This window comes from Pungitius pungitius, chromosome 15 (genome assembly GCF_949316345.1).
Source record: "Pungitius pungitius chromosome 15, fPunPun2.1, whole genome shotgun sequence".
NCBI lineage: Eukaryota > Metazoa > Chordata > Actinopteri > Perciformes > Gasterosteidae > Pungitius > Pungitius pungitius.
In genome coordinates this window covers 8358367-8484528 of record NC_084914.1, presented here as the reverse complement: position 1 = coordinate 8484528, position 126162 = coordinate 8358367, and the positions used below count along the sequence as shown (strand labels likewise).

The following is a 126162-nucleotide window of genomic DNA, read 5'->3' as shown; positions in this document are numbered from 1 at the left end:
AAGGTTCTAATTAATCAAAGCGATAGACTGAATCATAATGACTCAATGATACGTTTGCTGCTGTGACAATTTTATAACATTTGATATTAACATTTGATTTGTACATATTTCTATGTCACTATTTACAGCTGATGTGTATAGAAATATGTTTAGTTCCAATTTAAATTGAAATAAATTTGAAGAAATATGGAAATTAGTCCATTTTATTTTATAAGATTTTTGAAAACTGCAGTACACTGTTTGTGCTTCTTATTTCAACAACATGTTTCAATGTCTGGCAACAAATATCCCCGTGTTGGCTCTGCAGAACTCTCATTACATTTCTCAATAAATCTGTATATTAAGCCACTCTTGCGTGCTTCGTGGGGGGCTGACCTTGGTCACACTTTTTCAGCCAAGACTTACTGATCAATTATGGGCTTTCCCAGCCTCCTCGCTGCCGGGCATATGGGCGCTTAAAGGCGCGAGAGTGGAGGAGAAAGAGGGGTATCATTTCATGTGGAGATCAGGGCCTATAGGCAGTGAATGGGTGGATTTAAGGGGGACGGTGAAAAAAAGGGAAGGGGGTTCTCGCTTGTCCCCAAAAAGAAAAGAATCTCCCACAGATCAGGGAAGAGCCTTTTTGGGAATATTCATGATGAGGATGAGGAGGCATCATGAATTCATGTGTGTCTCCCTGACTTGCACGGATCATCTTTTCAGTAAACACGGCTGCGCTCAGAGCCGCGATGTCCCGCTTTGGTTTCATGTTTGCAATGTAGTTTGTTGGATAGTGTTGCCTCTCCACAAAGCAATATGGGTTTCTGTGTACTCTCTGCTGTATTCCCTTTGTGTCGTTTGAGCAACAGATGGAGAGTGGTGGAGCGGACATAAAGAAGCTAAAACACACAGCCTTTCTTCCTCACAGCCAGCTACTCCCTCGAAAAGATTTTCTCAAGCTTGCGCTCAGACGTTTGCTGTTTCAGACATTTTGGACTTCATCTCTTTTCTCTTTTACCACACGCTGTTTTGTCTCAGTTGTGTACTTTGGGCCAATGCCTAGTCTTTGTCTCTTAACTCACCGAGTGATTGTATTGTAGAGTAACGGTCACTGTAACACGCTTTGATGCATATCAGGTGCTTTTTCAGTGTGTCTGGGGACAAACAAAAGTAGTTGGACTCCCATAAGACCCCCATCTGGATCTATGGTTGGGACACAAGGACAACCTGATGCTTACTTATGGTTGGCCTCATTTTACAGACGACACAAAGGCACCACGTCTGGTAAAAGGTCTGTGACCTACCAGACGGTCACGAAGACCTTCTCCGCCCTCCTGTCCCGTAAGCATGGGCTCCTTCTCCGGACCTTCATGGCGTCCCCCGTACCCCCTTCCTTTATCAGTCCTCCCAGGCCTCAATGGGCTCTGTGGTTGGTCAATAAATTCAGTGATTCAGGGGGTGGACAGATGCAGCCGTGTTAACGTTTGTTCACAGGCTTGTCGGAGGGACGGGCCCCACCCAGCAGCTCTTTGTCCCCCGTGGTCCCTCAACAGGTTAGAAGTCAATGGAGGGCCTTGTGTGGAGGTGGCAGGGGCATGGATGGAGCCGCCTCTCACATGGCGTTCACACAGGGGGAGGACCGGCCCGGATCACTGTGACACTTGTTAGCGTGGGGCCACACAACATTGCCGGGTCGCCTCTGTCGCTCTCCCTCGAGGGCCCGTGCGATAGTCAGCACTTTAAGCAAACTAATGGTTGAGGCTGCAGGGTTGCGTCGATGTAAGGCGATCTGCACTCAGAGGCCTTGAGTGACCGCGGTGAAAAGAAGTGCACAAGTGTATCTCACCATCTCAGTTTACAGATCAGCCTCGCAATAGAAAGGAGGTCAGGTCTTCGATCTGTAGTTTAAATTTAAACTAGAAATGCATGAATGCACTTTTGTGGCCCCTGAAAGTGTCACACTGTGGCTGAGTTATGGACTGTTTCTCAGCTGGGGAGAAGCACGGGAACGGGGCCACACTGGGAGAAAAGAGACACAGAGAGAGCCATAGACGGAGCAACACACAAACAGAGGACGGCTTTAGGACACACAGAGCAGCGGACAGAAAAAGGCGCACGGAGACTGAAGAGGGACTTAGAGACATGACTGAAGACTAACTGTCATGAGAAGATGAGAGTTGCCATGGCCACCCGGGCGCCACCCAGCAAGCATGTGAGCAGGGGAGGCTCGGGGGGCCTGGGCCCAGGCCGGTGGATCACATGCACTAACCAGGGATTATGTGCATAAATGATGAGCACTAAGCCGGCAGGTGAAGAAGGGGAGGCCCTGGGACAAGAAACGCGCCATCCCTCAGGACGTCTCTCCCCCTGTAAAGAGCAGGGACTTTTTCCCAAGTGAGGCTGATCTCCCGCGTGAAGGGGACTCAGCCAGAGGTCCTCGAGTGCTGAAAAGGGCATCCCCGAGGCGGCTTTCACAGCCTAAGTGGCCAAAACGCTGGTCTTGTGAGTCATCTTGAGTGGCAAGAATGGGCCATCTTCACATTCATAAATCCTAATGCAAACACACTCATGGATATGAACTAAGCTTGGCTAAGCGCCACATGGCAGTGCATCAGCAGGGCTCTTGCCGCCGGTGAAAAACAACCAATTCTACTGACTTTTATCCGTCAGAAAGAAAAAAAAAACCCAACTTTACAGCATATTTATAAACTTGCGCTTCACTGTATAGGCGGGATCAACAGGTTGTTTTGATGCAAGGAATCAAGGCTCATAATATCCATGGCTTTAGGGGAATGCGTTTGAACCTCGGCAGCACAAAGAAATCACATTCCCATGGTCCACACAGAAAGAAAATACACAGTTAACCAACCTCCCCCCAACACCTTTCAAGGCAATAGTATCCCTGAACATATTAACATGTAAATACACTTAGATACTTTGACAATGCAGTGAAATGCATATAATCTACATGCTAACTAGTCCTTTAAAGACTTCTCCATTGCTGAATGTGGTTTGGGAACACTTTCATGTCTGGGTTTTAAAAATTAAATGTGAGGCCTCTCTTAGAATCTCAGAAAGCGTTTTTCAATTTGATGAGGGATAAGGCGATGACTGGGTTCCCTTTTCAAAGGGGGAGACCCAGAGTTCAATAAGACTTCAGTCTCATTGCCTTTGCCTCCAAGTTTAAGATCTAAATGCTGGCATCTTTTAAAGAAAGAACCCGACACGTTAAGTGACAGATGGCAGGTTGTTATGCTGAAATACCAGTTGCTATGGTCCCCTTTTCCTCCGCAGCTTCCCTTGCCATCGCTAAGCATCCCCTCTGCTGGTGTACTGACTTAGAATAAGCTGAGTTGAAAATACTGAGGTCGTTGTTGACAAACATGAGCCTAGATGAGTCTCCTAATCTCCGGCGCCTTTATCCGCTCTTTATTGCCGTATAAACAGGGCTGAATACGTTAAAAAAACCAAACCTCTGTTTTCAGCCTTCTCTTATCTCACGCAGGGTTTAATCTAATGCCCTCTACCCCTTTTACATCTCTGCCTCCGCTAAATACAACCATATTTTGGATTCAGCACGTCGCCATGACAACCAGTTATTTCCCATCCTTGAGCCCCCCCCCCCTCCCCCCCTTCAGCTTCTCTTCTCCATTGATACCAGCACCTCCCCCTTTTCCTTTTTCTTTTTTTTTTGTCCAAATAAAACAAAGCTTGGAGTGAATGCGCTCTGAGGTAGGTAAATGTATTCAGTGACATCAGCCAGGACGAGTCTATTCTGCCGGATTCCTGTACCACTTGTTTCCAGCCTTGTCTGGGGGCCGGACACTCTGTTGGGCCCTTTGTCCCTCGTGTATTCCACACAGGCCCGCAATTAATGGAGGCCTTGTCTAAGGCTTCTGGAGCAGAAACTGCTGTTGGGGAGGGGGACAAAAGGCAGGCAGAGCCGGGGGCTGGGAGTTGCTATGGGAGGGCCCCCCCCTCCCTCTTTAAGGGGGGAATTCAAAGGGAGAAGAAGGGACGTAGAGCGAGCGCAGCGCTGGATGGGATGTCTAAGTGATCCGCTCTGTCTGTGCCCTCCCCTCCTGGCCTGAGATGTTTTTTTATACCAGCAGTTGAAAGGGAAACCTTCGCAGTAGTTGACGATGAGGATGGTCGTTTCACTGCCCACATTGCGGGGGGTTCCACAGCTTCCAGACCAGGTGAACGTTGACGGGAGGGGGGGAAAACTATAAAGTGACCGCAAAAAGGTTCATCAAATATATACACTTCTTTTTCTTTTCTGTTGATTACAACTCAAAATGACACATGCTCCTGTTTGGCGGCGCTGGTGGTTATCACATGCTGGACCTTGACGGCTCCCTCATCCTTCCCTGGATCCCTGTGGAGGCTCCCGCCCCGGGGTTCCCACACTGATACGCATCAGGACTGTGCTATAAACCTCCACATGTCCACATCACCATCCGAACAATAAAGAGTTGTTTGTGGCAGAGCAGCAGGCTCACTGAAAGCAGCACTGATAGGATGTGATTTATGGTTGTGTGGCCTCTTCTCCAGAAGCCCTGTCGTCTGCTGCTTTAATTCAAAAATTTTGTTGATTGTGATACAAAGATATAATCTACAGTGACTATTGTTTGGGATACACTTCAGAAGTAATGTCTAAGTTATATTATGTGTCTAATCATAATCAATTAAACCAGTGTGATTTATATGATGTATTTGAAGATATAACTGTGGTCCATTTTTACTCTTTTTCCTCCATCATTGAATCTACAAAACACAAATCAATGATGTAAACCTTTATTGTATTTTATGGAAAGGTTTACGTGAACAAAATCCTAGCATATATTATTAATATACAGTATAGCGCCTCTTTCTGCACGTAAAACACAGACTTTTTATTTTCATGTAAATTCCTTCTCTAAATTGCTAAATACACTAATAACCCCGTTTTAATGGCAAATAAATGTTTGTATTGAAAATCCTTTTTGAAAGATTATTTTCAATAACACTGACTTTGTTAAGACCCGAGGAAAGAGCAATAAAAACGAGGCTTCCCTCTGTTCATTTGCTAGATAGTCAAATTAAAAAAACAAAATACTGCAAATGCAGTTTCCTTTACCCTGATTTCATAGAAAAAAGTTACAGCAGTATTTCCCTTGTATCTTCCAACTTGCCAATGTTTTATTCTGATTTATAGTGCTTTAAAGAATAAAATCTACACTAAAGCAATTGGTGTCTGTATGGGGGAATTGAACGTATCGACGGAGCATGTTCAATGTTCAATGACATCTGTTTCTGCCGGTTTGTTATCAGACGCCTCGTCCGCCCCGACAGACTTCAGACACTCTCCTTAAAGCGCCTTAATCCTCAGAGCTGAAATGACCCCAAAAGCCAGGTCAGTGTGCAGTTTCTTCTCTGTCTGACAGAGACGACTTAAAACACCATTGTTTTTTTAAACATGGCCAATATCTAATTAGTCAAATCCAAATGTCCATATGAAATTAAAGTAAAAGATAAGGGATGTTTGTGTTGATGTTTTCTTTTCTAAAATAACTCGTTTAAGATAATCAAACGTAACACCAGATATTTAAGTGACAAGACACGAGGTGTCAGAGGTCACCGCAGCGTGAGGACAGTTGAGTGTGTCAGAGATTTTCTACTTCACTGGACATCCGGCCTGGAGTGTGTCAGAGGATGACGTCTTCACCTCAAAGTCTCAAGCACTCAACGACCCCCGAAAAAGCGTGTTAAAAGAGGCATCAAGTACATTTGGAAGTGAGTAAGTTCTTTGGACAGCTTAAATGTCTCACTATATTTTTGGGTAACTGAACTTGCAGGCTGTTAAACAACACAATCTAATTGTTAATTAACCTCCATGTAAATCAAAGTTTTATTTGGTTGCACCTTGTTTTTAAAATTCAGTCAACTCTCATAAACTTTTGAGTAAAAGTTCAATATTTACCCAATCAACAACGATCTTGTCCAACACATGGTACAATAGCCCAAAGTTACCGTTACCTTAAATTAGTCTTAAGGCCAAAACATCAGATGCAAACTGATTTAAATATAAAATATAAAGCCAAAAGCAGGTATTTAAATTGATTTAGTCAAATAACGAAACACATGCATTAACATATGCATCATTAGAACAGATTAAACCACCTGACCGACTAATACTCCAATGAATTCAATGTTGTTGCAGCTGCCGGGGGACTTTTTATTCTAATTCATCGGTTTTAACAAGCATATTTGTTGTAGATGAGGCGTCGTGAACAGATTAAATAAATCCACATCAATCCTGGCGGTGTTACTTTAAGAGAAAACACTTCCGACACGGGAGCACTTTTCCTCCAAACCTCGCTTGTGTAAAATAGTCCCTCAGCGTCCTGACAGGTAGCCAATGGGATTGCCTTCTCGCGCGAGCCCGCACACGAGCCTTTCGCGTGCGGGCGCGCGGGCTCCCTATAAATAGACCCCCAGGTGGGGCCGCAGGAGCGGAGGTGTCAGTGCGGCGACGCGACACGAGTCACTCGGGACGCACGTCACCGGTAAACTGCTGCGGGGCGTGAAGGCGGCACACACTGCACCGGACGGACTTGTTTTTTGTTTTGTTTGTATATTTGTTATTGATACTGTGATACGGTCACTAATCTAAAGTGTAAAGTTCGGAGGAGTTTCATCTGTGAGGATGCCAGCCGGTACTTTGGAGAGAGCGTCTCTCACCGCCGCTGCGGCCACACCGGCGCGCGGGGACTCCGGGAAGCCTCGTGCTCTGACAGAGAACAGAAAGGTACAGAGCAGTTTGCTTTACAAACACACAGCCGTTTCACAACCATTTTATATTTTGAATCTGTCATTTGATTGTTGTTCTTCTCCTCTCCCCCCCGAAGTCTTCCAAACCTATCATGGAAAAGCGGAGACGTGCGCGCATCAACGAGAGTCTGGGCCAGCTGAAGACGCTCATCCTGGACGCGCTCAAGAAGGATGTAAGGATCTCACCGCGGAATCTTTATTCCATGATTAGGGTCGGCACCGACCCGTATTACCTTTTTAAATTCTCAATAGATCCACATACATGTCAATACTTTTTGACTTGCTCAGGAATGTCTACTTCAGCAAAATAAAACAAAAAACATCTAACCCTTTTCACTACATTTTAAAATGCTCTGGTTGAAATGATGACCTTTGTGTTGTTCGGGTCGGGTTCGACCCAGTTATAATATAGACCCAAAACAAAAAAATGAGTAGTGCACTGTTCCGCTCCCAATCACGTGAGCTTCAGGTGTTTCTCATTTTGCCTTGCTATCTAGTATACCTGCACTAAAACAAAACAAACAAAGGTCACCATGTCCAGACATGTCAGGAAAATTTAGTAGAGTTGACGACACCAGCTCACAAAGAAAATGACCAGAGGCCCCACCAAAAATATTAAAATCAATATTGTATTTTACAGCTGATTTAAGACGTGTGTCCAAACCGACCGATGGCAACAGAAAGCTTACACAAGAAGGTTTTTAAGTTGGATTGAAATTAGGAACCACATTCAGCATTTAACTCTCCTGCTTCTCCGTCTAGAGCTCCAGACATTCCAAACTGGAGAAGGCGGATATCCTTGAGATGACTGTGAAGCACCTCAGGAACTTGCAGCGACATAGGATGACTGGTATGTTGATTTGTTGATTTCTTGCTTTAAATGGTAAACCGATTCATTGCTCACACTTACCCAAGACAATGAATTAACATATTATTTTATCATGTACAATGGTAAACTCTGAACATTCACTTAACAGCGCATACTCTTGGTCTATTTGTGTGTTAAGTTGTCTATATTTATATATTCCATCTCCAGCTGCGGTGAACACGGACCCGTCCGTCCTGGGTAAATACGGCGCCGGGTTCAGCGAGTGTGTCGGAGAGGTCACCCGTTTCCTTTCTACGTGTGACGGGATGAATACGGAGGTGAGGACTCGTCTCCTCGGCCACCTGGCGTCCTGCATCACCCAAATCAACGCAGTGAGCTTCTGCACACCTCACCCAGTTGCCCTGGGACTGGGTCAGACCGCTGCACAGATTACAGCTGCCTCGGCTCCACTGATGCCGTCCAAAAGTGGCTCGTCAACGCACGCTTCCCCAGAAGCGATAAAGCCGTACGGTGGCTTCCAGGTGGTGCCGACGAGGGATGGACAGTTTGCTTTTCTTGTTCCCAGCACAGCTCTCTTGCCTCAAAACAGTCATCCCGTGTCACCGGTTGCACCTCGGGTCACCCTGGACCCTGTGTGGAGACCGTGGTAGGATTTCAGCTCGGCTGGGGGCTTTTTTGAGGAAAAAGGACTATCCCACAATAAAGCATATTTTTGTACATTTTGTAAATGATTTTGAAACCTACTTGAGAAGGATGTTTACACACACATTTGTGTTTTTTGGACATCGGGATATATTCCTGGGGTCTTACTCTCTGTTTTTGACACAGAAATCCCTGAAAAGCACTGTATTTTTTTAGATTAATAAAGATATTTCTATGGTCAAATACTTAATGCTATGGCGTCTTTGTCGGCTCCCCTCTCTCCAAAACACCTCCAGGTTGTCATGCTGATGTCCACTCATTTAGAGGCAAGTGAGGCAGGCTTATTAAACATTTCAATAGACATACCGTGTACAGCAGCTATTCAATGATTGCCCCTCCGCCTGATCCACCCCCGAGCAATCCTTGTGCGCTGCTTTCTGTCTGAAAGGAAACCCCTTTCTAATGAGGTGAGAAAACCAGAAGTGTGCAGCGTCTCTTGCATGCAGCTCGATCTGGCCTCCTGCAGATTGGAAATAGATTAGTTTGTGTTGAAAAGCGCTAAAACAAGGCTAAATAAATCACTCAAGGATTAAGCATGTTACTTTTTGAGGAGTCTTTCCTGCATCGTCTGAATGCGTCACCAGAAGAGCGTTATTAAGTGATGCTTACGGAACGATTCAATCAGTCGATTAAGCCGTCGCGGACACTGGTTCTCCAGCGGCAGGCCCGCGGCAGCCAGTCCAATCAATGTCCATTTAGTGGACAGTTGAAGAACTGCCGGTCCCAGCGTGTGTCCTGAGCGTGGTGCTCACACAGCGGGCCACAAGCACAGCGTGACCAGAGGTCACAGGTGCCCCTCATTCACACTCCAAAGACAACGCAGCTCCAACAGCATGTTGCCCTAAATCTTGCAACCCTTCCACAGACCTGGCGGGCCATCAGCAGAGGACCGGGCCTCCCTTTGACAGCGTCAAAAGGTGCCACCTCCAGGGGCAGGCGCACACAGTCCATGACTGTTCTTCATTCTTTAAAATTCAGGGAATGGAAGGGTTGTTACAGAAAAAAAATGCTTTGTTTTTTCTTACTTCAAGAAATGAGATAAAGGGTGCCCAAATGTCTGCACTCATGACTACATTTTGTTCAAATGTGGCAAGGAGACTTATTTTAAGTCGTTTTGGATAAAAGCGTCAGTTAAATGACACGTAATGAGTAAATACTAACCGCTTTGAATTCTGCATTTCAAAACAAGGCGGCCGTGTAAATCCAAATCAAATCATCAATCGGCCCCCTTAACAGTTGTTAAAACTCCTCACTTTGTGCAAATGATACAGTCAATTAAGTTTACATCTTTGTTTTGGCAGGGCCGAGAGAAGACTGGCAGTAAGGAGGACTAAAAGACACAAATAAGAGCTCCCCCTACTATCAGAGTGTCCTTTGAGAGGACCCTGAACACAAAAACAAAGACGGGCCCCTCTGTGCCTCAATGGCTCCTCTCTTTGTGAGCCCCTCCATCTTCATAAAGGGCCTTCCCCTTGTTTATCCAGGAAGAGGTTTAATGGCTGGAGGGGGTAGAGGACCATGCTGTCACGTTCACCCTGCTGAAGAAGGCTTATTGTTGCCCGATCTCAAAGGTCCTGCTCTCAGAAGACTTTTTGAACACTCCTCAGCGCAGGCGGTTCACATAAGAAGGGCAGTGCTGACAGTTCACTCTCATCCACACCTACGTGGGTCTGGAGAACCTGCAGCGGTTTAGACTGAGGAGCTTCAATAGTGTTGGAAACATTTGCTGTTTGCATGTTGTTGGACCCCTCCTTCCATCTTTTGTCTAATTGTTTCTCACCCCCCGCCCCCCCGCCCGCCTGCCCCTCCCTGATCAAAATCCCCGCTTGATGCAGTATTTTTCCCAAACGTCGTAACTCAGAGAATAGTTAAGTGAAGCCGGCTGCGCTGCGTGATTGATGGCCTCCGCTCACAAACAAAGTGACAGCGACAGTGACAGGTTCCCTGCTTCCCCCTGACGCTCACCCGGAAACTCTGCCTGCCTCCGCCCCTGTGGGTGAATTTGGGTAGTATTGTTCTTAGGGTTGTTATGGTGTTTGATGGAGGGTCCAAGTATTCGGCTGTGCGTTCACATCAATGCTAATGAATAGATTATGCAGTCGATATAAATAGTGAATGAATGAGCTTTGTCCCTTCACCCCAATTCATCCCTATGTGATTTAGCTGGTTGTTTTTGAAAATCTCAACAACATACTCGTGGAAGTGGAGCTTCCGGGGGGGAATTTAGTATCACTGTGACACAATGAGGGGGTGATTCATCACTTTGGTCACACGCAGTGGTGTGACTATTAAAAACCAAGTAGCCCTGGTGCTGCAACACAAGTCATCGCATCTTCAAAGGAGATGTTGTGTTGTGCCATGGTGAAGAAGAGGAAGCCATGTTTTCTTGGCAAACGAAGGCCCATGAAGAAGACCATTAAGATACATTTTCACAGCAAGTGTTCCTTAGAAGTGAGACATCCCATAATACAACTTCAGCCATATCTTTTGGGACTGGCTATCGTAGCAAGACTGACCAACAATGTGGGAGGAATGACAGAGTTTATAACAAAAATCGGTCGTGGTAACATTTTACTTACTAAGTTCAAGAAGCTCATTCCTGAAATGAAAGTCGGCTGAGAAACTCAAGCCGTTACATGAACGAAGCCCAAAAGTCAGCCAAACTTAGGAAACGAGAGGATCCCATTTGGGGCCCAAACAAGCCAGAACCAGGTCAAAACCAGTACTACAATATTGATATATTTTGTCAACACTAACATATAAACTGACTGTTACACATTATAGCACTTACAGGGGTTCCTCTTTACCCCCACAAACATAAATTGTACAAATAGACAAAGTAGTTCCAGAGTTATTACACTTTTTATTATGGGTGTGCCATTTTCAGAGCAGAGGCCAAAAAAGAGGCTACTTTTCAAAGGTTAGTGTAGTGTTTGCAATAATGTGTGTGTGTGCTTACTATTTGTGTTTGTGCATATAAGTAAAGATATATGGATGTTATTCATAGTTATGAATGTATTTATATTCCTAGTTTTCTTTGTTAAAGTGTTTCCCTTTCTGTTAAAATATTCAAACACCGTGTATCACCATAGTCTCCCAGAGAAATATCCCCAGGTCACATGGTTCTGCACAGTGAAAGAGGGGCGCTGCATTAAAAGAACAGTGGTGGTTTAGATGGCATTTCTTTTCAGCATGAATTGATTCAGATCTTTTTTTTTTTACACTTGATTTTAAAATGGAAACAAATCCACGCTTTTCTCTTTAAACTTGGAACTACATCATGACAAGCTTTGCACCTGATGGCACTCTATTCATGATATGTTAAAATTAAGGATGCTTAAGAGGGCTTTTGCTGAACCATAATTCGTCAAGCACACTCTACTCCTGCTGCAAGGTAGTTGGAGTGTGGGAGGTATTTTTTCAATTGTTTGGCATCAACAAACAGCTAGATTTGGCAGGGAGCCTCCAATAAAGGCTGGATGCATGCATAATAAAACATCTCTATCTGGGGAGCTGGAAACAAAACAAGTATAGGCGTGTAAGAGTAGGGTCCCCGGGGCCATAGTTCCTGATTCCTCGTCCATGATTGTAATGTGATGATAAGGAGCTTATAGCCTCTTGTTGTTCTCCAATGAGGACGGACAAGACAAAAGCCAGCGTATCATGCAATAGATTACCATTCTGGTGGCAGCTCTGCGTCCACTTAAAACCCACATCAGGTCAGCTGTTCTTAATTTGGTCAGCAACACCAATTTAGCCTTTACCCAGGGTGCACTGAGGGATAAACATTGACCCTTGTTTGTAAGCGAGGCTCACATTTTGAGTGTGTAAAATGGTCTGTTTGTGTCCCTGAGATGTTTAGGTCATCGTGTCACGGCAGATGTGTATCACAATGTCATAGGCTCAGAGAGAGAATCTAATAGGCACCTGCCCCCATATTAAGAACTGCTGATGGATATAATTTCACGGATAACTGAGCTCATTAAAAAGAAGCTGAAACTCCTCCCCATCATAATCAGAGAAGAGATGAATGTTCAGACATAAGCAGTGTGCCTTTATGGTAATATTGAATATATACCGGATCTGAAATAAGTTTACGATTTCAGATCAAAAACTCTCCTCTTGAATCCTCGCCCCAGGCATTGAGTCTGAGGTGACCTCCACTCTTTGTCGTGAGGACGCTGCCCAGCCTTCGCCACCACCCTCCTCACAGGCCACTCTAAACTCTGTGGGAACCCCCCCCCCCCCAGTGCTTTGTGTTTTTTTGGACATTGTGCGTCCCACCAGATAATGTCTCCATCCCTCTGATTCTCTCCTCTCCCATCTAAAGAGGGGCAGAATGCGGCGTGGCGTCCGGCACCAACTGCCCACCAAGCAGGACGCAGTGATGGGATCTAACCGCGGGGGTCAGTGCTGCTTTTCATCCGTCCTCAGGACGCCACTCAGACCCTGCCGCTATGAATTTGGAAGGGCAATGATAGTAATTGGCAAAAAGCACTGCCGTGGCTGGAAACAAAAACTGACGACAGCAGTGACGAGAAGAAACCAAAATTATAAAGTTGTGAGTGGAAAAAACTAAAAGAGTAGAGATGAGGGAAAGTGTAAGGCGAGCTGACTATGTGTGTTAATGTGGTTTGATTAAACTGTCTTTAAGCTTTTCTATATTATCAATATAAACCCAGGCACTCACACTGAATAAAGACTTCCACACGTGTTGTTGCCCATTAGCTAACAACCCAGCATTTAACATTTGAAATGTCATGTTTATACCATTTTGTCCAATTGTGGATTACCTCCAATTTCATGCCATCACTCCAAACTTTGGAAGTAAGACGAGTCACCTCTTTTTGTCGTGTGAATTGTGATGTCATTCAACTCGGGCCGAAGACCCAATCGACCCCCTGGCCTTTGACCCCTATTAACCCCGAGTCAGAGCGCTGTATTCAAGGTGTAGCCATCTGTGAGCCTTGTTGTGTCGGGCTTCCCTCCTCCCTTACTCTTTATCCTCCCTCCCAGTGTTCAGGGGCAGTGGAGTGATCACAGTGTCTCGATCAACTCTTCTAGCCCCTACATGACAGGTTGCCTACAATCCTGTCAAAAAAATATAAAATATATAAGTGTGCAAGGTAGGATTTTGAGCTACTTTTCTTATTCCATTATGCCGCCACTACACAGGAAGATATTGAACATTTCACTGCATGATCTGATCTGATGAGTAAAACTACCCAAACAATAGTAAAAAGCAGCTTCACATCGGTAGTAATCACATAACATATAATAACATATATGCTGTATATTAAACACAACAAGGGCAAGAGATACTCTTCTTTCTACTTTCAGGGGTATTTTTCTGATGGTACTTCTGCACTTTTAGTCCATGAGGTTTTAAGGGCGTCCAACTATTGAGTCTTTTAGTATTTGAGGGCTGACTTGCAGAAATGCTGAACCCTTATGAACCCCACTAATCACAGCAATGTGACGTTAAGAAAAACACATTTACTCAGAAAGATAACATAAAACATGTGAAATCAGAGGAATGGAAGCAGATATATTCATTAACCATTTAATTTAGTTGTTGCTGCTATTTTGCCAGATAAATGTTTTTTGGGGTGGGATTTTGGGATTAGCCTCACTGTGTAGGTCATACATGATACAGCATCTGAGGCAGAGTCCAGTTCATGCGGAGATATTGTTCAGTAGTGACTGAAGCCAAAAAACATTTTAACACCGCTACTAGTGCTTTTTATATTTTTCACTTATTTACAGTCTCAATTGAAGCCTTTGGTCTTCAGCCTTTTTAAAGCCCACTGCTCTTCCAGAGGGCTCGCTGTCAATTATATGGACTTCTGCCAGTGACTTCGACGTTGTGCATGTCCTGATTACTTTCTTTCTTTCCCACACCAATATTCTCGTAGATGAGTGTCTAAGTGTTTTTTTTTTTTACCTTCAAAAAATCTTTTAAAGAAGCAAACAACCCATTTTATTGACCTTTTTACATTGGCAGCTCTTCCAAAACATTCAAAAGCAGTTGTTACGTGTGATTCTAATCATGTCCAGCTTGACCAAGGAGTCAGAGGCATGTACTGAGATTGAACTTTGAACCTTACAAGCGCAGGGTTCATCCACCCCTGTTATCATTCAGCAGCACGCATATCATGTGGTGATTTAGATATTTGTTTAGAGTATTGACCGTGACAGTCAGAACATATTGTGTGACTGTGCATGGAGAAAGGCTGAATACCTGACAATAAATCCAAGTCCAAAAGTCAAAATTAGAAGAAAATCTACTGGATAGGGATCTCAATTGTCGCCTCATTGCTACATTGATGCTCATTTTTCAAAATATGCTCTTTAACGCTGCCGTCCCCCCCCTGAAACTTTACCTTCACTGTCACCGGAGAACATCCATCCACTTTACAACTGACAGTCACAGTGTCACCAGCCGCTTGGAGGCTACAGCCCCTGAGATCAGCCGTGGCACCTTCAGACACCGGGCACACCAGCTGGTCCTCGTGGACGGAGACGACCGCCCGTCTACTCAAGTGAACGGGGCTCACGCAGAGCACCCGGTCCAGCATCTCCACATTTCTGCTGTTCGTCAGCACCCAGTCGTGCAGATACGCCATGTGGCAGTCGCATTTCCAGGGGTTCCCGTGCAGTCTCACTGTGTGCTGGATGACAAAAGCGTCTAAAAAGCCCTCAGGGAGGGTTTCCAGCTGGTTGTCAGAGAGGTAGAGCTGCTGAAGGAGATACTGGTCCTGGAACAGTTTGCTGCCCACCTTGCTCAGGTGGTTCTTGTGTAGATGGATTGACTTGATGCCACATAGATCGTGAAAGATCATTTCAGGCAGCACGGTGAGCTGGTTTTCTGACAGATCAAGATTCTCGAGAGCTGTAACATTTCTAAAAATGTCCTCAGGAAGTTCAGAAAGCTGATTGGAGGACAAGAAGAGGTCGGAAAGAGACGTCAAACTGCTCAGAGAGGACAGCTCAGTCAATCTGTTCCCCTTCAGATTCAGTTCCTTCAAATCTGTTTCCTCAAATCCAAAAACTTTATCGCTGAAAACTGTAAGACGGTTTCCGCGGAGGTTCAGCACCTTGAGCTTCGTTAACACAAAGAAGATGTTGTCAGCGAGTTCAGATATCGTATTGTCCTCAAAGTGTAGCTCCGTCAGCTGAGACATATTGTGGAACATGTCAGATGTCAGATTGCTGATGAGGTTGCTGTTCATTCTCAGGATTTCCAGTCTAGAAAGACCAGAAAAGGTTTCCCTTTTTACGTCTTCAAGCATATTTTGGGACAAATCCAGGACACGCAGATTATGGAGGTTCAGGAAAAGGAATGCAGGCAGATCCGATATGACGTTGCCCTTCATCTGAAGGGTTTCCAGCTGTTTGAGAGAGTCAAACATGCCAGGAAGCACAGTCTCGAACCTGTTGAAGTTAAGCATCAGTTTAGTCAGGTTTCTCTGCTTTGAGAAAGTCCCCAAATACAGATGCTTCAGCAAAGGGTTCCCACTGATTTCCAGTTCCTGCAGCTCAGTCAGATGCTCAAAAGCCTGAGTGTGAATACTTTGTAGCGCATTACTTAGGAAGACAAGTTTGGTGAGTTGGGGGCTGTCCTCTAAAGTGCGGGAGAACAGGTACGAGATGTCGGATTCGATCACTATAAAGTCCTTGACCTGCCTCGACGTGTTCCTGGGTAAAGCGCTCATCCGCACATCAGAACACAGTATTTGGACTGAAGTGAAACACTGGCATTTGTGTGGACATGAGGTTTGTAACTGTGTCTGGCCTCTGTGACAGAGAAGCGGCGCCAGGAACAGAAGCAGACACAATTTGTTGTCCATTTTTCACTGTCAACACATGAAGAAAGTTTCTATGAATTATCCGAACGTCAATGTTGCTTCATACAGCTGTTTGTTTCAATGACCAGAATGAGTGTTTATGAATGAAATCCAACATACCTGTGTGTTTCTGGGATCCCAAAACAACGTCCCTGTCAATCCTCAGGCTGTCTGACACAAAGTGCAGAATGAGGCAAGACAAAAACCTTTGGTCAGCATTCAGCTCCCGCATGGTTTCATTTGCTTAAAAAAAAGGGGGACAATCCTTTAAAGCCAACTCAAAGAAACAAGCAAACTTTCATTTGATACTTTGATGTATGCAACATGTAAAAAATACTGTCGTCTGGGTGAGTGAGTCTTCTGTCTTTAGTATTAGAAATGAGTATTAGTTTCAGAAGAAGTCGGACAGCGATGAGTCACTTTACGTAAACGAGGCAAATAGAAAACAAAAGCAACGTGCTTTCACAGGAAAAGTAACTCTTTCCAGGAATTATATTTGTCCATCCAAAATAACTCCTTCCACAACCATTGCGACTACTGAGAGTTATATTTATTTAAGCTAGAAGCCATTGAAGACAACATTATTCTTTGCCAGGAGACCCCGGCTGAACCAGCAGTGCAGACTCACATTCAGTGGTACCACAGTGCCTAAAGCGAGCCAACTGGAGAGCTTGATCATTGAAAATAATCCAATCAAAATGCTTTGAAATGGCTTTGGAAAGAAAAAACCTCTGCTGTTGTGTAAATACAAAATGTGAATAGAGTTTTCGGCTGTTGTAAGAGATCTTCTCTTCCACTAGATGTCATCCTCTTAACTTTCAAGTCCAAGTTGATGCCCTTCTTGGACCCTCCCTCTCCTCTGGGATGTTCCCTGAGGATGCACAGGTATTCAACAGATCCCACACCCCGAACCTCTGGGAAACACATGCAGAAACTTTTAAGAACTTTTGTTTGTCTTTTTCCCACTTTTGCCATTTACCATTTGTATTTCGTGAACTCAAACGATGGCCAACGCAGGTATTCAGCTTCTCGGCTTCACCTTGGCCTTTCTGGGCTTTGTCGGCTCGATAGCGTCCACAGCCATGGTGGAATGGAAAGCTTCGTCGTTTTCAGGAGACAACATCATCACAGCCCAGGCGATGTTTCAAGGGCTTTGGAAGAGCTGTGTGTCACAGAGCACTGGTCAAGTTCAGTGTAAAGTGTATGATTCTCTTCTTCAGCTACCAGGTACTGTTGTTTTCATCATGTTTTCATTATACTGCTCCACTGATCAGATCATCGCGCACAGCACAGTGAGCAAATAACAACTAAAGTATATTGAGTCTTTTCTATCCAGCATCATTTGTTCATCTACAAGAATATCGGCGTGGGAAAGAAAGACATTTCTTTAAATATTTTTTTCAATTAAAGAATATAATAATAATGAATCTAAGAAATGGCTCAATTTTTAAAGTAAGTGTGTAAAGGCCTGTGTGGTGTAAAAGAGCAATGTGTGATTATCTCTGGTCATTCAAACCCTCCTTGCACGCTGAGACATGTCCCTTAAATACCAGCATCTGGCTGACATAACATAGCAATGCTGCGAGTAGTGACTCACGTCGTCTACACCTTCTCTGCCTGTTCTACAAAAGAGATTTCTTGAGTTCACAAGAAATGAATATTTATGTAAACTGACAACGGGATAACCCAGTTAATAGAAATAATCAGAAAGCTTGGAAATGGACATGAAACTTTGTCAACTCTCTAACTGTGTGTTGTGTCTTTGTTTGCAGGGATCGTACTTGGCACACGGGGGCTGATGCTGTCCTCCATCCTGCTGTGCTGTATTTCCATGATGGTGTGCATGGTGGGCATGAGGTGCACCACCTGTATGGCTGATCAACCAGAACAGAAGGACAAAGTGGCTCTCGCCGGAGGGGTTGTCTTTATTATTGCTGGTCAGAATCCCAACACTTCAGACATGTGCACACATGCAAGGACACGCGGCGCATGAGCACCATTTCACTGATAGAGATACTCTTTGCTTTGAAGATGTCTTTGACTGCCGTACATGATTTGGCTTGAAGTGACTTTATTGGTTCCTTGAAATGTAGATACAAGACAGATGACGCTATGAGAGGTTCTTGTATTCATGGTTTCAGGTCTGCTCGCTCTGGTGGGAACGTCCTGGTACGGCCACAGAATAGCACAGGAATTCTACGACCCCTTCACTCCGACTAATTCTAGGTGAGCTCGTCCTTCTCTGCACCTTCACTCAGGAATTCACACACTATTATCACTGTGTTTGTGTAATGACACAGAGGACGGGCACTTGCTAACTAAGCTGCCTTTTGTCATACTGCCTTTCTCCTGTAGCTCTGATCAGGTAGAATTACACGCATACAGAAAAGGTTTCATGGTGTTAAAGTATAAGTATCACTGCCATTGTGTTGAAATGGATTCATGTAAAAGTCCTTGCTCAAGAGGTTTCACAAGTAAAAGTACTTAAAGTGTCAAAGAAGAATCCCTTGCTGGGCACTATTGTGTGTACTAGTTGTCTCTTTAACATAATACACATCATATTTTATAAATGGATCGTATATATTATTTGTAAAATCTTAATCTGCAAACTCCATGGTAAATATTACTCATATAAATCGAATGTTTACATACCTATATATATATATATATATATATATATATATACATGTAAAGATACAACCTGCAGAGAACCCAAGTAAAAGCACAACATTTCATTGTTAAACTTTTTAAAAAGAGCCATGCTAGCTGTTTTTCAAGCCTTTGTGCTTGAAAGGCTAACAGCTTCATATTTAACGTACATACATGACAGTGGTATCAATCTTCTCCTCTAATTTACAACAACAAAAGCAATTGTGCAGATCTCCACAAGACCACAAGTAGGTGTACTTTACATTGTTCTGCTGTGAAGCCAATTGTAAATAACATAGTCAGCTTGTATCTGGACTTGATAACTTGTAGTGCTTGTCTTTTCCAAACGTAAACATGAGTATCTACGTATCTACAGGTATGAATTCGGAAGTGCCCTGTATGTCGGATGGGGAGCGGCCTCTCTCATCATCATAGGAGGAAGCTTCCTCTGCTGCAACTGCTCCAGTCAGAGCTCCGGGAAATCTCCTCGCTACCCAGCGTCTCGCTCTGTAGGCCAGCCGGGCAAGGACTTTGTCTGAGACGAACGCAGCCTTTTCATTCGCTGTCATCTAGGGTTCTGTTTCTGTGTCTCAATGTGAATCCTCACTGCTTTTGTTGTATCGTATGTTTTTATAGCGCTCAGGTCTGGTTCGGTTTGATGTGTAACACGTGGCTTGTGATCATATAAACCCCTGCAAGCAAAACAATGTTTTGCATCTCTCTGTACTTTTCGTTCAAATGGCGCTGTCACTCTGTACATGGACGAGCACGTAGAAGCAGATCTCTGAATGACACGCGGAGGTACGAATTAATAGATGGTACCTGATGAACATGAAAATTACAAAATAAAAAAGTCAAACACCATGTTTTACACAATAGAAAGTATGCCCAAAAAAGTTATTCTATAGGGTTTTTAGTAAGGAAAAAGTTTAAAATAAGTAAAGGAGTAAAATTACAGTACGTCTAAAAAGTATAAGAGAAAATAAAGACTGGATGACTTTTTTTTTTTTAAAGCCATTTCTTTCCATAATGTACTATATTTAGTTTTTTACACGTAATGCTATTGACATTTTTGCCATTTTCAGGATATTCTTGAATATCTTATTTCAGAGGAAACTATGCTTTTCCCTTTTACGGAAATATTGACAGAATACTGTAAATTAATTGCTTCATGAGGATTTTTTATGACATGATCTCATGGTTTACTACTCTATGTATTTTTCATCACATTTTAATGACATACTATAATAAAAAATGACTTTTTTTAGTGAAACAATAAAATGGCATTTTTCATGATTTTCTATCAGTGACTTTGCTGCTTGGACGTGGTTAACGTGACGTCTATGAGAGAACCGGGTGTGCAATCCCTTCTACTTTTGACATGAATTAAACCGTTATTTTTCGCCCTATAACAACTGGGAATGAAAATATTAAATATGAAGAAGAGGAACATTACAACAAGAGGCGTCTGGGGTTACATTAGACATTAGAGATTTACTTCATCCAACATCTATCAAAGAGTACCGAAGTGATTCATAACAGCACATTGATGCACAGGCCAAGCTGCACCTCAGACACCTTCTAACGAAGAAAAGGATCTCAGGATAAAATATGCGCGAAACAAACACTATAGAAAAAGGGCACAGGTCACAGAACCTGAGGGTTTTTTGGTAAAACGTTTTTTAGAAAGGAACGTTTCGATTGTTCAACGTGTGGCAGCGACTGCTGCAGAAATGCGTTGCCTCAGGGACGAAAAAAACAAATTCCGAGCAAAAGGAGGCAGGGGAGCGGCGTCTGCCCAGCATACCTCATGCCTCCTGTCCTGACATGCCTGATGGAGAGCTGATTCTAGTGTGCACCCATCTATGTTTACAGGATAGAACCACACACACACACACACACACACACACACACACACACACACACACACACACTCACAGCGAGTGATATCCCACCAATACGCTGATAACAAAGTGGTGTTGCGTTTTATCCACAGTGTGAACACGTCTCCATCTTTCCACAACGAGCGCTGTGCAGTGACCCCGCAGCAGCGAGCGCCACCGTGTGGTAGAACCTGAGGCTGCTGCTGAAGTATCCTGGATGTCTGGGGAAACTGTTTATCCAACATATTGATTGTAGATATAAACTTTTGTATGTATTTGTATTCATTCCTTTAAATACATTTTTAGCGTTTGCTGCAGAAACATCAGGAGGATCCATATCACATTCCTTAAAACACACATACATATTTACATGTAGAAAACATAATGGCATTGTGCCTCAATAATGTTGACATTATTTAAAAATGGAAGTAGCATAACACATTGCATTCCTTTAGAAACAACAAACACTATGTAAGACTTCCTCTCCACAGACACAAATATTATATCAGAAACCGCTGGAGCAAATGGAAGGATGATACAATTTAAAGGGAATTTTGATGTAGATTTGCCCTGATTTGTCTTCATCATAATATCCATTCATTATAATTAATTCACTTATGTATCTGAAAATACCATTTAATCGCGGCGTTTGAAGGCGTCACGGCTATAACTGACATCATTTTGTTAGGAATCCCTGTGGTTGGGGTGGCCTCTTATTTAAGATGTATTGTTAGTCCCTTACTGACAGAAACTAATTTGGCCTTGTATTACTGTCAGAGACATTACTGTACAGTGTGATATATATATACCCAAAGTACAGTTATGGATACACTGAAGGAACCTAATGATAAAAGGTGTCCATAAATAGCACAATTTGGATGAATTTAAAAGCTTTGAAAGAAGAATCCTAATATTTGCAAGTTACAAAAAAATTAAGATATGATTCAAAGTGAAACTATGTCTACCTATGCATACCTTCCATCATACCAACCCTTCAGAAAATAACAAGATGAGAAAATGAAGTGTGTGGTGTTAACTTGCGACCAAACACATACAGTATATATGTATATATAAGTGCATTGTGAAATTATTTTTGCAGAAAATGTGTTAAGAGGGATCATGTCCACTAGAGGGCAACAGAGGTCTAAATTTGAAACCTGACATGAATGAGGGGTATACACATAAAAACATTATGAGTAGTTTGTATAACCTGTTGTATTATTTAAATAATACAAATACACCTCTCTTACCATCATTTTTACTTCAAACAAGTCGACAAAGGGACTTGTTTGATTGGAAATTTTGGTCCTTTCACAAAACAATACAATGTCACAACTACCAAATGTATATGTTACCATATATATACATATATATATATATATATATGTATATATATGAATATATCATGGATATTACTAGGTCGATCACAAAAAACTGCCAAACAGGAATGAGTCGTGATCGGATAAGCAAAATGTAATTAGTATTGTTAGCATACAAAACTACATATTTGCATTATCATTTTTTTACAACTAGTAATCTCCTTCTTTGATTTGATTTGTTTTTTCATGACGCTCTCACACTTCTATATGGCTCTGACTGAAATTAACATATTTAGTAGTGGAATCGAAGCGTGAAGAGGAACGTCAGAGCAGCTTAAATATAAATCTGTGTGTTTCTTGGACTCTCGGCTGCTGCTGCAGGTCGGAGGAGGACAAGTATACAAACAATAGACCACACACAACATGCTCTCAGATTTGACCTTTTGCCTCCTTCACACTTTATCCCGAGACAGCTCCAACAAGTCTAAAATAAGTTTGCAAAATTTCCCCAGATTGACGACATGCACAGCTGCTACATTTAGAAGTTCCTGAATAAATTTGTGTTGTAATCCACGGCACTAATCCAGGTGTCTTCTCTTTTTCATGAAATGATCCATAAAGTTTGACAAAACATTGTGATAAGGGTCATTCTGAGTGACATTTTAATGGAGGCTCAGACTAGGAAGTCGACCTCTTTGGTCTGCTAGAGGATCTGAATCAGGACCAAACTCAGACTCAAACTGCTGTAATCAGCAGAGTGCAGCTGCAAAAATCACTGAGCCAAAAGAAAAAAAGCACTGCTGCTGCTGCTAATAACTGTGACACTGGAATACCGGATTGCCTTTCCTTATTCCAGTATCCATAGTGTGCTGTCTTGAATGTTTTGCAAAGTATCCTGAAAGTACAGAGTGATTGGATGCACTTGTCTTAAAATAGTGCGTCAGCTACTGTCAACGCTTGGTACGGATCAGCTTTATCTCTCAGTGCAGAAATACAAACCGGAATTATTTGAGTTGTTTAACTGACTAAAGTTTCACTGGCGCTCACTTAAGATGAAGAATTACCACTATATATAGAGCGTATATGGAAATAGCCTGTTACATGAGAGTGGAATTAAACATTCACGTAACAATCTTAAAAAAGGGTGTGTTGAGTTCTTAAAGTCGTTTTGCAGACGCTGGTGGTGAGAGAAACGTCCCTGGAATGTCATGATGTTCCCATTTCTTTGCTCGTCTGCATTATCGTTGTTTAATTTTCCTTCTCTCTGGTCTCGGGTTCTAATATAAACACTGGAAATATCATTTAATGGTCTTTAATTTATGAGCCATCATTTGGAACCAATATTTTGTTCAGTTTTTATCATATTTAATAGTTGAAGGTACGCACACTCAACTTTTGAGCTTAACTGGAGGGAATCCATTCACTTTATATCTGGTCCGCTTGGTTTCAGAGTTAAATGTTCTACTCAGCTGGATTCATTTGACACCTCTAATGACAATATACAAATATAAATGTATGCTACAAATGAAAGTACCCAACAAGATGAAGTTATAATTAGCTTCATCAACAGCAAAATGCAACTTGATATTGAACAATGATATTATATTTAACACATTTGTCTACATGATAAATTGTTTTCTTTTGATACTTTAGGAATATTTAGCTGATGATATTTATGCACTTTAACTAGCATGATCCTGAATGCATGACCTTTAGTCCAAAGGCCTATACAGACCGACATTTTTTGCCATGTTATTGTTATGTACATCAATATTCTTTTTTAAACTGTTGTTTTTCACATTTGACACAGAGTGTAATTATTCTGAAGCAAGAAAATGTAATGAATGCATCAACATGCATGAACCTTAAAGCTTATTAGGAGTTTGAATTCTTTCATTCATCTTGTCAACTAAAAGTTTTTTATGTGTTTATGGGTCGTGTGCAGCCATGGACTTAAAATAACAGCTCATTAACACTTATTCAAACTCTGCTGACCTCCTCTAACATCCGGATCACTCTCTGTACTAAACAGATGACCGTCTCCATGGGAACCAGGGTCTCTTCCTCCGTATTTGTCGTGAGTAAACACAAGCAGTGGTCTTTATGTAATGTCCCCCCCGTCCACTACACCACATAGAAAAGATGGATGATGAGTACATGTTTACGTGATCCATGCTTGCAATACACATCCACATTTTAAATGATTTAAATCCCATTTAATGTTTAGAACATGGCAATACACATGGATAGTTATAAGATAACATATCGTCAAATAAAGTACAACCTCATAAGAGATATTTGCTTACTTCTTTACTAGAATACAACAACAATACAAATGATCCCATCGGCAAATTCTGTCAGCATTGAAGCTACGACTCAACAAACTCAAGCCGGATGTGGTTCTACAAAAGTCATTTTCTTGATATATCAGAAGCTTTATCTTTTCATGCAAAATGTTAAATAAATAAAACTCTAGACATTAACATATTCACATCGAAATCATGTGGTATTTCCTAACTCTTACGTAAATATCATATGAGGTTGTATTTTGTCCTCAAAAAGCCTTGCAAATGTTTCCACTTGAGCCTTAAAAAAAACACATCAAACCCTCCACGTGGCGACCACATGGTTCTAATCATGAAACATGGAAAGCCAGAAATGACATCTCTGTTCCAAACACAAATGCACTTGACCACTCTTATGAGCTTGTGGATCTCTCTTTTTTTGCATTTTATATTTCTATAAAGCTTATCGCATAAATTTGAGTTTTTTGTGCTCTAAAGATCCCTATTAGGATCTCTGGATTTCTAAATATTGCTGTTGTGATTTTCCAAGGGATGGCGCCCCAATGTAACTTCAAACCGTCTGGTAAAAGCCTGCCCACCATGTTTCCAGTTGCTTTGGCTGATTGAAACCTCTTCATTGGTTGATTTCGGGTGGTGCTTTGCTGAGAGTTGAGACATTTGATCTGATCTCACCGAGGCAATAAGGCAACGAGTGTTGTAGAGATGCAGCACCATGTTGTCAATCCAAACACATCTTACTTGCATGTATGTATATTGTATATATTTTAGAATCACGCTTCAATTTTGTGTACAGTAAACACACAAGTAACTGTGACTAAAAGTTCATACTCAATGTGTTGACACATATCAAACGAATGCCATTTGCTTGGATTTACATCTGCTCTTTGTACCATTCCTTCTGCTCTGGACCACATTTCCATCCGCTTTTGGAATATTTTTTTACAATACTTTTCAGCACATTAATGTTTTCCCAAAAATACCAGAAGGGGGGGGTTGGGAGAGACCAGGGCCAATAACTACGTGGGGAACTAACGGAGACTTCAAGTGCATAAAAAACCCTCATGGCTCGTTTTGAAAGCTGCCTGGCAACTGTGCGTGTTGCGGCGAGTGTTTTTCCCAACTGTGTTGGGAGCTAGGGAGTTAGATCAGGAAGGAAATGTATTTTGTCCATTTCAATTAAAAAGGAAGAATTTGAAACGCTCAGGTGCAGCTCTGCAAAAAAGGCAAATGACTATATTTACGTTTGTCTTATGAACTTAATCTTCAAAGGTGTCATCCAACTGAAGCATATATATATACAGTATATACAGTATATGCTTTTGTTCCTGTGTCTCCAAAGAGCGAGGCAAACTCTCTAAGCCTATTCATCATATCAAATCAGTGTGATATAGTCTCTATAACGCGTGTTAACATTGTTATCAACATGAGTACTACTGCATGCGGAGTACTTTTTATGTCGATCTGAGGACACAAGCACAAGGCTGATTTTGAAGGTGTGGTTCGAGTGAGGTCGATTCAGTTTACATGCAAATGTTACAAATCACATGGTAAAGCTTACATAAATGCGAAAGGCGTGCATCAAAAACTCTATTATCTGTCCCCAGCAGTGCTGATGCTAATGAAAAGAACATTAGGAATAATTTTATTTTATTATACAAGAGGTCATGAGAAAATTTGAGCAGCCAAAGCCCAGGCGGACAGAGCGAGTATGTAGTGCTCCGTCTTGATTCAATTTAAAAAGAACATGTGAGTGTCACTCAGAGGACAGACAGAAAATTACAGGAAGATGACAACAGGAAACTGTGAGCGCACTGCTCCTGTTATTTCAGTCAGAAAGTGGCCAAGATGTTCTATCTGTATCGGACAATTTGATTAGACTCAATCCGCCCCCGGTTTGCCTGCTGGAGACATTCATCTGCACCGTATTTTTCACAGTGCGCAAGGAGAGTTTGATCTATGAGGGGCCGTTTAGGAGTTAACTACTGAGACACTATCATACACACTACTGAGACACTATCATACACACTACTGAGACACTATCATACACACTACTGAGACACTATCATACACACTACTGAGACACTATCATACACACTACTGAGACACTATCATACACACTACTGAGACACTATCATACACACTACTGAGACACTATCATACACACTACTGAGACACTATCATACACACTACTGAGACACTATCATACACACTACTGAGACACTATCATACACACTACTGAGACACTATCATACACACTACTGAGATGGCATGAGTGTCTCAGTAGTTAACTCCTAAACGGCCCCTCATATTGATCGTTAAAGCTCACACATAACATTGAGCTAAAACCTCAGCTAGAACCTAAGCCCGAGGCAATCCCACCACTCAGTCAGCTCCTCGCAAAAGGCCTGGATGCAGAGAAATTGAAGTTAATCCAGCAGTGAAATGTCGGTAACTGTTGTGTCCACGTCTTCCCAGAGACTAGTTCAAGTTGCACTTGACGGGAACAGACTGCAGGACTCGAGTGGAACTAGAGGTGGACACAGTTAACATCAATAAAAGACTACACAGTCAAAGTTGGTGGACAGTGTTTCCTTAATATCAAATTAATCTAATCTCAGAGTTATCTTCTCTGACTGGGACAGGACAACCCAGGGGAGTGAGCTCGGGCACGCGGCGTGGCGTTCACTCCCCCGGCATCGATTGTGAGTCTCTGTAGCCGTGGCCAATCCCGGCCTTGAAGCCACAGGTCACTAAGTGTCCATTTCAAAGTGATTCATCATCCCATGCTTCCATTCTACGCTCCATGCTGTGGCCCTGCATCCAGCTATGGGGAGGAATCACATTAAGAGACCACACACGAGCAGCATGACACACGGACGCGGTCGGGGATTGAACTTCAATCCATACGCGCAATCATTTGGTGATACGGAGCCAACGGGTCACTCTAAGGGGAGATTAATGGAAATCTGTGAGCCCGCTGAGACGGGACGGTGTCAGTGAGACTTGACACCATCACACTACATACTGGAGATCCTCTAACATCCAAATGCTGTCTGCATGCCTCAGTGTAACGGTTATGTTGATGAACGCGCTTCTGTAAACGACCCGTTTGATTGAGGTCCTTCACAATATTATACATTAAAAAAAACGATTCCAATAATGAAATGTTATGTGAAAATAATCTGCAGTTCACCTCAGCACAGCGAAGTGTTCTAACTTCTTTTTATTGTTTTGGTCATAACACAAATGTCCTGTTTGGTTCGTTCTTAAGGCTCAAGTTATTGTGTTTCCAAATGCAACAGCCGTGCTGTTTTCAGCAGGGAAGCTCTGGAAAAACTGACTGTACTCCACCTGCTTAGCACTAAACAATGGACAGACGCAGTCAACCTGTTTAACCAGTTTAGCGAAAGAGGACATTTACCTCAAGGGATGGTGGAGCCCGAAAACGAAACCCACATAGGAACTTTCCAACCCATCCAAACGGAATTTTACCAGACTTAAAAGTATCCAAACTGAACAAAATGCAGCATCTTGCAAGAGCAAGGTTCATTTCTGTGTGAATCCCCCCGAGTCTCGTTCACATTTGTTTTTGCTCTTGCAGAATAAATGCCAGTCTAATAAAATTGTGTTTTCAACCCAACGGTCAAAGAAAGCGAGGCTATTTGTGATGCTTTCCATCCTCTCATGTGTCCTCACAGAGGAATGTGATCTCTCAATCCACCCAGATCTCCTGTGGCGGACCATAAACTTTGTGCTCTCACAGGTCATTGATTGTACGTCTTTAGATGTACACAATATTTCCTTTGTTAATATGTGATTAGTTAATGTTTTTGTCTTGTCTTTTCTGTACTGCAAGTAAGCTTTTTTGATGTAAAATTGTGTTGGCAGTCGGGAAAACGATGGATCAACACTTCATTTAAACATCAAGATCCAGTAGCTACTGTGAGCAGCAGACAGACGGGTGACTTTATTTAATTTCTTCCCTCTTGTTACTTGTCTGTAACTGCACCTTCTTTGCAAACCGATCCAGGCGGCGAACACCAACTAGCCCGGAAAATCTGTCACCTGCAGGTGTCAAATGTAGAGCAGAGAGGGCCCACCTACAACATGGCCGGTCCCCAAATAACCCCGGATGACTTGCCTCGCGCACGGCGCTGCCCTCTTTCACACCTCCCCGCCGCTCCCGTGTGGACCAGTTGTTTACCTCCAGCTCAGGTTACATTCGTGGTTGTGCCTTGGCGAGTCTTGTGAAACCAAAGCGACGACATGGAATTCTATCCTTTGACCCCTGCGTGAAAAGTGCGCTTGTGACAAAGCTGCACTCACTTGATTGGTTCTTTTTTTCTTCTTTTTCTTAACACCCCGCCCCCCTCAATCGGACTAGCCCAAAATAAAACATTGCCTCATGTGTTATATTAAACGCAAGAAACATTTCTGTAGTGGAGGAAATCCTCCATTAGACACAGGGCCAAACACGGAACATCAAGTTCCAGGACATGCTCCTCAAACTAGATTTACCATCTCTGCGTGACCTTGAATGACCAACAGAGTGCATTTCTTTTTAAAAATATTCTGGACTCAGAACAAAGGCTTGTTTGAGTTAAATAAGAAGCTTGTTTACAGCATCGTAAACAATCTGCTGCACACAATAAGAGAAATGCAGAGCCGCAGGTAGCAACAAGGGACACATTTTTAGATTCTCATGACCACAACAGGAAATGTGACAATTATAGCACATCGCTGTTACTTCACAGAGGAATAGAAACAGACTTATCACTTTCTTTATATCTGTGTGTGCTGGAGTCACTCTGGACAGAATGGAGTGAACAAAAAGTTAATAGGACACAAGGTTAAGCTCCTTCACTGATGCAACTATAGAGATTTGTTAATAATTGATAATTACACAACCTCTTTCACTGCAAGTACATTTCTTCGTCAGACTAAACAATAACTTAAGGGGACTTGCTTCTTGATCCACCACATTTAATAAAGTCAAATTATATTGGTGATGTTTTGCTTTGTTCAGGTTTTTGGGTGCTGGGATCCAATCCCTCAAAGTGCTGTGTTGTTTACACAGCTTTTCAGATTCCCATGAATCTTAAAGACGTCACTTAGGTTCCCTAAGCGCTGACGTCGTTATTTTGGTTTTCAGCAACAGTAAAGTCATCACAACAAGAGTGTTGAGTTTAGGTGCGCCTCATTATACAACAACTGTTCAATGTAACTAATTCAGATCAGAAGATTCACACTCGGTTTAGCACAAAGAATGTAAACAGGGGGAAATGGCTCGGGTCTGTTTCAAAAGTAACACAGTCTGCCTACAAGAACATGTAAACCACACTAAAGACCTGCTGGGGAACAAATGAAAACTGGCCGTTAGCCGTTGGACGGGCCGGGCTCACTGTGTCCAGTCCTGAAGCTAAGCTAAGCTCAAGAATTGCCGGCTTTAGCTTTACATTATTTGCATAATTTTCCATGCACACATGAGACAAACACAAACAAGGAAGCAAATATGTGTATTTCCCAAATTTCCAAAACCGTCCAAAAAGAACAACGTAGAGACAAATGTAAATACCAACATTATATCTTTTCTTGTTCCTTTATTTTAATATTTTACATTTTACATTCGTTAATTTGCATTTACTGTGCATGTAGGTAGAGACCAGGGTGTGACACACATGGCCAGTGAAGCTGATTCTGGTTCTGATAATAACAGTTCATCATCTGTTTGTAAGAAACTGCTGGAAATCATGATTTTATTCAAATGTTTTACTTAAGATTAAGAAAATTAAATGCACAATCAAAAGAAACACCCAACATACAAATTGGAAAGGAACTGGTCAAATTGAATCCATGAATCTCAGCTCGCTTTCCATTGCTCTGAAACGAGCCCAACGGTAACATCAAAAGCTTCAGTTATATGGATGATTAAAAGCAAACCATCTGCTCCGCGGGTGACACTCCCTTTTTTCCATGTTCCACCAGCATTCCTGAAACAAACAGCACATATATTTTAACTGTCAGACAAAAAACAAGCCACATCTCCCACACATCCCTGCAGAGAGAGGAGGGGGGGGAGGGGGGAGGGGGGGGGCTAGACTGCTGGGGAATGTCATATTTTCTGAGCTGCCCTTAAAAGGTTTAACACACCCATCTGTCAGACATTAACGCGGGCTGTATATTAACCATCTTCTTAAATACTTGCACAGCAGAAGCAGCACAACAGGGCTGTTTGTATCTTAGGAGCAGGTGTTTCCCTTTTAGAACGGGTAATGAATCATAACTCGCTGGAAGTGACCAAACTGGTATAAAACCAAATTCCTATTCCAAACCTTGTTTTTCCTTTTGTGAGAGACGAAACTAAAGAGGGAGACACAACGTCTCCGGGAACACGCGGTCAGAGCCTGAGGGGCATCGCTGCGTTAAAGCTGCCGGCAACTAAGCGATTCACGTTTCAGGGAATAATTCATTTCATTTTGGACCAGTGAATCCCATCTGTGCCTGACACTCCGGTTACACAGTAACAGATATCCACAGGGGTAACTAAGAGGCCGCCCCTTATGATACAACTTGACCACCATTAGCGTGATCTCCTGGAGACACCCAATGACGGTGGGCGCATAGCTCACATAGTCAGCACGCAGTGATGTTGTGTGGTTCATGCTTCAAACGCAAACCCCTGCTAAAGGTCTCGCGTGGATCTGTGGCCTCAACGTGTATGTCGGAAAAAAGGGGTAGTGGGTCTGTGTATTTTCTTTTGAAGGATGGGTTGTTTTTGGGGGGGGGGAGAGGAAAAAGGTCTTCTTTCAAGGCAGCTTGTAATTTGTCTTGATAGGTCTGCGGTGCATTTTTTTTTTCTTCTGTAGCTTATCAAAAAAGCAGAAGCACTGAGTAGCCGAATACGTCTCAAACTGTAGCCGTGTTTCATGTGAAGAGCTCATCGATGGTCACACTATTCATCAGGATTCGTCACTTGTTTGACGTGATTTCGGCATTTCTTAATTCTACTTTTAATTGACACTGAGTTAGGTCACTAAAAAACAACTAACACAAAGAAAAAATCGGATTGTTAATTGTGTTGCATTCATTTGTTTATTGGAATCTTGGAATGTTTGGAATCCCTGTGTTGTATTTTGTATTTTGTTTTTCAGTGCCGATGTAACATTTTTTTAATACATGGGTTATAAAACAAGTGTTTTGCTTTCAAAGGCATGCATGTAAAGCACCTCTCCTGGCTACATGGGATATTGCCATTTAGGTGAAATGTGAAAAATATGCTCCACCATCTTAAATATTTTACCCAATTTTATTTATGAATGCAAACGTGTAATTGTTGTTTTATTACCTTGAGATTGAGATTGTGGGGTAGGTGTTTTTCTTATTCCCCCAAAGTCCATTTACTGAAATGAATAATGAGCCCTTGACTGATATTAACAGCAAAAATGGCTGTTGTGTAACCTCGACAAATCTAGAATGACTGTTTGTGCTCTGATCTCCTTGTTCCCTTTTTCCCTCCCCGTTGGTATGCAGACTTCTGGCATCTTCAGTCCAATCTTCCTGCAGCCAACCCCATTTGGATCATCTGCTTTTGCTCACCGGCTCACCCGCATGGTACAAAATGAACCTCTGGCTTCTTCAGAGGTGACCGAATTATAGAGTTTACACAAAACCTGAAGTAACTGTTGTTCTTTAGACCATTTTCTCAGTGACTGCAGCTGGCTGCAAGCTCTCTCGTGTCCTAATCTCAAAGAGAGGCCGAGAACTTCACCACGCACTGGACATAAGCTCTCCTTTTGAGATGTGTAACCGGATTTTATTAACAGCTATCAAACAAATATTTTCAATGGCATTGTCATTGGCAATGGCAGGTTAAATGATTCATTTTGAATTGTCTGCATCATAATCTGTTTTTCTTTCCCACAGTCCCACATTAGAATTTGTACTGCCATTGTGTCCAAAATGTTGAGCAATCATGCAGAAAAACCACAATGCTGCCTTTAAACATCGCTCAGAGCCATTATTTATATTTTAGTGACATTCACACAACTGCCCTCTTGTTTGTGTTGTGGTTTTACTGCATCTCTGGTAAGCAGAGGACACACCAAACAGGTTTTTGTCCCGTCGATGTTCAGGAAACAATTGACTGCGGTGAGACCCAAGTATCTGACGGAAGAAACAAAGTGAAATTCATCTTTGGAAAATTGTTATCCTGTATCATCCAGCAAGATGTTAAGCGTTGAGTGTGCATGTGATTTTTTGCTTGACTGGTGGAATTTTTTTTTGTTGCTAAAGTATGCAGCAGATAACGATGGTCTATGGGGCCATAAAACACAGATAAACACACAGAAACAAAGATGCACTACACGCACTGGTTTGTTTCAGGTTTTGCAAACTTGATTAAAGGATGATGAAGAGGGGAATTCCTTCTTTTCTGGACTATCTGGGTCACGAGTCAAAACATCGTAGTTCTGTTTTTGAATTCTGATGTTTGTGGTCTAGAACTTGGTTTTTCATCACCGGGTCCCTGGAAAGCAGCGCTGTCTTTTGGCGATGGGCCTCCTGCCATCATGAACGCTACCTGGAGATGTGAATCATTAATGTGCTGTGGTGGGTTCGTTCAAGCTTAATATTCAAGTGCATTTGTTTCTCCATTTTAATTATTAAACGAAAGCCAACTTTAAAAGTGAAATATGTCATTCGTACAATAACAATTGAAATGTTACCAGCTTTTCTATTGCGAAGGTAGATTTCCAAACATACCAAAATCAATAATAACTTTTCTGATTCTTCTTCTTCTTCTCTCTCTCTCTCTCTCTCTCACACACGCACACACACACAAGCCCTGCCCCCTCCTTGTCGTCCTCCCTGAGGTTTCGCTGCAAAACAACATGGGAATCAACTGTGTTGACGCGGTGTCCCCTGGTACTTTTCCACTGATAAAATGAAGTGAGAGGTAATGTTGCAATACGTGTATGTATTGACTTTGCACAGGTATTGCGTCACATTCCACATATCCAGGTTGTTTGTTTGTTTCCGTTATTTCCTCTGTATGTAAAATCCAATTTTGGCCAATTCTAACTGAGGATGCTTTCTTTGTAGACCAACAAAGCCACCGTTCATGTATCCCTGCTGAGCATTATATTTGTGATTAGACCGCGAAGACGAGTCTCTGTCCTCAAGTGACCCAAAACAAACAGGATGATCCAAATAATCTAATTGATGTGAGTGTCAGAGTTGAGTAACAGTGCAAACTGGCCTGAGTTGGTATGTTCTTTAAGGAACGCATTGTACAGAATTGTCAAATAACCCAAATGTCTCAATGGAAAATGTAAGAGATTTTTGAATGAAAATCACTTCATTGATGACTATTAATAGATAATTACAATTCTTGACAATTCATTTTCTGTGGAATAACTCGTTCTTTCAGCTCTTTATTCACAATACAGAGTCGACACCACACTTCATGTTATTAGCACTTATGGGGGCATATCGTCTCTGCTGGAAAGATTCAACCCTCTTTCTCTGTGGGACAGGACTTAACTCCACAGTATTTGATGCAACAAAGACTCTATGACCCAAGCAATTTAGATACACGATTCTAACTCCGCCCCATGTTAGCCGTATGAAGAAAGTTCAAAGTTCACCGCGCTAAGCGCCATTGCACTTTAGTATATTCAGTGTTTCGTGGGTTGTGGGCAATGTTGATAAAAAGCCGCCGAAAATTAAACTGAACTTTGTGCTATGAATAATTGAGTCAGGTATTTTAATGCATCTTGTTTTACCTTCAAACATGTTGAACACAAACAAGCTTCACATAATCATTTGTTTGCATCATGTTTTTTCTTTTTGGAGAACTTTTGGGCCCTGCTAAACTCTTGAGTCATTGTGTTGCAAATCAGTTTTTCTCTCTTGCATGCTGCAACCCAAATTCAAGTGCACACTCCTGCTTCAACAGACCTCCTGTTTCCCCCCCTTGGGCCATGTTTCTGTGAAGACTGAACTAGTTTTAGAGTCATATTTTACTGATGTGACCTTTGAACCCTGTCAGACAACCATGTACCTGGGTCATGTTTTAGGACAGGCACGTTGATATCCGTCTGCGACTAGGTCCTGGGTCAGCGAGGTTCAGCGAGGGGGGGGAGGCGCAGGGGGTTGGGGGGGATGAGGGAGCGCTTGTTAACACATAGCACAGCCTCTTTCACTAGCTGAGAAGTAGAGGGGAACGGCAACAAATTCGTTCCAGGGCTGGCTGGAAAAATCCCATGCCGGGTTGTTTTCATGACATGCATTCTTCAGATGAGCCCTGCAGAACATTTTTAAAAGGAAGGCTGTTGCACGGCACATGATCAGGAAGGAAGACTTCTTTTCTAATGGGGCCCAAATTACAAATTTAGAGGAAGCTTGAAGTTTGGGACTTTGAAAGAAGTAAGGCTTTACCTGGCAAGGAACGTTTAAGGAGATACACTATTGAGTATTTTTGGAACTTGATCAGACAAGGGATTACAAGTCAAGATACATGGGTCTCTGCTGCATTTACTTTTAATTTGTCTTTTGCAAGTTTCACAACATCAAAAACATTGTGGAGGTGCAACAATAAATCAATAAATCCCTGTTGTGCCCCTATATCCTTTAACCCACATCTGTGATCAAGAGCGAAAACAAACAGCAGATGAGATGATACATTTATTTTTGTGGTGAAGTAGGAATCAAACTTTGTATGAAAACAAACAAAAAAAACTGATGACACGTATCCTGCAAATCAAACCAGAAGCACCATGTTTGTGTGATTATGGACTCTTTGGGCAGTTTGCATGTTTCACATCTGCTATTGCTTATCTGCTATATCACTGCACCCCTGATGGGACGCCACAGCAATATGAGCAAGGAAACGGATGACTGATCAGAACGATGCATCCTACCAGGAAATCAGATGTATATTTTGTGCCGAGGCTCCTGACGGAATAAGTTTTGCTTCATCTCATTCAGACCCGAAAGTATCGCTCCTTTCAAAGGATGTGAAGACGTTCAACCACAGGAACACGGGCCACTAAAGATAACCGCAGGGGAAAAAACATCTAAAGTGAAAACATTAACTAGAAATAGACCTCTTTGTTGCCATAGCCACCTGAACAGCTGTAATTTAGACCTGCACTGTAACTGTGTCTCACTGCAAAGGATTCAGTCAGTTTTTTCTTTTCAGAAACAGATAAACAGGATGAGGTTGGACTAAATTATTATTTTGCACTTTTTAATGCATGGGTGAAAAAACAAAGTTGTTAGTTGATCTAATATTCTTATATGAACAGGTGTAAACATGACTGCAGACCACTGTCATTAAGGTAATGTTGACTAAATGAATGCTAAACAAAACTGGATCAGCGAAGTCTAAATGTTTTCATTCCGTGACAAACATTTAGTCCTAATTACTAGCTCCGGTTGTCATTTACTGTGGTTTTGTTTTTTCCTCCCACTCGAACCTACCCGAGAGTTTGTTCAGCGAAGCCTCACTGCAGCCCACTGTGAAAGTGCAAGGTGATGCGGGTGGTAATTCTATATATTCAAACACACAGAAAAAGCTTTTCTTCATCATTAGCTGTGACTAAATCAGGGAAGTGAAATAGGGAAAAGTTGTCATGTGGCTGCTTATATCGTTCCATAGTTCAAGAAAACCATTGAATGAAATGTAATCTTAAGGATACTATATCAATAAGAGAAGTTACCCAGAAGCATGAGAAACATCATATTTTGATCACATAACGCAGAAAATGCATGTGTGCCGAGATAGATTTGAACATGCAGTGCAAGGGATGGGAGGGTGTTTGCACATAAGGAGGTCACATTTTAGATTAATGCAACACATTGCATAAGGAAAAACAAAAACCTGCTTAGTTATCAAGGAACTAGTGAGAACTTACCACTTATCTTAGTGACACAAAATATTGAGAAATAAGTAATACTAACATTAAATGTTACGCTATTTGGCTGCTCATTTGGAGTTAATCTGGGTTGAGAATTAAGATATCTTCAAAATGTCCTTACATCCTGGTTCCTTTACACAGTAAACTACAATATGTGTCAGTCTGGTCTTTACAATCTTATCGTTATATAGTTGACGTTGTTTGTACATAAAGTGGTTCTTGATTCATTATAGTTTATCAGGAACCTGTTGTTGGTTATTCATTCAAGAACAGTTTGTTCCTGATTTGTTGACATATTTATTGGTGGCAATTTTGGGGTTTTATGTTACCCAGATAAATATACAGCTGTGATGGTGTGACGGGAAGTGGTTGAAACGCACACGAGTGCAAGTGAGCTTTTTGGAGAGCTGAGAACTTCGCGCACACTCACAATCATTGCTTCCTGTGTGCGTTACAATACGGAAGAACAGTCGTCATTAAAATGACACTAAAATGAATATAACACCATTGACAATTTCTCAACCGTCCGTGGAAGCTCTGGCAGGTTTCCTCACATGCTCACATAGTCCCCACGGTATTTATAACTCGGTCAGCTGACCTTGCATTAGGGCCGATCCACTACACGGGGAGATTAACCCACTGGGGAACAAAGTCATTCCCCGATCAAACTGCTCACAGCGCACCAGCCCGAGAGCAGGATCATGAAATGTATGAATTGGGAGGAAATGTCACACCGTGCAGCGCTGCGCGGAGAGCGTGGACACGGTGCCGCTGTGGGGGGAGGGGGGGGGTGCATCAGCTCCCCCGCCCTCCGGATAATGGTACCGTCCTCTGTTGAAATTCCGAGAATTGAGCTGGTGCGTTTCTTAGAACTGGATTCTGAGAACTGGTGATGCACAGAGTTTCGAGGAAACTTTTACAAGGTGACTTTTTTTCCCTTCCTATTTTCCCAGCATTAGGTCAGAAGTGTAGTGAAGTAGCAGATGTCTGGCGCGGCTACTGCGGACTACTGACTATGTGTGATTGCGTTTAGCTTATAGTGTACCAACAGAGTTGAAGTTTAATACTGAACCGTCCTCGACTGTGTTTTTTTTAACGTTAGACGGAAGTGCGACTTTTTGTGTGCTATGTGCGGATTTAACTTGGCCCTTTGTGTATTATTATCTGCCTTAAAAAAGTAGTGTTTTGCGTCGTTAATCCTTAACCAGGGGGGCAGTTTTGATCAATAGCAAGCTCGTTAATATTTGAACCTTTTATGGTTACATTTGTAACCGCGAATGGCAAGTTGGAGGCGCTAAAAGTGGCGCAACAGAACAGGTCGATCTGGTTCCGTCAGCCGATGATTCCCTCTGCGCAGATCTCATGTCGAGAAACAATCTCAACTCCACTCAAAACGTCTCCAACCCGGAGCCACTCGGCGTCCTCTAGATGTTCTTTAATGAGGGGAGAATAAACGTGGAGGCTAATCGGTGGACTTGACACTTCCACACGGTTTCTTGAACTTGAACCGACTGGAGCTGCCCTGCTCGCTGCTGCGCGACACAAGTTACGCAGCAACTAACCACTCCTTGGAAAAGAGCTCCTACAAAGCACGCTCTTAAACGTCTAACGATTTCCAGAGGACTGAAAATATTAGTTCAGAAAGGGGGGGATGTTAATGTACAACAACAACAAAAAAACAAGAAAAGAAAGATGTGCGAGTTGCACTTGGGGGGAACAGGAAACCTCTCTGTGTAACGATTTCTGGCAACTGAATCTGAGCAGGACGGAATGTGCGCAACACGTTCCCGACCCGCGGGCTGCAGGCTCTTCAGTCACACACACACACACACACACACACTGGACCTGCGACTACATCGTTCATCCTCAGAAGGCAGACATGCAAATTTGTGTTGTGCAATAAATTTACTCTTTGCACATGGCGGAGGTTCGTGGTCGCCTCGAACGTGAGACTCGCGTTGTTCTAAATACGAATGGATTTCACGTTTTCGTATATTAACGCATTAGAAATATCGCGTTATAATATGTGTTATAACACACCATCGTGAGGGCTACAGTGAGGAGCAAGGGGAGGGGGGGGGGTGATGAAACTCCCGTTTCTTGCTTTCGAGTTGCAATGGCGCCCCCCGATGGTGAAACCCCCTCCAGGACACTTGTCAGGTCTGATGTTTTGATCCCTGACGGCAGGTGGCAGCTGATGAAATGAGTGTTTGGTTATTATCATTTATTACAATTCCTATTGGCCTACATTTTCATTTGGTTCTATTTTTGCGCATCAAGAGGACAAAATATTTTAATTTGTACGTCGGCATTGTTTATATAGGTGCAAATATTGTTGTGTAGGGGTCAAGTGTTATGAAAACTGATGTTATAATATACTTCAACATATTATTATGCAACACAGCTTGCATTGTGTGCACTTGTATCTTAATGGTATTATATAAATATTTATTTTTATGATTTCTTGCCCACGCTCAGATTGTGACAGCATGGCCACGACTGCAGATGGCTGCGTTCAATTCACACGGCATGCAGGCGACGTCCTGCTGAACTTCAACCGCCTCCGCAGCAGGAACATCCTGACTGATGTCACCATACAGGTGGACGGACTACAGTTTCATGCTCACAAGGCCATCTTGGTAGCCTGCAGGTATTCACATTCGTTCAAATCAGAGTTCTTTTAAGGGCCAAATTAAGGGCCGCTATATCTGGGACATACGTTTGAGTTTTTAACATTGCCCCCCCTCCCTCCTCTTTCTTGTTCTCTTGCAGTGGTTTCTTTTACACTGTGTTCATGGACCCCAAGAACGCAAACCTTAACGCCATCAGCCTGGACCCCAAAGTGGACCCCAAGGGTTTTTCCGTCCTGCTGGACTTCATGTACACGTCCTGTCTTGACCTCAAGGACAGTATGGTCCTGGCCACCATGAACACAGCCACCTACCTTCAGATGGAGCATGTGGCCGACACCTGCCACAGGTTCATCAAGTCCAGGTAAAGGGGGAAAAAAGAAAATGAGACGGGACACACTGCAATGTGTTGCTAGAAATTGATGAGCTCTGATTTGGAGTTAATAACCACTCATTGAAAATGTTTCTGCAGGCATCAGATTGAAGGGGTGCAGATCAACCCCTCTCATCTGGCCGACGAGGTCCCAGCGCTATTGGCCATTGACGAGAAAGAGCCCGACTATAGAAACAACCACCTTTCAACTTTATACCCTCACCAGGAGCGCAGGGGCTTCATCCCTAATGTTTTCAGGGGGATCAACACCTCTGGTTCATGTCACGTATTTGGTGACCTTCCCGTCCCCGCCGGGATGCTTGAAGGTACCCATAAGGTCAGCGACCTTCACAGAGGAGGGGCTTTGTCCCAGAAACAATGCTTGCAGGTACCCATCGGCAACATGGCTCACAACGAGTCCACCACCATCATATCCCACTCCAGTTTCCCCGCCGCTATCAGCCGGCCCGCAGGAGCCCACGGGAGCCTTCAGTTGCCCATCTCTCCCGCGGACGAAGACGGCATTCGCCATCCACAAACCAGCTGCCTCAGATTATCTCAAAGCTTCAGCAAAGGTGTGATTTGCAGCCCTCAAAGCCCCCTCAGATCTGACTGCCAGCCCAACTCGCCCACCGAGTCCAACAGCAGCAGAAACGCCACGCTGAGCCGCAATCAGCCCTCAGACTGCCCCAAGGACTCAAAGGCCCGCAACTGGAAGAAGTATAAGCTGATCGTTATGAACCAATGTCCCGATGAGACGGAAAAGGAGGCCCAGGCAGGCAGTGCTGAGGCTGTAGCCATGTCCCCTCCACTGGGCCACTGCGGCAGTGGTGCAAACGGTGGACACAATGAGGTCCAGGCAGAAGACGGAGTCCGCCATCAAAGTGAAGAAAACCTAATGTCCCAGAGTGTGGACAGCTGCTGCAGCAGCAGCAGCACCTGTAGCAGCATCAGGTAGAACTGCCACTCATTGCAAGAACATAGAACATAGACGGATCTTAATAGGAATTGTTATGAAAATAACTTTCTTTGAACACTGTGGCCTTCTCTCTCTCTCTCTGCTCAGTTACCGCAGATGCTCCTCCTGTGGCTGTGACAGCCCTCAGTGCATGGAACTAGGTCACCTCTCTCCTGACTCATACAGCCGAGATGACGCCAGCAAGAGCCACCCGGACTACTCCTCTCCCAGCGGCGGTGAGTGGATTCCCCAGGTGGCATGAAATAATACCACCGAGGTGTGTCGAAATTCGCATTTAACTGTCGTCCATTCCTTGCACAGAACGCGTCGTCTACTTCTGCAACGGCTGCGACTCCAAGTTCCCGGAGGAGGATTCCCTGAAAGAGCACATGGCCCAGGTGCACAGCGACAAGCCGTACAAGTGTGACTGCTGCCAGGCTGCCTTCCGCTACAAGGGCAACCTGGCCAGCCACAAAACCGTTCACAGCGGTGAGACCGATGATTCCCCTTTTGACGCGCCGCCAAGCCGACTCGGTGGATTTGACGGTGTCATTCATTGCGCAACCTGCCACTCGTTTCCCCCCCCCCCCCCCCCCCCCAGGTTCCAAGCCCTACCACTGCAACATCTGCGGCGCCCAGTTCAACCGGCCAGCCAACCTCAAGACCCACACCCGCATCCACTCGGGAGAGAAGCCATACAAGTGTGAGACATGCGGCTCCAGATTTGTTCAGGTGAGAGCGAGGAAAAAGTACCAGTTTGCAGATGTCAAACCTCTTTGTCTTTCCTGGGTTTTTTTTGAATGTGCGTGCGTTTGTCCCCCAGGTGGCCCATCTTCGCGCCCATGTGTTGATTCACACAGGAGAGAAGCCGTACCCCTGTGAGATCTGCGGGACTCACTTCCGCCACCTTCAGACGCTGAAGAGCCACATGCGCATTCATACGGGGGAGAAGCCGTATCATGTAAGCCACCTCGTCAGTCCCTTCCTCCCTCCCTCCTAACGAGAGGGTAATCCCCGTCTGATCCGCGTGCCTATCAATAGTCCCAAGTGGTAATCCTAGAGCGCTTTGAACTGTAGGTTTGTGGCCTTGAGGCATCAAACAGTCCTTTTGTATAAGAAGATAAAAAAAAGAGTGCTTCTAATTGATTTCTATCTTTTTCTCAGTGTGAGAAATGCGACCTGCACTTCCGACACAAGAGTCAGCTGAGGCTTCATCTGCGACAGAAGCACGGGGCGGTGACTAACACCAAGGCTCAGTACCGTAAGACTCCCAGCAGCACCACCGCAGGCCCAAAGTCCTGCTGAGCCTGCTGCAATCCCCACGGGTGTCAGGTTTTGTTTGCCTTTTGCATCGCAACACGGTTTTTAGTTTTACAAACAATAGATGAATATATATTTATATTATATATTTGTTCCATATGCATTTGTAATTGATGCAAATACTTTGGTATTTCAAAGTTTGTGCAAATGAATGGGGTTGTGAATGTCTAAGAACAGAATGTACATTTTAAGTGTAAATTTGAGCAGGGATTTCTCTATTTCTAAAATCACTCATCAGAATGTCAGCATTGTTGGACAGGCCTTTCTTTTTCAGACTAAGAATCACTGTTACAGTTTTTCTGTAGACGTCTGTATGGTATTTGCCCAGCAATGTGGTCACAGTTGATGCAGTTATTTTTCTATTAGGTTATTTTTTGTAAATAAGATAATATATATTTTCAGATTGCCATCTGCTGGCAGAGTACAAATATATTCACATTATGTTTGTTGTTTTGCAAAGGTCTTGTTACTTTTGCCCATCTCATAGTTCATGGTACCATTTTTTGAATTGCTATGTACATATTTGATCTTTTAAAAATAATTTCTAGCCTGTATTTTGCACATGCTCAACTTTTGCTGTAATTCATATATTTTCATGAAAAATTTCTATTGAAAAATTGAAAAATTAGATGTTAATAGTCATCCTAAAACCGTGCCCAGCACTTTTCTTATTTGCATTCAAAGTTTTATTTGATGACTTCTATAACATTTTGGTGCTGTAATAATAATTTAAGTCTGATTGTATTTTATCCAACCGTATGTATTGTAGTGCTCTTGTACAAACCAGTTTAATAGTGCCTTACATTCAACTTTATGTAATTTCTACCCACCAAGGCTGACCATTAATGTGTTATAACTTCGACTATATGAAAGCCCTGGTAGTTATAAACTGTTTTACATTTGGTACATTGCCCTGTTCCACAAAAGTCTGGTACTATTTTTTTTGTAGAGTGAAGCTTTTAAAATGCAGATGCACCAGGCTTCAAGCTAGAAGACGCTCAGGAATATTTGATATATGTCAGCAAGTTTCTTTGTAACTGCAGATTACAATTATATATATATATATATATATATACACACACATTTGTGTGTATATTTGTGTCATACAATACAAATAAAAACATGATGTAGCACTTGTAGCAATATGTATATCATTGTTTTCGATTGAGATGGTTTGAGTGATTTAAACCTTTAAATATTTAACAGCCTTTCTGAGTATAGTTTAAGTATGATTCCTTCTATGCGCTCACCCTGGAGTTGAGTATCACTCATTCTCCTACAGAACTTAGAAAAGAGAGCATTGAAGTTAGCATTTAGAGGAACATTTACATTTACACTGGAATTCCAACAATTCCCCATTTGAATGAGTAAACAATTTTCTTGTCTTCTTAAATAAATGAATGCTGAAATAAATAAATACATAAAGGCTTAACTATTATGAGGAATAAATATTTCACGATAGTAAAGCATTTCTGTATATATTTGATATTTATACATGTAAAAATATATAAACAGTGATGATATAAAGTTGAATGTTAAACAAATATTTCTTTTAGTTATTGACAAAAAAACACTACTCAGACAACATGCTGAATTATACAGGGACGTCTAGCGCCCCCTGCTGCCTGATAGGGTTGAATGCTATTTTGCACATACGGTCTTATTTTAAAATGCACTACAGTAAATAACGTAAACATAAAGGGAAAAACGTAAAATCCCACTGGGTTTAGATACAATGCCCTGGCTTAGTATTTTCAACATTTGTCAGATTAACTGAGCAGAACAAGGAAATAAAAGTAATCATTTTTACTTTTCCTTCCAGCAGGTACAGCACAGATTTAAGAAAATTAGGATTTGTATCTTCATGTTTTCTCTATGATTTGTCCCATGTGTCATGGCTTTGAAGTAAATATTCATTGAAGAACGGGTCATCTACAACACAAACATAATAACTACCCCAAAAAAGCACCTGCTCCTGCAGTACTTCACATTGAACATGATACAGATGTTTCATTTATTTTATTTGGAGGCTATTGGATATTCTGTCAGTGCTAAATCCATCGCAGTAAGTCAAACTATGTTGTATGAAGCATTATAGCTGCTTCCAATGGCATGATACTTGTAAAATTATTATACTAGATGCATCTTTAAGTGACAATTTAAGGGTCTACCTAAGCTAATCATACACTTTGTGCCTATGCAAAGACCTCCAACTATGACAATCCCTTCTGAGCATGAACTAATTGATCCCCAGGAGCTGCTTGGCAACTCTACTTCTCAATCATACCAATACATATCACACACACACACACACACACACACACACACACACACACACACACACACACACACACACACACACACACACACACACACACCACACACACACACACACACACACACACACACACACACACACACAAACAGTGCAGCATTTTACAAACCGATGGAAACTTATCAAAATTATGTAACCGAAAGGAAATAAAGTAATATGAACAGAAAGTATTATGGTGCACTAGTAGTTGATACAAAGAAAACTACTAAAGTAGATAAGTGAATGTTGTTGGCAGGCGTGGAAACTCAACCCTCTTTGTCTAGGACCGCTTTCACATCAGCAAACACCTGGAAGGGAGAACGTTTTTAGAGAGTTCATTCGTCATTACACAAAGTGACAAGAGAAGCCTGAAATGTTGCCCGTGTTCATAACTCAGATAAAAAGTAAGATACAGAGAAAAACACAAACTCCTCGTGTCATTTGTAAAGGCTTCTTTGCAATGATTGACACCTGCCAGACGTGGCTCCACCCACAAAATGTCCCTTAAGAAAATGTGTGGAAGGTGCTCATGGAGACTTTCCTGCAGGCGACGCCTTGTGCTCACCTTGTCGACAGAGCGAGAGGCGTCCACAGTGCGCACCTTGCCGTGTTTCTCATACAGTTCAATGATTGGTCGCGTAGACTGCAGGTAGGTTTGGATTCTACAAGACACATATGGCTGGTTATTGGGGTCAGATGACAAAAGGGACTCAAAAAGAGAGACAAATTAGGTCAAAAACACACGCGCAGGTAGCCAGAGCTCAGCAAAATGGGTCAGACAAATCTATACCAATCAGAAGCTTGAAGTACTTTGTTACGGACAGAAAGAAATAAAAACACTGAGGGAATGTATTTTGTTCATGTTGAACAAGCAAACCTTTTCTCCAAGCTTTCTCTGTTGTCGTCAGTGCGTCCACTGCTCTTCCCTCTTTCAAGACATCGGTCGATGCAAACCTGTGGCCAAAAGACAAATAAATCCAGTGCTTAGTGGAAGACGTCAATGAGGAGATCCCTGGAGTTCTCTGTATGTATCTAAAAAAAGCTCCCAGTGTTTGAAGCTTTGAGTTTCCATTACGCACCTCGTTACTGCAGTCAAAGAAAAGCACAAATTTGACATCTGCTTTGTCGACCATGACGGTGTTCCACCCCGTCAGGTTGTCCTCGTTTCTAGGGAAACCATCTATGAGGAAACGAAACTTTTTATCGTCTTTCTGCATGGTCTCTTCCATTGCCTTAGAAAACAGGAAACAACAACAACGACAACGTATAAATACTCATAATAGGAATTCATTGAATAGACATTAATTAAACTGACCAAAAAATAATAACAATGTGTATACATCACCACTTAAAACTCTCACATAACAGTGTGAGCACAGTGACTAAGTGAGTCTGTTATTTTGGTTGCATTGAAAAATTCAGAATACTGGTTTTAATGGTGAACCATTTCTATTTGATCCTATTATTATTATTATCAAAAATGCAGCTGGAACTTCTGAACAATTTTTAAAAATTATTCATAATATCTTACCACATCCACAACTTTGTGCACTAACCCTCATTCCGTCACAACCAAAGTCTGTCCGGGTACATGGTATAGTGAATATAAAAGGAACTGTACTCTGTAGACCCTGACGGGGTTAACTTACATTCAATTGTGTCATTGTGTCAATGCCAAACTAATGAGCTGTGTAACGTAAACAATGTCTTACAACTATGCGGTGGCTTCTGGCTAACAGGGCTAAAAATCAAAGTACAGCAATAGTACTGACAGAGCCTGAGGGGAGGATGTGTGATATACTTACACTATGAAGCCGTTAGTCGGTACATCAATATTAGCTCTTAAGTCATTAAGTTGACTTTCTAACCTTTATTTTTTTGGTGGCGGAAATGGGAGACATTGGTGGAATACACAAAGAAGTCATTTGGGTCACAAACTTTCAAAATAAATAATCAATAACGGAAAAACAAATAGTTTTTGATTTATCAATTGAAAAACGAAAGAATAAATGACAGATTCCCATAGCGTATAGCCTTCTATTTTACACTGTAGATTTAAATTGTAAATTGAACAGGTTATTTGTGTTGTTTCCTCACTGTCTTACCGACCAATACTATGCACCAACCTCTCTTTCGTCTTGCGCCTAGTAAACAAAAGTGGAGTTGCTCAGAGTAACAAATGGGTCCTTGAATAGAAGTGTCTGCGACCAGGCAGACGGGGTGGTTTGGATTGCGTCTTACTAAGCAAACAGCATGTTTTTGGTACAAACCTTCCTGAGCAAGTTGATGGTGATCGCCACAGGGACAATCCTGCCCTGCTTGATGTAGTTGTCAATGAGCTGCCCAAACTCTGACCCCTCCCGGGCCCGCTCCGCCCTCAGCAAATCACCAGCTGACAAATGGGTGTAGCTGTAATTCTGGAAGATATAACGTTTCTTGAGTTTAAAGTCCACGTTGACACGAATCAAACGTGTTGATGTAGGACTCATCGTCCCTATGGGTTGATCCTATAAAAAGTGAATGTTTGTTACCATACCGACCATTGCAGAACCCTCATCATAGGCGAGTTAATGATAGGGTTACAACATGACAGGAGCTGTCAAACGAGTCTAAGTTATGCTCGTCATCATTCAATAGTGGACTGAATTGTATTTTTACTGCTTTGACTCACGCGTCAGAAATAATAATACGGTAAAACGGAGAATATTCACGCATTACTTTGTAGCTTCTGTATATATATATGTAAATATATAAATAAATAGGAAAACATAAAAAGCTTTTTCGGCTAGCTAGCTAGCCAGCTAACACACAGGTTCATTTTAGAGGACAACCGGAAGTAAAATAAATCAAGACACAACCTTATAATAAAAGCGTCAATAAAGCCACAACCCTCCTGAACTCCACTTTACACCATTGCCGTCACGACACGCTACATCCAAACCCTCAGAGCCGGCTTTCATTGTCCTTTCTTTCGCCATTTCTCAAGTTACCTCCACGATTTTGGAGCATTGGGTCCCTTTACCGGCTCCGGGCCCGCCGAGCACGAACACTACCTGGGGCTTCATCATCAGCGACACCCGGTACAACAAGCTGTGCAGCCTGTGAGACACGTTACCGAGCACAGAGCCGATCATAAACCAGCGCCAGCTGCCGCAGACGTGAACCTGCCGGGGTGGGGACAAGTACAAAGTGCCAAGCTGACCGGTGAATGCGTGTCAGTTTGGGGGGGAAATAGGAAGTCGACGTGCCAAACGACACCACTTCCGCTGTTGACCTCGGCGACCAATCGGGTTTTCGCATGGGAGTGACACGGGGTTGTAGCCCCACCCACTTGCACTTTTTTCTTTTTTTTCTTTTTTAATGCAGAGGTCGGGTGACGCCCCTCCCTCTGCCTCTCTAGCATCAGCACCTCCAAATAGAAGAAGACGGCTTGGAGAAGAAAAAAAAGGATGCTCTCCGGTCCGCGATGCTCCCCGGGTCGAGGAGACGTGACGACGAGGCGACAAACCACCGAGAGACGCCGCAGCAGCTGGGTATAGTCACTGTTTCTCCACGTTTATGCTGCTTCACTGCCCCCATTCATGATGCACCATTCATGCATCCCCAAGAATGGAAGCACATTTCTAAGAAAACATCAAAATACCCTTTCATAGTCGCCTTTTCTCCGTCGTTATAAGACCAAGTCTGGCTTTATGTGTCCATGAAGCCTTTTTTCTCATTTTTTTTCTTCATGTCGGTCAAGGTGATGAAGAGCCCTATTTTTGTCTATTGAGGGCGCCGCGCGATTGTAGGACTGATACGGGAAAGCCGAGCAAACAAAAGGCATCCAGCCCCCCTCCTCTGACGCACCTGGGCTGCCCTGTCGCCGCTTGACATGACAGCGCACAGCCGGGAGCAGAGCAGCAGGATCAAGGGGCACCGACGTGCGGCCCGGCGCGTGGACTCGACGAGGAACGGAGGAGCATCCGGACGCACGGCGGAGACGCAGCAGCCGCCCAGGGGAGGCCAGATTGCAGTTTCTGGGGACGAGCGCCAAGGGCAGTGCGGCAGTCAGCAGGCGGACCGGGGGGAGGAGGCTGCGGAGATCTGTGATACTTCCCCCCCCCCCCCCCCCTCCTCCTCCTCCTCCTCCCCAGGCCCCGCGGCGCTCTCACCTCAGTATCATCCCGAAAATATGATAGTGGCCGCTTTCGTGTTTGATCAATGGTGACTCTGACACTCCCCGTCATTTATTTGACTTGTTTTCTCCTTCCCAGCTAATCAGTGGTGATTGGGCAATTCAATGATTTAGATCTGCTCCTCAAGCAAGGGTGGACCCCGGAGGGGACTGATGTGCATACTGGCCAGGTGTCATTTGCTCCCGTCTTCTCTGGTTTTGCTCATTTTGTTCGTCGCCTGCACTATGGGCTGTATTCAGAGCATTGCATGCAAGCCCCGCATCAGACGGGAGAACATTGTGGTGTATGAGGTGTCAGCCTCTATCGACCAGTGTCCCACCATCATTGAGGAGAACTCCCCGATTGTGCTCCGTTACAAGACGCCTTACTTCAGGGCCTCGGCAGGGGTTGTGATGCCACCCGTGCCCCGCAATGAGACTTGGGTGGTGGGCTGGATCCAGGCTTGTACCCAGATGGAGTTCTACAACACCTATGGTGATATTGGCATGTAAGTGTTGCAGACCCATATCGGAAAAAACGTTTTGCCACTGAATGTGCTCACGTGTGTGTGTTCAGCTGGGCTTTTTGTTTGGATGTGCACACCTGCCTCCACCTGTAGCACACTCTCAAAACATCAATGACGCAGCCCCTGCACCTGCAAAAACGCTGTCCTCTTCCGTCCACTGTCGCAGGTCCAGCTGGGAGTTACCAGAGTTGCGAGAGTGTCGGGTCAAGGCCATCAGCGACTCAGATGGTGTCAGCTACCCCTGGTATGGCAACACCACAGAGACAGTTACCCTGACCGGACCCACGTCCAAACCATCACGTCTGACGGTCAGCATGAACGACAACTTCTACCCCAGCGTGACATGGGCTGTGCCCATCAGCAACAGCAACACGCCCATGCTGACCCACATCACAAGGGACCAGAGCTTCATCACCTGGCTGGTGGCAATGAACTCTGTCTCCAAGGTAGGACAGAAATATGGAGAGCAGTTTAACATTGAAGATGTATACATGTGTCCGCAATAGCTCCCACTTCATAGAGTCCTGTCTTCATAATCTTGCGTTAGTATCCAGAGGTTTTTGCGGATATATCTTGTGGCTATCCTTCTGCTCTTGTCTAAGTCTGCTCTTGCATTACACACACAGACTGACTGTGATGTAATCATCTCCCCCTGCACTCTCCCTCTCTACTGTAAAGTTACAAAGTACCTCACCATTGCCCGCAGCTGGGCTGAATAAAGCTCAGTAGGAGTCAGTCTAGCTTAGCGTGTGAACACCTACAGTATTCATGTATAGAGTTGTATTGTTTTTAGGCGGTTACAAAGAAAGTTGTCATGCTTGTTTGTTTCATTGTTCGTCAATACGTTAAGATCAGATGAAAAGTGTGTATGTAAGCAAGGAAAATACTGTTAAAATTCTCTATTTTTGCCATCTTTTCTTTCTTGTAAAATAAGTTTATATTTAACAAAACCCCATTTATTAGGATGGTCCATAACTCTACAGCTATGATCAGTAGAAGACATGATGCACAATAAAGTTAAGCTTTGATCAAATATAGAGGGTACCATGCACAAATACTTGACTAACACAGCATCACGCTGCTCCCCACCCCCAGGAGCGCATTGTGTTGCAGACGGTGCGATGGCGGATGCGGGTGGACATTGCAGTGGACCCTGACATGCCTCTGGGCTCCCGAGCCTCGCTGGTGGGTCGTCATTACCAGGAGCAGCCGCACATCCTCAACTACCAGGAGCCCATCCCTCCTAACGCGCTGGGGAGGCCGAACGCCAACGACGCCCAAGTGCTCATGTGGAGGCCACGGAGAGGAGCGCCGCTAGTGGTCATACCGCCAAAATAAGAGGGTGCAATGATTGCAAAGACAGAATAATTATTATTCCCTCCTGGATAAAAGGGGCCAGGTCATGAAGCCTATTTGAAATGGGGGGGCGGTTTCATTGCGCTGAAGAAGCCAGATGCTCCTTATCCTTGAAAGATTTAAGTCGAGCATTACAACGAGCCAGAGTGGATCCTACATGAGCTCGGTGCCAGGATGGAAGTCAACCACTAACTCATGTCAAGGGCCTGGATCGCACTACAGCTTTTTTGGCCCCCCAACAAGTGAATGCATTGAAGAGTTCTGCCTGCTTTTTAGTGAAGAAGGAGCGCTGTTTTTAGAAGTACCGCGGAGGTATTAGACCACAACGAGAACTGCACCCTGCATCCTTATGTAGATCTTATTGCATGAGACACTGAGAGTGACAAGAAAAAACATTCTTGAGAAGTTTAGGAATAGCATTTGTTTTGTAAAAATTGAAACCTGAAGACATTTTGATTGAAAGGTCAGCCCAAAAAAGCCTGTGGGCTGGTCAAACCTGTAAAACCTGTCCGTGCCAACAACGGCCTTCAGCACTCAGCACTGAGTTAAAGGATGTATTCAGAGAATTTAAAAGAGACAAAGTATTATATTAATCTTTTTAGGTTAAGATGAACTCATGCATTAATCAGATTGTATTAAGAGCTCCCACCTTGCATAAACGTCTGAAAGAAAAACAAATATGCTGTAGTTTTCACTGGAGCTTTTCTCATACACCAAATTTATGCACCAACACATCAACTCCACAGCCTCTGTCCTGCTGCTGATATTTTATTCAGATGGGGGACAAGCTTTCAGAGATGGGAGTTGGACCTTTAACCACATTAGGGTAAATAATGTCAGCTAAGCTTTCAATAAGTGCATTGTAAATGACTTGGTGCCACACAACAGATTTAAGACAAGTGTGTAATTGATGTGGCACTAATCAGGCCATGTTGCACTACCAAGCTGCATACATCTTCCTTCAATCAGGGAAACTAAATGTACACTTCATAGTTACCTTGCTGTTGAATTAAACCAGACAAAATTTTGAAAAATATTTATTTTAATTTGTGGCATTATTTTAACATTGGTATGTTGTCATTTCTCAGTTTCTCCTCACATCATTTAATGAATATTATCTGCAGTAGTTCTGCATGATAATCCTCGATGAAGGTGTCCTGTGTCGTGGCATGTCCAGTGGCTCATCCTGGGCTCAGTCCAGGTTCCAACCTGCCACTCCTCACAGGAGTCACATGACTCATCCTCCATCTGTGCTTCTCTCCAGGTTCTCTCCTCACCTTCCCGATCTAACTGCTCAGTTTCTCTGGTATGGCCACCTCACCACACTCACCATCTCCATCTAAATACACTCATTTGCTCTATATTTCACAACTATGCAAAGATTATCTGTGACTGTAAACCAAACCAGAAGGAGAAAGATGTGTATTTTATCTGCCTCAATCATTTTCTTATTTGTCAGGGTCAATGTTGGAAAAATAAATGGATTTTGTAAATGTACAATACTCAGAGATTAAAATAGGTTATATTGAACAAGTGTGTCTACATGTGTCGCCGTGCTGCAGCTCATTCAGACATCTGTTGCTATAGAGACTGGTTTGGTTATCCAGAATGGGCTGCAACTGGAACTGAGAGAAAAGCTTTTGAAAATATTCATTGGGTGTGTCGCATTTGTGTGTTGGAGTGAGTACACATGCACACTCCACTTTGAAGTACGGAAAAAAGATCAAGGCACAACTGGTCGCTTCAGCATTAAAATGTGCCTTAGTTTATTCATTATTTTCCATCAATTTTGCATTTAAATAACAGCTTGATTAAATTATTGCTTCTGATATAAATACTCAGAGACAGTAAGCAGTGAGGTCAAATCAGTTACATCCCATATCATCCCATCTCATATAAAAAAAATACATACAGCATCTCTGACCAAAGGTAACCCTTCCCGTTTGCTGCAAGTTTGCTCCTCATTTCACCACTAGATGGAAGCTGCGTGGAGGAGTTACTTTTCTTCTCTCTGACTTGAGGCGCTGTCTGCACTGTCTATCGGCCCCTTTTCTTAAACAAATACCCTTCTTTCCCCATATCCCATAACACACAATTACATATCCAGACTATTGAACTGTAAATAAATGGCTTCCAATTATCCACAAGCACATGGTTTCATCAAAGTCTCCTCCTAAATGAAATAGAAAGCAGTTTTACTGCGACAATGTCTTGTGGAAAGAGAAAGGTAGCTCCACTGTACTCCTGTAAGTATTTAAAGGGAACATCCTTTACTTGATACTTCTACAAAGGACAAGTATGTATTTTTGTCCCCCATATTCCGTTCATAGCAGCATTTTCTCAGGAGTGATTGGCAGCCTTCCCCTGCAATTGTTTGACTTTAAGAAGTTTAAGAAGACACCATATTTGTATTTTCTGCGTGGCACAGTCACTGAGTCCTGCTCGGTTTTCTGTCGGTTTTCTGTCGTCCCTTCTGTCAGGGTGAGACTTAACAGAGGTCTCTGTTTATACTTTGATGGTGCTGCCATTAGCAGGTTTGCGCTCGTAGCTGTAGAGAAATGTGGCAGCAATAACCAGCAGTGCCCCGAGGAAAAATAACCTGCGACATGGAACAAAAGAGAGAACACAAGGAGTCATTCAAAAGTGAACTCAGTAAAACTAACCACTGTGTACTCAGCTCATGTAAACAAGGCAACGGGGCTGTTTGAACACTTAACACTCAATACTACGGACTACTACATAATGTACGTTTCCTGATGTTTGGCAGGTATTGTGTTTGTCATACCTTAGTTTAGGTTCAGGCTAACGGGTTTAGCAGCTATCTATCGTTATCCACGTATGAAGGCATTGGGAAACTGCAAACTTTTGACCTCCAGTTGCGTTAAATTTTTTTAAAGTCAGTGCATCACCAGAGTTTTTACAATTCTTACCATGGGGCTATTCGATTCAAAATCACAAATTTCAACTGCGTATTGACGCAAGAAGCTAATGTCAGAGAATCAAAGAAGTAGGCGGGGGGGTCTGTAGAAAGGTTCATGGCAATTATTCAACAGTTTAAATAATGCATTCTGATCAGGTTTGTTGAACTGCCATCCATAAATCCATCCACAACCCCAACGAGTCCAGACTAATCATGAGTGATTATTTGCAAACTAAAATGAAGCCCTTTCATGAGCATGTATTTGTTTACCGTGTAGGAATGAAGTCCTCCAACAGGAAATATGAAATAAGTGTGGACAGGATGATGGACAGGGAGGTGGCGAATCCTTTAAGGATGTTGTCTGCATATTTAATGACAACTGCTATGACCAACCCGCCCAGAGCCTGAGGACAAGCGGTTAGAAAGTATTCAGACAGAAGCAAACAAACAGGAAGAGACACATCTCTACAAGACCAGTGATTGGGTCCACCAAAACGCATTTGAATAACAATTTGACAATTGGGAAATTGGAGAGAAACATAATGATCAAACCTGCAGGGCAACGACTGTGCAGGTGATGGTGTTGTAGCCCTGAAACATGCCCAACTCTCTCACCTTCTGGCCGTCATACCCCAACATTCCTACTAAGCCAAACACAAGGCCAAATAAACCTTGAGGAGACATGGAGAGACAGAAAGGTCAGATTTGGGTTGAAGCTACAAGGAAGAGTTTTTTTTTAACTGATCTTGGACAGGAAACATTTAGCTGATGGGGTCGTTCTGCACACTTGTGCTCATGTGACTAATGGTGATGTTCGTTTATAGCCAAACGTCAGCACCTGCCATTAGGGAAGCTCATCTTGCTGAACAAAACGTGTAAGTGTGTTTGCTGTAGAGGCAATGCTGACTTCCAGGATTGGCCCCACCAAAAAATAACTTTCCTACAGAACTCGTTTCAACAGAAGAAGTGAAAGTGGAAGAGAGAATCAGTTTGTAACCTTTTAGCCTCCTACCTGCTGTTGTGTCAATGAAGTCGGACAACCCCCTTGACACAAACCTCACATTAGCGAACCCTGGCACCATTATTGACTCAACCCATATCGCCTCATCAAAACAAACCGAGGTCAAAGCTCCTCACCCAGCTGTATGTTACGGACCCACACACTCTGTTTAGTCTCCTTGAGGATTTTCTCAAAGTAAACTCCAGCAAAGCCGCTGGACACACAGGCCATCAGCACAGCCATCAGTCCCACGAACTGGGACACTGCGGATAGGACCTTCTGCTCGGTGTCCCCTTCAGACTCTGTCGGCCACTGCGGAGGTTACAACACTGAGCGTCACACGCGGGGGTCGGGCACAGACAAAACAAATCTGCCCATCAGAGAAATGTGACTTGTTTAGGACTGTGAAATACGACGAGTCAATGTATTCATATTCCACATTCATGCAGCAGATAACGTTGTGCATACTGAAGTTTCTGTGGGACTGTGCAGGCTCAGTGTCTGCCGGTACCTGCACCAGGGTGACTCCTGCCATCAGGAAGACCAGAGAGAGCCACTGGTAGAAGCCCAACCTCCTCCCCAGCATAGAGACGGAAAACAGGGCTGTTGTGAAGATCTTCAGCTGGTACGTGACCTTTGTGGAGCACAACACAAACACACCACTAAGCTATGTGGAGGGGATGTGACAGGAGAACATGATTTACATAATCCTGAGCAATGATCCTGACTGCAGTGTAATGATTTATGGAACTATTTCAAGTAATATTAAGTGCGTAGTGAGCCTGGTAAACTAAGGGAGGTTCCACTGTAGGATTTTGGGGCATGACGGAGGTGACACAGCATGGAATTCATCAGCCTGCCATGGTAACAAACCCCACAAGCTCTGACTGACTCTTTGACCAAGTCTGCTGCAGCTTGTTCGGCTTCTCCTCTGTGCTTTGCTCATTTGCGCGTCTCCTTCATTTGGCTGTGCTGCGAGTCCAGCTTGAATTACACTTGCATAAAGAAATGACTTGACTTTTCAAAAGAATTTTGAAGCTAATGATTTATACAAAGTTCTCAAAGTTGATAGCCACATAGTCAGATTCCAACCCATGAGGAAACCCGAAACACCCACAGACAAAGGCAACTTGAACCGGTTCATTCATGCGCTACCTGATAGGTGGCCGCGTCCAGGTGGGATAAGGCAACATAGAGCAGATTGTTCTGCAGAGTATAGATCCCTGCAGGAATGGCCAACTTCAGGGTCTCCACTGGCTTGTTAACAATCTCCTCCTTCAGCAGCCGCACGCTGAAATCTGGCAAAGACAGAGAGTGTGTTGTCAGTGGATTGAATCAATGAAACCACCCATTGGAAACAGCCACAAGACACACAGGCCCCGTATACATGGGTACATATTATACTACTAATAAACTATCAGATAGAAAGAAGGAGAAAGTGCTCACAGTCACCCTTCCAACTCACTGTTCTCCTTGAAGACGAGGAGGGTGCAGGCGAGGATCTTGAGCAGCTCGGCCGACACCACGGCGGAAGATGCCAGGTAGCGGGGGCCGTCTTCCTTCAGGGTGCGAGAGTAGCGCATGGTGAGCACCAGGGAGGTGGTCTGCAGCACCAGCACCCCCAGAGACAGATACTTCAGCCATGCAGAGTGTTGCGAGGACAGCGGCATCGCGGAGAACCCAGCAGACCACCGAGGAGTCTTTGGAATATGGACCAAAGAGAAAGAAAAGCAACCGTTAATTTACTGAATTATTGGGAGGCTTCACCATTGGTTTGTTATGAGACAACATAGTGTTCTTTTTCCTTCCATTCTTACTACCTTTTTCTGTTAAATTATAATTTCTTTTTGGTCGATGATATACCTGTTGGTTAGTTATTTCTGCCTGTTTTAACATTCTGGTATTAAAGAAGAAGAATTTTGTGCACTTTGTGAACATTTCAAAGAAAAAACCAAAGAGAGAAATTAGACATAATTAGAATACCATTAATATATAATACTATTTGTTAAAGCGGAACACGTCCTTGCATCATTTTCAACAATCAATTAATGTAATAATAGACTATATCACTTATTACTTCCACAGAACAAATACGTTTCTTATTATTCTATTTACTATATTTTTAAGTAGGTTGATGAATGCAGGACTTTTACCTGAAATTACATATTCTTACACGATTGTACTTTCACTCGAGGAAAGCCTCTGAATATTTCTTTCATCACTGATACACACACAGAGAAGCCGTGTCACGTAATGCAGAGACTTCAGTAGTCTACAAGTTCAATGTTATTTGTACTAAAGCGTTTTGTATCATTACAGAGCACTCTTTAACCCAGATTCAAATTCAAATCAGATTTCTTAATACAGCTTTGAACGTGTTAACCCCCGCAGTGACAAACATTTCACTAGCACTACACCATCTAGGCCTCTTTAGCAATGTTCACATGGCATCGTTATAGGCTACTTGGAGTCTCTGTAGACTTTTCTTTTTATAATTGGACCACAAGTGTGCAGTATAGAGTGGTATACAATAAGCTTTAAACAGAAACATCTTCACTCCATCTGTACACATACCAAATTTGCGCCAAAGAATGTTAGCTTGTGCATACAATTTGCGACAATGCCTATAAATATAAACATTAGTCATTTGTTCTGTAAATAAAATGTACAAGATATATTTTATTTTATCACAGGCAACAAGGTAATTACCAGACAATTTTAAATTAGGCAATTTGCTCCTCCATCACCGTGTGGTACGCTGCAGCCACTGCCAAGGACAAGGGCAGGGTGCAGCGTGGATCCTTTACACCGCATACACATAAGCACTGATTTAGTGACAGGTTTGTTCACGGTTGGGGTCAGGCCCAATTTTCCGATTGCCGGTATTGAGAAATGTGGGAATGAGAAATTGGGAATGTGTATCCGATACCAAAAGTGGTAGACGTTCCCATTCCCATGTCAGAGCAGGATGTAGTGGTTACAAGTGAACCACAGATTTTTGTAGCCAGTGTTACCACAAGGCTAGACAACGAGCTCAGGAGGTGGCCCTGTCAGGCACGTGGTTTACTACTGTTTCTTCCGAGGAGGGTTTTCTCTCCGGTAGTGACTCTGTAGGTGGTGACCCTACGGTTTTGGAGAGGGTCGTGGGCGGTGGGGTAACAGGAATGGGTGATGAAGGCTCACAGAACCCCAGGCACTGAATAGGGAGGCTCTCATTAAGGCACAGATGAGAGATCCTTCCCTAGTGTTTTGCCTCAACGGTTGAGAAGACCAGCTGTTCCAGTAAGCATCCATTCTTCGTGGAAAACGGTGTGCTAATGCGCTGTCTGCATGACCTCGGTCTCCCGAAGGTCATGCAGACAGATCAGGGAACAAATTTTCTTTCAAAGGTGTTTAAGGAAAACCTGAAATGATTTGGTACCAAGTACCTATCCAGAATGTCAGTGGGCGCTGGAGCGATGGCATCAGACATTAAAGGGGATACTTAAAAAGTTTTGCTATAAGACGAAAAAAGATTGGGATGAGGGGGTGCCATTTGCTCTTTTTGCCATCAGAGACGCTAAACTGCTGCGGAGTTGGTTTTCGGTCGTAACGTGCGCGGCCCGCTAACCGCTCTAAAAGAGAAACTCACTAGTGTTTCCCCTCTTAAGTGTAGTGTGGCAGCATTTGTATCCAGATGTAAGGATGGGTTACGCTGTGCCACTCAGTTGGCTAAGCGATCCTTTGCCCATTCTCAAACATTTTGAAGGCATTTTGACAGGCGTACGGTGGAAAGACAGTTTCAGCCCGGTGATGAGGTGCTGTTTTTTTTACCTGCTCCTGGCTCTGCCCTCACCGCCAGGTGAACTCGCCTCTATCATACTAACATGTTAAAGTCTTTTCACCACAGGGAAGCAGGGAAAGGTGGTGCGGGAACGCTGGAGATCGCTTCGTTTTTGCTAAGTCCAGTTACAGTCCTTGGAGTTCACCCTGTCTCCTGGCACCTAAATCAGACGGGACTTGGAGATTCTGTACAGACTGATGGAGTCACATGTTTAGGTTAAAGGGAATTCTTACCCTCCTAGCTGATACCTCTCTTACGCTTACTTTGCCAAAGTCTGAGTTTGGGAAAGCTACAGTTGCATACCTAGGAAAACAGGTTGACCAGGGACAAGTTCAACCAGTAGACGCTAAAGTCAAAGTCATTTTCTCTTTCCAACCCCTACTACTAGGCAAGAGCTTAGAGGTTTTCTAGGTATGGTATGCTACTAATTTCTCAGACTTAGTTTCTCCCTTGACTAAGTTGTGCAGTCCTGCGGTTCGATTTGTGTGGACCGAGGACTGTGTACTCATTTCAGTCAGCCAAATCCCTCCTTTGCAGTGCCCCTGTGTTAGCGGCTCCTGACTTCAATCGGCCTTTTCAGCTAGAGGTAGATACCAGTGCCATTAGAGCTGGTTTGGTGCTGTTATAGGAAGGCAATGATGGTGGGGTAGGTTGGCCTGTTTGCTACTTTTCAGCTAAGTTTAAAAAGCACCAGTTGAACTACTCTACCATTGAGAAGGAAACGTTAGCCCTGCTACTAGCCCTTCAGCATTTTGATGTGTATGTTGGGTCTAGTTTCCCACTCACTGTGTACACCGACCATAACCCGATTGTGTTTTTAAACCAAATGTATAACAGCAACCAGCGCCTGATGCGCTAGGCTCTTCTGGCCCAGAACTACAACATTACCATCAAGCACAAGAAGGGAGTGGAGAACATTATGGCAGACACATTATCCCGTGGGTGAGACTGTCAAAGGCTGTGGATGGTTGTATGTTGGGATTCCTGGTGTTTAGGGGTTTGCTCTTATGGTAGGGGGTGTTACATCCCGTAGGAGCCTGCACTGGGGTTAGTATTTGTGGTCCCTGGGTTTTGTTTTTGTGCTCTCTCTCTGTCTGTGTGTGTGTATGTGTGTGTTTTGTGGATCTCTCAGCTGGTTGTCACCAATCAGCTACAGGTATAAAGCCTCAGGGCTGGAGTAAAGAGGAGTCTGGTCGTGTCAGTGTGTGTTGCGCTGGGTGGCTGTGATCTACTGCGAAGGCCGCAGGTTTTGGGAAAAGACGGTGTTCCTTAGATAATCATTCCTGAAGGTTTCTGGTGGTGTGTATTAATCTGGTTTCCTTTTTGTTGTTTCAGAGATAACTGTTTTTGTTAGAATTTGTCACATCCTCTGTTGTGCCTGCAACTTTTCTTATTTTTCCCCTGACCGTCTCCGGTGGAGATTGTTGTTGCGTTTGCTGCATTGTTATAATCAATATCTGAAAAACTTGTGAATCGCCTGCTTGACGTTCCAACCCGGAAATTAAACTTGTTATTGTCCCACATCCCCTGGATGCCACCGTGAAATAACAGGACCAAATCCCTCCTTGTCGGACACCATTGCTGACCCCAAAGGGGGCTGAGACACTTTACTTGCATTGTCTGGTGGGCGTACCAGTAGGCCAGAATTCTCACAATGTGTTTGGGGGCACCTCTTTGACTCAATTTTTAAAACAATTTTTCATGATTAACACTGTCAAAAGCTTTTGAGACATCAATAACACATGAGAACAAATGAGTTTTGATCTCTATTTGTTTACTATTTCCTTTAAGGCATTAATGGTTAACTTAAGAGTAATGTGGTCATTATTACCAGTCCTGTGACTGCAGTGTCCTTGTGGCTTGAAGACGCACATTCTTTGCTCTTTTGCTTTACTGACGGAAGCATAATTTCTCTGAGCAGCCTTTTTTCCGTCACATCATCAAAATGTGCCTGAATATCAAAGAATACGAGGCCCGACAATCTCATCATCTGCACTGTCACTTCTGGTGTCGGTCCGCTGCAGCCGCCTTCAGCGGTTGTGAGGTTTTATGAGAAAAAAGGGAAGAGTGTGAACTGTTTGCTTAGTTAATGGGTACTTGGAGCTAACAGCTCATACAACTCTACACTGTTTTTTCTTTCACACAGGTAAATGGCAAGAAGTTACTCAAATCTGTTCTTTTACTGAGCGATGAAGGACACTGAAACAACTCATCAAATGGTTGATAACATTCTCCTATGGTTTTTATCATTTGGTAGAAAGAGGGAGTGCAACAAGCCACAAGAGCTAAAGACGTGTTGCCAGTACAGGGTGTGCGTTCAACACACTGACCTCCCTATGTAGCTACACAATCCCTCTCTGTTGGTGTGCGTCAACGTGCGTGCATGTGTGTGTGTGCGTGCCTGCGTCAGTGTGTGTGTGTGTCTCCTTCTTTCTAGGAACACTACCGCCTTTCATTTGCAGTTAGCAGTTACGCAATGATCTTCACACTATGATTTTTAGAAATGTACAATAGGCATATCTACACAAGTAAAACAAGTCGTGGATTTGGATATGTTATTTTACACTATATTTTAGAGGGGAAATAACTTTCATTCTGCTTTATTTGATTGAAAGTACTAAGTGACAGCACACATTCGTATTGGATGCTGAATAATGCTTGATTGTGATTGGTCAATTGCTCGTCCGGTAGTGTCGATAGTGTCATACAGCAGCAAGGTCCGCTCCATCGTTGGGACATTTAAGAGCTATGAGGAGAGTGGTTATTAAAACAATTAGAGCGAATATCTCTGGTGGCATGCAGTCATCGTTGGCAAACATTCAATCGTTTGCTCAACTTGAACAAATATTTAACATCACCTTTTCACCAGGATATAGATTAGGAAGCAGGAAACGTGGTAAGAAGGGAAGCAAGTGAGAGAACAACGTCCAAAAAAACTCTAAGTATAGACTCTTCTTTATAACGCAGATGAGCAGCGTTTGATCAAACTGTCCCTGGAGGGATCTTTATAGATTGAAAGAAACGGGAGAGGCTACAGGTTATAAAAACAACTTATCACACCCTCCATCACACAATAATTTACCTGTAAACTGAGGACGTGGATGAAGAAGAAGAAGAAGTGGATGAACTCACTCGCTGGATAGTCTTCTCCGTTTAGATCCTCAATAACCTTATTACAACACTCCGAAAGTTAATGGAAGCCAAACTGGTCGAACACGAAAAATATGGAAATTGAAAAAACGTGCGTGAGTCTAAACACGTCAACACTCCGGGCAGAGTAGATCCATATCGAGAAATAAATTCTAAATGTAAGTTAGAAAATGAACCAAACGTTTAGCGACACCTGCTGGAGACAAATAAAATAGTATTTTTTTTAAATAAGTATTTGGAATGCTCCATCCAATTACAAATAAAAAACACATTCCAGATAATTAAAACAATACTAAATGGGTTTCTGTGTGGTTGCATGGCCTTCGTTAGGCACAATGAGTACCAATTTTGAATAATATATGTGAATAATATCATGTTTGATTCAGCTGCAGATCAGCCTGGATAAATTACGCATCCACGAATCAATATAGACAGTTTGCCATTGATGCTTTCAATTGATTATGGTTTGCACCGTAGAAAAAAATCAACAAAAGTGATGGAGTATGTATAAAAAAATGGAACCTAAATAGAAATTACTCAGATCATTTTTTGGTGGCACAAGAATGAAAAATAATTATATTTATATTTAGTAATGTTATAATATTTCAGTTCATTAAAATATATAAGAGCCGTGAATGTGGGATCGTATAGTTTTATTTAAAAAAAGAGAAGTGCAGGTTTGATACAAATAAGAGATATGTGCTTATCCTTAGCCCCACGACCTCCTCCCTTTTCATCTGTCCCTGAATCCTGTTTGTTTTTTTTAGTTTTTTTTAATACCCTATCCTGTAAAGCGACTTTGAGTCTCTGAAAAGCGCTATATAAAACCAATTTATTATTATTATTATTATTGTCTGTGTTTTGGTTGAGTGACCACAGGAGGCGCTGCAGCTGAGGTTCACTCGACGTAAGACGTCAAAACGGAACCAAAGAAGAAGAAGAAGCCCACGTGTTTCCTCCTCAGTCTGTTTCATGGGAACGAGCGTCTTGTAAAAATACTATTTAAGATGGTTCGTAAACTAAAGTATCACGAGCAGAAGCTGTTGAAGAAGGTTGACTTCGTCAATTGGGAGGTGGACAACAACCTCCACGAAGTCAAAGTGTTGCGGAAGTACCACATCGAAAAGAGGGAGGACTACACCAAGTAAGAAGCGACGTGTGTGCGAGAATGGTGCTGCTGCTCTGTACAGACTGACCACCATGATAATAAGAACACGCCTAACGATCTTACTCTGCGTTACAGATAACAAAATGTGGACGAAAAAGCTGGTTTTGCAACTCAAAACACACATTTTGTTCTTATTTTACGTAACGTTAGATAGCTGCACCACGTGAGATATCCCAATATCAGAGCGCTTTTGTGAAGACATTGTATTTGTTTTGAGGGAAGCAGCTTACCAGAGAATTATACAAACATAGTTCATATTTCTACCTGTGTACAGTACCAGTGTGTATTCCTCCCGTGTCTCAGGTACAACAAGCTCAGTCGTAACATCAGGGATCTCGCCAAGAAAATCAGAGACCTGGATGAGAAGGATGGTTTCAGAGGTCAAAGCACACATCAACTACTGGAGAAACTGTGAGTGTGATATTGTGTGCTGCAGCAGTGAAGCCTTGTTTCACTAAACAGGCTCTCCTGCCTTTGGCATACAGTGATGCATCTTATGCAAAGCGCATATCAAAATGTTAATCTTTTTGTTTTTGCACACAAGGTACAGCATCGGTCTGTTGCCCACAAGACAGAACCTTTCACTCACAGATAAAGTCACAGCTTCTTCATTCTGCAGGTAAATCACAACGCAAACCTTTTTTATCATTGAGTCCTCTTAATGGGAACATGCATCACTACTCTGGGTTTTTCTGTATTTCATCTCACCTTTGTGGTTCCTGCAGGAGGAGGCTACCGAGCATCATGCTGAACCTGCGAATGGCTCAGAACCTGAAGAGCGCCATCACCTTCATCGAACAAGGACGTATCCTTCATTACTTCCTTATTGCAAGAGTTTATGTTTTGGGAGTAAACTTTGTCTTGAATTTCCTTTTTAAATGATTGGTTAGTCCTGTCTGCGTGCAAGGGTAGAAACAGCTTTGCAGTATTGACCTTGACTCGGTCTCAGATGTGCGTGTTGGCATAGACATCGTCACAGACCCAGCATTCCTCGTCACAAGGTCAGAGATCAGTTTGTTTGGTCTTCTCATTTTTTTGTTATGAAACACTTTGTGCAGCTAAGTTTGTTTCTCACAAACTGTCCACTTTGCATAAATGGTAGTATAGATACTTGTGAAAGGCATCTCAAGTGGTCAAATAGCAACACAACTCTGCCCCTTTTCCAGGAATATGGAAGACTTTGTCACTTGGGTGGACTCCTCCAAGATCAAGCAGCATGTCATGAATTATAATGATGAGGTATGTTTTCTCCTCTCACGTGGGCTTCAACTACTTTGTTTCAATTCAAATGACCAATTGAATGTACAATCTCTTATGAAAGCTGTGTGTGTCATAAGCCATCTTTCTTTCTTCTGATCACTGTTTGTCTTTTACAGAGGGATGACTTTGATCTAGTGGCATAATCCCGTCGTCTATCATCCATTCATCACCCCGGAGGGACACAATTTTTGCTCCTTTTGAACTGTGGTGCGAATGACTTCAAGAGGATGGACCAAGTGTGCGCACATACGCAGATACTAAGGGAAAAAAGCCCAGAGACGGTCTGCACAATGACAGTGTGAGAAGAAAAAAAGTGTCAACTTTTCAGTTTTATTTTGGCAAGAACTAAAGAAATGTACAACTTAAGCCTGAACTATTGACCATCCAAACTATGTGGATTAATTTGACTGACAATATTCGCTCCCTAGATTCTGAGTGTGTATTGGAGCGCTACCAGTGATCCCAGTGAGCACGGAGCAGCTGTTAGGGTTGCTGGTGATCTCCCACACGTTGTTTGCGTTTCATATTTGGGTTCTTTGTGTAAAAATGAGCTGGCTTCCCAGGATGTTTGTATGTATTTGATCGTGCAAATGTGCAAATGCTGGTTTATAAGTGTGTGTGTAGATAGATAAATACACTATGACGAAGATAAATACACTATGACGAAGACTATGTTCAAATATTAACATAGCTTGAGTCATAAATACAGCTAGAACATATAAAATACAAGTTGGTAAATATTTAATTCTTTGAAAGACTTATAATGTAAACTTTGTTCAATAAACATTCTTTTATCACAGTATTACAACTTCCCACAAAACATGTGCATATTCATACATGGTTTCTTCTCAATGCCGAAACTGACACAAGCCCTTAATTCCAGTTTGATTAATGAACACCCTGCTTTAAATAATGCAGTAAACAAACTTGCCACAAAGAATTTGCTCCTACACAGAGTAATGTCCTATTCCACACCCCATGGCTCAGCTTATACTCTATACGGATGCTGGATAAAGCATAGAAATTATTTCAACCTTCCAATAGAGAACTATGCGGTCCCTTTAAGGCACCTTGGTACAACAACATGTAGCCGGATCTGTCTAAGTGGCCTTTCACAGTGAAGGACCCTCAAAGTGCTTGACGGTCCATTAGAGCCACCAGAAGCGCACGTAGATGATGAGTGTGATGAAGAACACTGACACCGCAGCCACTTTGGCATACGTGGAGCGGGTATTGAGATATTTGGCATCGCTGCGGTACTTCTTGGACAGGCTGGTCAGATTGCTGGCTTTTGTGTCAAGAGCTGAGGGAAAGAAAAATGTCACAATAAAATACACTGGATGTGAGAAAAGTAAGGGTCCCAAGTCCTGTATAGTTTTTTTTTCTTCAATTACCAGAGAGCGATTCTCCTCTTTGCAGAACCTCCTCGATGTTTGCCACCATGATCCTCTGCACATCCTGCAGCTCTGTGTTGATGCTGCCGAAGTTCCTCCTGGCCCTGCTGTCAACGAAGGATTTCTTTGTCTTCTGGATGTATGTATCTGGAACAATGCACACAAGACACAAGGGTTTGTTGTGGGTTTTACGCTATTTGCATAATGTCGAAGACAACATGTTCCCGATCACCACGTTCCTTCTTACCAAACTCGATGAACGAGTAGGGCCGTGTCACCGCGGCCACTCTCCTCCCGTAGCGGTCATTGAATTCCCCGCGGAGGTCATCGAGGTACGCAAAGGCCAGCTTCTTGGCAAATGAAGCCTCGCAGAGGAACAGGTAACACACATCCTGTGCTATTAGGTAGCTGGGGGGAAAATGCATTTATATACAATATATCGCTGAGGACAGGTTGAGTTTTCCGTTTAAAGCTGCACTTTAAGGAACATGAGTGTTGTTTTTATTTATGGCGTGACATACTGGAAGCTCATGTCCCCGGCCTCCAGCGTGCAGCGGTCCGGACTTTGAGCGTTCAGTTTACGGCATAGCTGCTTGGCTTGGCTCTGGTAATGCTGGAGGTCTCTGCCGGACTGACACAGAGAAGCAGACACGGCGTGGATGGGGTCAGAGGAACCGCGTTAGCAAAAGCAATCGACATTAAACGCGTTAGCTGTCATTCGCACCTTCTCGTCCTCCTGTACGGACGCCGCGAGCGGAAGTCCGTCCGTTACCCGGGCGATCATCGTCAGTGACGTCATATCGACAGGGGTCAATAATCGCCGTCGCCGAGGATCGGTTTTCTTCTTCGTAGACGGAGTGAAACTCGGGGGGGGGGGGGCGGGAAACTTCGTGGTTTTTTTTTTGTGCCGTCAACTTTGATGATGCGGAGGAATGAGCTGGACGAAGTTCCGGGTGCGCCGGTCAATTAGGTCCGAGTCGCAACCGGTGAAATTCAACTTCGTAGTCGAATTTCCATCGCTTTTAAGAGGTAGGATGTTTCGTATGGAAGAATGACTAAAAAAACCCCATTTGACTCACTTCTTAGTTTATTTTAATCGGTTGCTACGATCCAACCACTTTTCACACAGAGTCTCGGTGTCATAAGCTGCGACCAGACAGCTGGCAGACGTACCGACCGCATCGCGACTGCTGCTGCTGCTGCCTGCATCGAGCCGAGAGGGGCAGATGCGGTCTGGCTATTGCTTCAGAAGTGAAGCCTCTCTGAACTAAACCCAGAGGAGCCATGGACAAACGGGAGGGGTAATTGTTTCGCCTCATTGTTGTACCTTTTTTTTGTATTTAGCTATCGATCGTTTACTTGGTTCCCCGTTTAGCCACACCGCCTCGCCGTTTCCTGCTGGCCGCAGAATGGCTGCTCTTTTCGCACCTTCTTTTGTTATTATTTGTTTAAGAAACCCCGATCGCTGTCCTCGCTCGCTCTCCGGCTCTCCGATGTTGAGAAACGAGACGATTGGGGGGTGCACATTTGCTGCCTTACAGGGAATGCGTTTCCCTCTCACCCCTCGTTTCATGCATGGCTCGACTAGAATCGCACGATCCCAGTAAATTGCTGGTCTGCAGCTTGCATTGATACAAACGTACACATCGGTGTGAAGGCAGCGACGTGCTCGCTGATTCTGCGGCTGCGGTGCGTTTAACAATCGCACCATATGGATTTTAATCACTGCTCTTTTTTTGTTTGTTTGTTGTTGTTGTTGTTGTTGTTGCCCGCGAGCAAAATATCACCGGTGGAGATGGGACCATTTGTGCACGACCCCACTTTAATCCTCTGAACCCCCCCCCGCCAGAGCCTCGCTTGGCACAGTGTTAGCCTTACAGCTTGAAAGGCCTTATTGTTGCGGTGCAGCTGGCTCAGCCCAGACCGGCTGAGCATCACTCCCACCCGGCTGGACCGGCTGTTTTTCTGGTCTTTCCCGGGATAGGTTCGGGATACCCGCGTGTTTTAATCTTCGGGTGGGGCTCTTCATCACTAATTGATTGTGGAGGGGGGAAACGTGATTCCCTTAGCTGGACTTCAGGGAAATCCTGCGAAAGGAAAACGTGTTTACCTCCTTTCCTCTCCGAGGCAATGGCTATTGCAGAGACCACACGGTCAACTGGATGTCACTTATATATATACACAACTGCTCCTGGGATGATTTCCCCGGGGAGCAGACCTTAATCAATGTGGGGGGGGAGCTCTCTTGCTCGAAGACTCTTGCTCAAAGAAACGCGTTTGTGAGCTGCTGATCTAAACATATCCGACCACACTGTGTCTCCCCCATACCTGCGCCAAAGGTGTGCCTGTGATGTCCAGGGGTGAGAAGCACAGCAGCTGAGGGGGAGGAGATGGGCTGCACCTCCACCAAGCAGGTGTCTGCGGTGCCCAACGACGAGGAGGGGCAGAATAAAGCCCACAGCAACGGGGAGCTGCTCTCTGGTCAGTTCACTTCTCATCACATCAATGCGCCTCTATTATCAGCTGGTATTCCACCTATTTTATAATCTTGCTTAAAATTTGGGTTTAGATTGACTTCGGATGAATAGGAGATATTTTCTCACCATTCATCAACGTCAATTCAATGGACGTTCCCCTTATGGTTGAGCTAGATTTGACATATTAAGAATCCACTGTGTGGATGATTCACCTTTCTTTATCAGTATTGTTTAGTATTCTTTATCAGTATTGAATAATACTTCTGAAGATAATGAAAGAACCATTGACTAGTGCTTTATTCAAGGCATGAACTGTTGGGAGCGATATATCACTTCATAACTGAATCATGTCCAGGGAAGAAAATTTAATTAAATGCATTATCAATTTATGTGACTGCATCACTTCTTGTTGATTCAAGATACTCTGTTGACAATAATGTAATATAAAAGCTACTAATTCTCAAATTGTACAAGCTTCATTGGGTAATTGGGGTTTTAATGTTGTTGATTTTTAGTTTATTAAGCAAATCTAATTATTCCAGCTCCCTATTAGTATTTACACACAGTATATATTTTTTATTAGTTTTGATGAAACACAATCTTTCGGTCTGTAAGCTATCTAGCCGTTATCAACATGCATTAGAACTCTGTTTTGTTTCAACTTCTCATGTTAACTCGTGCACAGAAAACTGCAACTCATACCGTCATAATATCAATAATTACGGTGATAGTAAAAAAAGGGTAAATACAAATTCAATTTGACAAAGAATTGCAAAGTGAATGAGCTCCATTACTATGCGTTGTTACTGTGTGGTCATTTCCATGGTTCTAAATGCGTGGGACTGAGATCGAGGAGAGGGCCTGTGTGTGTAGGAGAAGATGGAGAATGGGGCTGACGGCTCATGTGTTCGCAGTTTGCCAACCATTGTTAAGAGAGGTTCTAGTCTGGAGCGTGAGAACTCGAGCACATCATTACTTTGCCAAGTACTCAACTGTGAGAAGTATTCGACCCCGAGGCTTGTGCTGTGTGGGTCGTCCTCTGCTCTTGTGTTTTAATAAGAGATGTGCTCCTCTCTGTCACAGATGAGTACAAGATGAAAGAAGTGGAGAAAGTCAAGTACATCAGTGGAGAAGAGGGGGGCATGGACGGCCAGGAGAGCACAGTGCGTGATTCTATTGTATTCTTCTTATGTCCTTTATCATGTCGATATCAGGATATTTATCATTTGGTGGAATCTGTATATCTGTAAAAATAGTTTAAAGTTAGTTTGAAGTCTTTTTGTGGTCATGTTAACATTTTTCATAACCAATGTGGAATTATGTTTTCCTGAATGTTAGAAGAGACAACTTTAGGGTCAGCTGGTTTATTATGTCTGCAGGAGAAAAGTGCTCTCCTTGGAAAAGGTCAACACATGGATGAAACGGGGTCAAACGGAAATGGAAAGATTCTGTAAGTGTCACAGACTGATGATGACGTTACCACATTATCTAAATGTATTGATATGATGATATACTCCTGGCTGTTTCCCTTTGCAGGAGCATCCACTCCTCAGAGAGCCAGCAAGAATTCTTCAGGATGTTGGATGAAAAAATTGAAAAAGTAAGAAAATGAAACTAGTCATTTAGGATTTTTATTTTAGTACTTTTTAATCTCCTGCTAAATGACATAATGGAGATTAATCCTGTTACTGCATTAAATCTGTAGCAAGTGGTCACAGCAGATGCGATACTGAAAAAAAAAAAGCCTCAATCTGTCACGTCCTGTACTTTCCACAGAGCCATTGGGATCTCATCAAGTAGTGGATGGCTTTAGAGAAACTGGGCGTATTAATGGGTTGTATTGTTTCATGGTATAAAAGTTAAGCAATAGATGATGTGTGTCAGAATATAAGGCTTCAACTATTGTCTCCACCAGGTCGATAATGCAATCACAGGTGTGTGTGTGTGTGTGTGTACGTGTGCAACCCTTTAGCTCATCCAGTGTTTTGCTGCAGCACACAGCCTGATATTTCTCTGGGGTGCCCAGATATGGCTGCACACCCTCTTGTCAGGGAACCCTGTTGATTGTCCTTTTTTCCCCCACTGACTTTTCACTCCTAACTGGTCCCCAACCAGCTGATAGTGGTAACAAAGATGGGTGCATCGCTGATCCTTAGTCGCCAATCTGTTCCCAGAGATAGTCTAATGGTTTGTGAGGTGCGTGCCTCAAGAAAGTGAACTGCGCAGCATCAAAAGAGACCAACGTAACGAAGGCTCACATCTCTTTTGTCTACAGGGCCAGGACTACTCTGAGTAGGACGATGCGCCAAAGCCATGTGGCTGAGTATCCATCGGCCCCCGACACGAGAGGACTGTCATGTTATGGACGGATCGTACCGTGTAGGACGGCCGCTTTGTATGTGCACGCCTGAGAAAGATGGGAGTACTGACTTGAATCAAGCACCTTTTTTGACGTCCTGATCGCATTAGTCCCCCCACATTATATCAACCACGAAGGGAAAGGACCACAAAACTCAGAGATGGTTAAAGATTTTAAAGTTATTGAAGGACTTCTTTTTTTTAAATTTCTTTTTTTATTTCTTCCTTACTGAAGTTGCAGGATGACAGAGTTCTGGATTGTGAGACACAGGGTTATGTCCCTCCTTGGATCAGTCCCAGAAGGTCCAGATAAACACGGCTGTTGCCAAGACTTCCTACAAACATTCAGACTGTTGCACGTGAACATTTCCAGCAACGGAAGCAACCGGCGCTCTTAGTCCGTCAAAGTGAAGATTTATCATTTTAAACATTTTCATTCCCGAACACCGCCCCCCCCCCTGAAAAGTCAACAGGTGGGCCACTTCCTGCATTCCAAGACACAGTATGAACCTCTTTTCTACAGCGCAGTGTCCGTCCCTGCTATGATGTAGAGTATTTATGTTGAATAAGGCTCAGGGTTGAAGTGTTGTAATGTGTGTCTCGTGTTTTCCAGTCGATCCTTTCATCGGGACGCTGTCATTAACGCTCACTCACACTCGTGCACTCGAGCAGCAGGTCCACGCTTCTGCATCAGCCCGCGTTGAACCCGCGGGGCGGACTCTGCTTCGTCACATAAGTCGGGCCGTGTATTTTTCGCTCACCAGTGTAATGTTGTCGTGTTCGGTTTCTTTTATGAATTTTGGGGTTTTTCTAGAAAAATAAAATGTTTTCAGTAACTTATTCACACAACTGACAAAATGGCGTTACTGCTGAAAAGAACTCATTATTAATGTGATCTGCTACTCATTGAAGCTCAACCAGGTGCTGTGAGACTCAAATCAATGCAATAGGAATAACTAATAGGATTAAATATGCTAATATAACTTAACTTGTCACACTGTAAAATCACTGGGGCCTGTGATATGATTATTATTGGACAGCTCTATGCAAAACAAACTGTACACAAACCAACAGGTAGAGAGCCAGAGCCCCAAAATAAAAAAAGGTCCCTGTTCATGGTCAGAAGGGATAACACAGCTGCTCATATACATTATGATTATGTTTTAGAAGAATAACAATGTGTTCAAGGAATGCAATAAGGCAGACTTAGTTGGAATATAGTCATAATGTTCAGTGTCCATTACACAATGTGTCACTATTAGCAGTGTACTAAGAACTAAAACGTTAAACAAGCAAATACATTATAAATCCAATTGGTTGTGGCTATTAGTTAGCAACAACAATACATTTAAAATATTGCCTTAAACAAATGACTTCTATCTTGTTGCCACTTGCGACTGGATTTATCTGAAATGCCGTAACTATAGAAACCACCATTTACGTTTTTCATATCTGTCAATGTTCCTTTCAAAAGATTCGTACTTGCCTCAAAAATATCATTCTCTCAGAGTCTGGTAGTATTTTACCCAACATGTTTTTTGGATCTCTTGAGATCCAACTCATTCAGTCAGACTTTAATATTTAAAAAAAGGCAGGTAAGCACATACTTTGAGGTGTCAGGTAATCTCTGACAACGTGGAGGAAGAACCTCCTCCACCGATCCCAAACACGGCGGTCGACACACAGTCGGACCTTTGACAACGTGTCAAACGTTTTATCTTTTTCTAGCTGAAGTTTGCTGGTTAAACACAGATAGCGCGTTCTTGCCGAGGGCCCCGGTACGTGCCCTGTGGTTTGGTCCATTTGCACCTGGTGCCATGTTCTCCGCACACCTGCAGCTCTTCATAGGTGCAGCGAACGCGGACGGAGGCACAGACGGACTAACTGACCGACCACCAGCGCCCCCCCCATTGGCCTCTTCTACGTTTCACCAAAACTACCACGGTGGCGTTCAGTGCTGCTGCTGCCGTCTCTTGCGGTGCTGCCGACGTCCCAGATCCTGGAAGGGGCCGGCGGGAGGGTCCGGTGTCACCAACCCGTCGGTCATCCTCTGGTAGACCAGCGTGGAGTCAGAAGCCACGGCACACAGCAGCACGGGGGGGCCCCCGTCCAGCACGTGGCGAATGCTGCGCAGGCAGAGAGGAGAGGAAGACGTCAAGTCCGCCGCCCTTGGCGACATTATTTTGTGGTCGTAGAAATATTTTTTAAAAAAGGTGTGTGTGGACCAAAAGGAGGCGGGGCCAGCGGGCCCCTGGAGCTTGTCTCCAGGGTCTCCCGTTACCTTTTGTGGCTCAGGGACCGGTGAGCAGGCAGCGGGAGGACAGCCTGGACGGGGGCTCCTTCTTTCTCCCTCCCTTCCAGCAGGATCACCTGCAGCTCGGGGCTCTTGACACACGACACCTCTCTCCACCGACGCACTGCGGAGGACAAAAGAAACGCCGCAGTTCTGTTTCAGTGAAGCTCGGATGTTTTGATGGAGGAGATGTTCACAATCTACTACACGCTAAAGGATCCATGGGCTGATTCGATCACTTCTATCCCCCCGAGATAATTTACTTCAGACGAATCCAATCAATAAAAGGACATTATGATTAAATTGGGTTTCCTTTTCTTCTTCATGATTATCTGCTATGTGCTGAAGCAGCATTTTGACCACAGTGGTGTGGGATTGGACTCACGTGAAAATGACCCTTACTATTGTGAAAATGAGTCATTTTAAATGTATGACTGAAGACACGAACTGACCCTCGGTGAGATCCATGTACACGAGGAAAGCCGCGTGCACTTGAGCACTGTCCTCGGTCTCCAGGCTCTTCATTTGTTGATACTAAAAACAAGAAAACACACACAAGCTCGCATCGTTTGTAAAACAGGTCAGGTCAGGTGACAGCACCGCCCGCCGCGGGGCCACTGACTCACTGCTGGGTGCTGAAGGATCCAGTTGGGAGACAAGTCGGCTCGGTTTGACGCTTCTGACATTTTATTTTCTAAATGGGATGACTCAAAGTGCTCGTTGAACACGTGCTGGTAACTGGACACGCCGCCGCTGCCACGAGCATGTGAGGCGTGTTTTCGCGTTGGCCGGGGTGCTACACTCTAAACCGTCCGTGTGGAAAATCTTACTCGTTGCACATAAGCACGGTTTGTTTTCGTATATGGAATATTGAGTCAAATGATCTCCTTTCTTAAATAAATAATAATATGTGGGCGTGTACACTAAAAATATTAGGTAAATAAAAGTTAGATTGTGTGTTAATTTCTTTGTTTTATTTGTTTCACTTTACATTTCTATTGCTTATGAATTACCCAACACACCAGAACAATCTCAAACCATGCTTACTTTTACATGCACACATACACTACTTTACTTTCCTTTTTTCCTTTTCTTTTGTTGTCGATCACATGCATATTTCATTTTATGTTTGTATGTAAAATATTCATAGCATATACAGTTGTGGTCAAAAGTTTACATACACAAGAACATAATGTCATGTCGCTCTTCAGTTTCCCGTTATTTCTACAAGTCTGATTTTTCTGTGATAGTGTGATTCGAACAGATAGTTCTGTTCACAAAAAAGATTCATGAAGTTTGGTTCTTTAAGACTTTATTATGGGTTAACAGAAAAAGTGATCAAATCTCCTGGGTAAAAAATATACATACAGCAACATGAATTAGCAATTTTGGTGACTTAGAAAGTTGTGTCAATGAAATGAGCTTCATAGCATGGCCTCTTAACTTCTTGTGAGTGATTATGAGTGACTACAGCTGGTGACTTCTCTGAGGCCATTTAAATAGGGCTCATTGGATACCAACGCTACTGCTGCTGATCACATGGACAAAGATAAGACCTTCTGGAGGAAGTTCTTTGGTCAGACGAAACAAAAATCAAGCTGTTTGGCCACAATGCCCACCATCAAATATGATGCTGTTTTGCTGCCAATGGAACTGGTGCTGGTAGAGAGTAAATGGGATAATGAAGGAGGAGGATTACCTTCAAATTCTTCAAGATAACCTTCAAATCATCAGGCTGACGGTTGGGTTTTGGGCGCAGTTGTGTATTCAACAGGACAATGACCCCAAACACACATCAAAAGTGGTATTAGAATTAGAATTGCTTCCCAAAGCCCTGACATTATGTTCTTTACAAGTGTATGTAAACTTTTGACCACAACTGTAGGTGGAAGCTTCAAATAAGCCCAGTTGGCTTTTTGCTTCTTCCTGCACAGTAATATTGACTGTTTCTATATTGTTTATTTTGTATTGCTTGAATTGTGCAAATTAAAAATGCATATCAGGTCAAAAAATGTAAAGTCAAGAAATGTAATTGAAAATAAAGTTAGAATTTAAGAATATTTGGTAAAAAGTCAATATGTTAACTTAGACAAAACAATAGAAAATAATCTATACAATAAAAAAGATCTTTTTTTTCATTTTCTAACAGGTTTCCTAATTAATGGAATATGGGAATATACTTCCATTAAAAGGTGTTTGGGTGTGCTTGTATACAGAACATACTGTGCTTACACCTATGTTAATTATCCTTTTGTGCAACAATCATGAAGTTACAAAACCCTTAGGAGCATGCTGAATGAATATCAACGTGTAACAATGACGAGATAGTTTGAAGATCTAGTTAACATCTTGGAAACAGTACAAGTACAACTCGTCACCAATAAAGCATCTAGTACCATGTTTTAACCTCAGTTAACATCTTTAGACGGATTAATGTGGCAGAGTGATTAGACATCAACATTGCCTCTTTAGCATTGCAGTGGTGCAATAATTACATTTTTTATTCCTCAAATAATGCTGAATGTGTATAATAAAACACCTGCTATTGTATATTGGGATGTACAAGTTTCCTGAATTACAAAAACACAGAAAACAAAATATTCAATTTCCTTTAAGGAGAGCACTTAGGATTCTGTTAGTAATGAAGACTTTACCTGTCACCTGATTATGAGGAACTCCTCCCAGCTGCAGGCCGAGGGTATTTCCACGCTGCCCCTGTACAGAGACCCATATTCAGGGGGAGTTGGACTGTTTTCTTAGCAACTACAACATCTGTTTTTGAGGCTCAGCGGAGTGCAGTGAAGCCGTTCTGGCGGTTTGATGAAGAGGGGAAGTGTGAAGAGGTTTGGGCCCTTTGCTGTTGATTGCAGTCACGTGTCTCCCTCTAGGTGGCGCACAAGGCACTGCTGAAAGTTCTTGTGCTGGAGGAGGATGTGGGATGGAGTGGCCAATGACAGCGTTTTTCCTAAAGTAAAATGTCTTCAGGGTTACTAGACTCCATTTAATAACTATTTCACATCAAACTCAATTTAAAATGTACAAGGCCATTATTACACTAATTTCTCAAGTGCATTTGGTTTCTACTTACGGTTTCTCATTTGAACTTTTGCACATGACATTTTGCCCGTATATTAATATAAGTGTTTGTTCAGGAAATACTTCGGATAAAATGAGATTAAGCCACAACACCTTTGAGCGGCCTTGATGTGCTTATAGTGCAACACAAATAACAGATCAACACAAAAATCAACTTAAATGTTTTAATTCTTAAAAAAAGCACAGGTATTTTCATGTCAAGCAAACAATGGAACCATTTTATATTTTAGCACTGTTCCATATCACAAAATGAGTAATGAAAAGAATATTTAAAACCACACAATTTTTTGGAATAAATTAATCAGCACAACAAAGGAAGTAAAACATGCTTGTACTTAGGTGTTGCACAGGAAATATTGAAACCCCAATGCTCAAAATTTAAGACACCTGAGAATATAAATATCAAAATGATTTTTGCAGCAGTTATTTAGTTCCACAGTTCCTCCTCTACCTCAACTAAAGCTTTGACAAGAGGAGTTTTAAAAATTACATCTATGTAAAAATTAGGCATCAATTTAAAAAAACATCCATCCTTGTACAATGTGCATATCTGAATTAGTGTGGTGACAAGCGAAAATTTCCGAAAAATCATCTTTGTTCTCAGCAAGGCAGCAAAAATCAAATCCAAAGTGGACAACGCTCGTCTGTCATCAAGCCACATTCAGTGATATGAACACAAGTTTTGGACTGAGCTCTGCCATGAAGTGACAGCTTACAGATGTTTATTCGTGACATTTGAACACCTCCGCCCGAGGCATTCCTGCTGAACTAAGACTGCTGCTGGGTTTTAATGACGGGGGACTGATTTATCCCAGAGATTCATTTGCTACTGACTATTAACAACAGAAGTCCATCGAGGCAAGAGAAATGCAATTCTGCTGCTATACAGGTAGTAGTGATGTTGCATATAAAGACAAGGTAGGAGTTAGGGCACACAGCATGACCAACTCATTTATGAAACCCAAGCTGCGATGGCTATTCAGGACTTCTGAGTGACCGTTTGGATGGATTTCATACAGACACCGACAGAAAAAAAAAGAATCAGTGAGGTATGTTATTGTGATGTTATAGCTTTGAGAACAGGACAGTCCGTGTGGAGACCCTCATCTTTTAAAAGAGATGGGGGGCAATATTTGCATTTGAAGATCTGAAAGACAAGTATATTGTGTGTTCCTTAGTCAAACAGTCCATAGATTTGTGGTTGCTGCCAGCAGCAACAGATCAGACTTCTGAGAAAGAAATGTGTACGAACCCCCCCCCAAAGAGAACAACTCCCATGAACATGAGATCCAACAGGGAAAAGGTGAAGACAGTTTTGACACATAAATGAGGAAGACGTCTGAAAGCGGAGGAGACAAATTTGAATGATCTATATAGAAAAATCTAAAATATACACATTCCATTAGAAGAGTTGGTCTGAATGACTACGCCACACTAGGAAAAACCAAAAAAACAACCAAAAAAACCCACCAACTTATTGTATCACGCTTTCTTAAGCACTTGGACAAAAAGGCGGTTTTACAAACACATTAGGTCCACAGTGCTTGCTCGTAGAACCATAGCAACAGTGCAAGCCATCACACTATTCAGCCAAATACACCTGTATGAAAAAAGTGCCATATTGCATAATGAGTATCTGTGAGGAGCCCTGTGAGGGCATGTATACCTATACAAGGATCCAACTGTAAACATGGTGCGTAGTAGTTATGACATAGTTTAAGGCTTTAAGTGTTGTTCACTGAGATCAAAGGAATACGTCCATGCTGTGGACAAACAGTGTGGAAACCAGAAAAAAATCACAATCTGATCTGGATACTGTATGCCATCGAATAGTTTCACATCTAAATAACTGATGATGCTGATGAATGTTTCTTTTCCTGAAATACATGGCTGATTATTAACGTCTTGGCATATGGGAATATTTAGGTGTCGGCTTGTTTAAAATGGACTGAACTGGTCCTTCACTCATGTTTTTATTCAGCATTATTAGCAATATTTTGACGTGTCAAACGCAGGCTTAACCAATAACATTGGCTGTGTCTTTTTGACAGGTGCCCGCTGGTTCCATGAAACACCTGCATGGAATATTAACTTATTATTCATAGTAATTGAATCTGTGCTTTCGCTGCTTTGATAAGTCAAATGCTCAGCTCAACAAATGGAAGCAGAGTAGCACTTTTTGAGCATTTTTGTTTTTTTTGTCCAACGCCATATGTCAGACTTGTGTTTTTTTCTCAGTGTGTCAAACCATCCAAAAAAAAAAAAACCTGGCACACAAGATCCTGTAATGCGTTCTGCCGTCTGGCTTCAGACCCTCGATGATTAGGATGAAGACTTTTTACTTTGAAAGGCAGCAGGCCCAAAGTCAAGCTTAACTTATGTCATCTTCCAACCATCCCAAAATATTTTGACATCATAGGGTACACTTTCCCCAGTTGTGACACTAACAAAAATGTTAATAGAAATACATACACACCGACACTCAGAGGCAATGCCATCCTATCAAGAGTATACCATTACCCCTAATATAAGGACTACAATTCATCACACATTAATTCTGCTGCTAGTAGCATTACCATTTATCTACATTAAAAGCTTAAAGCTTACATACATTTGCATCAGTATTAAACATAATACCGGTGTGTATTATGTGCCAGCATTTCATGAGTGATAAATGATCCAGACTTAAGGATGGCGTGCAAACAGCTACTATACAGCTGATCCACTTTCTAGCAAAATCATTATTTGATCATTAGTACGGATGAAAAGAAAAGATTACAAGTTTGACTCAATAATGGTTACCAATGCAATAAAAAAACAAAGTTATAGGTATGGTCTAAAACTTTAAATGGAATGAGCAAAGCTAAAAATATAAATAAAAAAACAAACTAAAAAGGCTTTTACTCACCGCCTTGCTACCTAACATCACAACTTTGTGTTACTCATGGTGAATAAGCAGTAGTGAAGAGTAAAAAACAATCTACAAATCAACCACAAGAAAACAGGTATTTGGGCTTATGAAGGTGGAGATTTGTAGCAAAAATGTGAGGAATCCCTGCAAGTTGTGTTTCTGAGATAATGTGGTTATTGTTCGGGTTGGGTATGTCGAATAAAATCTGCTTAATGATTCCTTTTCCAATCGAATCCTGAGTAATAGAAGAAACCGAAGTATATTCATACTAAAAAACAAAATTTCATTAGGTTTAGGCTGCCATCAACAAGTGATAAATGACAAAAGTATTTAGCCAATTCTTCTTGGTTAAAAAACAAAAAAATATTTTTAAACCATCTTTGTTATGGCAAGTAGAATGGTTTTACATTTTATTTTGCTTTCTAAGCCATAAAAGCCCAATAATTTTGTTGTATTAGTCAATGACCATGACTGCAGTGTTTTGCATCAATGTGATGAAAACACATTCTCAGATCTGGTTGTGTGAACTATAAAATGTGTTTCATTTAATTGTCATGAAGGAAATCTAAAATGTTCCCATTCTGTAGTTAATGTTTTTAAAGAGGTTTTTACATTTGCTTGTATTTTCATGCAGAGGTTAAATTTCAGTGCCTCATTACTATCTTTCATAAGTGAACCTAGGCCCGTCGTATTGTAAACATTATACACGTACTTTGATACACGTGTAACTCACCATTTAATTGAAGTATATAGGTCCTAGCTTATTTTTCGGGAAACGCTGAGTGGAATCGGTAGGCACATTTCTTGACAAACCCCCACCTCTTATGGATTTGGAGTATTCTAGATACCCAACCCTAGTTATGTTGAGCAGGTAGATAGTGGTCACATGACTGTTGATGGAGGGATGAAGCTGCTTCAACCTCACATCCAGCTCTGTGTTCGTGGTATGTACGTGTGTGTTTGTGTAGGGAGAAGTTTTTGAGTACAACACAGCAATGCTAATTCCTAGTCAGTGGATCTGATTGTAGCTGGGTAACTTGAAACCACGGTGACCTCCGGTGCTCCTGCTAGGAAACCCCCAACCCAAACCATTCTAGTGGTGCATGACTGGGCTGGGAGAGGAGGACGCGCCTTTGTTGCGGCCCAACATGGAGGGCTTGAAGTCAGGATGGCGACGGGCATGCTTGATCAGGTGGTCGCTGCGCATGAAGCGCTTATCGCATAGTGGGCACAGAAAGCGTTTTTCCCCTGTGTGGGTGCGGGTGTGGCGGGCGAGCTCATCGGAGCGGGCAAACTTCTTTTCACAGTCAGGCCAGGTGCACGGGAAAGGCCTCTCACCTGCAGTGTGAAGAGAGGGGACAATCATTTACCTCCATTTATATATCTGTAACTGTACATATACAAGCATCATTTGGATTTTTATGACTCAAAGCACTTCCCAGTTCAATAATGCAGCACATTGCTGAACTGTATACAATATTTCCCGGTATCAATAATCTGCTAAACTCTAAAGACTGTGATTCATCATAGTGAAACATGCAGTGCACGTGGCAGTTTCCTTAAGCACATGCTGGTCCCCCTATTTACTAGCACTGAACACAGGAAATCTTTGGAATTCACAATGATTTTTAGTCAATCATTTTATTTGATACACGATCATAAAATATGAATGATGTTGTATTTATAGATGTTTTCACAGTAACTTCATGTGGTTCCTCCGATGGGCTAATACTCTTTATAACAAATGTGTGGATGAAAATATTAAATTACTACATTTCTAACTGAACAAATGTACTCCCAGATGAAATGTTGATAAGAAATACTACTTATATTGAGAAAATATAGGTTTTTAAAGGAGCACATTACATAGCAGTTTGGGTATTCCCCTGCATGCGCTAGTTTAAAAAAATATGGCGTATACTCTGTACATTGTTAAATAAGTGAGACAACATATCTGGCTTTTAGATTCTCCAGATTAGTCCCGCTAAGCTACTGCTAGCCTTAATCTCCTGCAGGCGACATGGGGGAAACCAGGATGAGCGACCAGGGATGCTCGGTGCCATTTTCAAGATCACAAAGCCCGGCCACGTTGTTGTTGCAGACTTCTTTGTGGGCGTTCCCACCCCCGTTTCTTTGCGCCGTTTCCTGCCCTTAATCCGTTTGCGCCTGCTCACTGACCCCGAACACGCCGATTTGTTTAAGCGAAACTTCACATGGACGTTTTCTACGCGGTTTTGTAGAGCTCGGTTATCCAACATGTCGGCTGGATCTACTTGCAGCAACATCTAGTTAGGCAGTACGTGGGGGCGACACGCCGTTGGAAGCCGAGGCGATGTGCAGCCCCACGTTCAGTGCGGTTTCCTCAGCAAAACGTACCCCCCCAAAAAAACGCGTGAAAACGTGTTCATTCGCTTATAGGCGGAGTGACGCATGCGATATCGGACGCGCCCTCAGCACATCCAACGTTTTTTTTAATCAATAACGTCACACATCGCCGACTATGAGATCAACTTCGACGCGATAGCACACCGCATGAAAGGGGGTTTGATCGGCCAAAGGGAGAAGAAAAAAAAAAACTACCACCAGCGAAAACATCAAGCACTTGCTGCCACTGAGGCCGCCAACGGGGCCAACTTTGCCCGACAATAAACTCTCTGCTCTCGACGTTAAGGTTTCGTCTTACGTTCATTTCATATGCAAATGCGGGCGGGAGGAAGACCGTCGTCACCAATTTTAATGTCCAGCCCAGTTCTTTTGTTAGTTTACTTCTTTGTCAGTGTCTCTGAGGGGAGGTTTTTTTTCTGTCTTTCCCTCTTTGTTTGGCCACGATATTGTAACAAGTGGGGGAAACATTTTTCCAACACCACACAATTAGTTAGTCCACCCCCCCCAAAAAAGGCACAAAAGAGAACAACACTTCCCGTTTTTCCCTCCCCTGATTGTAGCGTTTTAACAGCGTGTCCCCTACATAGCAGGAGTTGGGTACACGGTGTATTATATCTAGAAGTTAGCCAAGCAGCTACACAACGTGTGAACTGATGACGCAACATAACTGTTGTTGTGTCTCCGTACCTGTGTGTGTCCGGATGTGTGCCTTCAGGTGGGACGATTTGCCGTAAACTCTGTCGCATCCATCAAAAGTGCACTGATGTCGCTTCACTGGGGACCGCGGGGCCCCCACGCCTCCTCCTCCACCCCCCCGTAGCTGCTGCTGATGCCCGGGGACAGGGGTGGCAGAGGGGGTCATGGTCGGGGTGGTGGGGTCGGACAACGTGGTGTAACCGCTCTCCCCGCCACACGAGGAGTTGCTGCTCTCCGAGTAGGCCGACATGGGGCGGAACTTGCCGTGTAGGTCGGTGAGGATACCGGCCACCGCCATGATGTTGCCCCCCTCCAGCCTCAGCGCCTCCCGCACTTCCCTGTCCTCGCACGACACCTCGGGCTCCCCAGGGAGCAGGCCCACCGGGGCCGACTGACTGGCGGGGGCGACCGGGGTGGGTCTGTGCAGGACCGGGCCGCTGGATATCGACACTAGACACTCGGCGGCGAAATAATCAGACGAAGCAGTCAACGACATTGTTATCTGCCTTGTTTGGTGGGTGGCTTTATCTTTTAAAAAAAAACGGAAAGAAATAATCCGCCAGGAGGGGCTAACGGTAGTCTACAGTAAGCCTGACCTCGTTCTCATCAAACTCGACGAACCAACCGTTTCCCCTTCAGCCTCGTTACAGCCATACAGCGAAAAATGCTGTAAAAGAAAACAAAGTATGTATATATATTTGAAAAGAAAAAGATAATAATATTGCGCTAGCACCGTGCCAATGCCTCCGGGCCAACAAGCGTGTCGCTCGCCGTCTGACGGTTCATTGTGTCTGAGCTTCGGAGAAGCCGGTCAAACCTACGCCCCCTGGTCCGGACTAGTGATGCGTTCACGCCCGTCAGACAAAACGGAAGTGAAGTAGTGTGTGGTTTCACATTTCTATAACTTAACTACTAACGGGGACAATTTATTCGTTCCCTAAAATTAGTCCGATTTAAAGTCATTTTCAAATCGAAAATAACTAAATGAAACTAGTTGTTTTCTATTTACGTAATTGTACATACTGTTACTAAATACGTATATATTTGTTTACGCATAGTCAATTCGATTTGGCATACTTATGGGAATTACATCAAAAATAAAATATCCATTATTGGCATGACCTCGAGTCGGGGATTTTACGTGAACGCTCGGAATTCCAGTTTTATTTAGGTTTATGAACGCAGCGTCAACAGCAGTACGTACTGACTGACGTCGCAGCTCGGGCGTGGACCGCGGCGGCGGCTGCATCCTAGAAAGTAGGTGGCAGGCAGCTTGGGTAATGATGGGGGAAGGAGATGGGGTCCGAAGCGGGGGCGTGATGGGTAATTCAGCTTTAGTCCAACTACGTGGCTGAGCCACGCATGGCTGCTTCTTTTAAATGGATGGCAAAATAAGTATGAGCCGGAATTGTCTCTAAATATCTACGTTTTACAGTTGTTTTAAATCTCAGGACACAGACGTGCTTGTAGCCAACCGTTCTTAACTAGTTTATTTTGTCTTCAGAGAAGTTGATCCTGTGGTTTATTGAGTGTAGGCGTTCATCAGTGTGTCCCTGCAAATAACCTCCAAGCCAAACTACTCTACTGTTAAAGATGTACAAAAGAAAAACAAGTAGGCAACTATTATCTTAGGATTTGTTTTGGTGTGGTATTCTATTGTTCTGCATATATGCATATATATTCCCTGCTGATAACGTTATTATGCTACTTGACTATTTTTCCTGCAATAAATAAACCTATGCCTTTGTGGCTCGACCTCGATGCAGGGGGAACAGAAAACTTTTATTTATTTAGATAGCCCAGTACTGTGACAAGTGATTGGCTCAGGGAGTTGCAGCAGCGCCCGCTTGGAAGGTATTTCCTGATTGGCTGCTGTGAGCCCTATGGGTCACTGTGGGAGCCCACGTACAAGTGTGGTCTTTCACGGGCTGTGCACAGTGCTTGGTTTTCATCTTGCTTACATGTGGAGCCTTAGAAGCCGCCAGACCTGTCTTGACTTATGGTTGCTATGGCTGTGTCTTCGTTACTTCTCATTTGTCTAAATGTTACACTCATTTTTCTGCTGCTAAATGGTGAGTTTTATGGATTTTTTTGGTTTGCCTTTCAGTTTTCCATTATATTTAGAGTTGACCAGTATGGAAGTATAACAGGCATTGTTTGAGAAAAGTTTTTTAAATTTTTTTTTTATTCATTATGTCTGAGATTTTTTATCTTAATTGTTTTATACAGAAGTTGATGGCACTCAGACCGAACCAAATCTCTGTAATTCAAGTTGTGTTGGTAAGACTCCAGTTTGTGCTTATGATGCGTACGATGCAAGCTTTCAGAAAATTACAAAATAATGACAACATTATTCAATTCAATTATTTGCATTAATAGATCTGCCTTTATGAGACATTCCTTTTTTCAAATCTCATTGTTATTGTTTCATGTCCTTAGGGTTTCCTACCCTCGACTTGTCCTATCAGCGAGGGGTGAGGTATACTTACAGATATAGCACGACAATTACCACAACCCTTCACGGCTCCAATGCCGGCAGGACTGGACTGGCTTTGGACTGCGTGGTTGATATTGACGTGGTTTCAAAGTGTCACCTAATGATGCAGGTTAGCTTTAATGAAGATATTTTAGGAATAAATAAATGAAAAATAAGTTAAGCTGCTTAAAAAAAACTGATCTATGCACACGCTTGTCCTACAGATTAGGAACCCTCAGATAAAGCGTCTTTCTCCTCAGAAGGAACACTCTGTGCAACGTTTAAAGAGCTTAAGGTATTCTTTTGGTCTCACATAATTTGCTGTGTTTTTATAAAGTATAATAAACGAATGCATGTTGTTCCACACACATGCATGTGGCTTCGTCTCTTCCCGGCCTGCAGCAATCAAAGTGCACGTCCGGATCATTTTGGAATGCTGCAAATGTTTTTCCTCTGAATGTGATACTCTGTTCAGATGCTCCACTTGTCTGTGTTCTCGGGTCTCGGGGGACTCATCTGGTGTTTTTGTTTCCCAGAGAGTCACTGGAGAGGACGCGCCTCAAGTTCTCCCTCCAGGAGGGAAAGGTCACGGCCCTCTGTCTCCAGGAGGGAGAGCAGGTGTGGGCCCTAAACATTAAAAGGGCCCTACTGAGCATGCTCCAGACCTCCCGCATGGCCTCCAAACAGGAAATGGAAAAGGAGGTGAGGATTAATGAGGGCAGATAACATATCAAATATCTGCCCAGTATGCAAGATGTACACACACGCCGCCTCCCAACTGTTTTTGAGATTTCCAGATTTAACAACTACGTGTTCTAATCTGACAAATACTACCTCTACCTCTACTACTAGCAACAACCGCCATTAACACCGTCTTGCCTTAATGAAGTGCGTTCACATGGTGATTATCTGAGTTGTGTTTAACCCTTCTTTCCCAGACCGATGTTTATGGAACGTGCACCAGCAGGTACGAAAGGAGAGGACCTGTACTGCTGAAGACCAGGGATGTGAAACAGTGCCAAGAGTCCAGGCTGGCAAATTTCTGGCCCCATTCAGTGTCTTTAACTGAAGATACAGTGAGTTTACTCTCTCCTGTGGCATGTGGCAATGTGGCAACTACTGTGGACACAGAGTTTACATTGTATAAAGTAAAAAATTTAATAATTTAAAAGCTGATTACGGGGCGATGGGGGAGTACCGTGATGCGCTGGAAATGCACGGATGCTCCATGTGCCATGTCGAAGTGTCCCTATGCAAGACACCCAACCCTCAGTTGCTCCCCAGACAAAATGCAATGCATGGGTTATAATGCAAAGTCACTTTGGATAAAAGCGTCAGTTAAATGACATGTAATGTAATGATTACAATGTTGTAGACCAGGTATATGTGTGAAATTAAATGAATATTCTAATCATTCAATATTTCTCCAGTTTAATTTTATTACCAGCTGTGTGGAGCTTAGAAACAGCAGTTAGACCATTGTCTAAGTAAATAAAAATTGAATTAAACACAGCATAGTTGATCTCAGTTCTTCTAAAATCTCGGTTTAAATGAAGGGAAGTTGAAAGTGAGCAATGACGTTGGTTGTCTTTTTTTATCCACCACAGAAGAGGATGTTCTTATTAGCCAATATATTACCCACCTACTTTTTAAAGACAGACAGTTAGTTTTGATTTGGGCTTTTTTGATGGATATTTGTTGTTGTTTTTGCCAGTCAGTGCAAATGGAGCTGCACTGTGTTCAGAGGCATGGATCTACAGTGATGGAAGAGGTCAACTGTACTGAAGCTGTATCCATGGCAACGTGGTCCAGGGCAGCGGGGGTGGTAAAAACCAAAACGGTGTCTACCTTGCTCCTGCTCAGAGCCCAACCGGGGGCTCCTTTGGGAGCAGGTAAGGAGAAGTACCCAGACCTCGGCAACCGTTTAGTTTTAAAGACATGGACCCTGATGCTTGTTCTTCTCGATGCTCATGCAGAGTCCTTAAACCTCGGTGTGCTGGCTGACCTGCAGTTTGAGGATGAGGGGCCTGCAAGGCCAGGAAAAGCCAGAGCATGGACACCTCAGCAAGCCAGTGTAACTGTCAGGCTGTTATGTAGCCTCACCTCAGACCCACAACTGGTGGGTTCAGTTCTGCTGGAGGCGATTTGTTCTGGTTCAAATGGAATCGTTTTGAAATACTGGAGGGTAAATTCCTTGTGTATATGAAGCATATGACGTAAGTTCTTATATGTGTTTTTCTCCAAGGTATCACAAAAGTTTCTTGAACTGGCTTTCCAGCTGAGAGATCTGACTCTTTCTCAACTCAAGACACTTTGGCAAGAATCGTCTTTCAAGTGTCGCAATGACTGGTAGGTATCCCCAAGTGTATTAAAATCTATCATCTTATTACTCATACAGCTTTTAATCAATGTGTCTACATGATATTTTAAGTTGGGTAATACACTTTTTTACAGTTTATAAAAATCTTGTACTAATGAAACAGATGACTTGGAGTAGGGTGTCCCCTTCTTAGTCTTCAGCATCACAGAAAATCCTAAATACACCATCATCTTGGAGACCGTTCTGACTTATTAAACACAGGTGTAACTGCTAACAAAACTAACAAAGACCTCCTTTCAGTGAGGTGTGGCAGCACCTCATGTTGTGTACTCTGCTGCATTGCATGACTCACTCGCCCAACAAAACGAGATGGAGATTGGAAACCAGCTACCAGTCGTTTAGCCTGGCATTACGACACAGGTTAACGCAGAGGTTCATATTGATGCTGATCAACTGTTTGGACAGGCAACCTTTGTTGGAGGCTTTACCGGCCTGTGGATCTGAAAACTGCATCGTACTACTGACAGAGCTGATGAGGAGCAAAGAGCTTGAGGAGGAGCAGACTTGGGCTCTTCTCACCACCATAGCCCTCCTGCCTCATCCATCACCAAAGATCATCCACTCCCTTAACGTAGGAACATCTATGTGACATTGCTGATGACCTAATTCTACTACTCTCTGTATTCACCCCTGATACATAAGTCAAATAAATGTGTATGAAGCTTCTCCATCCATCTATTTAGATGAGTATAAATCCTCATCCTGGAGGCTGAGCGCATGCTGATGTTCTGCTGTCTGTGTTAGGCCCTACTGGATGACCCCCAAGTGTGGGCAAAGGCACTGTTAGCTGGATCATCTCTGGTTTATCAACTGTGCCAAAGGTCTCAAGGCTCTTGTAGTAAACTTCCTCAAGTAAAGTCCTTCATAGAGACACTGGAGGAAACCCTGAAGGAAGGCTGCAAGGGACATCAAATTACTCGAGTCAAGGTACTTTTCCCAAGAAAAAAGACACATTAAAAACTGGGGATTTGAATGATTTTACATAGCCAATGCCTGACATGCACACATTTTGTCAACCCAACAGCTTCTTTATACACTGAAATCAGTGGGAAACGCTGGTGTGTCTGCGGCAACCTTCATTCCTCTGCTTAAGTACTTCCTGCTCGGCTCCTCCACTGCACTGGAGCTGAGACTCGCTGCCACTCAAGCCTTCAGACGCTTTCCCTGCTCAGCTGATGTGAGTTGATTCTGAAACAAAGCCATTCACTTCTCAGACAGGGTTTGTCACTTAAATGTATATATGATAAGCCCTCACGTCACAGAGTCTGACTTTTCTAATTGATTCATGATGAGTTACGGTGGAGGTGAAGAGGTGATCGTCACTCTAACATCAGTGACTGACAAGAGCTTCCTTCCTTCAGAGATCCGTGCTGTTGCAGCTGTACCGGTCCTCCCAGGAGGATCCCGAGGTCAGAATCGCTGCATACCAGCAGCTCATGCGCTGCTCCGATACGAACGTGTTTGAAGTGGTAAAGATGACGCTGAGGAACGAGACATCCAGCCAAGGTCTGATTTAAACTTATTGTGTAGAGAGGATACTAATAGCAGCTTCTACCAGCAAAAATGTTTAGCAAAAGGTTGATGAACAAAGTCAGCAGCTGCTCATGACAACATTTCGGCTTTTATATAGTTTTTATTGCAGAAAGTTTGACATATTATATATTTTGCGCTGCTGAACCAAACATCTTAAAATTGGCTCCATTTGTTTCGTTATAGAAAACTGATCATTCATGTCATAGGTTTAGACCAATTTTGATCTCCTATGTTTGTCCAAATAAATCTACAATTATTTGCAGCATATTTCTGGATCTATTAAAAGCATTTACTTTGTTGAATTGCAACACTTGTGTAAATAATTGAAAATCATGGCAAAAAAGAAATAACAAAGAACAACTTATATAGATGTTGAGTTGCCAATCTACCAAAGCACTAATACAGTATGGTGTGTATGGCTTCTTTTCCTAATTTAACTAAATAATTGATCAAATTACAATGGGGTGTGTCCCAGGGGACCATTCACAGGTTGCTTGCTTTCCTAATTTATATAAATGATTGATCAAATTTGTAGTGTTTGAGAATGAAAACACACTTCAGAAATGTCAAAAATACAGTAACTTCCCTCATGTCCAACAGCTAAAAGTAATACTAATAATTTACAATCTCTTAATTTCCTTACTTATTATTTGTCTATCCTTCTCCTATTGTATAAGTATATTCATTACCATTCAAATATATCTCTGAGCTGCTCTGCTGTAGGACTGAATGAGGAGATCTTCCGCCTTTCCTCCTCTGCCTCTGCAGTGGGATCATATGTGTGGAGTCACCTGACCAATGTCCTCAGCAGCGAGGATCCCATGAAGCAGGCCCTAATCAATTCACTGCCTGACGACATTATCAGCAGAGACTTTGAAGCTGAGTTTTTGAAATACTCTTCCTATTCAGACCACACAGTTTCATCAGGTAATGAGGACTTTACCTCAGATTCATGAACAAAGATAAATTGGACTTGTTTCATTTTCTTCTGCTTCTTCGTTTGTTTCAGGAATGGGAATTACAAATGTGGAAACATCTTTGGTTTTCTCTCCCAAATCATTTCTTCCGAGATCCGCCTCTGCCCGCCTGACTCTGTATTTTCACGGCAGAGCCCACAACCTTCTGGAGGTGAGTTTGGAATCCAATCCGAGTTTGTATTTATAGTCTCACAATATTCGGTTTAATTTGCGCATTTTGTTTCCTAACTAAGGTGGACCTTCATGTTGAAAACGCTGAACCACTTTTGAAGAGTGTTTTCGGTCACCAGAACTTCAACTCCGGCACAGAGTCTGCGACTCAAAGTCAAAAGACGCAGCCTAAAGCGACGAGGACCAGAAGGCAAACAGACGATGAGCATGGAGCAGAAAAAGAAAAGTGTTTATCTGGCACCAACAGTTATCTGAGCCAGGCGAGGGCCATGGTGAGGGGCCTTTTCATTGTTTTACAGCAATCATCTCTACTGGGGGCGGGCCACAGCATTGTGAAGTAGATTGGCAGCCATTTATATTGCATTTCAGATTTTTGACTTTTGGTCAGTGATACTATGTTGACAAACATTTTTTACTGTACTTACTTACTTAAAGTGCAGCCAAAAACTCAAATGATTTATCAATTGGCTTATAGGTTCAAATATTATTTGAAGCGACAAGGAGTAAAGCGAGAAATTAATAAAAGCCCTGAATATAGGCAGCAAGAATGACAAAGGCTAAGATAAATTAATATAATACAATTGTTATTCAAAATTATTATTTAAAAAAAAACTTTTATTCTATCCAAAGATGGATAAGTTTATTTATATATTATTAGGATCATAGGCACCAAATGGCGTATTATTGTGTATTTCTGAACCTATTCAGCAATTGTACAAGATTCCTTTATTTTGTTCTATTTACATTTACATGGATAAAAGATGCAAAAATGGGGAAATGGCAACATATAATGATTGTATTAATGAATAAAAGAAAAAGGGTTTGTATTGCAGGAGCATTTCTTGTTTTGTAGAGTTTTGCATTGAGTGAAGGTAAAGCTCATAACGACATGTTTTGTCTTGTGCAGTTGTTTGGGAGGAGGAGGAGAGAGGAGAACAGGCCCACCTGTTGGGTCGGTGTGAAGGTGTTTGGCAACGAGCTCAGCGTGTTCACGTGTGAAGATCTCTACGGTCAGATTGACCAGCTGGCGCTGAGCGTGGCAGGACTGGCTGTCAAACTGCTCAAGGTAGGCTGGAGGTAGGATGCTCTCGCTGGTCCCTTCTCTGGCGGTTTTCCCTTCTCTCATTCTTCCGTCTGCCCTTCTGTCCTCTTTGTCCTCCAGGGTCAGGAGGTTCAGCTGGACCACAGGGCCGCACTGATGACAGACGAGCTGGTTTTACCGTCTCTGTCTGGTTTGCCCGTCAAACTGAGCATCAACGCCACCTCCCTCCTGTCGCTGCGTCTGAAGGGCAACTTCAACTACAGGGACACTTCTCACTTCTCCCTGACTGGATACATCAAACCCAGGTGCTCCCATATCAACAAAGCCTGACCTTTGGTTTCCACCTGCGCCCTTCCCATCAGCGTAACTGCTCTCCTTTTTTCATCTCAGTGCCTACGTGGGGCTGTCGGCCATGATGGGGGTGGACGGTGCTTTGGGTCAAGCCGCGGTGGTCTGGGTTTCTGAGCTGAAGAGCTCCACCAGTCTGGATGGCAGCATCCAGCTGCAGGAGGGGCAGGATGCCAGGGTGACACTTAACACACCGCAGGATGTCATGGACATCTTCTCCCTAAGGTTAGTGAGGGCATTTGTTCCGAGGATTGAGGGACTACATGTGTTATGTAAGCAACACGTTGTTGTAAAAGATGGTTTCCTAAAGAGCAATTGTTTTTTCACCAGCTCCAAAGTGTTTCAGATCAGTGGAGACCACCGAGAAGAGATAAAGGGGCCCAAGAGTCAAGTTCAGAAGACCACCTGCACGCCAAAAACCTGTAAGTCCCCCCAACACTGTGTCTATGGCATGATAGATGACACACAAAAGTGGTCCATTCTCTTCTGTCTTTATGCATTTGGCTGTAGTTGTTCAATTAGTCAGCTGACATCTTTCAATTGTCACATGACACTAGTACGTTTCTTATCAATCCCTGACGTCTATCCCCACAGTGTCCAAGATGGTGGGCTGGCAGCTGTGCTCCAATGCCTCGTACCCATCACCGGCCACAGGTTTTTCACTTCCTGCTCCAGGACCGGTCCACCTCTCCCTCAGGCTGCTGAAGCTGGACAGAGGCCTCCATTACTACCTGCTGGAGGCCGCTTACTCGCTGCTCCCTCAGGTGAGAAGATCCTCAGACCAGTTCCGTCTTTGAGATCTCTTTATCTACCCTCACCTGAACTAACGCACAACGCTGTCCCAACTTGTGTTTCAGAGGGGCAGCTGGCTCCCCAAAGAGGCCTCCATCCACCTCCTCCTGGCCACACCTCAGTCCTCCATTCCCAGGGACATGTCCGTGGACCTCACCTTCAACCCTCACAGACTGTTGTTGAGGATCACCCATCCGCTGAAAATCATCCAATTACAGGGTTGGCCACACACGAACACCATAATAAAACCCGTCTGTCCGGGGTGTGTTCTGATGCTGTGGTGTTTTCTCAGGGCAACTTGAGCAGGAGAGGACCATAAAGTCAGGAAAGCTGGAGCTGTTGATTGATGGGTCTCATTATTATGTCATGGTAGGCTTTGTCATTTACTGTAGAATTAAACTGTAGGATTGATTTGACCGTAACATGATTTTCCTGTTTCTTCAGGGTTTGGTCGACACTCAGACCCTCCTGTCAGAGCAGAGAACGCGTTTTCATCTTGAAGCCAAAGTGGCCGCTGATGGACATCCCATGATCCTCTCTGCTAATGTCACCCGTGGACTGGGCAGGAAGACCCGGTTCTCCGCCACTGTAAAGAACGTGTTCAGAGAAACAGCGTCAATGTCAGGTAACTACCGCGGCCAAACAGCATCCATGTATCACCTCGAAAAGGTTTGCTATTTGACATTCACATTTCACAAGTGGTCCTGCTGTGTTCAGTGGCCCTAGAGCGCAGACGGGACGCCAGCAGCAGGCAGCACTCTGTGGAGGCCGACATCCTGATACCCGATGTGGTCGGCACCAGGATGCTGGGACTGATGGAGCGGAAAGGCTCCCTGTGGAGCTCCGCTCTCAGGCTCAAATACGGTCTAGGAGGTGAGTGACAGTTTCGGGCTGCAGCTTGTTGGAGAATTGAATCACTCTAATTGTTTTATTCTTCTATGCAGAAGTAAAGATTCTATTTCAGTGAGGCGGTTAGATTAAAATGAAGCAGCAGCATTTATGCTTACTACATCCCCCGGATCCCGTTCATAACAAAGTCAGAGTGCAACATGTTTTTTTAGATTACTGCATGCTACCAAACAAACTGCATTTCAGCGTTACTATCAGCATTTGGGTAAATCAAACTATTTCCCAGTAAATGTTTTGCTGTCAAAGGTAACATTTGGTTCACAAACATTTCACCACGTGAGTTGGCCCTGACCGTTGAGTCCTTCACAGGTGATGCCAGGCACCTGCGTCACGAGTGTTACGCGTCTCAGAGACTGAAGAGTGAGAGAGACTCAAACCTGACCCTCACCCTAAGAGCAGATCATGAATTCTACTGCTCCAACACAGGTCCTATCAACCACAAGGTACCCGTGTACATGTCAATCTGTCTCAATGTAATACTTACTGATGAGACTAATTCCTTCCTGGACGAGTGAAACAGGGGACGTGACTGCTTTCATGTGCGTCCGCAGGTCCACCTTAGGCACGAGGAAGGCCGCGGACACATTAAATCCTCCCTGGACATGAGCTACGGCAAACACTGGGATGAGATCAACAATAAGCGTACAATTCTATTAAGTCAGTCATTCAGAAACCAATCCACACAAAATCACACCAGCTACACGCTGGAGGTAAAAAATACCTCTGTGGGGGGCCTACTGCGGCATAATACTGTCTAAGCATTGGCTGTATTTTTAATTTGTCCAAATTAAAATGCAAATATTCCATCTCATTATATTTTAGTTCGGTCTCCAAGTGCCAGAGAAGAACTTAAACTACAGGACTCAGCTTCTGCACTCGCACGTGAGACAACTCTGGTCTGAGAGCAGCACTCACCTCAAAATCCACTACAACAACGTGATGCCACTGGTGGCTGGGTTACACTGGAAAAGACCCCCAAAAGACGCTCCGCAGAAACAATGGGAAGGTAAAACGGCTCATATAAAAGTATCCCTCGAGTCTGCAACGGCAGTGAGGCAGAAGTCAGCATGACGTCTCTCCCGTCATTGTCCAGGTACTTTTAACATGGACACACCGTGGCTGTACGTCTATACTGTCCACAAACTGAGCCAGCACCAGCGCCACACGCTCCAGCTCACCTCGGAGCTCACCGCCAACAGGTGGCTGGTCATCCGTGACCTCCGGCTGGAGGGTTTCTACAGGGACAGGGGCCGAGAGAGGGAGGCCCGTCTACAGCTCTCCACGCAAGCTGTCACCTACATCCAAGTGAGGAAGGGGGCGGACGCTCCATCGAAGAATCCACTTTTTTAACATGCGCATTGCTTGCGTCTCCTCCAACTCCTACGTTGTCCCTCCCCAGGCAGCAGGGCGGTGCTCAGTGGGGAGGCAAAGTGTGGGGGCCTCCGGCTCATTGAGGTCCTTGTGGACGCCACCCTTGAGGGGAGACGTCTCCCTGGAGACCTCCAAGTTCAGCCACACGCTGCAGATGGCCTCCACCTATGGCAAGCACAACGCCAGCCTCACCGCGGCCCTCAACACTTTGGATAAGGTGGATTGGCAACACTGGGTGGCGTAGAATGGGTTTGTTGAGTTAAACTCTTTATATAATTCATTTTCCACTGACTTCTTTCAGAGTTTGAAAAGGAGGCAAGCGATACTGAAGATGACCTTCTCCAAGCCAAAGGGTCCGGCAACAGAGCTGCAGTTTGAGGGACTGGTAGAGGAGCTGAGGAAGGACATGAAGATGTATCAGAAAACAGCAATGCTCCAGCTCAGGTCCGTGCCTCAATCCCACATCTATTCATGTATTTTATGACGGTTGCAAATGTATTCACACAAACAATTAATCCCATATGGCACAGACAGCCCTTCCAGACCTTTCCCCAGACTCTGCTCCTGCGGGAGACTTTCACCGTCGACCTCGTCCAAGGCCTTTACATACTGGAGTCGAAAGGTGGTTTCTACGGCAACAGGGAGGTCGTCCACACCCTCACCCTCGGCTACCAGCCACAGAGCCCTTTTGTAAGTGTAGCACAAGTGGATTTACTGATTCAACGCATTATGCTTAGCAGTATTAAATGGTGTTTTCATGACATTTTGTTTTTTTGTGGCTCTCCCGCACGTTTAGCTTTGTTCGGCGCTTGTCCATCCTTTCAGCTCTGACACTGTTCCGTCAGACTCAGAAGCCTGTGTGATGATAACCAGCAACCAGGTAAACTGCCAGCCTTGAAAACCCCAAACATTGAACTTAAATGACAGAGATGTGTGATGCAGACCTGATGTTGATATCGAAAAACATTTGTGAATTCTATATACACCGCATGATCTACGTATCACCCATTCCTTCTCAGACCCAGAAAGACATTCAAGGGAGGCTGCGCGTTGGCAGCAAGGAGAAGCTGACTTTCTTCGGGCGAGTTCAGTTAAACCCTTTACACTCAAGTCACCAAGTGATAACAGTCAAAGCAAACTTCACCCATCAGCTCCAGGTAAATGGGCCTCCACTCTCAGGAAATCAACATTTTACCAACCACTCAGTTGCAAAGTGTTTATTTGTCTGTTGTCTGATTGCAGTTGGCGTGTGTTGTTTACAGCAGGAACAGCAAAGCTTGTGACCAGTTTGCTTTGCTTGATGTTACAGCTGCAGTTCCCTTACGCCGCTATAGTGGAGGGAAATGTCTCTTGGATCGCCAAAAGCAACAGTGACTTTGATTATCAAGCCAAAGGGAAACTGAGAATAGAGCGTCAGGAAAGCCAAGTGAGTAGAACCGCATCAGCAATTTAATTGTTGCTTATTCCTTCGGCGGAGGTTCTGGTGAATGTGTGCTGTTTTTTTCTTATTAGCTTTCTGTGCAACTAAATGGTACTTCGGGAAGAATCGGACTTTATTCCTCTCTCAGCCACCCTTTCAAGTCAAAGGTTCCAAAAACATTAGAGGTGGGTTACTTCAAGGTTTTGTCATTCACGGGACCCAAATGAGTTTTTCTCAATTTAGTTAATGAAAACAAATGACAAAAAAAGGTGTCTGCCTTTTTTCCTCTGAGGTATCGTCTGTGTAAGGTGTGGGTGCGTGGGGTTGAAGACACGGCACAGGACCGCAGGGTGGTGGGTTTCACAAATGCTTTTTATTCGCACAATTCATTAATTAATTCGCTCGCTCGCTCGGTCGGTCGGTCCGTCTCCCTCCTCCCTCCTCGCTCGCCTCACTGTTTATAGGGGCGAGAGGAGACCCGTTAATTCCCCCCAGCTGGTTGCCAAGTGTTTCCACCTGGCACTGTTCCCCGAGCCACTCCCCCTCTCTCTCCCTCTGCAGCCGAGCCGAAACCACGCCCGCCACCACATACCCCCACCGCCCGACTTAGGCCGGGGAGCCGTCCGGCCTAGCTTACTCCCCCCCCCCTCCCTCGAGAGGGCGGGAGAGGAAGTCCGCCACGACCATCTGCGTCCCCGGCCTATGGACCACCTTGAAGTTAAAAGGCTGCATGGCCAGATACCACCGAGTGATCCGGGCGTTAGTATCCTTCATGCGGTGGAGCCATTGGAGCGGGGCGTGGTCCGAACAGAGGGTGAATGAGCGTCCCAGGAGGTAGTAGCGCAGGGAGCCCACCGCCCACCGGATGGCCAGGCACTCCTTTTCCACCGTGCTGTACCTGGCCTCCCTCTCCGATAGCTTCCGGCTGATGTAGACAACGGGGCGGTCGACCCCCTCCACCTCCTGGGACAAAACGGCCCCCAGCCCTCTGTCCGACGCGTCGGTCTGCAGAACAAACGGGAGAGAAAAGTTAGGTGTGTGGAGGAGTGGCTCCCCACAGAGAGTCTGTTTTACCTTCTCAAACGCCCGCTGGCACTGCTCCGACCACTGGACCGGATCTGACGCACCTTTCCGGGTCAGGTCGGTCAAGGGGCTGGTGAGGTCCGCAAAGCCGGCGATGAACCGTCTGTAGTAACCCGCCAGCCCCAAAAACCGCCTCACCTCTTTTTTTGTCTTAGGGCGCGGGCAGGCTGCAATAGCTGCCGTCTTGTCCACCTGAGGACGCACCTGCCCACCCCCCAAGTGGTACCCCAGATACCGTACCTCCCTCCGTCCAACTGCACACTTCCCCGGGTTGGCGGTGAGCCCGGCCCGCCTCAGCGACTCCAGCACCGCGTCCACCCGCCGCACATGCTCCGCCCAGGTGGTGCTGTGGATGATTACATCGTCCAGGTACGCGGCCGCATATGAGGCATGCGGACGCAGCACCCGGTCCATGAGGCGCTGGAACGTGGCCGGGGCACCGAACAAGCCGAAGGGAAGCATGGTGAATTGGTACAAACCATACGGAGTGGAGAAAGCCGTTTTCTCTCTGGACTCTGAAGACAGGGGAATCTGCCAGTAGCCCTTAGTTAAATCCAGGGTCGTAAAAAAACGTGCAGTGCCCAGCCGGTCCAGGAGTTCGTCGACCCGGGGCATTGGGTAGGCGTCGAATCGTGACACGTCGTTTACCTTGCGGTAGTCCACGCAGAACCGCACAGTCCCATCCTTCTTGGCCACCAGAACGATGGGGCTGCACCAGGCGCTGTTGGACTCTTCTATTACCCCCATCTCCAACATAGCCGCTAATTCCTCCCGAACCACTTTTCTTTTGTGTTCGGGTAGTCTGTAGGGTCGTGACCTCACCGTCACCCCCGGGGGGGTCTCGATTCGGTGCATTATCAGGTCGGTGCGGCCTGGCCGGGGGGAGAACACATCAGCAAACCGCTTCTGCAACTGGGCAATGTCCGCTCTCTGGTCCTCAGAGAGATGACCCTCACACGGGAGCGGGGTGGGATTAGCCGCTTTTGGCACCTCCGGCCCCAGGTCCTCTCTTTCCGATACTGTGGAAATCAGAGAAACAGACTCCGCCTCCCTCCAGGGTTTCAGGAGGTTGAGGTGGTATATTTGTGTAGCCCCGCCCCTGTCAGACCGCACCACCTCATAATCAACATCCCCCACCCGGCGTGTGACCTCGAAGGGCCCTTGCCACTTAGCCAGGAGTTTTGAGTTGGAAGAGGGAAGTAATACAAGTACCTTTTCTCCCGGTGTGAATTCTCGCAGCTTGGCCCCTCTGTTGTACAGCCGTTGTTGTCGTTCCTGGGCCTGGAGCAAATTCTCCCGTGACATCCTCCCCAGTGTGTGGAGCTTTGCTCGCCGGTCCAGGACGTACTGGATCTCGTTCTTTCCGGGGCTCGGACCTTCCTCCCAGCTTTCTTTAATAAGGTCCAGCACCCCTCTTGGTGACCTGCCAAACAGAAGCTCAAAGGGAGAAAATCCCGTGGAGGCCTGGGGGACCTCCCGGACTGCAAACAACAGAGGGTCAAGCCATTTGTCCCAATTACGTTCATCGTCGCTAATAAATTTACGAATCATGGACTTCAGCGTCCTATTCATCCGCTCTACCAACCCGTCGGTCTGGGGGTGGTACACACTCGTGCGGACGGACTTAATGCCCAGTAACCCGTAAAGTTCTCCCAGTGTGCGCGACATGAACGAGGTGCCCTGGTCTGTTAGAATCTCTTTCGGGATTCCAACCCGGGAGATGACCTGAAACAGAGCCTGCGCGACGCTCTTTGCAGAGATATTGCGCAATGGCACTGCCTCCGGATACCGGGTTGCGTAATCCATGAGGACTAACACAAAGCGGTATCCGCGTGCGCTCCGGTGAAATGGCCCGATGAGGTCCATGCCGATGCGCTCGAACGGAACCTCCACCAACGGTAGCGGCCGCAGCGGGGCACGTGGTATGGCTGGTGAATTAACCAATTGACACTCCGGGCAGGACGCACACCAGCGGCGCGCGTCCGCCCGGATGCCTGGCCAATAAAATCGGGCCATTATCCGGTCTAGTGTTTTCCCGTATCCCATGTGACCCGCCATCGGATTATAGTGAGCCGCCTGGAAAACCATTTCCCGGCGGCTTTTCGGTACTAACAACTGGGTGTTTTCCTGCCCTGTTCGAGTGTCACGACTCACTCTATACAGTCTGTCCCTAATCAATGAGAAGTGCGGGTACGACTGTGCTGCGTCAGGGCGCACCAAATGACCATCAATTCTTATCACTTGGTCGTAGGCTGAGCGTAGAGTATCGTCCCGAGACTGCTCGAGTGGAAAATCTTCCATGGAGCGGAACTCGGGAACCGCCGGGGTCTCCTCGGGAGGCTCCGCCGGTTCCCCCTCTTCCCCGGCGGCGTCGGACGACCTCGCGTCACCGCTGAGCACCGCACACATACCGCATGTCCCTGTCGGTCGTGAACGCACCCCCGCAGCCTGCCCCATTAGCGTGTTAAATCCCTCCCAATCCGTTCCCAAAATTACGGGGTGCGTCAGGTGGGAGCTAACCGCGACCTTTATTCTATATTTTTTTCCCCTGAACCGAAGTTCGACGGACACTATGGGATACTCGTGAATGTCCCCGTGCACACACCTTATTTTCACCCGCGACGCTTCTACCAATGCCCCTGGCCGAACCAGGCTCTGGTGTATCATGGACTGCGAACAGCCCGAATCCACCATCGCCTGGCGTGTACCCCCCTGGATTCTTACCGGAACGCGGTACGTCGCTCCCGGGCCGGGGGAGGGTGATGGAGCGCCGGCAACCCGGATCACCTGCCCCACCTCCATCAGCGGGCACTCCCTCCGCAGATGGCCGGGCTGCCCACACTTCCAGCACTCCTGCCCTGGCGTTTGAGAACCTCCGGGTGGGTCAGGAAGAGTGCCGGCCCCGGTCGGTGCTGCGTGGTCGGCCCCCCTGGTACGAGCTGGTGACCGCGGCGTCGGCAAGGGCCACCCTGCCGCCGGCTGCTGGGTCCTCCTTCGCGGCGTGGGGACCGGCTGCGGCGGCGCGGGCGGGCGCCCGGCGTCGCCCCGTCCGCCGGGGTGGACCGCCAGGTGATCCTCTGCCAGGGTGACCGCGGCCTCCAACGTCGCCGGACGGTGGTACTGGACCCACGAAGAGGTCCGCGGCGGGAGCCCCTGCAGAAACTGCTCCGCCACCACCTTCTCCACCACCGCCGGTTCGCCGCCCGCGCCCTCCGGCTGCAGCCACCTGTTGGCCGCGTCCCGTAGCCGCTGAGCAAAGGCGAACGGACGGTCCTCCGGACCCAGCCTCGCCTCCCGGAAACGCCGCCTGTGGTCCTCGGGGGAGAGCCCCAGCCGGTCCATGATGGCCCTCTTTACCCCGGCGTAGTCCTGTCTTGCCCCGGGCGGCAGACCCAGGGCAGCTGTCTGCGCCTCTCCGGTCAGTAGTGGCAGCAGGCGGATTGCCCGTTCGTCCGCCGGCCACCCGCATGCCTCCGCCATCGCCTCGAACATTTCCAGGTACGACTGTACCTCGTCCGCCGGCGTCATTTTATGCAGCACCACCCCCGCGTACGCCGGGGGACCCGGTACCGGTGCTGCCGCGGCTGGCCGGGCCACCAGCTGCTCCAACACCCGGGTCTGCCGATCCGACTGGGCTTGGAGCGCCCCCAGAAAGTGCCGGTTGACCTCGGCCTGCTCCCGCTGCATCGCGGCGATCTCTCCCAGCATCCGCCCGAGCGCGATCGCCGGCTGCGCCATCCCCTCCGCCTGCTGATCGCCGGGTTCCATACCTAGTTGGGCGCCACTGTAAGGTGTGGGTGCGTGGGGTTGAAGACACGGCACAGGACCGCAGGGTGGTGGGTTTCACAAATGCTTTTTATTCGCACAATTCATTAATTAATTCGCTCGCTCGCTCGGTCGGTCGGTCCGTCTCCCTCCTCCCTCCTCGCTCGCCTCACTGTTTATAGGGGCGAGAGGAGACCCGTTAATTCCCCCCAGCTGGTTGCCAAGTGTTTCCACCTGGCACTGTTCCCCGAGCCACTCCCCCTCTCTCTCCCTCTGCAGCCGAGCCGAAACCACGCCCGCCACCACAGTCTGATTTTCACCTTTTTCATGTTCAGGCAAAGGCCACTGCAGACCTTTTTGCAGCGGCCGGTACAGGAAGTAGCTCAGTACACGTGAGGGCTGATGGGAAGGACACAGTGAAGCTAAACGCCCAGATGTCCCACACCTTCCAGGGGGGAGACAGAGCTGTGGGACTGAAGGTGAACGTATCCCAGAGCCTGCTGCCTTCTGCCACTGACATGCACGTAAACATGGCCGCCAACATGTCACCAGACAGGTCTGTGCATCGGATATACAAGGAAGCCATATGTAGTAAATAAGGTTACATACAGTGGTCTGTCTCTGTTTCCTCCAGAGTGTCTCTGCAGGGCTCCTATGCACATGGGCGGGAGGCTTTGCTGGTTCAGCTCAGAGGGTCTCTCAAAGACACCGGTGGTCTCCAGCTGGCTGTGTCCGGGGACCTGAGGCACTCCATGGCCCATCTCGCTGCTTTGCCTCCAGTCCTGGGGTTGGACGGCGTGCTGGGACAGTCCGACACCCTCGTGGAAGGTAGAAGTTATCGATCTGTGTTTAGATCAAAACACGTCGTGATTAGAGAGAATACTTTTTTTAACCTAATATTGTTTCAGGGCAGCTGAGAGTTAGAGTGATGGAGACCTTGTACAAAGTGGAGCTGAGACATCAGGAAGCAGCCGGAGATGCTTCGGACAGCGAGGAGGAAGAGAGCACGACGGGAAATATACCCCATGTAGCCCGTGATTGGTTGTGTGTTTGGTTAGGGGCGGAGCACTTTTGCGTGAATGCGAGCCGACGACTGGCGGGTGGAGGGAGGGGTGAGGTCAACACCAGCCTATCTCACGCCCTCCGCCTCCTCAATGCAACAGGTAAATGATCGGAACAATGGCTCCCTGATAGGCCGTGTTATGTTGTGATTATATTACTCAGCTGTGATATAATCACAACACATTGAGGCCTGCGGTGAGCTCAAGAAGTATTGCAATATGAAAGTTAAAGATTTTTTAGTAATAAATAACAGTTCGCACCAAACGCTTTCTGCTAGGCTTGCCTTTTTTTGTTGAGGTCTGTTGCCTTAATCCTATTTCGGTGTTACGCCCCAACTGGTTTTCAAACTAAATTGTTTCAATGCAGTTGTGTTCATATAACAGCAGCAGTTGTGTGCCTTTGAAAAAATGAGTTATCGTGAAAGGGACAAGACATCATAGCAGGGGTGTGAGAGTATTATAACACAGCTATAAACCAGTAACTGCCTGATTTGTGGTACAAAATGATGGATAACATATTTTATGATCTAACCATTGGAATCTCTCCTGGATAAAAGGTATATATGACAGCAGTAAGGTGCAGGTCCGGTGGGCCCAGGATGGCGAACGACTGTCGGTGCTTGCAGAACTGCAGGCTGGACCAGAACGTCTAAAAGCTGAGTTTGATGGAGGAAAGACACACCTTGTTCCCCTCCGATGGGAGTATTTCTCCAAGCTGCAGAATCAAGTACAGGCCCTGCTGAAAAGCGGTGTATCAAGCTCCATAGAAGCCAAAGCACATTTCCAGGTGAAGGTCTACCTTCCAAAGCATGTTCATTCTCTATTGACGACATTAGAAGCATCAATGCGTCATCTTTCTCATAATATGTTCACATGCTCATATTCCACAGTTAGAAGCAGGCGGTCTAGACACAAGCCTGGTTCTTGACATGGAAGACGAGAGAATGGCGGACATCCTTTTTAACATTGGCTCCCAAAACAGCACAGCTATATTAGTGGTGTCTCTATGGCAACAGATACAGCAGCTCAAGGGAGTCATACCAACCTCTTTACAGGTAAAACTGGTTTTATTCATCATTAACCATGATCTCAATGATCTTTGTTCAGGAGACGTTGGGTTCAAATAAGTTAAAGGAATAGTGTGACAAAATTTTAGATCCAGATAATTGTCCTTCATCACGGTCCATCAGGTCAATTTTGTGATGAGATGGTCCTTTCTGTTTCCAGTCTGATAGCTTCATATTTGCACAATAAATCACATTTCAAGGCACAAAAGAGGAAGATTATATGTATATATATTTATATATGTATATATTTATATATGTATATATATACTTCAAAGAAGTTGAGCCACTAATCCAGCCCATCATTATCAGTAGTAATACATTTACCAGTAAGAATGACATTTTCTGTCTAAAGCTCAGTTATTCCTCAGACGTTCTCATGTCTCCTTCTTCAGTTTCCTCTTTGAAAAACAAACTTTTCCAACAGGGGTTTTGTTTTCACAGATGAACTGCACAGGGGAGGGCACCGCAGACCGACTCTCAACCCAGTGTTATGGAAACGTGGCAGGTCGCCCTGTGGAGGTACGAATGTTTCGCTCTCGTAGACCACACACCCGGCTCTGCTGTGGCCTTGTCGCTCGCTCACTCAAGTCTCGGTGCTCAAGCTAAAGGCTGCTACGGCCCCAGTGGCCAGAAGGAGCTCGATGGCTAAACCTCGCTCATTCATCCGTGCTACTGCTGGCGCATCTGGGCTTGCCCACTAAATCTAGTCTCAGGCTTTTGCGCCGGCCCGGGCCTCGGAGGTGGGCCCTGGGGATTGGGTCGACTGTAGACCCGTGGAGAGTGGACTTTAACGGGGCACTGCGGGCTGGAGAGGCCTGGGCTACATGGTTGGCACGGACTGCTCGAGCTTGAGAGCTTGGGATGGCGTTGTCACGCGGGATTCGATCACTTCGAGTCTGTTGCTGTCTTTCCGATGCAAACGACTGGGGAGTCTTAGTAGAGTCGAAAAACATCTTTAACCATTCGCGGGCAAGCGGGGAAAGAAGGACTTCATGGTTCTTTGGATTTTGAAAATGAGCAGGACTCCTGTGAGTGCCTCGTGTCTGCCCCGCTGACAGACTAAAAGGCTGAAGCACCCTAAAAAAAACCCTTAAAAGTACTATAAAATGTAATGTAACAAATCCTTTCAGCAATGGTCTTGTTTCCTCATTCCAGTTTGTTTTGGTTCAATATAAGTATGAACGATGGTGCATAAGCGATGTCCCAGTTCTAATCATTTCTTCTAAATTCTTCCCTCACAGACTCTCCTGCCGTCGCAGACTTCAGACAACATCACCATCACTCGTTCTGGCTGCTCCACTCATCTCAGAACCATTCTCCTGACTGAGGGGCAACAGAAAGGCAGCCTCAGTGTGCATCTAACCTGTCATCCCCACCTTGGTCTGAAAGCATCTGTACAGCACTCTATAGACGCAGTGCAGATGCTGGGATTTCCGGCCCATGGAGCGATACTCTTGAATGTTTCAACTGCACATCTCCCTGGTGTGGAGCTGGGCCTGGAGCTGGGACGTTGTTATTTTAGGGGCAATTTGGGGGAAATGGATGCTTCATACATGGAGGAGCAGTCGTCTTATGCTGTGAACTTGACAAACGACTGTCCTGCGCTACAGGTCAGATAATCAATTCATTTTATTCGATTTTATTTTATTAGATATTGTGTAAACCTGCAGAAGAATGTTGTGAATATTCCTCTTACGTCTGACTGTGACAATACATTGTTTTTTCTTTTATCACAGTTGGAGGAACTGGGATTTCACACATGTTTATATTAACAAAGCTTCCTTTGAAATTCAGTTTCCAGCTCACTACAAGGTCAAGCTACAGCTCATTTGTGACAGCAAGTAGAGCGGATCGCTCCGACGGATGATACAGCTGCTGGATCCCTGTCTCCTCTATTTGACTTGCTACCACCGCGGACAGAGACACAAAGTCTCTTAACACAGATTAACATACTCCACATATGTGTGCCACAGGGAACGCTCCTCCCAGCGTCGCTGGCTCTGCAGGGCCTCCTGTCAGTCGCACCCTGCCTGCGCACCGTGACCTCCTCTCTGAGGGCCGACGGCCGGGACGTCTCCCTGGAGCTGAGTCAGTCCTGCAGTCCTCCGCGTTTCTCCGGGACCCTCACACACTCCTTCATCGGCCCGAGGAGTGGAGGTGTGCCCCAGAGGATCACCGTGGAGGCCACTGCTCCTCGTGGCCCTGAGCAAGCCGGGTCCCTGTTCGTTAGGGCCGGGTCGTGTTACGTCCGGGTCAATAGAGACGAAAAGACCAACGGAAGGACACAGTGGCTCTGGGCTCTGGAGTCAAAGTGCCCGATCTTACAGGTACTGTAGCATTTTGTGGACTAAAGTGTAAAGTTGCCTCTAATTTATTTGGGAATTCTGTAGTGTCTGCTAGTCAACTGGGTCGGAAGTCTGTGATTTTCATGCAAAATCCAAATGGTCTATATAATTGTGGTTTGGAGGAAGAATGACACATCCCCAGCCAGGGTTTGAGTGCGATGTATTCACTTTTTTTAACAGCTCTAACGACATTGACGTTCTGTCCTCACTAGGCCCATTTGAACGGCTCGGTCTGGCAGGACCCCCTCGGCGTCTGGACGGCGACGGTGGACACCAATCTGGGGGGCAAAATGGCTTTCCTGAGGCTAAATGCAAGCGCCCGGCCGGAGCTGAGTGTGGAGGGCGAGCTCATTCACAATCTTCTCCATCATTTGCCAGAGCGCAGCAGACTGAAAGTCACCTGTAGGGGCGGAAAACATCGATATGGGACTGAAGCTGTCATTCAGATGGAGGAGTGCGCTGTTGGAGCCAGCGCAGCGCTGATGTCACAACCAGCCCTGCAGGGGTCGCTGGTGTATCACAACAACTGTACAGTGATTCAGGTAGAGGGAACACACCACATGCGCCTATTTAAGCTACAATGACTTCACTGTATCACTTACTAATCGTGTTTGTAGGGATGGGGTGGTCCGGACAAGATGGAGTCCTCTGTGTTGTTGGTTGTCTCACCGACTCATGCAGCATCTCAGGTCTCCGTGGTGACGGATGCAACAGAGTTAAAGGCTTCACTGGCTCTTGGGAAAACTAAGGTGTGAAAATACATAAAAGTATTGGGATTTTGCACGTCACATTTAAAGAAAGTTAATTATTTGCCTCAACAAAATTCACATTTCACTTGTGACAAAGATTGTGACACGGGATGTGAAGCCATCCATCATAATTCAATGCCGTTGTTTCCCCAGGATAAAAATGAAGCATTGCTTAATGTAAACCACTCTGTGCCCCTGTTGGAAAAGCTGGGTCTCCCTGTTAATATGGCGGTAATGATGAATTCTGGGAGCCATGGCAACGGCTCATACTATTATCAAGTACACAGCAATGCAGGAAACCAAAAGGTATGACACTGTGTTTTGGGATTTCTGAGGTCCCACGACCCTGAAGTTTAGCCATAATGATATACCGTATTTGACGTCATAACCATAGCAGCCTGTATGTAGTAACAGCTGCTGAATGTTTTACAGATAACTCAAGAGATTTCGGTTTCCAAGATGTCTGAAACGGTCAGAGTGAAGAGTCATTTTAAACACACAGTGAACTTTCTGGAGAAACTCGGAGTCCCTGCAAACAACAGCATCCAGGTTAGAAACTCAACCCGAACACCCAGAGCTGACATTTACTGACAGAACAATCCCTCCGATGGTTGAAAGCATAGTGAGTGTGTGTGCAGGTAGAGCTCGGCTCTGTCCAGGGGAAGACCTTGACATTACAGTCCCAGTTTGGAGGACAGCAGGCAGGGATGAGCCTTGAGATGAAATGCCTGCCAATCACCAAAGAGGTAAGAGGAGCCATGTGGCACACCTGGTCGTGGCTACAGGACAGAGGACTGCCACTTCATATGGAGGTAACATTATACATTTGGGATTGTTTTGGCTCTTTATATAGTATTTCTGCATATGTATAAATGGGGGAAATAAACAAACCCTTCACTTTTCTTCTCAAAGGGCCTTTGTTCCATCCGGGGAGTGTTTTCTGAGCATCAGTCCCGAGTTGAGCTCACTGTGGACGGACACAACCTGCTCTCCTCCGGTCTGAATGTGTCTTTGGCCCGTGGGCGTCTCGGCCTGCTGTTGTCCTACTCTCCACCAGCTTCCAATCAAACAGGGATGCAGCAACGCCTGGACAGCTCCCTAACTGCTCAGTTCAAAGGTCTGCTGGCATTGACAGTTTGGGTTTTTTATATGGATTTCTTGATACCATGATTAATGTATTTTATTTATGTCTTTATTTTCCCTCTCAAAGTCTGTTCGGCTCAGTCTTCATTTGACTTGACGAGCACAATGTCTGAATAACAAAGTGAAAGTTGTGCATATTTCATTCTTTAAATGCAGACAGCGCTCAGTTAAAAAAAAAGGTGTATTCTCATCACCGCAATATTAGTATATAGCAATAAAATATATAGATTTGACCTTTAACCAACTGTACTGATGCCCTGTGCAGGTCCTCTTCGGAGCGCCTCGGTCGACATCCACTGTCACGACTGGAGAGTCCGAGTTGTGTGGGACGTAGGAGGGTGGGGCGCGCATAGAGGGTCCAAGGAGGCCAGAGTCACACTAAAACACTTTGAACAGGGGTTAACTAACCCTGCTTTACAGGTGATGGTAACATGCACTCAAAATTCCCACAGCTTTTCTCCTGCTAACCATCTGTGTGCGACTGTGGACGTAGGTCGAGGCCTGGGGAAGACTTACCGAGTCACAGCTGAGGTGCTCCATGGCTGTGAACCCTGAACTCAGCTCCTCACTGGCGCTTATCATTCAGGGACATCACCTGGCTCATAGGTACTATCACCATACACGCATAATCCAAGGTCACATCGCCTTATTGGTTACAGCCCCCCAAAAAATGTTCTCCCCCTATCAAACACATGCATGCACACTTACTTTGGGTGACAGATGTTCTTTTGTCCAGCACGGACCTGGTGGTGAAGGTGGTCCACTCTATTCCCGGGATGTTGGTTCACCTGCCTTCTCAGCTCAATGTCCACTCCCAGGTGGGACCCCCTTTATTAAATCTCATTAAAACTGAAATTAAGCAGGATCATTTTTCAACGCATTTGTTCTGGTAATTTAGTAAGTTCGATGGGCACGTTCACACACAACTCATGTTGCCATCTCTCCTCCTTTGCTCCAGCTGAACCAGAGTCAGTCCAGCGTGGCGGGTTTGATGGAGGTGTCGACAGGGAGGCGAAGGCTGTGGGCTGTGGGGGAGCTAGCAGCGATAGAGAGCGGATACAGACAGGCTCTAGAGCTCAAACACTCATACCCACAGGTATTTCTCAGCACAAATATTCTATTTTACAGATCTAAAGCAGACCTTTCAGCTTTTCCACATCCTTGGTTCTGTAGTTGAAGCCGCTCCCCCGGGCTGTCGCAGTCAGGACGGTGTACGAGGCCAGGAACTGGAGCCAGCAGGTTCAACATGGGGCTGTGTGGGGAGGCCAGGAGTTCATCTTGTCTGGTCTCTATTCTTCACCTCCAGCACTGGAGATGGGGAACCAGACCCTGAAGGGTAAACTATAGCAGAACAACACTGCAAACGATCACAACCATCTCAGGGACAAAATATGTCCGTTTCCATGGCATCTATAAAAAAATCCAGCTATTGAAAAGTGACGTACGGGTTTGTCAGACTACAGATTTTCTATGTTTTTATCTTGTTCTCGTCTTCAGTTCAGATCAACTGCGTCCCCCTTTGGACTGGTTTGGAGGTGACTCTTGAGCGTTCCTTACGTGGCCGACTTGACAGTGTTTTACTGGACTGGACGAGGCATGGCCGGCTGCAGCAGGTCAGAATCTACAACCCGTGTCAGGATGACGGGCTTCATTCAAATGGGTCTTTTAGGTCTTGTCCTCTCCAAAATGATCTTATTAAATGGTGTAAACGCATTCAAAGTTTTGATTTAAAATAACCATGTTTCGATCCACTTTGTTGAAAACCTGTGCCTTGCATTCTAAAAAAAAATATAAAGGTCAAAGCTGTGAGCTGGTGGAGCCGATCAGAGGAGACGAATGAGACCAAACTGGAGCTGAAACAGCCTTTCTCCTCCACACTGAGCCAGACGTCCTTTCACACACTGTCACACAGCTCACAGAGGGAACAGCGCAGCAGCCACCAGGTATGCCGCCACGCTCACAGCTCTTCAATTTACACCGGGAGAGTATGTATCATCTCGGCTGTTCATTTAACCCAACAGTTTTTTGACAACTCGACACATTTGCAATTCGAAGCACTATACTTTACCTCAATTTGAAGGTGGCTGTTTTCCTGGTTTATTTCAAATCATGTTGTTTATCAATCATGTGGTTTCATTTAAGCAATCGCCATAATTAAGCATAGTTTATTGTGCAATTGGCATCCAAAAAATGGGAAATTCCTGATGTATTTTTTACTGTGCATGCAGACCCATCTGTCATGGGACAGCGCAGGCACCGTCAACATCACCCTGAACAAACAGTGGCAGAACCACTCCAGCAGGGGGCAGGCATGTGCTCTGTTCTCCTCACAGGTTTGTGGACTCTTTTGTGAGTGTCTGTGGGACTTTATTGAGAACCCACTAACTTGACCTTTGTGTGTGTGTGTGTGTGTGTGTGTGTGTGTGTGTGTGCGTGGGTAGATGGGAGTCTCCTTAGTTAAAGGCTGTGTGTCAGCGGGTCAGGAGGGAAACCTGTACACACAGAATGCAGAGCTAAGATGGAACAACAGGAGCGTCAGGCAAGGCCTGAAGTACCAGGTACTCCGAAAGCTAAAGCTGCTCATGAGGTGAACTCTCGTCCTGCGATTGCCGATGGCTGACGTTTGTGTGTCCGTGTTGTTGTGTTTCCAGAGGGGTCAACAAGGAATGCACAGCCTTCAGGTCAATGTCGGCCTGGACAGAGTCTCTGCTGCACCCTGTCCGTCACACACACTCCTGACCAAGCTTCAGACCAACCTGCGGGACCGCTTGGAGCACACAGTGTTGCTGGGCCTCTGCCCCCCGCAGCCCGTGAGCCTTGTTTCTGCCTTTTATCTTGTGCAGTGATCTCTTCCGTTGGTGTACATGAGTAGCGGCGTCTTTGTGTGTGTGTGTGTGTGTGTGTGACTCCACTTTCATAAGCGTAAACATCATCCTCTGTATGTTTCTCGCAGACTTTGTCGTGGTCAGGATCTCACAGAGTGAACTCCGGGGAGGAGCTGCTTTACACGCAGTCTCGTCTCTCGGTGACGGGACGGCCCCACCAGTGCAGCCTCACCTTGGCCTTGACCAACTCCTCTACTGCTCAGAGCTCCAACGTGTCTCTGTTCTCTGAGGTGAACCATCAATTATCGACAAGAATGTGTCTCATTTAAGAACTTGTTAAACAGGGCATGTCAAGTCAGTGTTGTGTCGTTGGGTCTGACGGCTTTATTGCATAGCGGCTCGGACTGCATAGTGATAAGGAATTATGAGAATTGGATGCACTCTGTTCGCGGGGGCTTCTTAGCGCTGCTGTTTCATCCCGCTCCTTTTGTAAGGAGTGTAAAGTATCAATGTATGTGTGCTTTTGTTTTTGTTTAACCTTTATTTTACTGAGCATGTTGCCCATTGGCATTCAACATATATTTTACAAGGGAGTCATTGGCAAGAAAACAGCACAAACATATGTGTAATGGACATAAAAACAACACAGTAAAAAAGTAAACACCAGAAGATTAAGAAGCAACAGAGTTAAAACTCGTAAATCGAGTAAATCGCTTCAACCAATAAGTTAGTGGTGTTCAGAGGTCAAGTAGTTTTGACAGTCGTTTAGATATATAGCTTTATTGTCACGGTGGGGGCTGGTGCAGGCTGAAGGCAGGGTCTTCCAGAAGTTGCTCTTTAATCACCACAAAATCAAACAAAAGCCAAAGGACGTGCACCAACGACGAGTAACATGGACAATGACACGGCAAGGGACGACAGGCACACGGGGCTTAAATACACTAGGGAGGTGCAGGTGATTGGACACAGGTGGAAGCAATCAGGCAATCACAGGACAAGGCAGGAAGTGAAGCTAACCCAGGGACACAAGAGACATGAAAACTACAACAAAAGACAGGAAGCAGAACCAAACCGTGACATTTATAAAGATAAAAGTACCAGTGTTTCAGATAGATAGTAGAAAGTAGATAGTAGATCCTAGATAGTACAAACAAGGTACAGCTAGTACATCCGTAAAAAACAATTTAATGGAATGTTTGTGCCGACTATATCTCATGTACTTTTTTGATTCTCATCTATTGGCCTGGCAGCATAATGGCAAAGCCAAGAATACAAGAATTTAAGGCTTTCGGCAAAGAAAGTGTGTGTGTTTGTGTACACTTCACAGTCCCGGGTTGGTAATTGGAGCATTGAGGTGGGGGGCAGCGCCCTGTCTTGGCCCGGGCGCTCCGGTGTGCAGCTGCAGGCCACACTGGACCGCAGAGAGAAGCTCTGGCTGAACGGGACGGCGGAGGGACACTGCCTTCAGACCACAGCAGGCTACATGAACGGTAAACCCAGAATCATCGTCTGCACAACCTCTTCGTTCAAACTGAGGCGGCGAAGAACCCAATCCGTCCGTTTCCAGGTCTGACCGAGGACGTCACTGCAGTGGCGTGCGTGCGACGAAATCTCAGTTTGACGCTGGATGTGCAGAAAAGGGAAGGCAGCGGCAAACCTCAAACTCTGGGCCGAGTGTCCGCGGGGTCCGTCGGTCGGAGGCTGATGCTTCGAGCCACAGGCTGCTGGGCAAGTCTAACTGCATTGGAGGTGATCAACAAAACAACAGAAGTTGACACATTTTTAAACTACAACATGACACTTTAAAACACTGCGTGTGGTTCTTTTCACAGGCGCGGTTTCAATATTTGAGCACTCAGATGCAGGATAAGTTGCTGAAGAGAATCAAAACATTACATCATCTCCTCTTTGAATTCAGGCGGCAGGTAACCCAACTGCTGCAGGAGATGTGAACAAAGCGAAAGATAATGTTCCAAGTTTGACGTTCATCAAATACATTTTTAATTAAATTGAACTCGTCTGCAGTCCAGGGACAGCGCGTGGCTCCAGGAGCTGAGCGCCGCGGCCCTTCAGGTCACCCAGCGAGCAGAGGCTCTTCTGGAGCACAGAGGCAGAGGTCTGCTGGCCCTGTGGCAGGACGGCCCCCCGCGTCGCATTCTGACCGACGGCCTGCCTCGCTTCCTCGCTCTGCTGCAGCACGCCTCTCTGCTGGGCCAACAGGAACTGAGGAGTGAGTCCAGACACATGACGTTAATCCGACAGAGCGATTGAGAAAGCAGATAGAGGAGATCTCACCCCCTCCCGGTGTCTTGTTTCTCCCGTCCTTCCCTCTCAGGCAGAAATGTGATCTCATTACGAAACTCGAAATAACTCGCTTTGCGTCAGTATCTGACGCAGGAAACGCATCTCTTCCGTCTCAGTTTTATGTTATTTTATTACATAATCACAGAATTGCGTACTTGTTGGGGTACTTTGACCCCTCCACACTTGTGTGAGAACAACATTTAACTCCAGTTGCTGTTGTAAATGAACCATCGTAAACACATGAAGGGTGAAATGCGCGCTGTGCTCTGCGCACAGGGCCCCTGGCCACTCTAGCAGGCGTGTACCAGGATGTGAAGGGCCAGAGGTTGGAGGTGTTGTGGAGGGAGGCGGTTTCTTCGTGGACCGACGGGCTGGCGGATGTCCTACCTGTGCTGCTGGAGAACCCTCAGCTCAGCTCGTTGGCTAAAGCCGCTGTTGCCACGCTCTGTGATGCGTTGGATGTGGTAAGAAGCCTGGACGGAGCTGCTTTTCCTTAGTATCGCTATAAATCATTAATCTTTACTTCCATCTCATGAATGCATTTGGCAGATGTTGTGGTTACAAATCAGATTCTGCAGTGTGTTTATATGCACACCAATATTCCATTTGTTTTTGGAGTATCCCCTTATTGTGCTTTGCATGATAATATCCAATATTTAAAAACTGACACGCTCTTATTCTTGTTTTGATAAATCTGGTTATATCCGAAAATGTTCATTCTCTTATGGTGTAAAATCGAAGTAAAACATAAAATATGGCCATTAGCCTGTCAAATGTAATTCTGACTATCATGCTGCCATACTATTTTATCCTTGCAGAAGAAAGGGAGAGGCTAAATCCAGCAATGTTGTGGTAACTCAGTCCAGGATAAGACCGGTGTACGACTCATGCGACCCCCCCCCCTCCCCCCCCCCCCCCCCCAGTAGTGTGTGTTCATGCTCCACGTTCTCTGTGAACCAGGCAGGACAGCACACCTACCACTGGGTGGACAGCCGGCTGGCCGTGGCTCTGTCCGGAGTCAGGAAACAACTGGCCTCTGTCTACAGATTCTCCCCGAGGTACGGCACATGACATCCATGAAAAAAATAAAATAACCTGTGACGCAACTGTTGTTCGAATATTCTCTAATTTGAACATTGCTCAAAAATCAATAAACAATTTGGAACTTCTGGCTGTTGTGAAGATGCATTGGAATCCAAACTTCAAAGTTCTGCATTTTCTTTTTTAAATGAACAAAATAAATGCAATAAAACGATTCAGGTAAGATATTTACAGTGCAGCGTTCTTGGTGTTTCACAGCGAGTGTTCAGTGGTTGCGTCGGTGCCGCTGCCACCACTCTCCCACTCCAGGGTGTCTGAGGCCGGACTGGTCGAGATCCTTCTGGAGGAGTGGCTCCTGAGACCCCTGCAGACCCTCGCCTTCGTCAGGCCCACGGCTGAACTTTACCGCCTCAAGAGGAAGATCATGGACAGCCCATTTACGCGTACGGCCAGCTTCTCAGCAATAAGTGCCGGACGCAAATTTGATCGGCCTGATTGAATTGCAATGACGTCTCTCCTTCTGCTTCTCCCTGTAAGACCGAGCGTTGTTGGTGGCGGATCAGTTTGTCGTTACATTTGACGGTCACCTGTATGAGCTGCCGCGCTCCTGTCCGCTGCTCCTCGCTCAAGACGTCAGCGCCGAGCCGTCCTTCACGCTGCTGAGCGGTTCCAACGCGCGGGACCTCCTTTTGATAGGAATGAATAACAGCACCATCCACATTCAGCACAATGGACAGGTGAGTGGAGATGCTGGCGACAACAAACGTGCGTCAGTGGACCAGAAAAACAGGAATTTCGAGAGGGTGGAATGTCGTGAGTAACGGCAGTGCGGTCAAAGAATGGAACCGCAGCTTCCTACAACGTGTCTGGAGAAATGAAGAAACTGTTTGTCACAGGTAAAGGCCAACTGCAGCAGCGACAGTGGATTGTCCGTCGGAGGGAGAGGCGTTGTGCAAGTGTCCAGTCCGAACGGAGCGTCAGTGTCATGTGACCTGTCGCTTGAGGTGTGCAGCTTCACTCTCGATGGATGGTTGCATGGTAGGATTGACGCTGCGCATGTGTCACACGACCATACGTCCATGGTCATGATGACTTGGGGTCGTTATCAGTCACATGTTTTTATCCACACAGGCACGTCAGCTGGTGTGTTGGGGACCAATGACAATGAGGCAGGGAATGACTTTCTTTTGCCTGACGGGTCTCAGGCCGAAAACATGGAGGGATTTCTGTACGGTTGGCAGGTTTGTACATTGGATGTGTCTACACATTCCTGTTTGGTGGAGCTTTGCTGACATAAAAGCGCTGTGATCCTTTTTCTGTGTGTACAGATGGACCCGGATTGTATGAAACTGCAAGGTGTAACGGAGAGCATTTCTAAAGCAACGCCAAGCCCTGTGAGCTGTAGTTTTCTGTTCTCCTCTCCTGACTCTCCGCTGAGCTCCTGTTTCAGGGTGGTGAGTAGAAAAGAAATGTTGTGAGAAAAAGGACCCACGAGCATTAAATTCACCAGTGACATGATGTTTTATTGTATGTGAAGGGCGCCATGAAAACATGTCTCTTGCACAGCGCTCATAAGACAGCCCTGGCCCCTGTCCAAGCTGGATCAACTGGTGATGTTGATGAATAGGTGTTCACTCTGTGAACTTTACTCATAGATTAGATGACGCAAAAACTATTTCTATAACCCTTTTTGACTCCTGTCAGGAATAAATAATGCTAAACAAATAGTCTAATCTAATCTGGGTCTAAAGGAGGCCGCGTATCGGATCTCACTGCTGCCCGTTTGACTGATCGAGCTCCATCTTTCGTTGTCAGGTGGATCCGGTACAGTTCAGATCTGTGTGCGAGTTGAGCTCCTCCAGAGCTCCATGTAGGTTAGCATCTGCTTTTGTTCATCTCTGCCAGCACAACTACATTCCTGTGGAGGTACCTGATCCATGTGGTAAGTTAGGCAATTATACAACCAAAGACATGCAGGTCTATGGCACTGTGCCACCAGGTGTTTTACATTTTGTTTCTGTTTTAGTGAAGAAATGACGGGAGGACATTCTAATGAGGAGCCGAGATGTGGCGTTCATGGGCCCATCTGCCGAAGCTTGGCTGCTAAAATGGACAAATTAGACTTTTATACCACTGTTTTTGCTACATTACTTACATGCTTTGGATTGTATTTTGTACACTACTGTATAGTTACACATTATTATACCTCATGAAATGTACTGCAGACATTGTGCCTGTAATGTGAACGTAAACATACTAACTATAGCAAATAGTTTGGTTATAAAAACAAACTCACAAACAAACTTGGATAATAAAGAGATCAACAAGTATACATTTGATAAAGTTCATTTATTTAACTCTATGTTGGATATATGTTTCTATTGCTCAGTTCCTTGGAAGATGGGAATGTAGTTGTGTATCTTGGATTTCTGCCTCTGTGTGACACACTCAGCAATCCAGACGATGTTGCGACTCTCCTGCTCCTTCAGTTTGATGTAGGAGTAAAATACTCCAAAGTGGAACTGCTGCAGGAAGGCAAGTGCGTTCAGTTTCACCTGAGAAAAAAAAAAGACAAAGGATAAAGTTGTTGCTCAGAGACAGAAAGGCAGGTTCATAGTTTAAAAACGTTGAGAATGTTTTTCATCTGTCTCTGGTCAAGTTGTCAAAGCAGTTACTGCAAATAGTCCTTTTGTTTGTAGAAATAATGTAAGCAAGCTGCCCGAGTTGTCAAACTGAATTTAATGTGAAATGGGTTGCTTGGTCCAAATATTATATAACATATCAAAACTTGCACCGCTATAGGCCACATCGTGATAAACAGTATCATCGGCACTAGAGAAAAATATGACATTTATATTACCTCTTGTTCAAAGAATCTGTCCTCCAGCGTCTTAAAGCCTGATCCTGGCTCCGGTTCATCAAAAATGATCTTATACGCCTACAGGGAAGTCAAGGATAACGTCAACCGCCTTGATGACTCGGGTTAAGCGCGGTTACGATGCTCTTGTTCAGAGTTCCCCCCTGAAATTGAATCCGACTCACCGGGTAACAGTCGGCCACATCTTTGACCTGCGCGGCGTCCTGCGCTCTGCCCAGCAGGCGCAGCCCTTCGGGATGGAGTTCACCACAAGCCGGATACAAAGCACTCCTGTCTGCACTGCTGAGATCTGTCCCGAAGGAGTTCACTGTGATGATGAAGGCCCGCCTGTCGGCCTCGAACTGCGGCACGCACGCACACACACACACACATATACAGGAAATCATACATACATGTATATTTATATATGTATGTAATACATTAAAACAATGGTGGATATTGTCACAGTACCTCCAGGACAGGACACATTATATCTTTGGTCGCTCCACCAATGTTCTTGCAGAAAGAGTGGAACGACTCTAAATACGCCTTGGAAGACAAGACATAGTCATTTCATGGAGGCTGCTTAACGTGTCTGAAACATTTCATCTTGACTGCAATGAGAGAAGGTAAGGACACAATTGTGAAACTTTTCTAACTCTCGAAAAAAAAACTTTAATTTATATATAATTCATAAAAACACCTTAAACAGTTTGTTTCTGAGGATTTCAGCTTCCATCTCATCCAGGTTCGACTCAGATACAGCGTCATGGAAAAAAGGAGCTATGACAACAACACAATGGGAATCATTCATTTCAGTACTTTGTATCAATATGATTTTATTGAAATGAAATAATTATTATATCAAATAATTTGTCACTTCAGTGTGAAGAAGCCCTTAAGTAAAATACGTATTTTTTAAGACTTTTTCCCCCCAAACATAAAAATCCACTCTCACTAAACATATATTAGTTATTGGCGGCTTACAACAGCTCTGAACCTGTCATTAGCACTGTTCACACTAATGTTTACTTGCTGGCTCTACCTAGTGGTGTGTCCACCAGGACGGCTGAGTAGAGCTCCGTCGGGGTGCGAGCGATGCCCACGGCGGCCATTTGGTCAAACGCTCCCAGTGGGTGACAGCGAGGGAGGAGCTCCGCCACATCTCTCTGCTTCAGGGCCCCGGTGATCAGCATCACCACATTGTCGATCATGTAGCTGTAACTATGGCAACACAGAGAGCAGATGAAATGAAAGTCCCTTTGACTTCCTGCATGGAATTTCATATTTCGTCTCTTTTATTAAAGACATATTAAGGCGCAAAAATTACTGTTGTTGTTTAGTGAAATTCATTTTCATTGAATGTCATTACAATCATAATAGAATTTACAAGTATCTGAACCACAGTTTTCGTTAAGTGATGAGCAAGAACGACGGATAGAAACAACCCAGTACGTCATGTGACCTGTGTGCAATTAAAGAAATGAGAGCATGAAGCGTACGTTATGTAGTCGAGGAAGGTTGACAGTGGAGGAAGGGCATTGGAGCGAAGGCAGCTGAATTCAGCCACCAGGTTGTCTCTCAACCTGCTGTCCACCAGAGACACAGTCAGGTCGTCTTCAGACGTGGACAGTGTCTTTCCGTAGTCGGTGCACTGCAGATGCAACTTCATGTCTGAGGAGAGAAGAGAAAGGCATTGCCTCAATGTGCTCAACTCCCCCCTTTGACCCGGGGCTTTAGTTGAATCATGAGTTTATAATTCACAAATATAGCTTTCTTTAACAAATTTGTTTAACAAAGGCTTTACAGCTGATGACGACTAGCACACTGAAAGCGTACAGATTATATCACATGGTGTTTAATTGCAATTCTGGAGCCTTTCCAAGAACCACCTGCCACAGTTTGAAAGAACTAACATAGCTAGTAAATATAAAGCTTAAGAAACATCTAATTTGTCTTCCTCTGAAATGACTGGCACTGTATGTGTCTCAGACAAAGGAAAGTCTTGCTCCATGGTTAGAAAATGATTGATTTTGATCATTGTCTTCGAAGTTGGATCCAGGTTAAGTAAGAGGAGCTCTGTGAACTCCACACATGCATCGTTTGTTAAAAGGTACACATCTGGGAACGCTAAATTCCCAAGTTAAACTGTGGCAACAAATATCCGTGTGCTACAATATTCTTACCCTCAAGTGTGTCACACTGAGCCAGATTGTGGTAGTCGGTGCGAGTCAGGATTCCGGCCTTCATTCCTCTAACGAGACCCTCCAGGTAGCCATGATCCACGTTGAAGCTGAGCTCTGCCATGATGCCAGATGAGCGATCAACATGCCGGTGCATTTAAAATGTCATTTGCTCGACCAAATGAATCTTTATTTATTTTTTTACACTGACTTCTGCATTATCTCCTCTCTGACTAATCTTCATGTGGTTGTTTTCCCTTCCTCTTTGACACCAAATAAATTCCATAGCTGCCCTAAAAATGTTCAGCAGTTCTTCCTCTCAAGTACTTTTTTGTGTACTCGGTCCTATGTAAAAATAGTTTGGGTTTATAAATCAAAGGTTTTGATACACGTGGGCCTGACATCATGTAGGGATACAAGGAATGAATGAAGCTAACTCATGTCTGCTATCACAGACGACACACAAAGAATGATCCTAACTGCTCTTCTATCTTCTATATTCATGGGAAATGAATCCCAGTCCATACATTTGTGAATGTTTGAGCGTGTGTCAGTATGGATCTCTTCAAAATCTGACAGAAGCACATTGTGTGGTTTACAAAGATGGCGTTTTTGCAATTCATCATGTTCCCTGCAGACACATTTATGTTTGACATGAACGCTAACCTTTCCTCGAGTCCTCATACATTCATTGCCCTTAATCAGACACAGAACATGTCTTCAGCTCAGTCCCTTCTTCGTGGGTACATTACTTTAATGTTAAAACGGCAGCTTTCATCAATATTTGGTTTGTTTTGGTCTTCATGGTCATGCAATGAACATATAATAATCTTTATGGAATAGATTATCAATCAAGACATAACACATTTTCCATTTAGGTTGGTTTATTTAAGAGGAGCAAACATAGTAGACAGATTAATACAATAAGTAGATCACAAAATGTAAGAGTCAGAATTGCTGTGTTAGAGTAACACATGTCCATATACATATACATATGTGGTTCACATGCATTATCTTGAAGCTTTCCACATAGTTGACATTGAACGGAATACAATACAGCTTTAGTCCTGGATTTTCCACAAGACAGCTGCCAGCAAACATTAAACTTACATTTTTCTTTTTTCACTTTTTTTACTTATACGATTTCCTCCCATATATCAACAATTATGTGTATATGCATTATGGGACATTTCCACTAAAAACAATTAATTATAGGTGCACAAAGATACATGTGCAAAGATACATAAATGCTTATGATATATTTATTAAATAGGATTAACATTCTAAGTTTAACTCATTAATCCAGATGTCAATTCCACATTTCGGGCCCTAAATGCATGGCATATTTTAGATTGGAACTCAAAACATAAGACAGTCCTAATGTTTTTCTGATTATTATGGTTCCCTACATGTTTAACGTGGCTTGGGAGCAAAAGGGATAAAAACATAGATAAGCAGCTATAGTGCAAGAAATAGCAAAGGCACTATGGGTAGTTTACATTTGTCTGTCTACATAAATGAAAAAGCATATTTCACTAATCCCTTGTTACACCTAAATACTGTATGTTTGGTATTCAAATACTCTCTGTACGTATGTGAGCACATGTTGTTTGTGTCTTAGAAGGTTGAAGACAGAACAACCCAGGCTTCATTATTTCATCCTCATCAGCTCAAGTGTCAACGTGACGTTGACACTTGACTGAAGATACAAGATAAATAATTATTTTTTCCACTCCTTTCCAATTCTTTCAGTATTATTATCCAAAATGCACCAGAGAGTGTGAAGTATACTGTAAGGGCGTTTCTTTGTGTGTGCATGTCTGTCACGGCATAATGAAGGTGCTGGGTTGCATGTTTGTGCCTCATCTACGTCTTCTGTAAGCAAAGGGGGTTCCTCCTCCAGCAGTGACAGATGGTGTTGAAGAGTCTACAGCGGCACGAAGCGCAAGGGTCACAGCACCGGACATGGGCGGAGCAGCTCCCCATCAGGCGGCCGCAGCGACGTGCCGGTGTCATGAGGCTTGACTGGCTTTTCTGGAACCCCCCAAAAAAAGGACAAGAATGCAAATGTACACAGACTATGTAGCCGAACCTGCTCCATTCATCCATGCCTTACTGAAAGGTTAGTGAACATGGTGGCCTTATTCGACATAAATAGGCAGTTTAAGAGGAAAAGTAACAGCTTACACTTGTGTGACTTTCCTGCGGTGCCGCAATCTTTTTTCTCGCAAACAGTCGCCTGGTCTTCGCTTGGCTCCAGACTTGGGTCATAAATATCAAAAGAATAGCAGAAGTTAAAGAAACTCCACAAAAATCTCTTTTAGTAAAGATTTTTTTTACCATTTATATTTATTTCAGTGGAGGTAAATTCAATTTTGGAGAAAAACTGAATCTGCCCCATGCCCTTTGAGACAGATATGATCTATGATGAGGCACGTGAAAAAACAAGAAGCCTCATGTTCCTTATTTTCTGTCAAAACAGCACTTTAACTCAAAAAAGAAGTTAACATGTTTCAAATACAATGGAAATATATATCCCAGATGTATGGTTATGGTTTTACGACTAAACGTGCTTGAATTACCTCTACAAGAAGGTATCCTACAGACGCTCCAGGCTAATCTTAAAGGGAAAGTACACTAGTTCTATTCTGATTCAATAATACCTCCAACAGAATGACAACGGTACACTGTAACATATGGACGCAGTCTTTGAAGCTCGAAGCGTTGGCCCAACAATTTGTCATTATATGTATGTTAATATTTACACGTTAAAGAAAAACTGTGTGAAAACTAGAAACTAGAATTTACAGGTAGAGTAAAGTAGTTGTTGTTTGTTGTGTCCAGGTTGTGAAAAACCTGCAGTAAGTTTGAGTAGTTGAGTGACTCTCAGGTCCTACGTTGTACTGACAGTCTGTGGTCTGTTGCCGTCCTGTTTGGTGGGTGAATGGAAACCACTCGGTGGAGTATGTGCAGAGAACAGGCCGGGTTATTGCAGTACACAAATGTATCTGAGGCAGGATGAACGTCTTGAGCTGGGGCAGGAGGTATCTAGGTGTCTCTCTTAGATGAATTTGCCATGCCACATCATGCATGTTGGAATATTTGCTTTGAAGCATTATCAGCTAGGAGAAATATTAGATTGTCAAGGTTCCAAAATAGGTTTAATTGATTTGGCTCTCCGCTCCTCCTCTCTGCTTGATGCTGATGATCTAAGTAGAAACACTTAACTCTGACACCTAAAACTCATTGTACATATTGTTTATAACCTTGACCAGATGTGCAAGTTTACAAGGGCAACAAATCACAATCCCTCCTTCATTGCTCGGACATCCGCCCTGCTGCCTTATGACTGATGGCTACTGAACCCTTGGCTTCGAACCCTTCGGCTCTCTTTACCAGGTGTTTAGACTTGTCCTCTTGCAGATCTGTCTTCCTCATAAATTGTAATGAAACACTAACTCCCATGATCATTTTTTACTAAACAAAATAGTTTTACAATATTATTGTGACGTCTAGAAAATGGACATCAGTGGTTAACTTCTACTGTGTTTATTGTGTTTTATCTCTTTCACAGAAGATGTATTTCACCGTGAGTGTGAGTGTGGTAGAGTCTAAAACCATCGTTTTACAGCAGAATGGTTTAAGATGTGTTGGATTATCTACATCATTAATATTCATAGGTTTGTAAAATATCTGTAAAAGTTGTAGTGATTAATCCACAGAGAAATGCCACCCTCCTCTGCAGGTTCCCGCAGTGTAGGAGTATCTTTCAGGGTTTTACAGCATCGTGACTGATTTGTTGAATTGACCACATGTAATCTAATGTAATGTAACACATGGAGCAGCTAAAGGTCTTATATTTCCTTCAGGAAGTGGCGCAGATAAAACACACATCTGTAAGCACCGTGCGTCTTGGATTCACCACACGTCTACAATATAACATTTCTGCCTCTACACATTTATTATATTAAATATACTAAAACTGGAACGTGGTCATCAGAGTGTTTGGCAAATGTTTTTTAGGGCAAACATTGACAGAAGGTTTATTTTGCCTTTAAAGGTTTGCAGCAGTAAAGTGGGTTTAACATATGGGAAAATGTGTTTTATTTTACCCAAAGTCAAACTCCTCTGAGAATACTTAGAACTTTCCATAGTAAAAATGATTTATTAAGGCTTAAAGTGAGCCAGCTGCACATTGCATTTGCATACTTGTGTTGCAACAAAGAAAACAAGGTGAATCTAAAGGCAAAAAAACAATGCTTTTGCCAAATAAAGCTGTCACAAAGAATCTGAATAATGAGATGATCAGTTATTGGATTTGCTTTACAACTTCTGGGCTTTAAAAAAGCATTCGATTATTATAATATGATTGGTTAAAATAGAATAACTTAAAGGTTTTCATAAATTAAATCATGCATAATACCAAAAATAATAGCTTGATCCTAAATATTTAGGAATCTATAACAGCCACATAAACTAATTCAAGTGAAAGCGTCGTTATGTTCCTTTTCATCACGAGCTCTATTCACGACGCGTGGTTGTTTTTTCGCGGCAAGCGAATTAAAAAAAGAAGTGTGAATGCTTCATAAATGAAAAATAATCCTCACCCGTGGTGTTCTCACTCGTCCTCCAGTCTGTGTGCGTGTCCTCTGCCCAGCACAGCGGGGACGCGAGCAGGACAAAGCACAACAAGTGTCTGCCCGCCGCCTTCCTCATGATGATGGCGATGATGATGATGATGCGATCTGTTGATGGCACGTGGGGGGACGCAGTCTCTCGTTAGTCAAATAAACCGCGGAGCACCCGGCGCTATCGGGGATTGGTAATCTGTGATTCTCTTCTCCTTTTAACCATCTCGGATGTGAGGGGGGCACCGACGTGGTGAGTGACGAACAAAGAGGAGCCAAAAGTGCAGGGGGTGATTGTTGCCCTGGCAACGGACTTTATTCTCATGTTTTCCCCGTACCTGAGAACCCTTTGGTGGTAAGAAGTACTAATGCAATGCAAGTCCTGCACCTAAAAGGTTCCTTAAAGTGTCTAAGTATTATCAGAAAATAAATATATATATAAATAAATATAATGTAAGTAGTTATTGTGCAGTCATTTTATGGAGGATTTTCAATACAATGACTTCTGGAGGAATGAAGTGTTTGTAAACTAACAAACATGCTCAGCTCTGTTCCTTCATGCAGATAGTGCTTTTTTGTCCAGCAATGGGTGTACAAAATTACAAGCCATGTTTTCCTCTTTAGCCACCCAAAAACCTTAACTTACCTAAGAACAAAGCCCTGCTGTCGAAAAAACAACAACATTCAGACGTTCCAGGTTTACCGCGTGGTTTACTGATCATTTCAAAAGCCCTATTTCTGGTCCACTGCATGGATTCATGGCTGCTATGATGCTATAGTGCAGGATACTCAAAATGCAAAGAATTTGGGAGGAACAAAGGGGTCGATGGTGGTTTCATGACACATCTTTCTGAACTCGGCTCAACAACATCCCCTCGGTAGATAGGATCATGTGTGCAGAACCACGAGAAGCCTTCAATCCTGTGAAAGTGTTTCTACTCTTCCGCAGCACCGCGTTGTGTTCTAAATGTCGCATTCTAAATGTCGTATTAAGATGCTCTAAGATGCCCGAAATCTGCCAGACAGAAGTGACTACAACGTGTTCCTATACCAAAATTACATTGGGAGTAATGTTATAAGGCTTTAGTCCGCATTTAGTCATCTTTTTTTGGTTCTAGAAAAGTCTCTATTGTTGCAATCCTCTGAGTGGTTGAAAGCAATAAGTTGATGTTGCAGTTCGGGTAACATTATGAAAGCCTTATGTACTTAGGAATGGGATCCCTCAAATACATGAAAATGGATGAAGCCAGTGATATCTTTGATGTCTTGTGATATTAATGTGTACATGAAATGAATCCCTGATGTTTTTGGTTCAGCTCTCCATAAATCTTGTGATTCTGACACCTTCTGGGCCTAATTTATGGGGATGCTTGTGCCGACATGCTTGTGTCTTGAATTACTATGTAATTTGTATTTACTGTGAGTTATTATTATTGCAAAGTTGTTTCAGGGATGAAGTGAATTTGCTGTCTATGTGAAAAATGGGAGTCAACATAACTGTACTCCATCATTATGACACTGGTTCATGCTCTGACCTCTGACCTCATGTTGTTATGAGTAGCTGGCAGAAAGCTGAGCTTCTGATGCTGTGGCGTTGAGCGAGGGTGGGATTGCCTTCACAGCACAACATTTCTCTCCAAGGAATTGTATAAAAAACATCTACACTAGACAACAAATGAATGTAAGCAGTTCAATTTGTATGCTGTTGGTGTTGTTTACTTCACATGGAACAGTTTTCAATGGTTTTGCAAAGGTTGGATGTCCCAACTCGAGTCCCAACTCCTAAACTTTGTGTTTCAACTTGTAAATGACTTGATCCGCTCCTGTATGCTTGTGCAATTCAATATGCTGCTTTCAGATTGATGTAAGGCCTCCAGCCAAAAGGATAAGATTAGATGCAGAGTGTTTACTGCATAATCTTTCATCTTTGGCCATTAGGAGTTATTCTAAGTCAAAAGGCTCAAGCCCAGGCAAAGTCTTGCATCATTGTGTGTTAGTGAGGGTAGAGTTGTCTTTGTTTTGCATTTTAAAGTTGTTATCAAAAGTCTGCACAGCACCCATTTCAACAGGAGTTTAGAGGTTTTCGTTTGAGACACTAAGCATCAAACCCTTGATTTCCTGAATATTATTTGTATTGTTTCTAAGCATTGATTATTGGCGGAATTGCCATTATTTATGTAAAGGATAACACAATAGGTATTTACAAATATAAAGCAGTGAAGCTTCGAGACCTTCTGCATTGCTTTCATGTGTATTCCTGCCCAGTGAACAATATAGTGCCACCTTCTGGTTATATTTGTCATTAGCTTTTAACATCATCATTAAATAAAAAGGTGTATAGTTGCTGTTAGTTGACAAGGACTTTTGAAGCTTTTTGATGAAAGTTACAGGGATCGTTGTGAGAGGAAACCATTTCAAAGTGTACAGAACATGTGATAATGCCTCGTCTATGTCTGCACACACCGATACTTGACTTCCTCTTGCTGTCCTTCTCCTCCAGTGTCTTTTAAAAATTGTAAGCTTTGTGAAGAGAGTGATCCACTCTTCTCAATACTGTGAAATGGACGACGTCTGTCACCCAAACAGAGGACACAGATCAACCAAGGTTGAGGGCGCTGTATCCAAAGAGGCGTTGAAAGAGGTCAGACACCTGCTGATGACGTCTTTTTGTAACAATAGCTTCTGAAATGTCTCCGGCCTTTTCCGCCTCTCTACCAGAAGATTGTCGCCCTGGCTTTATCCCAAATGATTTGTCCTTTCATGCCCTGATGCCACATCAAGAACATTTTAGAGTGGCATAGGTGCATGACAGTGTGCCACCTAATCATTGAGCTTGTAGAAGTCAGTCTGTGTCTTACAGACCTACAAATAGAACATTAAGAAAGATTCTCTGAAAATGGAGGGTTTTAAGTGAACAGTGCTGCAGAATGTACTGGCGGGCTCACTCAAGATTTGGCACACCCTACAAAAACCTGCCGTTTAGCTAGTTATGTGAGGTTTTTAAAGAGAGGAATCTGGAGTCAGGAAACGTTTATTGCCATTATATGTTGGACATACATGGAAATTGACTTGGCGGTTGGTGCATGACGGAAGACAGTACAATAATGACAACATAGTGCAGCAATGAGATAAAAAAATAAAATAAAAGTATAATAAAATATATGCTATGGGTTAGGAAGTAAGAAGAAATAAAGATAAATTAGAAATAAAAATTAAGATAAAGTGCACCAGCTAAACAAAGTGAAAAGTGACAAGTGAAAGTGACAATGTGAATGTACATGGGAGTGAGAGTCACGTATCTAGTTTTTGCTTCAGACGAATTCCATTTGTTTTGGACATGTTGAAAAATCAATCAACACAATGTAGTTTGGGCTTCAAATGGCAGACCAGTTAAATCCTGCAACACACCCTTCTCCTCCAGGACCTTGAAAGCCACAAGTTATTGGAGCGGTTGCCATCTCTACTCAATTCAATTTATTTTATTTTGTATAGCCCAAAATCGCAAATTACAAATTTGCCTCAGAGGGCTTTACAGTCTGTACACATGCAACATCCTCTTTCCCAAAACCCTCACATCGGCACAGGAAAAACTCCCCAAAATATGAAAAAACCCTTCAATGGGGAAAAAAGGGAAGAAACCTTAGGGAGAACGTCAGAGGAGGGATCCCTCTCCCGGGATGGACAGACTGCAATGGATGTCATGTGTACAGAATCAACAATATAAAAGATGTACAATACACTCAATTTCTCTAACTAAAATGATACAAGTAATTGCAAGTAGCAGAACAGGTGTACGGCAGGACCACTGCAGGGACAACCTCCATCAGATAGAACCACCATCCACAGAGGCTTCTGTGGGGAGGGAGAGCAGCAAGATGTTGGTTTTTGATGACAGTAATATGAATCATATTTAAAGTAATGATGATGGCAGCAGCAGGTGTCAGCAGATGAGCCAGGAGTCAGAACCGGGGTCCGCACGAAACTATGATCCACGGAGACCTGCTAGGCGAGAAAGCACAAAAAACTCCCGGAAAGAAGCTTAATTAGTGATGTACATTAATAAAACATGGATGATTGTGGGAGGAGAGAGTGAGAGTGTGAGAGTGAGAGAGGGGCTCGGTGTGTCCTAAGAAGTCCCCCGGCAGTCTAAGCCTAGAGCAGCTTAACTCAAGGCTGGTCCAGGCTAACCTGAGCCAGCCCTAACTATAAGCAATATCAAAGAGGAACGTTTTAAGCTTTATCTTAAATGAACTGACCGAGTCTGCCCCCCGGACTGAAAGTGGAAGCTCAGTACTGTACTGTATATTCCCAAGGTTCCCAACTCCAGTCCAGCCTAGTGAGAGTGGGAATTCTGATAGAATTTACAATATTGAGTTAGATGATAGTGATAGATAGATAGTCTATCATAAAGTAATGATAGAACATAAAAATCTGAAGACACGTTGTGTGACCTCCACATAAGCACCAGTCAAAACATGGTCACTGATTTGTTGACTTTCCAGGGCTTCCAGGTGGACAAGTCCCAGGTGATCTGTCCGCCCCAGCCAGAACCGTTCTATTATTGGAAATATATCCAATCAATCATTTCAAAGTATATAACGATACACACTTTGAGATGAAAATACAATAAGGTGATTAATAAGAATATTGTATTTTGGGTAGCCATTGGTGACATACATTTAATGTAATTGATTTTGGTATTTAATTTATTATTATTATTATGAGATTACAACTACAGTATACCCTAACAAAAATGTGACGTTTTTAAAGAATTTCTTTAGAACTTGTGTTTGAGTTCTGAATTTGCTTTCAGTTTAAATGGTCTTATTAAGTGAAAATCGATTAAACGGGGTTCCCCCCTTCATTTTTTCTATTGCTAAAA

At 44.2% G+C, this 126162-nt stretch overlaps 15 protein-coding genes across 18 annotated transcripts; 7 read left to right on the top strand and 8 right to left on the bottom strand.

Moving 5' to 3' along the window:
* Positions 1-6217: 6217 nt before the first annotated feature.
* Positions 6218-8372, top strand: LOC119209764 (transcription factor HES-1-B-like). The gene is made up of 4 exons (XM_037459305.2): positions 6218-6769; positions 6870-6965; positions 7555-7642; positions 7829-8372. Exons 1-4 carry the CDS (start codon positions 6668-6670, stop codon positions 8269-8271), a joined length of 729 nt encoding a protein of 242 aa, XP_037315202.2. The 5' UTR covers positions 6218-6667; the 3' UTR covers positions 8272-8372.
* Positions 8373-11172: 2800 nt separating this feature from the next.
* LOC119209749 (carboxypeptidase N subunit 2-like) lies at positions 11173-16424 on the bottom strand. Its single transcript, XM_037459279.2, has 2 exons — positions 16291-16424; positions 11173-16179 (listed from the first exon to the last, which is right to left on the bottom strand). The coding sequence occupies exon 2, from the start codon at positions 16171-16173 to the stop codon at positions 14608-14610; it is 1566 nt and encodes a 521-aa protein (XP_037315176.2). The 5' UTR covers positions 16174-16179; positions 16291-16424; the 3' UTR covers positions 11173-14607.
* Positions 16425-16460: 36 nt separating this feature from the next.
* Positions 16461-20093, top strand: LOC119209765 (claudin-1-like). The gene is made up of 5 exons (XM_037459306.2): positions 16461-16517; positions 16971-17397; positions 17943-18107; positions 18312-18396; positions 19196-20093. Exons 2-5 carry the CDS (start codon positions 17175-17177, stop codon positions 19356-19358), a joined length of 636 nt encoding a protein of 211 aa, XP_037315203.1. The 5' UTR covers positions 16461-16517; positions 16971-17174; the 3' UTR covers positions 19359-20093.
* Positions 20094-37076: 16983 nt separating this feature from the next.
* bcl6ab (BCL6A transcription repressor b) lies at positions 37077-42665 on the top strand. Of its 2 annotated transcripts, none has more exons than XM_037457772.2 (9): positions 37077-37168; positions 38724-38895; positions 39018-39239; positions 39348-40202; positions 40315-40442; positions 40528-40695; positions 40808-40938; positions 41030-41167; positions 41371-42665. In XM_037457772.2, the coding sequence occupies exons 1-9, from the start codon at positions 37138-37140 to the stop codon at positions 41509-41511; spliced, it is 1986 nt and encodes a 661-aa protein (XP_037313669.2). In that variant the 5' UTR covers positions 37077-37137; the 3' UTR covers positions 41512-42665. The 2 variants fall into 2 exon arrangements, with proteins under 2 accessions (XP_037313669.2, XP_037313668.2); XM_037457771.2 differs by lacking the exon at positions 37077-37168 and adding an exon at positions 37204-38405.
* A 652-nt stretch (positions 42666-43317) lies between these two features.
* cmpk (cytidylate kinase) lies at positions 43318-47850 on the bottom strand. Of its 2 annotated transcripts, none has more exons than XM_037457778.2 (6): positions 47690-47850; positions 46111-46257; positions 44920-45072; positions 44718-44794; positions 44406-44502; positions 43318-44148 (listed from the first exon to the last, which is right to left on the bottom strand). In XM_037457778.2, the coding sequence occupies exons 1-6, from the start codon at positions 47714-47716 to the stop codon at positions 44107-44109; spliced, it is 543 nt and encodes a 180-aa protein (XP_037313675.2). In that variant the 5' UTR covers positions 47717-47850; the 3' UTR covers positions 43318-44106. The 2 variants fall into 2 exon arrangements, with proteins under 2 accessions (XP_037313675.2, XP_037313674.2); XM_037457777.2 differs by lacking the exon at positions 47690-47850 and adding an exon at positions 46831-47182.
* A 195-nt stretch (positions 47851-48045) lies between these two features.
* Positions 48046-51505, top strand: fam78ba (family with sequence similarity 78 member Ba). Its single transcript, XM_037457776.2, has 3 exons — positions 48046-48505; positions 48690-48969; positions 49619-51505. The coding sequence occupies exons 1-3, from the start codon at positions 48171-48173 to the stop codon at positions 49859-49861; spliced, it is 858 nt and encodes a 285-aa protein (XP_037313673.2). The 5' UTR covers positions 48046-48170; the 3' UTR covers positions 49862-51505.
* A 112-nt stretch (positions 51506-51617) lies between these two features.
* Positions 51618-60922, bottom strand: slc35a3b (solute carrier family 35 member A3b). Of its 2 annotated transcripts, none has more exons than XM_037457775.2 (8): positions 60705-60922; positions 55265-55499; positions 54955-55097; positions 54311-54433; positions 53937-54111; positions 53352-53470; positions 53070-53203; positions 51618-52478 (listed from the first exon to the last, which is right to left on the bottom strand). In XM_037457775.2, exons 2-8 carry the CDS (start codon positions 55467-55469, stop codon positions 52385-52387), a joined length of 993 nt encoding a protein of 330 aa, XP_037313672.1. In that variant the 5' UTR covers positions 55470-55499; positions 60705-60922; the 3' UTR covers positions 51618-52384. The 2 variants fall into 2 exon arrangements, with proteins under 2 accessions (XP_037313672.1, XP_062413530.1); XM_062557546.1 differs by having other exon boundaries at positions 60755-60922.
* A 765-nt stretch (positions 60923-61687) lies between these two features.
* imp3 (IMP U3 small nucleolar ribonucleoprotein 3) lies at positions 61688-64002 on the top strand. The gene is made up of 7 exons (XM_037458651.2): positions 61688-61916; positions 62244-62351; positions 62485-62559; positions 62666-62745; positions 62890-62941; positions 63107-63179; positions 63317-64002. Exons 1-7 carry the CDS (start codon positions 61780-61782, stop codon positions 63341-63343), a joined length of 552 nt encoding a protein of 183 aa, XP_037314548.1. The 5' UTR covers positions 61688-61779; the 3' UTR covers positions 63344-64002.
* sec22ba (SEC22 homolog B, vesicle trafficking protein a) lies at positions 63920-65489 on the bottom strand. Its single transcript, XM_037458650.2, has 5 exons — positions 65319-65489; positions 65116-65225; positions 64842-65002; positions 64595-64741; positions 63920-64503 (listed from the first exon to the last, which is right to left on the bottom strand). The coding sequence occupies exons 1-5, from the start codon at positions 65391-65393 to the stop codon at positions 64349-64351; spliced, it is 648 nt and encodes a 215-aa protein (XP_037314547.1). The 5' UTR covers positions 65394-65489; the 3' UTR covers positions 63920-64348.
* A 14-nt stretch (positions 65490-65503) lies between these two features.
* zgc:55943 (uncharacterized protein LOC406337 homolog) lies at positions 65504-69847 on the top strand. Its single transcript, XM_037458654.2, has 7 exons — positions 65504-65623; positions 65724-65895; positions 66934-67075; positions 68155-68234; positions 68451-68521; positions 68608-68671; positions 69347-69847. Exons 3-7 carry the CDS (start codon positions 66985-66987, stop codon positions 69365-69367), a joined length of 327 nt encoding a protein of 108 aa, XP_037314551.1. The 5' UTR covers positions 65504-65623; positions 65724-65895; positions 66934-66984; the 3' UTR covers positions 69368-69847.
* Positions 69848-70015: 168 nt separating this feature from the next.
* On the bottom strand, positions 70016-72567 carry tsen15 (TSEN15 tRNA splicing endonuclease subunit). The gene is made up of 4 exons (XM_037458652.2): positions 72349-72567; positions 72175-72256; positions 71711-71846; positions 70016-71555 (listed from the first exon to the last, which is right to left on the bottom strand). Exons 1-4 carry the CDS (start codon positions 72406-72408, stop codon positions 71381-71383), a joined length of 453 nt encoding a protein of 150 aa, XP_037314549.1. The 5' UTR covers positions 72409-72567; the 3' UTR covers positions 70016-71380.
* Positions 72568-74968: 2401 nt separating this feature from the next.
* zgc:153115 (uncharacterized protein LOC768186 homolog) lies at positions 74969-81619 on the bottom strand. Its single transcript, XM_037458857.2, has 2 exons — positions 80802-81619; positions 74969-79067 (listed from the first exon to the last, which is right to left on the bottom strand). The coding sequence occupies exons 1-2, from the start codon at positions 81304-81306 to the stop codon at positions 78823-78825; spliced, it is 750 nt and encodes a 249-aa protein (XP_037314754.1). The 5' UTR covers positions 81307-81619; the 3' UTR covers positions 74969-78822.
* A 441-nt stretch (positions 81620-82060) lies between these two features.
* LOC119209652 (uncharacterized) lies at positions 82061-113944 on the top strand. Its single transcript, XM_037459102.2, has 74 exons — positions 82061-82133; positions 83040-83090; positions 83250-83416; positions 83511-83581; positions 83823-83988; positions 84225-84362; positions 85001-85178; positions 85263-85405; positions 85532-85635; positions 86072-86237; positions 86411-86593; positions 86691-86843; positions 87028-87172; positions 87968-88126; positions 88209-88327; positions 88410-88619; positions 89255-89413; positions 89510-89694; positions 89780-89962; positions 90068-90159; positions 90332-90501; positions 90595-90748; positions 90822-90898; positions 90974-91154; positions 91247-91402; positions 91748-91881; positions 91990-92148; positions 92261-92444; positions 92532-92743; positions 92838-93026; positions 93111-93253; positions 93340-93499; positions 93606-93689; positions 93829-93966; positions 94119-94235; positions 94322-94414; positions 99413-99633; positions 99712-99905; positions 99986-100240; positions 100696-100925; positions 101029-101193; positions 101647-101724; positions 102447-102815; positions 103179-103532; positions 103763-104092; positions 104168-104299; positions 104453-104605; positions 104732-104848; positions 104938-105111; positions 105212-105416; positions 105708-105862; positions 105936-106048; positions 106179-106260; positions 106401-106538; positions 106616-106778; positions 106940-107055; positions 107239-107385; positions 107671-107775; positions 107884-108000; positions 108094-108252; positions 108396-108557; positions 109595-109757; positions 109835-110016; positions 110100-110192; positions 110293-110497; positions 110848-111035; positions 111532-111629; positions 111871-112055; positions 112150-112349; positions 112509-112650; positions 112744-112853; positions 112941-113066; positions 113428-113554; positions 113639-113944. The coding sequence occupies exons 1-74, from the start codon at positions 82091-82093 to the stop codon at positions 113647-113649; spliced, it is 11430 nt and encodes a 3809-aa protein (XP_037314999.2). The 5' UTR covers positions 82061-82090; the 3' UTR covers positions 113650-113944.
* Positions 113945-113981: 37 nt separating this feature from the next.
* LOC119209511 (V-type proton ATPase subunit d 1-like) lies at positions 113982-116776 on the bottom strand. Its single transcript, XM_037458921.2, has 8 exons — positions 116656-116776; positions 115972-116143; positions 115515-115693; positions 115173-115252; positions 114941-115018; positions 114655-114831; positions 114473-114550; positions 113982-114167 (listed from the first exon to the last, which is right to left on the bottom strand). Exons 1-8 carry the CDS (start codon positions 116774-116776, stop codon positions 113991-113993), a joined length of 1062 nt encoding a protein of 353 aa, XP_037314818.1. The 3' UTR covers positions 113982-113990.
* Positions 116777-117535: 759 nt separating this feature from the next.
* On the bottom strand, positions 117536-121550 carry asip2b (agouti signaling protein, nonagouti homolog (mouse) 2b). Its single transcript, XM_037457089.2, has 3 exons — positions 121260-121550; positions 118840-118913; positions 117536-118686 (listed from the first exon to the last, which is right to left on the bottom strand). Exons 1-3 carry the CDS (start codon positions 121366-121368, stop codon positions 118519-118521), a joined length of 351 nt encoding a protein of 116 aa, XP_037312986.1. The 5' UTR covers positions 121369-121550; the 3' UTR covers positions 117536-118518.
* Positions 121551-126162: the final 4612 nt, after the last annotated feature.

Coding starts and splice junctions, on each gene's coding strand:
- LOC119209764 (XM_037459305.2), top strand. CDS start 6,668: ATGCCAGCCGGTACTTTGGAGAGAGCGTCTCTCACCGCCGCTGCGGCC. Junction 6,770..6,869: donor CTCTGACAGAGAACAGAAAG/GTACAGAGCAGT, acceptor TCCCCCCCGAAG/TCTTCCAAACCTATCATGGA. Junction 6,966..7,554: donor TGGACGCGCTCAAGAAGGAT/GTAAGGATCTCA, acceptor TTCTCCGTCTAG/AGCTCCAGACATTCCAAACT.
- sec22ba (XM_037458650.2), bottom strand. CDS start 65,393: ATGACGTCACTGACGATGATCGCCCGGGTAACGGACGGACTTCCGCTC. Junction 65,226..65,318: donor CCGTACAGGAGGACGAGAAG/GTGCGAATGACA, acceptor TCTCTGTGTCAG/TCCGGCAGAGACCTCCAGCA. Junction 64,742..64,841: donor CTACTCGTTCATCGAGTTTG/GTAAGAAGGAAC, acceptor GCATTGTTCCAG/ATACATACATCCAGAAGACA.
- cmpk (XM_037457777.2), bottom strand. CDS start 46,974: ATGATCGGCTCTGTGCTCGGTAACGTGTCTCACAGGCTGCACAGCTTG. Junction 45,073..46,110: donor CCATCAACTTGCTCAGGAAG/GTTTGTACCAAA, acceptor CTGTTTTCTAAG/GCAATGGAAGAGACCATGCA. Junction 44,795..44,919: donor TCTTTGACTGCAGTAACGAG/GTGCGTAATGGA, acceptor TTTTGGCCACAG/GTTTGCATCGACCGATGTCT.
- asip2b (XM_037457089.2), bottom strand. CDS start 121,368: ATGAGGAAGGCGGCGGGCAGACACTTGTTGTGCTTTGTCCTGCTCGCG. Junction 118,914..121,259: donor GACGAGTGAGAACACCACGG/GTGAGGATTATT, acceptor TTATGACCCAAG/TCTGGAGCCAAGCGAAGACC. Junction 118,687..118,839: donor CGCAGGAAAGTCACACAAGT/GTAAGCTGTTAC, acceptor GGGGGGTTCCAG/AAAAGCCAGTCAAGCCTCAT.
- LOC119209765 (XM_037459306.2), top strand. CDS start 17,175: ATGGCCAACGCAGGTATTCAGCTTCTCGGCTTCACCTTGGCCTTTCTG. Junction 17,398..17,942: donor TTCTCTTCTTCAGCTACCAG/GTACTGTTGTTT, acceptor CTTTGTTTGCAG/GGATCGTACTTGGCACACGG. Junction 18,108..18,311: donor GGTTGTCTTTATTATTGCTG/GTCAGAATCCCA, acceptor TCATGGTTTCAG/GTCTGCTCGCTCTGGTGGGA.
- zgc:55943 (XM_037458654.2), top strand. CDS start 66,985: ATGGGCTGCACCTCCACCAAGCAGGTGTCTGCGGTGCCCAACGACGAG. Junction 68,235..68,450: donor TGGACGGCCAGGAGAGCACA/GTGCGTGATTCT, acceptor TTATGTCTGCAG/GAGAAAAGTGCTCTCCTTGG. Junction 68,672..69,346: donor TGGATGAAAAAATTGAAAAA/GTAAGAAAATGA, acceptor TTTTGTCTACAG/GGCCAGGACTACTCTGAGTA.
- LOC119209749 (XM_037459279.2), bottom strand. CDS start 16,173: ATGGACAACAAATTGTGTCTGCTTCTGTTCCTGGCGCCGCTTCTCTGT.
- zgc:153115 (XM_037458857.2), bottom strand. CDS start 81,306: ATGTCGTTGACTGCTTCGTCTGATTATTTCGCCGCCGAGTGTCTAGTG. Junction 79,068..80,801: donor ACACATCCGGACACACACAG/GTACGGAGACAC, acceptor TTCACACTGCAG/GTGAGAGGCCTTTCCCGTGC.
- imp3 (XM_037458651.2), top strand. CDS start 61,780: ATGGTTCGTAAACTAAAGTATCACGAGCAGAAGCTGTTGAAGAAGGTT. Junction 61,917..62,243: donor AAGAGGGAGGACTACACCAA/GTAAGAAGCGAC, acceptor CCCGTGTCTCAG/GTACAACAAGCTCAGTCGTA. Junction 62,746..62,889: donor CACCTTCATCGAACAAGGAC/GTATCCTTCATT, acceptor ACTCGGTCTCAG/ATGTGCGTGTTGGCATAGAC.
- fam78ba (XM_037457776.2), top strand. CDS start 48,171: ATGTGCATACTGGCCAGGTGTCATTTGCTCCCGTCTTCTCTGGTTTTG. Junction 48,506..48,689: donor ACCTATGGTGATATTGGCAT/GTAAGTGTTGCA, acceptor CCACTGTCGCAG/GTCCAGCTGGGAGTTACCAG. Junction 48,970..49,618: donor CAATGAACTCTGTCTCCAAG/GTAGGACAGAAA, acceptor CCCCACCCCCAG/GAGCGCATTGTGTTGCAGAC.
- LOC119209652 (XM_037459102.2), top strand. CDS start 82,091: ATGATGGGGGAAGGAGATGGGGTCCGAAGCGGGGGCGTGATGG. Junction 89,695..89,779: donor ACTGGATACATCAAACCCAG/GTGCTCCCATAT, acceptor TTTTCATCTCAG/TGCCTACGTGGGGCTGTCGG. Junction 90,899..90,973: donor GGTCTCATTATTATGTCATG/GTAGGCTTTGTC, acceptor CTGTTTCTTCAG/GGTTTGGTCGACACTCAGAC.
- bcl6ab (XM_037457771.2), top strand. CDS start 38,330: ATGAAACTCCCGTTTCTTGCTTTCGAGTTGCAATGGCGCCCCCCGATG. Junction 38,896..39,017: donor GCCATCTTGGTAGCCTGCAG/GTATTCACATTC, acceptor GTTCTCTTGCAG/TGGTTTCTTTTACACTGTGT. Junction 40,203..40,314: donor AGCACCTGTAGCAGCATCAG/GTAGAACTGCCA, acceptor CTCTCTGCTCAG/TTACCGCAGATGCTCCTCCT.
- slc35a3b (XM_037457775.2), bottom strand. CDS start 55,469: ATGCCGCTGTCCTCGCAACACTCTGCATGGCTGAAGTATCTGTCTCTG. Junction 55,098..55,264: donor CCTCGTCTTCAAGGAGAACA/GTGAGTTGGAAG, acceptor TGTCTTTGCCAG/ATTTCAGCGTGCGGCTGCTG. Junction 53,204..53,351: donor GCACAGTCGTTGCCCTGCAG/GTTTGATCATTA, acceptor GCTTGTCCTCAG/GCTCTGGGCGGGTTGGTCAT.
- tsen15 (XM_037458652.2), bottom strand. CDS start 72,408: ATGTCAGAAGCGTCAAACCGAGCCGACTTGTCTCCCAACTGGATCCTT. Junction 72,257..72,348: donor GGATCCTTCAGCACCCAGCA/GTGAGTCAGTGG, acceptor TCTTGTTTTTAG/TATCAACAAATGAAGAGCCT. Junction 71,847..72,174: donor GTACATGGATCTCACCGAGG/GTCAGTTCGTGT, acceptor TGTCCTCCGCAG/TGCGTCGGTGGAGAGAGGTG.
- LOC119209511 (XM_037458921.2), bottom strand. CDS start 116,776: ATGGCAGAGCTCAGCTTCAACGTGGATCATGGCTACCTGGAGGGTCTC. Junction 115,694..115,971: donor ACCTTCCTCGACTACATAAC/GTACGCTTCATG, acceptor GTGTTGCCATAG/TTACAGCTACATGATCGACA. Junction 115,019..115,172: donor TCAGAAACAAACTGTTTAAG/GTGTTTTTATGA, acceptor TTGTCTTCCAAG/GCGTATTTAGAGTCGTTCCA.